Below are 114,016 nucleotides of genomic sequence, written 5' to 3'. Positions count from 1 at the left end.
GGGTGCTCATCACTGGTGATTTTTAATAAGAGATCGGACAACTATCTGAAATCATATAGGGCAGTGGTTCTCAACCTGTGGGTCGGGACCCCATTTGGGGTCGATCGACCATTTCACGGGGGTCGCCAAGCAACGTCGTCCGTCATTTTTCCCCCCCTTTTCCTTAGCTGTGCTACTCCCTTTTATTCTATTGGCTTTTGAAAGCCAATAGAATAGACTCTCTTGAATAGAGTCTAATTCTATTGGCTTTCCAAAGCCAATAGGAATTGTCCAGGCTGTCTCTGCCCTGCTGAGCATACCAAAAGCCTCCTTCTGCAAACGGTGCTGCACCAGTTGAGTAGTCCTCAATTTACGACCGGTTGAGTAGTCCTCGACTTACAACCAGTTGGGGGTCGCGGCATTAAAAAGGTTGAGAACCACTGGTATAGGGTCTGCTTGAGTGGGGGTTGGGCTAAAGACCTCCAACTCTTATTCTGCTACTACAGTGTTTCCCAAACTTGACAATTTTAAGGCATGTGGACTTCAACTCCCAGAATTCCACAGCCAGCAACACTGCTACTATAATCACTTTTAATTTGGCATGTTGTACAAAATTACAAAAAAAGGTTGATTAAATTCACCATCAGCTATGGTTATTCATGGATAACCAAGTCATACAAGCCCAGCTAATCAGACTTATTACTTAATAGTAACCAATTACAGACACTAAGCCACTTTGAGCTCTGTACTGCTTGAATAAAGGATTACCAGTAGCTTATTCTGGGAAATCAGAAGCACTCTGGACGAAGACACTGGCAAACCATTTCTGTACTACTATAAAAACAAAGGGGAACAAAAGCACAACTGTATGAAATCACCAGCATCTCAGCTTGAGTCAAAAATGCATATGAAATGGCAATGTCACTCATGTCCCATGGAGCCCAGTACATTTTTGGGAGAGCCTGTTCTAGCACAATCTGCTGCCAGCCTGAAACACCACTGTTATGAGAGAATGTTGAAAGGCTCCAGAGATGCACTGTTTCCTCTGATATAGGAACTAGCCCATCAAATAAACTATTACAATATGGCTTATTAGCTTAGGCATAGCATCCTGTGTAGATACAGGAGAATCTACACAGAATACCCTAAAGTTTTCTTGACTGCACTATTGTAAAATATCTGCAGAGTTGTTTGTCTTCCTTACCACAGATTTTAACTTGTGTTGACAGATAAATTGATTCCACTGCAAGTCAACTGTGTAAAAAAAAACAAAAAACAGATAACAGTCTCCATTCTCTAAAGTCTAAAGGATAAACTGTTGAAAACATCACATCTTCTCAGGTTAAAGAAAGTTCAAAAGAAACTTTATGACTAATGCCATAAATTAAATTACGTGTGAAACATTCCTGCTATTGTTTACAGAACATGCTTCTAGATTTAAGTCCTAGCTTAATGAAGAAGAGAAAAAAACAGACTAATTTGCATTCAAATAATAAAGAAGAAATACAATGCCAGTTCTAACATATCAAGGTAAGCTACATGTAAGTGCAACTTGTTTGCAAAATAGGTATATGCAAACTTTCTTCAGGGAATTTCCCCATCCAGTCACCTGAATCTCATATAGACTGGGCCTTTTGTGGCAGTTCTGTAAATTCTGTAAATTGGAAATTCCGTGTTCGGAATTGAAAGTGATTCAATTCAATTCAAACAGAACTGTTTCATTTGGCACGCCATGTCTAAGTTCCCTTGAATTACCTCCAGTTGAAAGGATTCAATTTTGGAAAGATTTACTTTTAGAAACCACAGGACTTGCCCCTCAACGGCATGGTCCAGAGTGGGAAATACAACAGTCTAAAAATCTTCATGTTTGTTTGATTTTGTTTGTTTGTTCAATTTATGTGGCTGCCCATCTCAGTCAATAAGTCTGGGCAGCTTACAATTCAGAAAATATTATTAAAAATACTTTAAAACAGTAAAACCAGTAAAACATCCAATTCAAGATACACAAGAGCAAGATATTTGGCTTTTAGCAATATAGCCAGGAAACGGGCTTCTTAGTACATTCAGTCCCCCAGGCTGGGAAACATAGCCCAGTTGTTAAGGCCTTATAAAACCCTAACAGAGTTGGGGCCATTCTGATCTCTGAAGGGAGGATGTTCCATAGAGCAGGGGCCTTCTGGTTCCTGCCATTCGACATTCTTTGGCTGACGGGATCTGCAGCATTCCCATTCTGCTTGACATAGTTGGACAAGTAGCGACTCTTGAAAAAAGGTGATCCCTCAGATACCCCAGTCCCAACCCATGTAGAGCTTTATAGGTGACCACCAGCACCTTGAATTGTACCTGGAAACACATCAGTAACTAGTGTGGCTCATGCAGGATTAGTGTTGTTCTCCAAATGGTGGATTTTGTATAGCTAATACCATTCAGATTTCCATGAAAAATTTGATCGAAACAGCAGTGGAAAATTATACAGTACTTATATGCTGTTTATAAATTTTGAGAGAGCAGCATGTGGCTAACAACATAACTCAATATTATCTAATATTATCTAATATTAGATAGTCTCAGAGCCTTTTCCCACTTGCCCCGAACCATAGCCATACATAAATCTGCACAATATTGCCTTCTGCTTTTCCCCACCCCATGAATATGAATGTCATAAGTTGTCAGTAGCAATATTAATGTTAAGATTAGTGTTTTCAACAGCCAACAGAATACAACTGAAAAATGTGTAAAATCTCTTCTGATTATCAACCCATTACACTGGAGCTGTAATCAATGAGTAGGAATAGGTAGAATTAGAGATGTGTTTTATTGACTATTTCAGGGTAAATATGAATACATATCCCTCCCCTTCAATCCCTAATTACCTTTGTTTCCTTGTAGAACTGAATTTTACAGGGATTGTGCTGGTGATTATTTTGATTAATGGAAGAGCTGTCCTTTAGCATAAGGAGTCTTTTTGCTGTTTTCTCACAGCTTACTCTAAATTCCTGCCACAAACACAAGTGTATCCATGTGACAATGTTTCACCTGAAATGGCAGAAGCAGCCGATAGCCAGTAAATGTAAATGGTAGTTAGTATGCTAGTCTGTTGAGGTAGCAGTGCTGTAAGTGTGCAAGGTAGTGGTTGAAAGACCAACTCATACACACTTATACAGATACGCCTCCTACCCACTGCTTCCTGAACAACATATACCCGTAGGCACACATGTACAATGCCTTCTGAACAAAGGAGCAGATTTGGAAGTCAACATTTACTGCCATTCGGAAGGAAGGAAAGAAAAAGGAAAGGAAAGGAAAGGAAAGGAAAGGAAAGAAGGAAAGATACCCTAAATAAAAATGCTTTGTGACTCAAATCCTTTCATGACTCCATTTTTGTTGTTTTGCTTTATTTGTCTTGGATTATAACAGAAGGCGGTATAGTGGAAGAAGCCTATAGATGTTGGACATAATCATGCAGTCAGAGCTACCCTTTTTTTCTACAGGCTGCTAACGTGCTGCTGATGGAGAGAGGAATTAACTGGTTCCTTTGCTTATCCTGCACTACAGATGCTTAATCAGGACAGCATCATCCAACAGTGACTTGGATCAGATGTAGCAAAGGCAGGATGAGCATGATGTTTTAACCAACATGCTGTGGCAATATAAAGCCATATATCAATAATGCATTGCCGTAACAATGGCTCAATGGCATTATTAACCAATAGTACAGATGGTCTTTTACCTAAAATAGTTTTATACATGTTGGTTAAAGCAGGGGTCCTCAACCTTGGCAACTTTAAGACTTGTGGACTTCAATTCCCAGAATTCCTCAGCCAGCCAGCCAGTTGAAGTCCACAAGTCTTAAAGTTGCCAAGGTTGAGGACCCCTGGGTCAAAGCATTAACAATTTGGATGGTTTTAAGGTGCCACAGCCTATTTTTCGTTTCCTTCTAAGTTTCACCATCTGCAGCTGGTAAGGCTATGGATTATGAGAGTTGTGGTCCAATATTCTGTTATAATTACACCATATTGTTTTATGGCTCTCCTAGATTTTAGAATGAGCCTACCAGGAAACATGATAGTATTCCAGTATGCTTTAGAATTGAAAAGGGATATATATTTGGAGTAATCTTGTACAAGTCTGCAAAACAAGCTCTGTTGAATTTAATTGGATTTATTTTCAGGTAAATGTGTAAAGATTTGTTGCCTCAGTCTAGATAAAAAAAGGATGTTTACTTCAGCTTAATACTCATTATTAATTGGATTTTAAAGATGCCTGACTCCAAGAAGAATATGAGTGGTTTACAATATTTAAAATATAAAATATATAATTAAAAAAAATTAAAGAACACAAGTACCTACAAAGACAAAACGACAGCAGGGGTCCACAACCCCTGGGAAAGAAGAACAAGTATTAAGCAGAAGATCTACAGAAGGTTTAGTAGTAAGAATCAATCAATATAATGCTGATAAATGTAACTTTATGCATCTGTGTTTATTTATATGTGTTGTTCTTTACAAATGATCTGTTTGTCTCCTTTCTTCCCTATCAAGTTTCTTTTCATTTTTTCCTATTTGGTACCAGTTCTTAAGTTTCATAGATAATAGCCAGCCTGACCTTAGAAGGAGCCTCTGGTTGTTTGCTGAAAAAGTGCAGTTTTTCTCAAAGCAATGGGATGAACAACATGTCCTGATCGGTTTTAGCACATCTTTCACCTTTATAGCCATAACAATAGCAGTGGACCTTGCTCTTGCTGTGAACCAGGAAACAGAATGAAAAATAATAGACAAGAGCTAAAAGATCCATGAGCAGCAATGTAATTTGTTAGAAAAGAACAAACACTTCCCCCCCCCCAAACCCTCAATATCATGACAACTCAATACACTTTTTCTGTAATTCATCTGATACTTTGACACATCCACAGGTCAGCTTCAGGCTGATTCCACTTAAATATATTGCCTTCTCTAATCCAATAATCATTTCCCTGATAACATCGCTTTTTCCTTGTTGGCCTTAGAATGTTGCATCGCATCTTGTCCCCCATTCATGAGTAAAACTGTCTTGTTATTAAATGGTATCTTTTTCCCTTAAGTGACATCTTACTGCAGCTTCAGGCTATATAAAATCTGTAATGTTTTGACTTCCATTAGGGGTAAGGTCAGTTGACTGGGGATGATCAGTAGTGTGTAAAGGAAATCTTAGGAGCTCAGGTACTATTACTTATTATGTTCTGCTACATTTTCCCTTTCCTTTAGCACTTTGTTTCCTGAGTTCCTTTATTACCTGTCACCATGTTCTTTCCAGTCTTCCAACAAGTATGAATAAAGGAGAGTGCATAAATATGCAAAAATAATAATAATGCACCATCAGTCAAGCTAACCTTGTGGCCGACTTTATTTATTTATCTGTTTATATTTCACATTTCTGAACTGCGCTTCTCCCTCAAAGTGAGATTTTGGATGGTACAGAATAAAACATCAAAATATAAAATAGTGTATAAAAATGAAATTTTAAAGTTAATAATTTGAGTTTAAAAAATTATAAAGGTTTTAAGGGGGCAAGAATAATGGGTGTCATGGCACTAACCAACCCCACGTGTAGGTGCTCCTTTTGGCTCCCCATGCAAGGCCACAGAGCAATGATTTGACCCCTTTTCAGAAGGCCAGGAGAGTAGGGGGCTGCCTCATGTCCAGGGGAAGGTGCTTTACTCTCAGTTTCATGGGTAGAAAATTGCAGTATTATGAATTATATAACTGATATTTACCTTCAGTCAATTACATATTAATAATATTCTCCAGACATAAATCTTTGCACAAAACCAATAATGACATCTCCTCACAGTAAAATATTCACCCAATAAAGCATATTCAAATGTATTTTTAATGTCTCTCTTTTACTTGAAAAATGGCATTTGAATTACAAAAAAATTCACACTGTATTAAGACTGCAAAATACACTTTTAAAAGTTTAATTTTGTCTTAGGATGCTGTTTGGACATCTGAGTCACTGAAGATTAATTTTCAAAACACGATTTTATGCTGGTCATACAAACAGAAAAAATATTTTTAAAACAGGCTCACAGCATCTTTATCTAACAAGAACACAATGTTTTGCTGTACAAAAACATTCATTCTGGTGAGTTTTTGCTATATGTTTTCATTTTCCATATATTTTAATAAAACGTGTGCAACTGATACCCTAGTATCTAGAACAATTTAAAATAAAAGTAAGAGATAGTACAAAATGTAGTTAAGATAAATTAAAATTGCATCTTTTTCAGTTTGCTGTATGTACTATATAGTAAAAAAAATTTCCCAATTCTTCCTCTCCAGTATTTTAATTTTACAGTACCTTCATTTGATTATACATTCTCTGGCCATTCTTATCAGAAGACTTTGAACAGCTTACAATCTGTTTACAGTAACTATTAAAAATCAAAGAAACGTATAAGAAATATATTACTTTCACCACATCATAATAGATGTCCATATTCAGGGATAGTTCAACATTCCAGCTCATCCCCAGATGTTCTCCAGAACAGCCAGGTCTTCAAGAGTCTTTCAATGAAAAGGTAACTTTTATACTTAGGGGAAGCTTATTCTATAGGAGGGAGACCATCACTGAGAAAACATAGGAATGGCATTTCTGAAAGAGACATTTCCTCAGTCGGAAACCCTTAATGTGGCTTGTTCTCATCAGATGGGCAGATTCAACCCAGAGCATGCGGCCTCAGAGAAATCAAGGACCTAAGCTATGAAGGGACATCCAGAACCTTCAGTTATCCTTGGAAGAACTTCCAATCAATGCATCTGCTGCAGTAGAAGTGTTACACCAACAAGTCTGGGTGTGCTCATAATAACCTATGTCTCCTTATGCTGAACCAACTACAGCTTGTGAATAGCCTACAAGAGCAGCTCCATATATTCCAAATTGTAATAATCCAGATGCAGGATGACTAAGGCATAAGCAATTAGTAACTAGATATAATTGTACAAAAGCCTGGTGACCTCAGCTTCTACCTGATGTTTTAGCAGCAATCATAAATCCAGGATGCCAAATTCTGAGCCAAATGTATCTGAACAAGAACTACACATCCAGAGCTGAAAATAGACTATCTCTGGAACTGGTCAATTTCTGAACCCAGAGGCACTCTGTCTGCTAGGATTAAGCTTAAGTTTTTACTGCTCTGTGACTTGTCATGTTATGACATTACATTTGATTTAGAATGAATCACTTAGTCAGTACAGCTAAGTCAATACATAACTGCCCAAGTCAACTGCATTTCCAGGGGAAAAAAATTGAATGACTATTGGTAAATGCTATGCTTTATATTTACCTCTGATGATACTGCACTTTAGCTTCAGTATTCAGTATTTTCAAATGAGAATGTTGGTCCTTCATAGCCAATATAGTTTCTTTCAATATCAGGTCTATTCTCACAAGTGTCCAGTGCTACTACATGTTCTGCTTTATTAGGAGTCATCAAATGCTCACCAGTCAAAGTTGATTTGCTCATTGCCCAATCTTCTTCTTGAATGCTGATTTCTGAGCAAAAATTCCCTGATATGTCTGTTACTAGGGGACAACTAAGCATATCCTTTGTATCACAGAAATTGTCACCATATTTCATAGCAGGAGATTTGTAGGCTTCAAGGGACATCTTTGCAGTTGCAGTTATAACGGTTTGCATAGTTGGAACATTCAGAGAGGAATGACTGCTATATTTATAAGCATATTCTTCACTATAATGAGGATAGTTAGCATTGGCTTGACATAGCCCATAGCTAATTCTTTCTCCATAACTAGTTTCTCCTAAAGACTGTTTCATCCCCTGATGCTCATGGACACTGAGTGAAGTTGCATGACACTGAAGCCCACTCAGCAAGAGGTGATCAGTGTCCATTGGAATATCCATTACATCTTTGTGAAATGTAGGACATAAACTGGAATTGACATAACCAGGAAATGCACACTCATAACCACAACTTGATTTAGATGTGTAGATTTGGGAGGTTGGATAGTTCTGGAGTGGTGATGCTATATCCCCTTGAAAATTGGTTGCATCGTAAGTAATGTGGTACGTCTCTGAATTTGGAAATAAATGAGACTGAGCAAGGAATGGTATGCTTGCATCTGTGAAAATGCTGAATTTTTCTGGTCCTTCTTCGTATGATAGAGGATGGATGTAGGGAAAGTGATTACCATTCTCACTGTATGCTGTTCCTGTCTAAAGAGAATATTAACACAAGCAATTAGTGGACATACAGAGACACATACACAACTTTTTACGAAATAGAATTATTGTCTATTGTTTAAATTATTTTTCCAGTATTTTTATCAGGATGCTTAGATTATATATCAGACTTTAAGTCAAACTGATGATGGTGGTGTTCCTGGAACTTCCACAGTACATGTAATTTTTTTTTAATCACAAGAATAAAAGTTGTGTAGCTCTTTATATTTATTCAAAGAACTATCAGTTTTTAAGAAGAGACTGGACAGCCATTTGTCTGAAATGGTATAGAGTTTCCTGCCTGAGCTGGGGTTGGACTAGATGACCTCCAAAGTCCCTTCCAACTTTTTATTTTATATTATTATTATTATTATTATTATTATTATTATCAATCATCGCACAGTCAGCCAGATGTTCAGACTGGATTTGGTATTTTGTCTACCTATCGAGTCCTTACCCAGGACCTGGGATAGGCAGATGTGGATGTTTGATGGTATTACAGGTATCGTCGCAGGATGGAAGCAGTTCCTAATAAGGCCGCCTTTTGCAATTGACTAATAGCGAATTTGTCAATGCCAATGGTGTTCAAGTGGTGCTCCAGTGTTTTGGGATTGCACCCAAGGAGCCTATGACTATTGGTACTACCCTTGCTTGCTTTTGCCACAGTCTTTCTATTTCTATTTGTAGGTCTTTGTATTTTGTTATCTTCTCCAGTTCTTTCTCTTCTATTCTGCTATCACCAGGCACTGCCACGTCCACTATCCAGACTTTTTTGTCTTTCTTATCGACAATTGTTAAGTCTGGGGTGTTATGTTGCAGGTGCTTGTCTGTTTGAATTCTGAAGTCCCAGAGCAGTTTAATTTTATCATTTTCTATGACTTTCTCTATTTTATGATCCCACCAGTTTTTGCTTACAGGCAAATGATATTTTTTGCAGATCTTCCAATGCACCATTGTTGCTACTTTGTCATGCCGCTGCTTGTAATCAGTCTGTGCAATCTTCTTGCAACAGCTTACCAAGTGGTCCACTGTTTCTTCAGCTTCTTTGCATAGGCGGCACTTACTGTCTGTTGCTGTCTTCTCAATTTTGACTTTGTATGCGTTTGTCCTTAAGGCTTGGTCTTGTGCAGCCAGAATTAGTCCCTCGGTCTCTTTCTTCAATTTTCCTGCTCTTAGCCATTGCCAGGTTTTATTATTATCTGCTTTCCCAGCTATTTTTTTTCATGTATTGGCCATGTAGTGCTTTGTCTTCCCATGCCTCTATTCTGTTCTTCATTTGGTCTTTCTTGTAGGCCAGTTTGGTCTCTCCAGTAGTTAGTAAGCCTTCCTGATATACTAATTTCAGTGCATCTTCATCATTGTTCTTCAGATATTCTTCCAAAGCCATTTTTTCTTCTTCAACCATCTGATGTACTTGTAGCATTCCACGCCCACCTATTTGCCTTGGTAGATAAAGTCTATCAATGTCACTGCGTGGATGAAGGGCGTGATTCATTGTCATTATTTTTCTGGTCTGCCTATCCATTGCTTTTAGTTCTGCTTGAGTCCAGTCCACTATTCCAGCTGTGTACCTAATGACTGGGATTGCCCAGGTGTTGATTGCCTTTATGGTATTTCCTCCATTGAGTTTGGATTTTAAGATCTTCTTCACTCTCTTGATGTATTCACCTCTAATCTTTTTCTTGACTTCAGTGTGCTTGATGTTGTCAGCTTGAAGGATACCCAAGTATTTGTAGTACTCTTCCTCATCCAGACTCTTAATGTTATTTTCGTGGGGCATCTTGATTCCTTCAGTTTTCACTATTTTTCCTTGTTTGATAGTAAGTGTGGCACATTTGTCCAAGCCAAACTCCATTACAATATCTTGGCTATATATACGGACAGTGTTGAGCAGCGATTCTATTTCAGATGATGTTTTTCCATACAGCTTCAGATCATCCATGTAAAGGAGGTGGGATAGTCTAGCAGATGTTTTTGATGTTTGATAACCATGTCCTGAGTTATTCAGTATTGTTGACAGAGGAAACAGTGCAATAACAAATAGTAATGGTGATAATGAATCTCCTTGAAATATTCCTCTCTTGATATTAACCTCTCCCAGCCTCTCACCATTGATCTGCAACTGTGTCTTCCATTGTGCCATCGATCTTTGCACAAATTTTCTGATGTTTCTACTGACTCCTGTTATTTCTAGGCACTTGATTATCCAGTCATGTGGCAGAGAGTCAAATGCCTTTTTGTAGTCAATCCATGCCACATTCAGGTTGGTCTTCCTTTTCTTGCAGTTTTCCAAGATCATTTTGTCTATTAGGAGTTGATCTTTTGTTCCTCTGCTATTGGGGCGGTTTCCTTTCTGCTCAGGTGGAAAGAGATTGTTTTCAACTAGATGCTGTTGTACTGCATCAGCTACCACACCAGTTAGTAATTTGAAAGTTGTTGGTAAGCAGGTAATTGGCCTGTAGTTACCTGGTGTTGCCCCTTTGCTGGATTTTTCATTATTAGGTAGGTTTTCCCAGTTGTTAGCCACTTTTCAATTTCTCCTCCTTGTAGTATATTGTTGAATTGCTTGGCAATGAGTGGGTGTATAACAGTTAGATGTTTCAACCAAAACCCATGCAGTTCATCTTCACCTGGTGCTGACCAATTTTTGATTTTCTTTGCTCTTTTTTCTACCATTTTTGTTGTTATTACTAGTTCTTTCATTTCAACTTCTGTTTTATTTGCATCCACCTCTTTTAACCAAGCCGCATCCTTGTTGTATTTCTTTGGGTTATCCCATATCTGCTTCCAGAACTGCACTGTTTCTTCCTTGTCAGGTACTGACTGATTCCTTGCAGTTTCTCCATTGATGGATTGGTAGAAACGTTTCTGATTGGATTGAAATTGGAGGTTCTGCCTATAGTTTGCAATTCGAGCTTCATATCTACTGATTTTCCTGGCTATAGCTGTTATTTGTTGCTTTATTATTTCCAGTGCTTCCTTGATCTTCCTTGTTTCTAAGTGGTATTTCTTGATTAGGTATTCTTTGGTCTTCTTGTTCTTCAGCTTCTTTTCTTTCATCTGTTCTAGCTTGCTTGCATGTGATCTTAACTTGCTGATCTTATTTTCTAGTCTAACCTTCCATTTTTCTGGTGCACTGTTTGTTTGTTTTTCTTTTTGTTTGATTTTACATCCCAGGTATTCTGTTATAACTGCAGCTGTGCTGTACATTAGTTGGTTTGTTTCTTGCAGTGAATTGGTGCTTATACTTGCTATTGCAGTATTTGCATCTTTTAATGCTTGTGCTAGCTGTTTCTTTGGAACAAGCTTCAATGCAGGCAGCCTTATTCTGTTGTTTTTGTGCTGTTCTAGATGCTCAGTTATTCTTTGTTTCAATTCTTTTATTTCTTTAGTTAGAGGGTTTTGTTCTTCCTGAGGAAGAGGTGCCTGGTTTCCAAATGAGAACAGTTGTATATCTCTACTGGATTCTTTCACTGCCAACTCCCCCTGGTTTGCCTCTACATTCTGAATTACTTCTTGTAAGGCTTTGATTTCTTTGCCCTGGGTAAACCTTTGCAGTTCGTCCAATTCTGTTTCTGTAAATACTTTATTTCGTGTTATAAATCGGCGTTGATCTGCTAGTCTCTGTTCTGTTATTTCTGATTCTGGATGTTGTTCTTTCCAGAATTGGTGCATTCGTTTTAGATATCCTCGTCTTGTTGGACTTGATCTGTAGTAACAGATCATTATTTCTTTGTTTTCCATCACTGTGTATCTGCGACGGGTAAACACCTTTTCTTCCAGTAGTTCTGCAGCTGCTGGCCCTGGTTGCTCAGCCAACAGTCCTGAGTCCTGTAACCCATTTTTCACCAGATATCCAGGAACTCCAATATCTAGTGCGGACCTTGTTAACCCGGGCGACGTCCGAGCCGGTATGGCATTCTGAAATTTACGTCTCACCATATTTTTTATGGGAGAGACACTCTTTGTCTGACTCCTCTGATGAGACCTGTCCAGTATGGTTGAACCTCTGGCATAGCTCTCATCTTCCTCAGAGTACACAAGCCCCACAACCACGTCAAGGTAGTGCCTCACTGGGGGATTATTATTATTATTATTATTATTATTATTATTATTATTATTATTATGCCTTCCATTTAAAGGACTCCAGTCAAGACAGGAGGGTTAAATTTAGTTATGAGTAATTAACATTTACAAGCAGACTCAGCAAACATTTTGGTCACTTTGTCAAACTCTTCCATAAAAATGAGATATATTGTATTTCTATTTGAATCACAGAAATTATTTTTAAATTTATATTGATATTAATTCCCCACCCCTTCTGAGCGGCAAAATGTCACTCTGTTAAGTCCTGACCCTGATGAATATTTATAACATATATCTGTGGGGTGGACTATGAAGAAATCCACATTAGTCAGAACTGAGATACAGAAATTAACAAATTATTGTATTGTACAAGTGAGGACTTCATTGAGAAATGCATGTGTGACTATAAATTTAGTTATCACAATGATCTGATAATGATTTTAATTTCATTCAGGGTCAGAAATAGTAACTGACTACTCAATTTCATGTATATTATAGCAGCCTAAGCCTTAATAACTTCACCTGCTGCCCTTAGCATTTGCTCTGCCATAATATTTGATACTGTTTGTTATAGATATTGTATTTAAGTCTGCCAATAATAGTAAAGTATTGATAAAGCCTGACCTATCTGGAAAATGACATAATATAGGTGTGATATGGCTATTATGGATGCTGTTGTATAATTAACAGTACAATAAAATATAGTCAATTAATTCCAAACTATCCTCTCAACACAGGCACAGGTACTTAGCATGTAGTCTACTTTCTCAGTTCCATAAACTATGGTAAATATTAGGATACAGCTCATTTATATTACTTATTTTTAGTGGAGCAAGAAGAAAGTCAAAACTCAGCCTGTTTTTGCAAAATGATTTTATATTAATTTATATTTGAAGAACTAAAATTCTGAATTCATTATGGCTGAATGAATATAAATGAATGTTCAGATTATTTATGATATTTCGCATCAACATTTCTGATGATATTGCAGACCCAGTTACCTTAAACTCAAGAAACCGTTTCTTTGGGGACGTGTGAGATGATGTTTGCTTTTTAAGAGCACTTCTTCTGATCTCAGTTTCTGATTTACTTTCTGGTTTAGGGTGGTCATGAATTCCCTTCGCCTGAAATAATATGGACACAGGAACAGAACAGAGCATTAAAAAGCTGATGTATGATAATTATCTATATTAATAGACAGCAGGTTTCCTGGGGTTACTGCAAGAATGGTTCCTAACTTCACCTGTAAAGATTGGAGACTTGAACCTGAATCTTTGGCATGATCCTAGTCTTCAGTGCACGGATGAACATTTTTCTTATGTGGAGAATATATATAAGATATGGAAGCATCCCAGAAATTTCATGCACTAGTGAAGTCTAAAATTTGGGTATGAGTCAGAAAAAGTCCATTATAATTGATTTCAGGACCCAGTGATTTTTCAGGTTTGTACAACATGGTCCACTGCAAAATGGTCCACTGCATTCTATTCTAGCGCACTGTAAGAACCTGGTCCATATCTTTAGTTATTCACTTTATTGTGTGAACTATTGGGTGTAAGCACCAACGTTAAGTTTTTCATGAAAACACATCTATATTCTTTGGATTGCCTAGGAAGCATGACTTTTAAGTGTAACTCCTTAATCAAAAACTCATTTTTGGTTAAAATATGGCCAGTTAAGTATCTAGGTCTGCAGGCTAACAAAAGTTGTGTGTATCACTGAGTGCAATACATTTATTTTATTCAGATAGAAATATTATCAAATAAGGGAAATAAGCATCTTTCCAGTTTCCATTAAGTTATACACCATAATTTTTTTTTAATTATAAGAAATCTATAGAGATAATCTACTTGGCATTTTGTATTTTACCTGGAAAAATATTGCCTTGCCTTCATGTCTCCAAAAGTTAGTTACTGGATAGCCACTATGTCCTCGGCAAGCAGTTAGTTCAAGAGCTGAGCTGCAGTTAGGACAATACTTTTCTGCAAGATAGATAGCTACATTGGAAATATGTAAGATTGAAGATGTCTATATACTGAGATAGACATACTGTATAAAAAATAATGTGCAATGTATGTGCAATACATTTTAATTTTGCAACCCTGGGAATTATAAATCGACACCTTTTCAGAGATTTGTCTGTGGGGAAACAATGTGGTTTCATATGTACTTTTTTCACCTGCAGTAGAATCTTCAGTTACAGGAATGACATTGATAACCTATTCCAGGAATGTCAAACACATTGCTTTGTAAAAGGCTTTCAAGTACCGCAAGGCTCATTTCTTACAAAAAGTTTCACCTCTCCACAGTTATAGGTGACATACAAATTCCTGTTATAAATAAGTATCTGGTATATATGTATATGCATATGTATAAATAGATTAATGAATGACTTCGAGATTCTATTTTTAAGCAGTAAGAGCTGAGTGAAACAATACTAAATTTCAAAATCTGAGGAGGGAGAAAGATTTCTCTTTTGTTGACCTTTTCGCTAGAGTGGAAGGTCCCCAACAGCTAAAAGGATGGCTGTTGCATGGCTCACTTGCCCCACCACCCGATTCTCACTTTGTTGCTTTTGTCGAGCCTTATCACAAATAGCAGGTCGAAGTTGCAGCTTTGTCCCATCAGGCAGGATGCAGTTTCTGGCACACACCACCACACCAAGGCAGGATTTCTTGAGGATCTGGCAATTGTGGTTGTTGGTGTTTCGCATGGCCCAACCGCTAAGATGCCTTTGTGCATTTTTATCTTCAGTGGCATAGATAAATCGCAAATACCCATCGGGCCACTCCTGGAAAGAATCAAAGTGTTTGGGCTCCTGCATAGGAGACAAATACATGAGAGGAAGGGGAACAAGAAGAAATCGATGTAGACTTTATCTATATATTACTAAAACTCTTATTCCCATAATCTTTAACTGGACAGGCAATAATTTTTGAACCAAGTAATTCAAATGGGCTAAAAGGTCCAAAATCTGGGACGCATGATTCCTGTGGAATTGAAATTTAGCAAATTTTATACAACATTATATGACATAATGCAAAATGTCATAAAACATTTCCTTTTATTTTACTGGGCTAAACAGTTCAACATGGGCTATTTCCAAGGCAGAGGCATCTCTGAATGTATCCAAACGTTCCCAGTGAAGGCAGCACATTAGAAGTTCTGTCATGGTTGAAGGCGTTAAGAAATGTGATGAAGAAATAGCTCTGAAAGGCTGACCCAACGGGTCTAGTGTATTATATGAGCAGGATTGAAAGTAGCCAATTCTCCTTTTTTAAAAAACAAACAAACAAACGGGAATTATGGAAACCAGCTTGTGTGTGTGTGCATCAATACATGCAATACATTAATTTACTACACATTCTGATTCCATTCGAACAAAATGCTAAAAACTAACTCTCATTAATAAATACAACTCCTATATTTAATTGATAACATGCTACAGCATATCCAGACAAATAAACCCTGCTATGAATCTGATAAGACAATGGTCAGGTATCAGTAACATTCTGACTCCAAAGTCAATCCTATTTTTGCTTAGTCTGATATGTTGTGGAGTCCTAGTCACAATGCAGTGGCTGGATTCCCTGCTGGTGTGGTGCTGGATGCATCCAAAAGCCTATTCTATGCCATTCCTCTTTAGAAACTCCTCTGCTATTGAGTTGAAGCATTCGCCATTCCCCCCCCTTAAATGAATACGAAACAATAAGGTACAACAGCGAGATATAGAGAGTATATAACTTTGTCCTCCTTATTTCTAATCTTTGATCTGCCTTTGTCGTGTCTGTCCAAAAACGCCACCAAATGTTGGGACCTGATTTGTGAGTCTGTCAATCAGCATAGGTTCTGTCGGCTCCTCTGGCTTTGTGGCTGTCTCTTTTCAGCAGATTAGATGTTTTCCTAATGAGAAGAACATCCTGCCTGGGCATCTCCTAGGTTAAAGAAACGTGGACTAAAGAAAATAGAGGAATAGCTCAGAGAAGCAAGAGTCCTAGGCTCAGCAGCATATCCTCATTGCCAAATTCTGTCCTGCTTCTCTTGCCTCGGAGAAAGTTTTCTACAGTTGGGAGGCATGCGGTGTTTCACTGTGCAGAAAGGACTTTGCAATTCATTCACAAAGCCAATCTAATGCCTCCAAACCTTCTTTCCAAATCTCCCTCTGCCCTTTACCTGTGGTAACTTGGGATCGTTGATGTCCCAGGTTAACTTCATTCCAAAGGAACAGATGTAGTTAGATTCATCAAAAGGTGCCTTCGACATTTTCACCATGAATCTAGAAGAACCTACTTATTAAAAAAAAAAAAAAATAGGTACTTCTCTTGTTCCATCATTTGGAGATAAGGTTTCACTTCAGATTGTTAAAAAGCTCAGTAATATTCTTTCTGGTCATGAGATTTTTCCTGACTCATACAGTTATGACTGTTTAAAAACACTGGACAAGTTCTTTGCACTAACAAATAACATTTTGTACCGGTCATATAAATTTATAGAAATGAAAATGATCACACAGTTTTTCCTTAAGCACAAGTGCACAACAGCTGCTTATGAACACAGTTTAGTGCTGCACATCTAGTTGGTGTTCACTCATACATTCAGTTTTAATGTAAATTCATATAGAGAGTATCATATATAACAATAATTTATGTATTTAATGTATATACATACTGAAAGTTATGGCAACACATGTGCACACACATACATACACATGCAATTTTATGCATGGTCAAACTAGGTCAGGTATAATGTGTGAAACTATCCTGTGGGCTATAATATTACAATCCAAAAGAATGAATTCTTGTGTCAAATATATGCACACATTATATATTGTCTGGAACAATGGCTGAAAAAAATAGTGGCTAATTTGCCTTGAGGCTGCAATTACATTATAATTCAAATTTCCATATATATGATTGAACAATTGTTCATTTGTTTTAATATATATAGTAAATGGATTATGATTGAACAATTGTTCATTTGTTTTAAACCTACCTGTAGCAAACTTAGGTCTCTTTCCCTCAGTAATAGTTACCCGTCAGCTAGGAAATAATTGCTATCATCTGCATATATAACTAAAGGTAAAGCATAAGAAATGAAATCTGAGAGAACAGTAGTTTGCTTAAATATAGGTAGTGAATTCATGACTAATGCGAAATTTGAACTGGCTTCCATTTTTGCACTACAGCAGTTTCTCTGAAATACAGATTAATATGGGGACATAGGATTCAGATCAATCAGGCCCAAATCTGTACTCAGTCAACAATTTACAATTTCTCAGCAAAATCTATGCCAGAACTATGAGGATAAAATAGAGGGAGGAACAAGAAAGAGAAATGAAGGCCTGTGCAGGCAAACCACCTTCAAAACTTTAAAAGGAAGACAGGAAGAAAACATAACTAGCCAGTTTGGTCTAGTGGTTAAGGCACCAGGCTAGAAACAGGAGAATCTGAATTCTAGTCCTACTTTAGGCATGAAAGCCAGCTGGGTGACTTTGGGCAGTCATGCTCTCTCAATTCCACTCACCTCTTCTTGTTGTGGGGAAAATAGGAGAATGAAAGAGTAATAGACACGTTCACCACCGTAAGTTATTTATAAAAAATAATGAAAGCTGGATAAATAAAAATAAATAGCAGCAGCTCAGTTTTTACAGTATGTGTAGAAGTGAGTGGGTATATGTGAGAAAGGAACAATAAAATGTTTGGAAAAAACTTTTCCAAAAGACCTGTTAGTATATATAAATGCTTCATGGGAATAGCTGACATAACAGAATTTCTTCTTAATAAGCATGCATAGATTTTTACAGTCAGGTATAACTTTGTGAACCTGCCTTGAAGTTCTGCACCGTGTTGTCCTCTTACCCTTTCATAAATGCCTTGCCTCTGTCCACTTCCAGCAGTGCTGAAATCCACCGGAGACTGCACTTTCCTTCCTGAGCTTGGCTTCAAATCTGTTCATATTAGCAAGGGCATCTTTTTTGTCCTCAACTTTCACCCTCCCACATACCTTTCTCTGCTGCGTTGAAAGCACGTCAGTGGCAGCTCCTCCCTGATTTATTCCACAAGTTTTCAAGCACTAAGTACTGCTGATCCACAAACCAGTCAGCTAGAGCTATGTCATCTGAGAGGGAAGTCATGATCCTGAGACGAAGTACATTTCTTTTTCATAGCTAAATTCATGTATTCAGGGTGTGGAGGCCCCAAAAGAAACATAAAGCATTTTCACTGTGATCCATAAACAGTTTGACCCTTTCTACTTGGGCTTAATTATTGGTTGTTCCAGACCTCGTTTACACCTTGAAAATTTGAAGACAGCCCACAACTGCTTACAACTGAACATCTCAGATGTGTTGGGTTATCATTATCTCCAATGAGCAAAGTCATTAGAAAGCAAGGCAAGTTGAGCATGCTATGGATAATACAAGATATGGCTCTATAATTTAAGGGTGCTTGACTGGGAAAAGAAGGAAGGAAATGGCCTGCAAGAACTTAAATATATTTCTAATTCCAGTGTGTGTATATGTAAAAACGAGAGTCATATTGACTTTAATGGGACTTAACTCACAATCCTTTATAATAGTTTTGGGGCCTATCTGTTTTTTAAAAAATAAATTCCCAAGAAATATAAAATGTTTATAAATCCTCAAATACAGCATCTGCTTAATGTACAGTAGAGAGGGACTTTAAAGAACAAGTTCCTCCAAAACATGTCCCCCCCTCTCTCTCTCACACACACACACCACAAATACATAGGGTGCATATAAATTAATATGTGGAGGTTTTAATTTTTTTATAAGAAGCATTCAGAAAGCTTCAGAAATATAAATACAGAATTGGATAACTTGATAAGAGGTAGATTATCTTCTTAATCTTTAATCATTACCGACTTTCCCAGGAGTGTCAAAACACTGGAAAGCGTTGGATGCAAAGTATTAACCTCTTAAGTAAACCTTACTGACTGTATTACATTGTCTGTTTGGTAAGCCTGGCAATTTTAGAATGGGATTAAGAGCATTGTAATCTTTAAAATTGAGGTTATCAGTAAAATAGCAGATACAGAATTGTACCCTCCTCAGGAAGAAGAAATTGCCAGTTCTAAAAATAAGGGTGGGATATCTAAATTATATTAGATCAAATTATATAAAGCATTTTAGGCAAATCTAACTAGAGTTATGAGAGCCAGTTTGGTGTAGTGGTTAAGACAACTGGCTAGAAACCAGGAGACTGATTTTTACTCCATCCTTAGGCATAAAGTGAGCTGGGCGGCCTTGGGCCAGTCACTATCTCTCAACCTTAGGAAAGAGGCAATGGCAAACCACTTCTGAAAAAACTTGCCAAGAAAAGTGCAGGGACTTATCCAGGCAGTCTCTGAGAATTGGACATGACTGAATGGAAGAAAAAAAAAATGGAATCTTAAACCTTCAGACCTAGCTAGCATTCTTTACATGAACCAGAGCTGAAGTCTTCAAAAGTCTGAAGGAAATAAGATTAGTGTAATATTCCTATGCAATTAATGACATGAAAGATTTGTAGCCTTGGCTGTTATACAATTTTAATGGTGCTTTTGAGTCAATTTAAAAGTTTGAGTCAATTTAAAATAGTCTCCTCCCTCCTACATATCTTAAATCTGAGAATCCAATGTTCAAAATCCAGTTGAACTAAAAAGTTTGGACATGATTAGATGATAGCTTTAGACATCTCTTATTGAGTGAAGGGTTCCAATTGGCCCCTTCTCCTAAGCTATGACATGTATTCTGTAAACAAAACAGGCACATGCACAGCTTCTTTCAAAGACAGCAATAAATATAAGTAATAAAGAATCCAGACTGGGAGACCTAAAGATAATTCATATCATTCTTATACGCAAAAGTTGTCCCAAAAATGGAAGTGTGGCAATATTATTGTTCATTTAATTTGCAATACATCTTCTTTAAATCTGCAACAAACTATTCTGTTAATATTCCCATCACACTAATATGAGCAACACCCCCCTAATAATGAAATAAAAGGATCTTAACATATTGGAGAATGTTTGGTTGAGAACCCAGGCTTATTTGACTGAATCAATATCTGTGATTCAAGAGTGTTTTTAGTTTTGGATATGTCATATATTCTTCCTGCAGCATTTTTCTTGCTGATTTGTATTCCTATGTCCCACTAATATCAGCCAATGTCTTCCTAAGCACACCTACTTAAGAAGCAATGGCTATCGAATCCAAAACTACAACTTTTTCCAAGGTACGTGCAATTGCATTTTAACTTGAGAATAACGTCGCTGAATTTATTGACTTGCTTATTATAGCTATGCCCTTTCTCTCCCTCCCCCCCCCCCACAGGCTTCCCCCACGGAAGCCTCTCCCCTTCTCCCTATGGCCTTCTCGCTCCTTCGTTCTCCTCCCTTTCCCGCCAAAACTTCCTCCCTTTATATGCTCTCCTCTCTCCCCGCCCTCGGGTGCGCCACTCTGGGGTTCAGGTAGAGCTGCCCCAGTCTCAACCCCCCTCCATGCGGTCATCCACTGCCCGGCTGGCCATTGCACGCAGTGCAGATCTCGGGGTCTCAGCCGAGCCCCCGCAGCTCCAAGGCCTGCGTGCTGCTCCCAGCTTTAGCCGAGACTTCCAGCAAGCGCTGGTCAGCTGGAGCCGCGCGCGCCGAACCCTGGGGCTCAATAGAGCCCCGGCTACACTGCAGGTCCAGCCGACTGTCCTCCAGGCCTGTGCGGCGCTGCTGCCGCCCTTTCAGTTCATCCTCCCGCTGCATTTCTAACCCATATGGTACTTCACAGAGGTTGCAGCCTTCTCCTGTGCCCGAATAAACGGAGTTGCGCGGCAAGTGCTGCACTTCAGGATAAGTTCAGGCAAGGAGAACAGTGATTTACTCTTTTATTTGCAAATTCCAACCCACGCTTTGTAACTGAGGCGGCTTAGACGGCGGGGTTAGCCGTGCTGCCCAACCGGCCAAATTCCCCTGTGACAAACAAGACCAGTTTTATGCTCCCAGATGCGTTGGAACTACAATTCAAAATTCCTTGCTGGCTAGGAAATATGGGCGTTGTCGTCTCAACGCGTTTGGGGCGGACGCTATGCCGGAGAAGTAGGACGGTATTTTGTACTTGGCGGCGTTTCGTCTTTGGTGGTACTACCTGGTATTTTGGGGCTGGGATACTAAAGGAGTAATTAGTTAGAGATTGTTTTTCTGTTTAAAATTGGAACCATTCGAGGATTAAAGACGACTTTCTTGCCTCTTTTAAGTGCTGTTTTTAGAGGAGCCGGTTAAGAACACTTTGGCCTTGTATTCATGTGATACGCCAAGAGCCTAGCACCATTTAGGGTTCTTCAATGTGGACTGGGCGTTTCTTGGAGGCCACGAACTCCGTAGAAGGGGGTCACAGCAGCTTTTTTAGTTGATTATGCTTATGCAGGCAAAGTAACAGAACAGTCAAAATTTTCCCTGCAGAAATCTAGAAAGAGTGATTATAGTACTGGAAACTTAAATATTGTGATATATAGAATACAGTACTGGTAGTCCTCGAGTTACAACCACAATTGGGCCCTAAAGTTATGTTGCTAAGTGAAATATTTGTTAAATGAATTTGCCCCATTTTACGACTTTTCTTGCCACAATTGTTAAGTGAATTATTGTATTTGTTAAGTTACTAACATGGTTGTTAAGGGAATTTGGCTTCCTCATTAACTTTGCTTGTTAGAAGGTTGCAAAAGCTGACCATATGACTCCAGGATACTGCAACCATCATAAATATGAATCACTTTGCCAAGCATCTGAATTTTGACCATGTGACCATGGGGATGCTGCAGTGGTCATAAGTGTGAGAAACGGTCATAAGTCGTTTTTTTCAGTGCCGTTGTAACTTTGAATGGTCATTAAATGAACTGTTGTAATCGAGGACTACTTTTAATATAGAATTATTATAAGTAAGTATGTCTATTTCTTGCCTAGCGTTACTTTCAATGAAATCAGTATTTTTATTCTTGGAGGGAAAAATTTGCACAGTCATTTATCAATTAGAGGTGCTATAGTGCGGCCAGATTTGAGAAGTCTTCCCCTAAAAGCAGTCTATTTCAAAGTTGGCACATTGGAACTCTGGAATTTCAGAAAAGGTCCTGATTGTCAAAAAAGAAGCAGCCTTTTTGGGCTGCCCAATGCTAGTGCTTGCAGTGGTGGATATAGGTATGTTGCTGGCCTGCCACAGTTTTACAAAACATTATAAAATTGCGGCTTCTATGGGTTAGAACTAAATTATTTTGAAGTTTTTGTTTTCCATTTCTCTTGTTTAGGTATTATGCTGTTTTGTTTTATATATTAGTGCTAGTAGAATAGAATTTTGTCCTACTGGATAAGGTGAAGAAAAGGTAGGATTTTTATTAAAAGGTAAAAGAAAAGTCTTCTCTGCATTTACATTACAGCTGGTAACTTTTGTGGAGGAGAGAGAATCAAATAATCTACTGAAAAATATCAGTCTCTGTTCAAAAGAGAGTTGACCATTACGATTGTATTATTATTTCTGCAATTTACTGATCATGTTAGCATATTGAGCTCTAGATATCATACATTTCATGCAGGGGTTCCCCAAGAGCTGAAAATTATTTCAAGAGTTATTCCTGAGGAAAAAGTTTGAGAAAGTCTGGCATAAAGTTTTCTGAAACCAGTCCAGTTAATAGATTGTGTGAACAGAGAAAACTGGCTGGGGTAAGCCATGGTTAAGCATGGATAAGTACCTTTTAACTTAATGCAATCAGTTTGAATCAATTTATTATTTTGGAATGAGTTTGGTAAATTCAGAAAGGACTCTCCTCCCATCTATTCCTAAATTAATTTACTAAGCATTGGCTAATTTTTATATGCATAGCAGTATAAGTTTTTTCTGCTTTCGTAATCTAAAGGAGGAAGATATCAGAGAGGAAGAGGAAGAAATGGCAGATATAACTGAATATTACGTAAATATTAAATTTTCACTAAATTGTTAAATCATTTTAAATGTAAAGGTATAAACTGTTTTAGAATCTTTTTTAGGATAACTATTTTAATATGGTCAGAATTATATTGACACAGATTTAAGAATTCAAAAACAATTTGATTCAATTGAGCTAACATGGTATCGCAAGACAGAGCCTCTTCTGCTATTCAGTGAAAACATTTTACACGTTTATTTCTTTTTTTCTGGAAAAAAGAATGATAACAATATGATGGCAAAAACACAAGGGTTGCAAAAAAAATCTCACCCTCTAATCACTTGCTAAAATTCTATGAATGTCAATTGTTAAACATTTCAAAGAAGTCTGAGTTTTTCTATAATTTTATCTTTGTGTTCATATTACTCTGAATAAACTACTTTCATTATTGAATCTTAGTGGAAGATTTTGCTGATATTTTTACATGTTACCAGGATTGTGCATGTACATTTTTCTCCTGGCTTTCTTGTTTTAATTGTAGAATCCTACTTGAAAGAGTCCTCCAAAATAATTTAATCCTACCTTTTGAGTCTGTTACTTTATCCTAGAAATATGGCCACCCAGTCTGGATTGATAAGCGTCTATTGAAAGTGAGGTATCCCTCTCATTAAGTCGTATGTCCTCTGTATTCTGATCTGGCAGAATGATCTTGAGATGATCTGGGGACTACCAAAATGAGGCTTTAGGCCTGTGGGATACCCACCATTGCTATTAAATGCTGGTTTCCAGCTTTGAATTAAGATACCTTGTCATGAGTCTCTCCTATTTATATATATTATGCCAGCTTGCGATTAAGGTAGTAGGCTACATTTGGGGAAATCCCAGTTCTAATTCATAATTAGCCATGGAAAGTCTCTGGATGACTTGAGGTTAATTGCTCTTTTTCAGCCCAGCCTACTGTACAGAGTTGCTATATGATAAAATGAACAGAGTCTCCAAAATAGAGGCTTTGAAGGCTTGAAGAAAAGATGCAGTTTAAAATCTAATAGAAATAAAGTATAAAATTTTACTATAGCATATCACGCTGCTGGAATGAAGCAGATGTTGTGTAAATTTGTTATACTTTTCATACATTTTCTAAGTAACATTGTAACTGCCCGGAGTCATTCTGGATATTGAGAGGGATGGCATATAAATTTAATAAATAAAATAGTAATAATATTGGTATGTTTAGTGGATGTGTATAGCAGAAACAACTTTCCCAGAAAAACTCTATGGAAACTATTTTCAGAGGTTAAACAAGAATATATTCATACAATTTTTGTTTTTTTATGAGATTTAATTCCAAAGGGGTATTGAAGTAGATCTGATACATGCAAATTAAATAATTGAAACTGACTTTTGTGGGCCTAGCCCAGTGTTTCTCGACCTTGGCAACTTTAAGCTTTGTGGACCAACTCTGTCATGCTGGCTGGAGAATTCTGGAAGCTTAAAGTTTATAAGTCTGAGAAACACTAACCTAACCTAATCATGTCTAAGGCTTTTTCCAGATATGTGAAACAACCATTCACATTAGTCTCAAAATTACCAGATGTATAGTCCAACCCAATTAGAAGGGGTTGGTTTGGAGAAGCTTGATACACTGAATTGATAAGAGACATTTTGGAATAAAAGTCAATAAAATTTAAAACTTGCATGCTTTGATCCAGGCAGGTTCATGGCCTAGATTAGAGGTTAGAGGTCTTTTTATTCTTTACATTATTCTTTCAGGTGTAGTGAGAAAATTAAAAGCAAATTTGTGACAGATACATATACTAGAGTAAAAATTATTTATTAATAATTAAAGGATCATATTGAAGTTTGCTTTTATCTGTTTTGTTCTAGCTAGAATCATTGTTAAGTGATGCCTTCAAAGGGAAAGGATTTCAGAAAATAAGTGAAATGATACAAGAAAAAGACAAATATGTTCCTCAGAAGTGTAAAAAACAATTATTAAATCAACTTGACAAAGCTCTAAAAAAGGTAGGTAGGAAATTCTTAATTGTTGAACATTAAATTGTTCAACTGTTTAGACAGTCACCAATGTGAAATTATCTGCTTTAGGAATTGGACAAAAATGAATTTTCGAATGTTTCCCTACTGTTGAAATGCATTCAGCTGTACTGTAGAAGTGATCTTCAGGAAAGTATAAATCTGCTTCTTCAGCAAGGATTGATACCAAAGATAAGTAACCTAGTACATTAATATCTTTGTTACTAATCAGTAATATTATCATATTCTAAAATATACTTGCCTGGCTGGAAGTGTCTGTGAAGTTGTTATCTGAAAGGTAAACATATTTTTTTCAACATTTCTTGTTGCAGCTAAAATTTTATTCTCAATCACTTTTTTATTGTTTAAATTTCACTTTACGTCACTTTGCTGATTGTGAGCAAGAATTACAAATTTCCTATTCACTGTATAAGTTATGGGTTGAGTCCAACTGTTTTTCAATGCAAAAATCCAAATTAAGTATATCTCACAAATCCAATTTGTCCTTGAAGGCATCTAGCATCTAGCTTTTTACTTTCTTATTAGTTTCCTTTTTCCTAGTATGCAGTTTTTCCTAACTTTCAGCCAAAATCTGCCTTTTTATAACTTCCGGGACCTGACATTTGAAAGAATGAAAAACAGGCTCATCTCAAATAAGATACTTCTTCATGCGCTTGAGAAGAATATTGCCAAACCCAAATCTCCCTTTGTAAACTAAATCCTTGTCCTTATTTGTATTTGTTTCAGTTTATCTGAATCCTTTTAAAATACATTGTCCAAAGCTAAATATGGTTCTCAAACTTGATCACTGCAGAATACAATACAATACAACTCATTGATTCACATGAGTTGGAAATGGAGTTTCTCTTGAAACAGCCCAAATGCAATAACATTGATTCATATGTAGCCTATAAACAATTACAATTCCATATTCCTTTTCATAATGACCCCCTCCCGCCTTTTGGGGAGAGAAACAAATTTAACCAGATCTCTTAGGGAACGCATTGTGTAGCTGTGTTTCTTGACTGGGGCACAGAAAAAGTGCAAGGTGTTTACTTCCCAGTTCAGATGGAGGAACTTCATTAATGGTCTATAGAACTTGAAAATATAATTAGGGCTGTCTCAAGGTACTTTGCAGATTGAGAAGCATCAGAGGGAACTCTCCTTTCACCAAGTCAAACTGCAGACTACTGCGAGTTATTTGTTGGGGGCAAAAGATTTGAGAAATATTTTCTAGTGATAAAAGTACAACAGCAATAAATTAAATAACTTGTCCTTTCAGGACATCCAACTTTTATATTGCCCAGTGGTAGGGTAGACCTTGTAAGTGGTGTGGTTGAAATGTTTGCTTGCTTTCGTGCCCAACCTCCACCAAGTAGTAGTACTGAACCGTAAGTTTTTGTCATGGTTTGTTGAACCATAATGAGCAGAAGATTTGTAGCCCTAAGCCATGATATTAAAGGCAAGGCACACAAATCACATTGTTACTCAGTGTGCTGGGCAAATCCAGCAAATGAATGTGAGCTGGATGAGTGTCGTTGCAGTAAATCCATCTCCCCATGCATTTCAACAAAGAACACCAACAGTTACTATATATCTTCTGCTAGAGAAAATTATCATTTTATTTATTGTTGAGCAAGCAAACAGTAATGTTCGCTGGTTCCAGTAAATATAATTCCCCTTTGTAACTGTATATTAAAATTTGGTGTGGAATTGGTTTTAGATGCTCATTTGATTTTTTTTTCTTGCATGTGTCTTCCTTTTTACATGGTTACTTGGTTTGAAAGGACAAGAGAATTTCTGAGCCTGATAGAAGTCAAAGAAAGCAACTACTTGGTAAATCTTGTTGAGGACCTATGTGATACAACCTTGGTAAGCACATAGAAAGAACAACAAAACGGTTCCCTATTAATACTTTTCATTATGAAATGACTGACTTACAGATCTCTTTTTTTCCTGACAGCCTTGCCAAAGTATGGGATTGAAAAGACTTTTGGGGTTCATTGATTTTTTTATGTGGTTCACTTAGGGAGCGTGGCACAAATTCATCTTCCAGTATCACAGACGCAGCATGCTCCATACTCATTACCTGCTATATATATTATACATCTCATCTTTCTATTATGGCAAGTACTCTGGGAGTACTCACTAGAACATTGGGAGCAGTCGTCATTGATAAATATGTTGTCATAATGATGTAGGAACTGATTTCTCGTGTTTTATCATGCAATGAAGTCTCATTTTCACAGATTAATAGGGGAAAGGAGTATCAATTGTCGCTCCAAACCTCTGAATTGAAGAGTGCATTATTGCAACAACACAAATTGAATTATTTACATGATTATATACTGATAATATTAGTATACAAATTGCATAAAGTAACACAAGTGTTTGAAACTTCTGTACTCTTGCTAAATATATTGACTTTTAATATCTCCATTCTATCTCTTGTTCCCTTCTCCTCAACATCTTGTTTTTAGATTATTGGCAAAAGCAGCACTGAAGGTCAGTTACTAAATACTCTTATAATTACTGAACAGTCAAGGATTTTGTGACTATAGTATATGCATATTGAGTTAAGTAGAATGTACCTTTGAGTAAATGTAGGAAGAATATTTGTATATTTTATTGTTGGGTCTGCGTGAAAAGGTATTATGAGACTTTTTGAGGAGGAAAAACCATAAATAAGGCTGCAAACTTTATTTAGCTTAATCATTAAAATGCCGAAGCTAGTTGATTCCAGTGGCCCTTCTCTAGCTAATCAGTTAGATTATGAGGAGTCATGGGACAATTTGTTGTTTCATATTATAATATTGCATTAGACAGAAAGTATCTTCAAAAATTCAACCATGGATTTTTCTTCTTATAGCTTTACTTGTTTCAATATCTCAAAAGCTGCACTTCTGAATTAAGTAGCAACAATGCAGTTACGAGTTAAAAGAAGATGATTGTGTAGAATTTGACATTTCATCATAGCTTTAGATGGAAATACTATTTAAAATGAAGGACTAAAAAGTAAATCTCATAAAACTCTTAGGAATATTCAAAATCAATAAGAGAGATAGTGTGTGATTGCTAATACTGTCAATTCTGTCATCTTTTCTTCCTCAACCTATATAGGAAGAAAGCAGTTGCTTGACTCCTTCATACAACACCTGGGACATTTAGCCACAGAATCTAATGTGAATTGTGCCCTTCGACAGGAGGTTAGTTTAAAAGCTAGCTAGCAAACTTTAAGGCATGTAATCATATCAATTTTTGTCAGCTTGCAAATTTCTATTATGTAGGAGAGCACTTTTGATCAGTTTGGGAGAGCTGAGCTTTGTTTCCTGTCTTTTTCTTTATTTCTTTCAATCACTGAAACCAAGGCTCTGAGAACATTAAATACACTGTTGGCTAATGTCACCCGTGAGGAGAAGAAGGCATTTGCTGCCTCTGAAGAGATGTGCTTGCTTATGTAAGTCAACTTTTCATGTCAGGATTATATTTTTTTTTATTTTTCGCATTCCTTTATCACCTATCTCCCTTAAAAATATTTGAAGGATATCCCTTTTATCTTTGACTTCATTTTCTACAGGAGTGGTTAAGAGACAGTATTTCTTTTTTTTTTTTAATTAAAAAGTTCTACAAAAATTACAAAATATACCCCAAAACCCACCCACCCTCCCCCCTCCCTCCCCCTCCCCCACTTCCCAGAACTGAATACAGGTAACAAATATAATAAGAGACAGTATTTCTTAACCATCAACATTTGCAAAATTAATAACAGCAGGGTATATAAATAAAAATCTTACTTTTTGTCTTAATTGGTTGCATTTACCAGTTTCTTTTTTTTTTTTTTTCTGACCTGCAAAAGAAGGATGCAAATCAGAGTCTTTAACTATGATTACTTCTGGAACTGCTTCTCTGCTTCCATTATTGGATAAACAGTTAAATAATTAATATAAATTCAACTGGTCCTAGTTTTTGTTTTCAAAAGAATATGAGCAATTTAACAATAAATCCTTTGCAGTCCATTGGGTTACATATAGTTTGTTTTCAATTTTGATCTGTTTGTATTTTACTTCCAAAAATTTAATCTCAAATTACTGCTTTACTCTTCCAAGAAATCAGTGTTCTTAATGGGCTGTGTTGTTTCAGGAAGGAACTTGTGAAAACTATTCAGGAAGTTGGTGGTAAGAAACGTTTGATATCTTGATCAGAGCTGGGGAAATTCTGAATTGAAAATATGAAGCTGGAATTTAAGATGGTGAACAGAGAGGAAGAGAATAGCACGAGAGTAGGAACTTGCCTGTCCCTTACCATGCCTTGCCTAAGAATTGGAAATACAAATTTAACCTTTAATTTTAATTTTATTCTTTTTGGTGTACTAGCTTAGTACATTTAGTAGATTGACATTTGCCCAAAGGGTAATAAAGGCAGCATTGGGAGTCGGTATGGAGGTGCTGGGCTAGAGAACCAAGAGGTTTAGTTGCAACAGTATTATGCTCATCACCTTGAGTTAGGCTGAGAGTCAGTATGATGTACTGGACAAAGCACCAAGGTAGAAACTGGGAAATTGGGAGTTCTAGTTCTGTCTTGGACACAAAACCACTTATGTGACCTTGGCCAGTCACTTTCTCTTAGCCCTAGGAAGGAAGCAAAGAACTTTGCCAGGCAATTTCTGAGAATTGGATTGGATTGGATGGAATAAAAATATAATTTGGGCAAAATGTAAACAATGCAGTAAAGTTTTCAATTTAAACTTCTGATGCTATGATAGAAATGAGTTTCTTACTGCTTTGAAACGATGATGGGCGGGCTGGGGTGAAGGTAGCTAAGCTTGCTATTTTGAAAAAAAAAATCCTTTTTTTCCCCTGCAGACTATGATATTCAGGTTGCTCTTGTTGAAGCCCTGTTTAGGCTGATGTTGAAAAAGCAGCGAGATGATCTGGTGCACAGTTGGTTTGAAGATCAATATGTCACTAAGGCTTTTAAAGAAATCAAGGATAGAGACTTTGAGACTGTAAGGGTTTTTGTGATTCATATCAGAAATAAAGTCATGGTTTTCTCAATTGGGGAAGGGGAAAAAAGGAATCAAACATCAGTGGTATCTTTTAAATTTATAGGTCAGTAATACAGAAAATACAATGGTACCTCGATACTCATCATTAATTGGTTCCAGGAGGCACAATGAATACCAAAAATAATGAGTTCCAGAGAAATTTTCAGTGAGTCACAAGGCAGCCAGCATCGACAAATTCTAGCTTGTCAGCATCGACAAATTCTAGCTTGTGCATCGAGTACCAAACAAACGATGAGTACTGGGACAAAATTTTCACAGCAAATGCGTTGAGTTCCAAATTTGATGAGCTTTTCAAAGCAGTTGAGTACCAAGGTACTTTTGTATAACAATCCAAATTTGAATTTCAGCTTTGGGTATTCCTCACCTTTAAACTGGGAGAATAATAGTTCAGCAGAGTTTTGCAGATTCATTCCTGCAAAAGGCTATTCATAATTCAGTTTTGGGATGATTTGTGCCACTGAAACTAAGCCAAGTAATAGTCCATTAGAATTATGACATGAATATTTTTGCACATTGTCTTGAATACCACTGGACAGAATGTGTACTTTCTATAATATTCCCTCCTCCTCAACTTAGCAGGAGAGCACTTTTTAAAAAATAAATGTTAACATTCTGTTTTTTGTCTTCAAGGATAGCAGAAAGTTTCTTAATGAACTAAATGAAAGACTTGGTGATAAAAGAAGGTAAGTCTTTGCTGTGAATCTTCACCAGATGGGCATAATGGTACACAGCTGATTCTACCAATAGGGATTTTTTTAAAAAGAGAGGGATGCTAGCTGACAATTAGGTATTAACTATTATTTCAAACTATTGGAAATATTTTTTTATTTCAGTATTGGGCATTTGAGATGGTAAGGGTAAGTAATGCAAGATATTCAACTGCATTTTTACACAGAATAGTGCGACTGATGTTCATTGAAACAAATGATTCCTGTAGTTCTATAATATTTAAGGCTATAGATACAATATGAATTATTCTTTAATGCCATTAATATCCTCTTGAACTTTTAAAAAACCTTGAAAGCACAACTTTTGAAAAGGTGGGGGCTGGCTTATTTATGCAGGATCAGGAAACACATTCGTTTAAAAATGTGTGGATATCAAATTTTGAATCACATTAATACCTATGCTGATATTATCAGGTGGTATGAGATGCAGTAATGTCAGAAGTTGATTGTCAGGTAGATTTGTCCATTTTCCATGCCAGTTTCATTGCCCCCTGCCATACCAGTGCAAAAAACAACCATATTGGCAAACTATCTTACTTAATTTGGAGTTCTGATACTACCTTAAGAGTGCGGAAAGGGAAGTACCTCTCTTAATGAAGTGTGAATTGCTGATGAAGCATGGAATTAGATGTGGGCTTGCTTTATTTTCCACAACATGTTGACATAAGATAGTGCTGACCTACCCTAAAAATCTCCAAACAGGTTTGCTAGCCCAGGATAAATCACTCTTTCTCATGTTGTGTCTTGCTAAGTTAGATATTTTGCTAAGCAACACTTCACATAGATTTGCTTCTTAAGTCATGAGAAAATGTCTGTGTTTGTTAGTAACGTGTTCTTCATTTGTGTGCTTGAATCATACCTGCCAGCATTATTTTTATGAATTATTTAGGATTTTTTTTTTATCTATTTAGGCCATATTCAGTGCAATAGGGCAAAAGATACATGTTCTCTAGTTCACTTGTAAAACCACCTAAATGTAGGATGCTTTGAAGAGCCTTATTGTCTTAGTAAATACTCTGATTAATATAGTTTTAAAAAAAATCTCTCTAGATCCAATGTTACTTTGTAATGAGTATAGATTTGTTGCATTTTTGAAGGTTCAAGATGAAGTATGTCTTAACTGGGGGACAACACATTGCTGTACAGATCCAGATTGACTTCAGTTGATAGTTTAGATAAGCTTGATCTTCTCCGGTCTAATTTTTGCTTATTATTCAGGCTTTTACAACCTGAAAACCTCTAGATCAGGGTGTCAAACTTCCCGCCTGCGGGCCGGATATGTCACCAGGAAACCGCACCCACCCCATTGCTGGCAATGGAGAAAAAGCTCTGATACGTCGTGCAACGTCACATGACGTCGTGAGTTTGACATGTCTGCTTTAGATGAATTAGGCCTGAGTTCCAAGCCACACCCACTATATCTATTCTAGAACCAGATTGGAATAGAGGTTGAGTTTCAGAATCAATGAACATTTTTCTTATTTTTCAGGATCTATTCAATTCCATGTAAAGCTGCTTATGCTGACCTGATTGAGGTAATTAAGGTAGCAATTACATTGTGATGTTATGAAATATTGAAAGTATAGAGATTTTAATAGGGTTACAGTGTATATTCTTTCTACTTTAATAATGAGACAGTATTATTTGGGGAAAATTAATTATTTCTGTTACTACCTTTAGGGAGAGAGAGCTAATGAAAGTCAAACAAAATGTGAAAATATTTTTATGTAACTTTGAGAAATAAAAATTCTTCTATTCCCATCCCACAATTATATTGTGATTCTTTTTGTTGCTGTTCCTGATTTCTTGGGTATATGAACTTTTCAGCTGTTGAATAAAAGTGTTGAAAACAGTTCTTAGAAAAAATTGATGCAGATAATTCCACCCATTCTTGAATACTAACAAAATAAAACTAGGAAATGGCAATTTCGTATTTTATAGCCACTTAAGGAAAAAGTACTTGGGACTTTGTGGGACATATCATTCTTTCTAACTGAGATATTGTTTTATTATACCTTTTAGAATTATGTTTTGTTCAGGTTTGAAGTGTTGCTTGTACCCACAGTTTCAGAAATTGTTTCCAAAATTGCATATATTCTGCTACTACTAAATATTAATGCTTAATCACCTTTAATTAATTATGCAACAAAGAGGTAACTTATATTCAGGTAACTTATATTTTGCTAAATAGTGACTTCATTAGAAATTATTTGTTTTGAAGAAGGAAAAACTTTCAGAAGCTTTACTATCCCTTCAGTTGATGTTTAAAACTTCAGGACACTAAAGCAGTGGAGAGTCTCTTGAGGACTCTGTGCAAGAGAAGGAGAGCAGTTTAGACTCTCTTAATATGTAGCATTGTACTATATAGCTTGTTTCTTGGGTTTCCAGAATGCAAAGTTACATTGTACTGAATTTCTTTGGGAGGTAGAAATCAAATTGAGACTGTTTTCTTTTTTATATCCAAGTTAAAGAAACCTGCAGATAACAAACTAGAAGAGTTTTGGATTGACTTCAATTATGGAAGTGAGAGCATTACATTCTATTTAGAGAGCCTAGAGGTAAAATGATTGTATTTTTTTTTAATGGGCCTTTATTTATTTATTTACTTTCTTACTTAGCTGCCATTAACATGACTTTTACCTCGAATATTGTTTTTCAGAGCACATTTTGGGAGTCAGTAAGATTGCCAAAGCGAGACCTCAGCAGTTATTACCTACAGGGTAAGCCCATCAGAGACTACTCTCAGAAGAAATATTAATGCTTAAGTTGAGCTTTTGAAAATGTGTGTCATTTTGGTTGCACATATTAATCATCATGAAAACATGGCAGAACTACATACCTCCACTGCTTCGGTGCTGCAAGTGCCTAGGCCTTGAGCGTGTGATTTCCACTCTTCTACAGGTTTATCTGGAACACTGTTGAATGTGTGTATAACTTCCCCCACCTCTAGGTTTAGGAGCTGGGAAGATGCCATATTCAGAGTCACCTGGGAATAAAGCTGCATGTTGGCTTCCTTCCCCCAGAGTCAAGAATTCTAATTTCTCTCACAGGTTGCAGTAGAAATGACCTTAAAAGTGCAGACCACAGCAATTGGAGAGATCAGTGGTAAACCAGAAGACTGTTGTTCTCTGAAGGCTTCTCCCTGTGCCATAGAATATTTGTATTGCATTAAGAGGAGGCATAATATTTGCATGCCAGAACACGTAAAGTCATCCATCATGGGGATTTGTTCTCAGCAAATGACTAGCAGGGCATCTTCACGAAGGGCACAAGTACAGCTGCCCCATTTCAATGCATCTGGAGCTAGCCATGTATAGGTTGGAAACTAACAGAGACAAGGAAAGGTAGTTAAGTTCCTTCCTTCCTTTCACCTTTTTAAACAATTCATATGCAAGGTGACATCGTGTCTTTTGTATATGTACTATATAGATAGATTGGCTGGTTGGTTCTAAGGCAGTGGTTCTCAACCTATGGGTCGCGACCCCATTTGGGGTCGAACAACCATTTTACAGGGGTCGCCAAACAACGCGACCCGCCATTTCCCCCCCTCAGGGGGCGCCGCCGCACATGCGTGCCGCGCATAAGGGCCGCCACTGCACATGCGCGCTGCGCATGGGGGCACCGCCACACATGCGCACGCCGCCGCACATGCACGCCACACATGGGGCCGCCGCTGCGCATGCGCACCGCGCGTGGGGGCGGCGCGTCCGTGTGACGGGGGTCGCCGTCACACAAAGGTTGAGAACCGCTGTTCTAAGGTGTCACATAATTCGTTAAGCTAATTGACAAAAGAATATCTGAGAGATGGAAGAATAGTTTGATTTGTGCGAAAAGTTCCTTGGTCTTTGAGAGCTCATTTTGGCATGGATTGAAGATGAATTTTATTTGATGGTGTAATGAACTATGTTGCATTGTGCTCCAAGTTGTGTCTATCCCCAAGGTCAAATATGTATGTATGTTGTGGTTGTTGTTGTTGGATGATGATGATGATAATGATGATGATTTTATTTCAAAGGATAAATACGGATTTTCATACCAAAATAGCTGGAACTGCTGCTTTGGAAATTCTGAGCTGTGGAGATCACTATTTGGTCTTTTGTTTCAAACAGCAGAATATGTCATACAGATTCTAGTGCCTAATAAGTATTATGGGATGCTTCACTAAAGCTATTCTGAGAAAGTTGCCGATTGTGGGAATGACTAGAAAATGCATATGTTGTTCTTTTTTTTTTTCATAAAGAGGAACAAGAAGAAAAGATTCTTAAAATCATCACAAGAAGGTCAGTTGTGATCAACAAAGCAGAAATCACCAAGATCAGAATTCACTTTGATAGCTGTTTTGATATTTTAGCACCGCTTCTTAAAGCTATTGGAAAAGAAAAAATGGTAAGGAGGTTTGGGGGGGGGCTGAATTGCCCATCAACTTTTGTCTAGTAAGAACTCTATAGGTTTTTATAATTTTGTATCAAACTAAGCTGTTATTTTTTTATTTGAATATTGTTAGAAATTTCTCTCAAAGTATTCATATGAATTTTCTTAATGGGTAGTTGATTGTAATGTTATAAATAATATTTACAAGTATTTTTAAAAGTTACAGTAGTCAGTAGTCTTTTCATTTTTTTAATTGTAATCTATAATGCTAAGTTTCTCTAGAGAGCAAGACATGCTTGATCAGAAGGGACATCTTAAAGCATGCATAAGAGAATACATACACAACAGCTTTTTATACACACACACACACACACACACACACACACACAATGTATAAAATTAGAAATCTATTATGAAATAATATCCTGATTAAAGCATGCATAAGAGAATACATACACAACAGCTTTTTATTAATATATATATATATATAGAACAAAAGCATCCCCGCTTAACTTAAAATAAATTATTAGTCCATCTTCAAACTGAGTCCATGAATACCAAAAGAGTCTGTCTCTGAGAATGCTTCTAAAACTGGTCTAAGCTGATCAAAAACCTAGTTTTGAGGCAGGATTTAGAAACTGTAAGTGCTATAGGATATATATTTGCATTAGCCATAAAACCCTGGTGGTTTTGCTTAGCTGAGAAATGTTATAAAAATCCTTAAATGAATGACACCTCTGTAGACAACAGAACCTCTACATTTGGGCACATATGAGTCAGACAGGGTATCTGGTGGAGATCCTGTAGCCTGAAATCTTCTCTTCCAATGAAGAGTATGTGCAATGCACATGCCTGATGAAGCTTCTTTTTACTGATGGAGTTGGACAACCAAAACTTTTGAGAAAGAACAGCCTTAAAATTTTCCAAATCTTTGGTTGATTTCTTAAGTTGTGAATCAACTCTGTTGCATTCTAGCATTAGGAGGTAGTAAAAAATTTCATTCACCCTTCATCTAATGAAACAGCTGCCCTCTGAACTGAACCAAGAGAAATTGTGCCTATTAATTGAGAAAAATATTTTTATTTCAAGGACCCTAATTTGGCAACCAAGTTCGGCAAAAATGTTTACTAGACAATCACCTAATGGATATTCTTCTGTTTAAATTTAGAAAGCATTCACTGATAAAACTCAAAGATTACTACAGACTTTTACAGGATTGGTTGAATCTGTTTTTTTTCTGAAGGAGATTTCTTTCTCCGGATTAAACTTTTCTTTCCCAATAACTTAATTGGATAGATAATATTGAATGAAGATGAGAATGCCAACCTTGGGGATTACCAAGAGCAAACTGCAACAGGTGAGTGGGAATTAATGTCAGTAGAATCCTCTTTCAGGTTATCTTTTTGCCTGACCATAACCAAAAAGAGGCAAAGTCTGAGCATTCTTAATAGTGGCACCTTGCAGGCTTCTTCCTGGACAGAAACACCTATTAGCTTTTACCTAATATGTCAGTGGGTGGGTGGGTGGGTGGATGGATGGATGGATGGATGGAAGGATTCTCCTACGTTTTTCTAATTTTCTTGGATCTTGACTGTTTAGAGCAGTGGTTCTCAACCTGTGGGTCGGGACCCCATTTGGAGTCGAACGACCATTTCACGGGGGTTGCCAAACAATGCAGTCTGCCATTTTCCCCCCTTTTCCTTAGCTGTGCTACTCCCTTTTATCCCATTCTGCAAATTATGCTGCACCAGTTGAGTAGTTCTCGACTTACGACCGGTTGAGTAGTCCTCGACTTACGACCGGTTGGGGGTCACGGCATTAAAAAGGTTGAGAACCACTGGTTTAGAGAGAGAGTGCATTTCTCAAATTTTCAATCTGAATCCTGAGTCTTAACATTTTTTCACTTCCGCTATTTACTTCCAGGTTGCCCACAAAAGAGAAGTTTATGTAACATAGTAAGGATTTGAAGGAGCTAAAAAGAGATTAAAAGATATATAGTAGTGTAGTAGTGTGCTAATAGTAGTATTAGTAGCAGCAATGGTAATAGTAGTAATAGTGACGCTGATGTATTTTGCTAAAGTAAATGTGTCTGTCATAAACATTGTTGGGTTTTTGTGATAATACTTTTGTGCTCTGCTTTTTCACGCTTTTTATAAATAGCTGCCTCAATGATTTTCAGGACTCTGGATAGGTAGTAAAGTTATTCTCAAATCAAGTATCATCCTCATGCTTACTTACTATAGGGCATATCTATTCATCTTTATGGACAACACTGTGGACATGGTTTTCTGCTGTCAAGTTGTGGAATTTTTTTTCTGACTTCCTTGCCTAGCTTACTGCCAGAATATTCAGGTTGATGCTGTCATCTGTAGAAAATATAAATTAGATAACCCGATTGAAAGACATAACTTGATTTCAGCAAATAACTATTGTCATCCTTGGTCATGTTCTTCTGACATTCCATGTATGTGAATTCTCATCAGTCCCGGTCAGGCAGTTTCATGTTGCAGTTGTATTGACCTTCTTTCATCCTTTTGACATCGGGATTTTAAAAGAGTGAGGGCATCCACTTTCCAATCCTTGTTTATGGAGATCGAGAAGGGGACACAGTATTATAGTCACTTTATGTTTCTGGTTAAAAATAGTTTGCATTCCTTTGCTCTCTTGTTCCTCTATCTTAATAGAAGGAATGAAAACTTAAAATGAAATTTGGTCAGTGTTTGTGGCCATGCTTCAGTTCCCCTGAGACCCATCTCTCTTTCATATGTCTTGAGTCGGTAGCCTCTTTAATGTGTTGCCTGTACTAATGTGTTTGATGATAGAAATACCATGTTTGTGCTTAGAACTGAGAATATGAAACAGCCAAGAGGCCATCCCCCGCTGAAACATTTCTCTCAGTAGAGGTACAGCCACCAAGTGAAGATGAGTCATGACAAAGAGGTGGAGTCAAAGGGGGTGAGAATTGAGAGTGAGAAGGTGTGGGAGATTTGAAATGCAAATCTTGTTAGAAGATTTACTCCTGAACTTAAGAAAAAAACATAGGAAAGCCTACCCCTCCTGAGGCAATAATTCCCAGTGTTGAAAAACTCTTGTCATTAGAAACTTACTTCTGATGTTTAACTATGTTTTCCTTTTGATTTCTATCTGCTGGTTCAGATCCTGGTGTCGGGGCAACAAAGAATAATTCTGTTCTGTCTCTTATACGACAGATGTTTAGAAAGTCTCCATGAACAGAGGAGACACCTGTGTGCAAAAAAGGTCTTGTGGAGGGTGATGAAAGTGGTGAAGTGTATATCACTTCTTTGTATTGCAGTATTAGAGATATTAGTGGTCAGGTCTACCTTTTTGAGAGAATTAGGGAACCCCTGATAAAAATGTCAAAGGATTCGTTAGAAACTACTGCCCTGGGAGACATGTGGGCTGTGAAGTCACTGAGTTGCAATTCCAAAAATCTAGACAGCAGCAGATTGGAGAAGGCTGGTCTATATTAGGTGGTGTGGGTAAGCTTTACTATTGATCATTTTACTGTACACTGTTTCTTGGCCTTGAATATTTTTATATGACAATAATAAATAATATTGCTTTACCGTAGTAAGCATTCAGCTGGAGAGGAAAGAAGATCTTACAGAAACAAATTCCTTATCAGACATTCTGACATCACGCCAAAGCAATGAATCTGTTACTCCTGAAACAGTAAGTATATTTGCAGCTTAGGAAAACTTGAATGAATTAGCGATTGCCCAGCTCTGTCTTCTGGGTTCTTGCAAATTATGGAATTCATGGGGGGGGGAAGCAATTCTCCCAAATCTTCAACCTCCTCAGCCTGTTATCAAGAGAAAAACAACCATCACCATAAGGCTGCCAAGTTGACACTCAAGTTTAGTAAATAGGATGTAATATAGGAATAAAATAAGAGGGAATGAGAAGAACTAGAATAGAAATATTGCACTGCAATAGCAGATAGACATAAATCTTGAGGCGCTTTAATATTGATAATGCATTCCAAAATTTCTCATTAAATCATACACCTAAGGACAGAGTAACAAACATAAAATTTATCCAATCAGTTTCATTTATCTTGGACTGAATTGTCCAAGAAATTCAGAATGAATATTAGCCCACAATATGTTCAGTGGACAGCCAACTTACAAATTACCTTTGGGGGACAGCCCAAAAGGAGAAAAAAGACCAAGCAATATAGCATTTAATGAGTTGCTTATTGGACAGTTGTTTATTGGACAATTATTTATTTCCAACTAAGCAGGAAAACAATGGGTTGGTTATTCTGTTATCTGTTGCAGAACTGAAAAAGAATACCTGAACTTTCTGGTTTTTAAGAACTATTTCTCCCCGATTAAGGTTTATAAAAACTGCAAGGGTTAATGGCATTAATAATATGAATGTTATTGTTTATCCCTTTATCTAGAACAAAATAATTATTCCGGCAGCAACTATTACAGATGGGGAGAAAGAGACCCAACATCTTGAAAACAAAGATGGCAGTCAAGGTCAGGAGCGGCTCTCCTGTTCTTTCATGTGATTCTTAGTCACAAGGCTTACCTTCTTAATCACATTAAAGTCAAAGAGATTTGTTTTAAAATTATGTCAGGAAGCCTGTTGAGTCATATTTGACATAAAAATAAATGTTTGTGAAATCTCTGGTTATTTTTACCTGGAAAGAATCAGCTGTGTCTTTTTTATTACTTTATTACTTTAAAGCTTCCAGTGATAGGCCTTCAGTTTCTCCATCACGTTCAGCAAATACATTGGCTGCTCCTCCATCCTCACAGAAGTTGAAAATTTCTCGGCTACAACCAAAGGATAAGGCTGAGTAAGTGTTCTAGCTGTACAAACCTCTTGAATAGAGAATTATGAAGAAATGTAGCATTTATAAATAACATTATGGTTTTACCATATCATGTATGCCAATGGCCTGTTTATCTGAGACCACCTCTCCTTTTGGAAAGTTTCCCTGTAGTAGATGTAATAGCATTTTAAATTAACACTGGGCAATTTGTGGGTTTAAGTGACTACATTTTCCACTAATTTCTACCAAGCATGACAGTGATTAGGAAAGTTGTAGTCCAGCATACTATGGAGGGCCACATATTAACTGCTTTACAGATTGATCTTACACCTGAATGTATTTCTCAGTACATAGATACTGTGAACACTGGAGGATATCCATAAAGATTTTCACCACCTTTGATTAGAATGGCTTATTAGAGGAGAAACGCTTAAACATGTCCATTGTGTGTTTCCTGATATCCTAGAATAGACTGTCCAGTGACACACATGGTGCTCCAGAGGCCTTTAGAGCAAGGAATGTTTTTTCTACAGTTTCTTTCCCTGCCTTTTATAATCACGTGTTAATGGAACTGCTGTAATATTTATGCATAGCAGTTGACAGATATTGAGAGCTGGCTTGAATTCCTGCTCAAATATACAGTATATAAATCCTCTTATCAATCAGTCATTCCATCTTAGTGCTATACATTGCTTTGGATTTGGAGACATAAAGATGCTTCAAGTGCAGAGGGGTATGAATACACAATAACAGAGTTGGAAGGGACCTTGTAGGTCATCTAGTCTAACCCCCTGCTCAAGCAGGAGACCCTATACCAGGGATGTCAAACTGCCGGCCCGCGGGCTGGATGCGTCACAAGGAAACTGTGCCCACCCCATTGCCAGCAATGGGGGAAAAGCGCCGATATGTTGCACGACATCACATGATGTCGCGAGTTTGACATGTCTGCCCTATACCATTTCTGACAAGTGGCTGTCCAGTCTCTTCTTGAAAACCTCCAGTGATGAAGCACCCGCAACTTCCATTGGTTGATTATTCTCACTGTCAGAAAATTTCTCCTTATTTATAGGTTGACTCTCCTTGATCAGTTTCCATCCGTTGTTCCTCGTCAGGTCTTTGGGTGCTTTGAAAATAGGTTGTCCCCTTCCTCTCTGTGACAGCCCCTCAAATATTAAAATATTAGACTGCTATCATGTCACCCCTGGTCTTTCTCTTCGCTAGATAAGCCATGCCCAGTTCTTGCAACCATTCTTCATATGTTTTAGGCTCCAGACCCTTAATAATCTTTGCTCTTCTCTGCATTCTTTCTTGACAAGTGTCTGCTACTCCTTACATTGGCTGCTTTATGGTGTTGCTCATAGGTGCATAGGTTTGTCTCTCCACAGACTCTCCAAAGCAATGCACTGTCCCAGTAAATTTATTTCTTGGGATCTGCTAATTAAATACTGACTTACAATAAAATATAGTACAAGAGGTAGCTTATAATGTATTAATTACAAGGAAGTCCTTCTATGTCAGACAAATCCAGAGTGCAAATTTGTTTTTTTGGACACACCTGAAATTATTACGGCTGGTCCTCAACTTATCACCAGTCACTTAGCAACTGTTCAAAGTTCTGATGGACCTACTTGCAGGATTTACCATCTATGACCCAAATTTGAAGTTCTGATAATCAGCACGTACCCCCCACTACAGTCATGTGAACATGTTTTATGACAATTTTGCCATAAATCAGCATTTATTCTGTTTTTCGGCAAAACTGTACCCATAGTGAACTGCCGGTTAGCTTAAGGACTGCAGTGTTTGCTTAAGGACTGCTGCAACAAAAGTAGTGTTTTACAATGGTTACAGCTCCTATAATTTTTAATTAAAATAGTAATAGGCAGGCTCCATTAGGGTTTTAACTGGAGAACTACCTGTATTTCAGTGAGATTTGCCAATATGCATAATTTAAATGTTACCCTTTTCGTCCTGCTAAAATGTCTCAATCAGAATGATACATTATTTGAAATAGTGTCAAATATTCTCTGCATTTTTACTTTCTAGAACAGTGGTTCTCAACCTGTGGGTCGGGACCCCATTTGGGGTCGAATGACCATTTCACAGGGGTCGCCAAACAAGGCTGTCCGCCATTTTTTCCCCTTTTCTTTGGCCACACCCCTGGCACCTGGTGATGTATAAGTGGTTGGGGGTCACCACAACATGGGGAACTGTATTATGGGGTCGCGGCATTAGAAAGGTTGAGAACCACTGTTCTAGAAAATGCAGTTGGAAACTGTAGAATTTGTTTTTGTAGTGGATGTATTTTTAAATTGATAACATAAACAATTTTAACACTTTAAATTTAAACTGATGTAGTTGTTGTAGAGTCTTGACGCTAAAGCATTTCTTCTGTAGTGAACCAGATGTGGAAGGAGAAGCTGATATCCATGTTGGGGAAATCCACCCTTTAGAGGTACGTTGTAGGTAGCAACAATACCCTTTTGATTCTTTCCTGATGTGCTGGAAGCCAGCTCCTGTAATTTTCAATTAACCATTCTAGGAATTCATACCCAACACATGAATAGGTCAAAAAGTTGAGCAAGGACAAATTCAGCATGGTTCCTTTGGAGAAAGTAATTTGCTGTCTTTGCTTTTTGTTTTTAGTACTGATTTATATAATTACTGAATGGAAAATAAGATTGATTAAAACAGTGAGGGCTTGGGCTTTGTAGGTGGCTGGTTAACAGTAATCCTTGTCTGGTAAATCAACAACATTTATAGATACCTGATATTACCAAACTGACATGGCAAAGGGAACAGCAAGAATGGAGGTGGAAATTGGCAACAAATGAAGGATTGCTGCAAACTGGATGACAGAATAGGTAGTTCCAGTAGAAGAGAAATATATTGTAGCTCCACAATGTAGGAATTGTGTAGTCCTTGTTGTTCTCTGAGATGTGTTGTTTGCTTGTAGATGTTTCATTACCCAACTAGGTAACCTCATCAGTGCAAGTGAATGTCAGGTTTGCCATCAATAAAAAATATTCTCCCCAGTAGCCAACACCAAAATAAGCAGGAATTAACATAAGGCAGAAAACAATACCTAATCAAGAGACTACCAAGGAGAAAACCCAAAATTGGCAGGGCAAGCTGTAGGATATAAACGGGGAACAAGCCCAACACTCATTTGCACCGATGATGTTACTTAGTTGGGTAATTAAATGCCTGCAAGCAAACAAGCTCAGACACCAGGGATTCCACAGATTAGGTAGTAAAATAAGGAGGAGATGATACTACCAATGAAAAGAGATCACAGAGTTAGATCCTGGCAGTTTGGGTTTTTTTCAATCAGTTGAACTGATTCTATAATGATGGAATCAGAGACCAGTCATTGCAGGTGCAAAGATGTCCGACTGCCTTCACAGTGTTTATTGCTTTTATACAGTTTTTTCAAGCAGCAAAAGATAAAGTAGCAACAGCATTTTTATTGGTGGATTCTCCTTGCCAATCCTTAAGAATATACCAGCCAGGGAGCACCAGCCAGGGGCAGTGTTCTGCAACATCCTATTGGTGTGAACTAGGTGAGATCATGGAGGTGAGCTCATGTAGGTATTTGAGCCACGGCAGTGTGCTGCACACGGCCTCTACATGACCTCTGTCTGTACATATAAGAGCTGCTTTTGCTGCTAAGATATAAACAGGGACTTAATGGTATCTCCAGGGCCTGTTTTTATTTTGTTTTGTTCCCTTGTTCCTAGCATTTTCCAGCAAGTACATGGACTGCTTATTTTTGTCCAATTTTTTTTTGAAGCAAAATAAATTAAATCTTCTGGAAATTGTAAACACGTGACTTTGTGTTTTTGTTCCAGGATGACACCCTACAGAAGAAAAAACGAGCAAGAGGTTCAAGTAAGCAAATGGTGGAATCAATGTAAGGAACTGTTTTTAAAGTTCTTTTAAATGGACATACAGAAATATATATATATAAAATCACAGTATGAAGTTCTTATGTTAAACTTGAGATTTTAAGCACAGTGTTACAAAAAATGTATTATAATTTAGGGAGGGTGAACTTCCATTTCTGTTAAAAACACACAGAACTGATATGTAAGAGGCTTTTATTGTCATTAGTGTCATAAGAACACTTTAGTTGAGTCAGTATCGTAATGTAGATGTGCAATAATCAGATGGAAAGCTTTTGTATAGCAGTCCTATCTTAAAACAGCACTGCACATTTTACAGCCTCCAAATATTTTCAAAATGGCCACAGGTACAATTTTTAATCTGACAAAGGGAGGAATTATGAAATATATGGGTATTAACTGTATCAAATCTAATTGTGTTAAAGATGCATTTTGTTTTTGTGCTACCCTATTGACTGTATTATCGTGGCTCAGTCTATTCTTTAATAGAGCTTCCACCAAATCATCAAGATAAGTCTGAGAAAGGTTGATGCATTCCAGTCATAGAGGCATGGGCAGTTTTCCTATGCACCTTTTGGAGCATTTTGTTTTGTTTTTAAGAAAGCCTGATCCCATATATCCATAGTGCTCTTTATATAGCAAAAAATATAATCCATTCGCTTTGAAATGGCATTTGAAAATAATAGTAACTAACACAAGACATTTATTTTTTAGGATGGATGAATATGATTTTCATTTTTCGTCTGATCCAAGCACACATGAGATGGTAAAACCATAATTAAACAATTATTTCAGTGTTTACAGGCAAATTGCTTTACTTAACAACTGTTTACAGGCAAATTGATGGATTGGTTATTTACATTCTGTCAGGTTGCGTGGACTCTTCAACAATCCCATAGATAAAGTTTCTTCAGAAGAATACATTAGTTGTGTCCTTCATCTCCATTTTTCTAGTAATTGTTAATGGTTTTAGTCATCTTAAATTCCGTTCTTTTTTTGTTTTCCCAGCGTGGCATAAATAATACATTATCAGTGGTAAATTAGAGAAGAGTTCATAATCAAGTTCTGTCATAGCTTAGTAAATATCTCGTTCTCTGCAGGATCAAGGTTTGCCTAAGACTGTATCAAGATCTACTGTACATGCATGCCTAATTTCATACCTATTTAACAATATACTTGCAATCAGGTTCAAAATTTTGTGATTCACCAGCATTATTTCCATAGCTTTGTAAAATGTTAATTTACTATTAATTTATTTGTGACAAGCCTTGAAATATATCTTGGTAAGAATACCAATGGAATTGTTGAAAACAAATCTCACCAACATAAATAGTTCAGAAACAGGCATGATTTATTTGTTAATTTGTCTGGTTTGAAATCAGGTTTAGCTAGTTGTTTCTAAAGAACAAAGACTTAGTATTTAAGGAACAGTAGTATTCCTATTTTGCCTTAAAATCATTATCCCCAGTCTTCTGTTTCCTCTTTTTTTTAAAAAAAAAAAAACAACTTTCATTTTTGTTTTCAGGTGTCTGAAATGAAGCAAAAAATATTTGTCCAGAAAACTTTGCACAAGTATGGAAACTTTTTGGCATGCTATTTGTATAGAATACATTAGGTGGCTAATACGGAAAAGTTAAAGTTCAGGTAGTCCTTGTTTAGTGACCACAACTGAGATTGCAATTCAGTTAAGCAAAGCAATTGCTAAGTGAAACGGCAACTGAGCTTATGAACTTAATTCAGCTTTCCTTTGCTTTACAGACCTGCAAAGGTTTTAAATAAGAGGATAGGTCATACAGTTACTTTTTCATGAGTGTCATAACTGTGAATGATCACTGCCCAAAACATTCACTAAATGAGGATTAACTGTGTCCTTAAAAAAGCAAAATGAATTCCCTCTCTTATGCATCCCAAAGTTTATTTCAAAAACATTAATAATTCCAGAACAGAGTTTATAAGGGGCTTGAAAGAAGAAAATAGATAGGGGAAGTTTGTAAATATAAATTGAGAAGTTTGAATTGTGAGCAGCCCAAAGTTGTTTGCTGAACAAAGCAGTATATTTGGAAGTCAACATTTATTGCAGGCGGGCGGGCGGATGGGCAGGAGGGAGGGAGAGAAGGAAGGAAGGAAGGAAGGAAGGAAGGAAGGAAGGAAGGAAGGAAGGAAGGAAGGAAGGAAGGAAGGAAGGAAAGGTTATCTGTTATGAAAATAATAGGCATTCTTTTTAGTACATTTGGATAATTCTGCCTCCTGGAGATTCATATGGCTCCCACTCTGTTAGAATTTATAGGGTCTCTGAAGACCTCACTGTTCCCAGGATTAGGGTGTCTGTAGAGACCGTGTTGCTCTTCTTTGCCCATTGGGGAAAGTGTTTATGACGGTCTGAGAGAATAATCTGGGAGATAAGAGGAGGAGGAGCCACAGCCTAGGCTGAAAAACTCAGAAGGAATAGGGATGTGGGAAATGCTCCATTCTCTGGAAAATTAAGACGAGGAAGAGGAAAAGTGCTTTCAGACTTGCCAGATTCTGTTACTATAACATTACAATAAAGATAGTATTCGTACTCTAACCTTTTGGGCTTTTGAGTCCTACTTGGATAGATTATATTGAAGTAGGACATTTTAATCCCACCTCAAATCACATTTGGGGCAGTGTAATGGCTCAGTGGTTAAGACCCTGGGCTTGTTGGCTGGAAAGCCAGCAGCCCAGGTTTGAGACTTGAGCTCCATGTGACAGGGTGAGCTCCTGTCCTTGCCTCAGTTCCTGCCAACCTAGCAGTTTGAAAGCATACAAATGCAAGTAGAAAAATAGGTACTACTTCAGTAGGAAGATAAGAATGCTCTGACGTCATGCTGGTCTCATAACTGTGGAAATGTCTTCAGATAGCGCTGGCTCAGTGGCCTTGAAATGGAGATGAGCACCGTTCCTTATAATTGGCAACAAGTAACAAGTAAAATCCTTTAGAAACCACATTTAATAGAAAAGTACAGGTGGAAAATACAACCAGAGGAGTTTAGGAAATGCAGTCTTTATTTACTGGGGGCATTGACCTACAGGACAGTGGTTCTCAACCTGTGGGTCGGGACCCCATTTGGGGTCGAACGACCATTTCACCGGGGGTCACCAAACAACACAATCCGCCATTTTTTCCCCTTTTCCTTAGCTGTGCTACTCCCTTTTATTCTATTGGCTTTTGAAAGCCAATAGAATAGACTCTCTTGAACAGAGTCTAATTCTATTGGCTTTCAAAAGCCAATAGGAATTGTCCAGGCTGTCTCTGCCCTGCTGAGCCCGCCAAAAGTCCCATTCTGCAAACGGTGCTGCACCAGTTGAGTAGTCCTTGACTTACGACCGGTTGAGTAGTCTTCGACTTATGACCGGTTGGGGTTGCGGCATTAAAAAGGTTGAGAACCACTGCTATAGGACTTTGCATTCTAAATTTTTTTCTGCAGACACAGTCTCCTTAATTCATAGTCTTATATTGCATGCAGGAGTCTTGAAAAGAGAAACGTGAAGCCGAACAAGTTTGAGAGAAGTCTGGTAATGTCCAATTTTCATTTTTATTATAGTGTTCATTACAGTTTATTATAGGCACTTCAGACACCCAAATGTTTATGATTTCAGGGCTATTACTGCTAAATGCATTCTTTTTGGATTTTTTAAGACATTTGATTAATTCTACCTAATATATTACCTGCAACCTGAGCAGTGCATGAAATGAGAGAGCAGTCATCTCTCACCATCTGTGAACTTCTTCTAATACTCTGTCTGGGTCGGTTTAAGTGTTTTGTTTTGTTTTGCTTTGCTTTGTTTTTAAAGAATGGCCACTACTTAACTGAAACTGGAATGAAACTAATCCTTTGAAGGAGAAGTGCCAAGGATGCACTTGGGAAGGAATGTTCCATTCTTCCCAATCTAGTCTTCCAAGTGAATTGGAAGGACACCTTCTCCTTGTTTAGTAACTACAATCTGTTCCTTAAATTGGAAGTGAAAATGCTTGCTAAATAAACCACGTGTGTTTGTGTGTGTGTGTGTGAGAGAGAGACAGAGATCCTGCAAAGAACCTGGTTGCTGTCAATACATTCAGATAAAGTTCTCTTGTGCAGCTATGCCAATGTTACTTTCACCCTTGTTGCCAGGGGCATGAAATTTGATTGTAAGTGAGCATGTTGGTCAAAAAATATTTTTTTTAAAAAAATACTGTTGTATTTGCAAAGAGTCATTAAACAAGATAGCCACTAAAAAGGAATGGCTGTATAGCTTTCAGAATTCTGATATAGCTACTTTGGTAACCAGTCCAAACAGATCTAGAGGATGGCAGAATAGGGAAGATTCTATAGTTCCTTCATCATTCTATATTACCTACCATATCTGTACTAGATTATAGAATCACTTGAGAATAGATTTGAGAATAGATATGAAGGCCGTTCTGTAATTCCCGCTCTGTGTCCCTCCCTTTCCTGAAATGACACTCAAGTCTGAAGATTTCTGAACTCACAAGGGAGCTTCCAGATCTGTTATCCGATCAAATTAAAGCTTGTGGACATTAAATTCTACGATAAGGAATGTGACAGCACTTTCTTCACCAAGAGATAAAAGCTTCAGTGGGTAGCCTCCTTTCTTTTCTGCCTGTCTTTTGGACTTGACTGTCTTGATCACATCAGACCAACCTTGTACCTGCCAGATAAATCATACTGCATCACCCATTATCCCAAGATGCACAGGGTTAGAATGGAACATACTTTCATTTTATTATGATTAACTAATCAATTGAAGAAAAATACAGATGCATACGATAGCATTAAAAGAATCAATACAAGTTCAGGATTGATAAGTGTAGCTATGAAAAGAAGGGACCTGACACTTGTTTCCGGAACAAGTCTAAAAATGTGGAATATGTTGCTTGAAAGACTTCTTCATTTCTTCTTTCTTGGAAAAAAATATTCAAATCAAACAACATATATCAAAACTCTATTGTTACAAATCAGGGTTTTTTTTCTTACTCTAATATATTTTTTTTTCATAATTCTGCCCCCAAAAATCTATGTGATATCTCAGTAGATTCCAACTTCTGAGAATTATGACCAGGATAATACCTGGGAGGTCCTGTGCCCAAGAAGGCCGACATAAGTCTGATATAAGGAATTCAGGGAACGAAACAAGGAATGCAAAGACCCTTTAGTTCATTAAAGTCTTGTTTCTCTCAGTGTTGTTTGAGATTCAAGCAAGGGCTTTTCATCTGAAGCTGTGGTACGATCAAAGGACTTCATTGACATCCTTGCTTTCCCCTGTGATATCTGCTGATTTTTCCTATTTGTAAGGCCAGGACAAAATAGCTTAGGAGTGCTGTGTTTGTTCTATTGGTTTTGATGCCTTGAACCTTCAGTTTCTATACAATATTGAAAAAAAGGGATTCCTAAACATTTTACAGTTTTTTCCCTAATGGGGAAATGTGATTCCAAAACAAAATAGGTTGACCCTTAAGGGTTAGCTCAGTAATTGAGCTTGTACAATTGATTTTAATCAACATTTAAATGCTTTTGGAATGAAATTTTGTAATGGCAGTACTTTTCCGGTGGCGCTGACTGTTGCCTCCATGTTTTCCCAGCCTTCTAACTACAAGACTCATCTCTTTTCTGAAAGCAACCCAGAGACTCTGAGCAATGGTATGAGTGAAAAAAGCTGGATTTGTAACTCTCAGAACAAGACGTTGCCCAAAGTGGCAAACTACACTCGGAAAAAAACAAGAGTCAGAAGCAAGTTAAAAGGTAAAAACAATGATGGGGAGACTAGTTATTGGTTTAAAATGTTGCTAGACGTAATTAGCTCAGTGGAACCTGTTTTCATGTAAACTGTACATAAAATTAAACCAGAGCTTCTAAAGCAGTGGTTCTCAACCTGTGGGTCGGGACACCATTTGGGGTCAAACGACCATTTCACGGGGGTCGCCAAACAACGCAGTCTGCCATTTTTTTCCCTTTTTCCTTAGCTGTGCTACTCCCTTTTATTCTATTGGCTTTTGAAAGCCAATAGAATAGACTCTCTTGAATAGAGTCTAATTCTTTTGGCTTTCAAAAGCCAGTAGGAATTGTCCAGGCTGTCTCTGCCCTGCTGAGCCCGCCAAAAGTCCCATTCTGCAAACGGTGCTGCACCAGTTGAGTAATCCTCGACTTACGACCAGTTGGGGGTCGTGGCATTAAAAAGGTTGAGAACCACTGTTCTAAAGCAAGCTTTAGAGCTCATAATTCTTTTTAGCCCGGACTTAGGCTTGCAGCATTGTGTTTATGCAGGTGTACAGATAATATTTATTTGGAAATATTACAGTATCATGTACAGTATTAAAGATTTCAAAGTTTTGTGTATTGCTTATTACTTCCGACGTGTTCCATTAATAGGTGGTTTATCTATATTATCTTTGCTCATAATTGCAAACATTTGTTTATCTTTCCTCTCACAGTATTGCCGTTGTCTTCTCCAAGTAGTGGCACTGATTATGTTGCAAAGAAAGTAAGGAAAAATGAAACTCTGATCTTTTCTTTTCTGATGGATATGGCTGCCAGATGTATAGAATATGTAGAATGTTTGCTCTTTTTTTTAATGTTGCCCTTACACTCTACTTGTACGATGTTAGAATTTCTATGAACATAAAGGATTGACAACTGCATTATTGTGGATATCTTCAGATAATTTTTTTTAAAAAAATCATGAAACTACTTTAAGATTTGCATGAGTCGGAAGTCAAGGCCTTTTGTTTCTTCCCCTATCTTTCTTCACACTTTTTTGTTTTCCCTTTTTCTACTGTTGTCCCCTACTTTTTGCTTTTGTATTTTCACATTTTATGTTATAAATGAATAAAACTAAAAAAAAAATTGCATGATTTTTTGGTTAAGTGAGAAGAGCCAAGTATAAAGAAACTATTTCTTCTACTGAATTAACGTTCCAGAAGGCTGTCATTTGCTTCAGGAATTTGTAATGAAGATTGGAAACAGATCAGGAAATGTAAATTTATATTTCTGATTCAAAGGCCTTTAGATTTGCCTCTGTCAGTTTGTGAAGCCAGAGGCAAAAATGTCCAGATCCTTCAAGCAAGTTCAGTGTTGGGATCCTTGCACTTATGGTTACATCTGGAATCAAACAAGCTGTGAATGAGATACAGCCATTCTAGTAGATCTTTTGGAGAGGTATCTTTTGGATTGAAAATTTGCCATGCTTTTTTTTCCCTAGCTTTTTTAAAGGTCTTTTATATGAATATTTTTTTTTGTTCATAGCTTTTACATTACCAATATCTCTTGATAATAGAACCTTGTAGTGTTTCTACATTTAATTTGGTATATTTGATGCTCTTCCAATCTTCATTCCAGACAATATTAAAAAAACATAGTAATTCATCCATCTTCATTTCAATTTTATTCTTCAGCCTATTTGGGCAAAGCCAATATTTTCGACCTTAGCTGTGTTTTTTACCAGACTTTGTTATAAACAAAGTGGGGATTAGACTTCCTGTCCCTTAGAACTCCTAGCAACAACAAACTTAGATAACATGTACTTTCATCGGAGTAGTAATATCATTCATGCATGATATTAAGAGTTATTAAGTGAAAGATTATTAAAATTCTACTGCAGATTAAATTAATTAGAACTTTTTTCAAGTTGTTGAACTTTTTCATCAGTGCAGGTAGTCTTCAGGTTAGGACAACAAATGGGACTGGGAACTGTTGCTAAACAACACAATTGTAAAGAACGGTATCTTGTGACCACATCACTTAATGATGGCAATTCTAGCAGTTCTAACTGCCGTCGTTAAGCAAGGACTTCACTCAATCATGAGTTCCAACTTCTTGCTAGCTTCCCTATTGATTTTGTTTATGGGAAGCTAGTAGGGAATATAGGAAATCATGGTTATTTGGATGTCACATGCCCAGATTATGATTAAGTGACTACAGAGATGTTGCAATTGCTGGAACTCTGAGGACCATCATAAGTTCCCCTTGTTTCGCACTATTATAACTTTGAACAGTTGAATGAATGGTTGTAACCTAAAGACTACATGTATAGAGCTGCAGTAAGTGAAACAATTTGTATGCAGCAGTCTGTGGCTAGGTGTTTGATTTGATGATTTCAGTTTCTTCTCTAGATGAAAAATTCAGCTGTTCCTAGGGACATGATACAGAGAAGAACAAAGCCAGTATCAGAGATGCATCACTATACAAGCTATAGTCCAATTCATGTTTGTTCAACTCCTTATTCACCTATTAGACAAAGTATGTGCCTCCTTCCAATGTCATTTGAACTCTGTTTGAATTTAAAACTTTATATCATATTCTAGTGGTGTGGGCTTAATCATATTGTAATTGCCAATTCAGAAATTTGATTCCTTCACTATTGTCTCAGTAATGTGTGTGAACTGTAATTTTATTATTTAGAAACCTATATAACGTAATGGGATTTGGAATGCTCTCCATTATCTCTTTGTGAAGACTTGGAACAACTTTTGTAGCAGACCATTGCCATCTTGTGGTCTTCCAGGAGTATGACATTTTCTTTTAAAGTTTTAAGTTGTCACACAATCTGAGCTATTTGAAACATCTTCAATTTTGAATGTCTGCATTGTAACATTTAAAATTAAAAGGAGAGTTTACATTTTTAAAAAATAAAGCTTGATTTTGTTTGTCACTTGTGAGAATGATATGTCTCTAAAGGAAATTTCTCTAGTCACAATCCTACATACTCTGTGGTCCACAGTTGACATTATAGAAATTATTTTAAACCAGTATATTTTAACCCTTTAATTATCTAAACTACAGCACAGGTGGTGAGGATCCTTTTTTAAAAAACAATATTAAAGTTAAGAAATGAGGTGGCCCTTGAATGGTAGGTGGTAGTAGCAGGAATGACTAAGCGACTACCCCAAAATAGGAGAGAGCCAAGGTATGAAGATGTAGAAGGCATCTGGAAGATGAAATTTGAGAACTCCAGATTTCCACCTTATGGACTCAGGCATTCAATACATTTAGTCCTTGACTTACAACACTTCATTTAGTGACCATTGAATGTAGTCACATGATCAAAATTTAGGTGCTTGGCAACTGACTTGTATTTATGACAGTTGCAATGTCCCAGGGTCATGTGATCACCTTTTGTAAAATTCTGACAAGCAAAGTAACAATGGGAAAACCAGATTCACTTAACAACCTTGTTACTCAACAACAACTGCAGTGATTTACTTAACAACTGTGGCAAGAAAGGTTGTAAAATGGGGCAAAATTCACTTAACAAATGTCTGACTTAGCAATATAAATTTTGGGCTTAATTAACCACATCTCTGGTTGAAGATGCAGCTAAGGGTGTCTTCTTGACATGATGCTCTGTTTGGGAGGTAGAATGAGTAGCTGCCTGGTTGTTCTTGATTCCCTAGCCCAGTTGCCTTCAAACTTTTGGTGCCAGGGACCGCTTCTGTGCAGGGTGCTTTTTCCCTGGATCCCACTTGTGTGCAGATGCTGGTCTGCACACCGAGGGGTCCCCAGGCACAGCAGCCCACTATCATGCTGTGGTCTATTTGCAACCAGGCCATATGAGCGGTGGGCCAGCACACACAGGCATGCACGCAGCTCATCTTGCATGAGCGGCAGGCCAGCGCACACGCGCATGCACGCCGCTCATCTTGCATGAGCGGCGGGCCAGTGCATGTGTACATGCACATGCAGCTCAACTTATGCAAGTTGAGGTGTGCAGGTGTGTGTGTGTGTTTGTGCGCGCGCATGCACGCACGCTGGCCTGCCCCTCAAGCAAGTTGAGTGAGCTGGTCCGCCACTCACATAGCCTAGTTCCCTTCTCTCCCCCCCCCCCCCGTGCTACCAAGCCACAAAGTTTGAGGACCACTGCCCTAGCCAATATCAGGGAGTTGATTGCTTGGACCTTCAATTCTCTACATAATAAAAAGGTCTGAATTATTTCTCCAAAAGAGTAAAATGCAAGATCATGAAAATAAATAAAATTGGTCTGCATTTTGGGATGGGGTGTTGGAGAATTTGCATTAGCAAATTAATTAGACAAAGTTAGTATAGTGGTAGATATAGTGAAAATTGGAATGTTTGCTGTTATCCATCTATGGAGTTTGGCACCAACTAGTAGCATGCTGGAACCTGTTGCCATCCATCAGGTGTTAACATTGCAAAAAAAAAATCTGGCTTTCAGGAGTTGTTCAATTTCTCAGAATGCTCCTGTTGACACATTCCAGATAATGATACTGAACCAGGTGTACTCAACACCCACAACCCATGACATGCAAAATAGTATTTTCATCTTCCTCCTCAAAGCTGAATATAGATTAGGATGGATGTAGAACATTAAAAGCTAAATTTAGATTACATTTAGTAAGAAAATGCATACCACCATCATATATATTGTAACCCAGTTCCTAGACATTCAGAATGTCATACAATCCTTAGTTTGTATCATACTGTTCATCTAGTGTGGTCATTAGGAAAATACCTCTTGACAGACTTAACATAAAATATGGACGTAAGATGAAGTTGAATTTTCCTTCAAGATCTTCAGTATGATTGTTTTAAGCATATGTATTATGATGGTTAGTATTGTTTTTGCACACATATTTTAATCATTAGCTGCCAAAAAGTAAGATATAAAATAATTAAGGCCGGATACAAAGAAACAAGCATTTTAAAGTAGTATTACTATCTTGTTTTTTAGATGGCTTAGAAATTATGGATGCCACTTTCCCATTAAGCAGCAGTTCTTCACCCAATGCGTCAGATGCTAAAACAAGCAAGGTATAGGTTTTGCAAACACATGTATACATGTATATACAGATACCATGCATTAAATTGCATTTTGTTTATTTGTCTTTATATAACCATAAGACACCATATTATTTCCATTGCATTATTCCATTATAATGCTAGAATCTGGTGGAAAAGTATTGCAATTTTGATATTTTTTTTCTCTTTTTTTTAATGCTTTCTAGAAACATGAAGCTGCCGCTAGTACTTTACTCCTGGAAGATAAGATCTCCAACTCTAAGAGGAAATTTTCAGGTAAAATAAAGGAAAATTGGATAAATCTGAAAGAAAAATAATTTTGTCACCAATTTTCTAGTTTTTAAGGAGAAGGATGGTGTCCTCTCTGCTTTCTCTCCCACTGTGCTTTTGTGGCTTGGACAGTTTCCTTATCAACATTTAAAAAGGCAAGCTGTATGGGTCCAAATGATGTGAACAAAGCTTGGTTTGAATTGCAAGTCCCATCAAAATTTCAGTGGCACCTAATATGGTGAAAGTCTAAAGTGGTGAAACTTCCCACTAACTACTGTGTATGGATTTCCTTTTCCAGAATGGTCAGCTGATTTCAATAGAAAACACTCAAAGCACACTGAAAAGCAGCCTAGTAATGAATCCAGCATAATCTTTGAACCAAGAAAACTCTTTTCCTCCATAGAAATGGCAGATGAAACACCAAAAGGTAATCACACTAGAACCCTAGTAACAACATTCCATAAAAGTTTGAGCAAAAATGTGCGATCTGAATCAAATTTCCCTTCAGATAATGATGTTAATGATGGTGTTATCCATTCAGTTGTGACCGACTCTTGGCGATACTATGGGCCAGGTCTCTCCACATCTTGCAATCCTACACTACTTCTTTGAGTTTTTCTGTGCTCTGGCTGGTGTTGGCTTTGATGGTCTGCCTTCAAGAATGGATACAGTAATGAGTAATACACCTTTTTCACTTGTGACTTCTCAAAAGCAAAGGGGGCATTCTGAGGATAAGTTTTTGATCCATTTTTAGCAGCTTTCTTTTTTGCTAACACTCTCTTTAACATAGTCTACATTTGAATTTCATCTGTTCTGACATTGTTGAACTCCTTGAGTATTCCCTGAAAAGGTAGCTTAAGAGACAAAATACATGGTTCATAATCTTTATAATTGATGTCCTGCTTCTAAAAAAAAAGAGGCCTGTGTGTGATTTTAAGAGTTAAAACCATGGAAGTGTTCAACTTTTTCCCTGTGCTCCAATCTTCATAAATATCTCTGGTCTATAACCTGTTACACCACCCCAGAATCAAAGCATTTTGGGAGGTAAGATTGCATCCTATTAATTTCCTTATGTTGATATTTATATAGCCAATTCACTTCTCTGAACAGTTCGTAAGCTGTTGCAATTTAATCAAAAATATTAAAACAAAATACCATGAACAGATTATATACTGAAATTCCCAGATGATGATGATTTCAGAAAACGTTTAACTAAAAGGCCTTTATGAGCAAGATCTCCAGAATGCTAAAATAAGCATCAAGATGAATTATTGTACAGCTGCTGTAAATAAGGGGAGGAGACAGTGATCCTCACAGCAAGGTTTACAACAAAAATTTAAACTTTTGATAAGTGTGGATGACAGATACTGTGTTTCAGATAATTGGCAGTGTTTATTTGTAGAAGTTTCCCATCTTGTACACCATGCCTACAAAGTTAAAAGTTTTCCTATTTGTTCAGTTAAACGCAGATTTGTATTTTTGTGGGCTGGTTATTGTTGCAAATGCTTTAGTAGGAGAGCTGTGCTTCTTTTTTGCAGGCCAACCTTTAAATGAATTTGAGAACGAAGTATTTGCCTCTAAAATACTTAGAGAAGAAATCGATGACTCGGGGGTTATTGCTGCTTTCGAGAATTTTACAAGCGAATTGAAGAAAACATTTTGGGTAATTCTTTTTCCCTGCAGTTAGCCGACAGTCATTTTTCTACTGCGAATAACTTCCAGATAGGCTCACAAATACGTAAACAGATTTTTTTTTCCTGTTGCAAATTCCCTTATGTGCAACCAGTTCTCTCTCCTTCTCTTTTCCTGTCCTCTCCTCTATATCTCTCTTTATATTGTGTAGGCCTTACAGATAATTTAGATCGGGGTTGTTCTTCTTACCACAAATAATTTGTGATTCTAATCTCCCAGTTCTATGACTTAGTTTAGATACAAGAGGATGGAGATTTATACACGCAGCCTCTTGAAGGCACCTGAACAGAATATATCAGCCTTGTTGCATCGGATCCATCAGAAGCGGTAGGTGGTACCCATCTTGTCTAGTATAAGCATAGTGATCTCTTTTCCTGGTAGACGTTCATGGAGACAGACGGGGCTGCTTATGCATTTGGCAAAATAGCTCATGGTTCATAAGATGAAGCTTTGATGCTACTCTGTTCATGTAGGAAAAACACTTATTTTTTTTGGCTAAGGAGTATTTATTTAAAGCATGGTCAAAACAGGATAATGTATACTCTGCCTTATTTTCGTATTTCAGCCCATGACTGTTCTTCCTTTATGTGTTTTACATTGGAAGTACTTCCTTAAACAATTAATTAAACCAATTGCCATAGTAAGTTAGACATTGGTTAGGCTTATTTGTGTCTTGCTGTTGCTTTGTGTGAATTGAGCGTCACGGTAGAATGTGTGCAACAATGCTTTTATATTGTATGCTGTAAAGAAATACAATAATATAATAAATAAAAGCAATAATTGAGGGAAATATCTGCACAGTGGTTAGTTTTAACAAGGCTTCCACAATAAAAAAAAGTTTTGAAGGAAACCAAATCTACCAAAAATATGATTCGCAAACAACTTACGACCACAATTGAGCCCAAAGTTTTTGTTGCTAAGTGAGACATTTGTTAAACAAGTTTGGTCCATTTTACAACCTTTCCTGCCACAGTTGTTAAGTGAATCACTGCAGTTGTTAGTGACACAATTATTAAGTGAATCTGGCTTCCGTTGACTTTGCTTGTTCGCAAAAAGTGATCATATGGCCCTGGGACACTGCAACCATCATAAATATGAGTTAGTTGCCAAGCGTCTGAACTTAGATCACGTGACTGTGGGGATGCTGCAACAGTCATAAATGTGGAAAAACGATCATAACTCAATGTTTTCAGTGCCGGTGTAACTTTGAAATGGTCACTAAATGAACTCTTGTAAGTTGAGGACTACCTGTATTAGATGTTATTCAAATTAGATTGGTTTACTCATCAGTTGACTTCCAAATCAAGCAGTGCAAACGTATTAAGTCACTTGGCAGAAACTGATGAAATGGATAATGGCATTTACATTTTGCTCTAGTATATAGCAATATCAAGATTCATTTTGCTAATGAAATACGTATCTTCGATATATCCGCTACAGACTGCATGAACTGGAAATCTTCCACAAGAGTGTTGTTAACGAACTTGCCAACCTTGAGAAGAGAACAGAGTTTCTCTCAAGCCTTGAAAAGGATACCATGGTATGTGTGGTTATTCTCTCTCCATTGTTGGTTAACTGATTTTAATGCTTTGTCATCTGACTCACATTAAGAAAATTTGTTACAGGAATTTTGGACAAAACAATCCAATAAACTGAACTGTAAGCTGAATGCATTTTGCATTCATCAGATACAGAGGTATTTAATTGTTTCCTGTCTGTCCAAAAAGCACCATTAACGTTTCCTTTGCACATCTTTTCTCTTGGATGTGGGTTCAAATATCTCTACCTCACCATTGTTAGAATGTTTTATACTATAAATTAAAAGTGACAAATATCAAGAAATGGATGGTACTTTCTTCTCCAGTGCTACTTGCAGTTTTCCAGAGCAGTTTGAGTAAAGTGGTGCTTCTTTTTTAGGTATATAGCAATAGTACTTAGACTTTTACAGTGCTTTACAGCCCTCTCTGAATGGTTTACAATGTCAGCCTATTTCCCCCAACAATCCGGGTCCTCATTTTACTGACCTTGGAAGGATGTAAGGCTGAGTCAACCTTGAGCTGGTCAGGATCGAACTCCTGGCTGTGGGCAGAGTTAGTGTGCAATACTTACATTCTAACCACTGCGCCACCTTGGGTGGTTCACATATACAGTATAATTTCCCAGCTATGCACAATCCATCGTGTTGTACCCTGAATTGCAAATCCTATATTGGGCAGAGACCTCCAATTATATTACCTCTGATATTTTACCTGACACATTCAGTTTTTTGTACTAGAGGTGAAAGACCCTATCATATATTGCACAAGTAACAATGAAATTTAGATTGCAGTCTTTTGTTTTAGGGAAAGCAGTCATAGTCCAGGTCTGTTGTACGAGTGAAATGGGAACTAGGTATATAAACTTCAGTTTTAAGCAGTTCTGTTTCCACTTTGCACATCTCAGTTGCTTCTGCTTTGCCTTTTATTGCAGGATACAGTCCATGGATATACTGCTGGAAGACACAGGGGGCCTGGATGGAACAATTCACAATGAAAATGTATGTGTGTATAATTCAGTATACATTTTAACAATGAAACTTGAGAAATGTAAGGATTAACAGATTTCAGCTGAGTATGAAGATATATTTTTACTAAACATTTCATGTAGAGATTAGTATCTGGTCTCTAGTTACCTACATGAGCAATGCTCTCAGTTTGACACCCACCAGATAGACAGATTGTGGCTTTTTCTGTGTGATCGGTTGGTATAAAAACTGATAAAAATTGTATTTTAACTCGTGGTTAGTTTTAATTTCTGTTGAAAAATGTCAACATAAATGATGAAATGGTTTTCTCTCTTTTCCCACAGGATGGAAAAGCCACTGACCAGACAGAAGAGGGGAACAAAAGTGGGGCTGTTGTCTAATTTAAGTTTATCTTAAATGTAAGCTTAAGCAACACTCATCAAATATATCAAGTCACTTGAAAATACACATGAATATATTCAGTAGTAATTGTCTCATTATTCAGCGCAATCAAACATTTTCAGTTGTTTCTTGGCCATGAGGTAATGCTGACTAGTTTTTTTGTGGAACAAAACCCTTCAAATTCTGTTTTGAACCACAGCAATCAGCTACATGTGTGTATATATATAACCACAGCAATCAGCTACGTGTGTGTGTGTGTGTGTATTAAATACTGATTCCTGTTTCTAACTAGAAACAATTGTTTGTCTGTTTCCCCCCATTTTTATGTTGGAGACTGTCACCAGCTTTCACAGACGAAAAAATTAGGTACTGTAAATCCTCAACTTACAATTGGTCACTTAGCAACAGCCCCCCAAGCTGCTTATGATGCACTTCTTAAGTTCTGATGGCCACATTTTGTGCACTCAGCAACTGAATCACATTTATGGCTATTTGTAGCACCCTGGGGTCAAGTGATGTTTTTTATGTTTTTGCCAGAAACCAGTGTTCATTTCCAGTTTCCGGCAAAAAAATGAGGTATAGCAAATAATGGACTTGCTTAACTAGTGCAGTGTTTGCTTTACAACTGCTGCATTCACTTAATGATCACTGCAAAACAAAGTAAAATCGGGCCGGTAACTTGATGTCCTGCTTTACAACCATCATGACTTATCATAATTACTAGGGTCAATCAGGGTCATAAGTCAAGGACTATATACAATATCTGAGGTGAAACCGTCTGGATGACTACTAGACTACTACTGCTACCAGACAAATGACAAGTTTACTATATCTTGTTTTGGCATCCTTTTAGGAATTGTGAAAGACCCACTTCAGCCTGTTTTGAGTACCTTAGAAAAGAATCTTCTAAATTAGGGGTCCCCAATCTGTGGGCCGCAGCCGGTACTGGGCCGTGGCGTACTGGCCATTGGGCTGCAGGACAGGTTAGCCAGTGCACACACACACCCCTACTCACGCTAGCGCTGTGGCTGTGGGGCATGAAAATAGAATGCCACATTAGGGCGCAAAAACAGGCCCTGCCATGCCTTGGAATGGGAAAATGGGATGCCGCTGCGCCGTGGGGTGCAAAAACGGATGCTGCCACACTGCAGTGTGTGAAAACAGGATGCCGCCGCGCCTTGGTGCAAAAAAGGGATGCCACCACGCTGCAGGGCACAAAAACGGGCACTGCGGAATGCAGAAACGGCGCTATGTTGTGCAAGAACAGGGCAAGACTAGCAAGTATCAGGCAAGCACTAGCCCTGCCCATGTGCATCACCCACATGCTCATGGCCCCATGCGTGCGCAAGTAAAATGCTTCCCCCTCTCTTTCCCTCTGGTCCACCAACTGAGAAAGGTTGGTGACCTCTGTTCTAAATCATTCCTCCATGAGCTTTAAGCATAACTTTGCATTTCACTTTATAAGAGTGTGAATCCTTTCTGTTTCCACTTGTTCACCATAATCCATGGAAAAACAATTTGCCAAATGTTTCACAAATCTTGAAAATCAATGCGGTATCCCTGCAGTAAGTTGGTGAGCCAAACAGCAAAGAAAGAAACTAATGATAAAATTGTATCTCTAAAGAAAACTCAACAGTTGGTACAAAAATTATTTTCTACATCTGCTTGAAGGAGAAAGGCTGTTAACAATAAAATATGGTATAGGTTTTTATAGGGTTGAAGAAAGGAACTGAAAGTTAACAATGAATAATTTGCCAGCTATGCGCTTGAAGCCATTTCAGTGCCAGATGGACAAAAAGAGAAGACGTTAAAATATGTTGCTGTAAAACATCATTTATTTTCAATAGTCAATGTTTACAAGAAAATCATTTTAAAAGCCATAATCTTGGTTGTGATTCAAAATAGCAGCATTTTGATTGGTTTTTCTGCATTCAGTGAATACCTGAATGTAGCTTATTCAAACGGTTTTAAATGTTAACAGGATAACATTTTTTCAGCCCTTTAAAAGCTTGGTTAAGCTTAATCATTAAGGCAGTGTTGGGGGGGGGGGTTTGAAACCATCAAGATGAGTGAGACAATCCTTGTATAATTTACTATCTCTAATATTCACTGACCTGTGGAAAGGTTTCTACGAGAATCCCTTCAGTGACTCATGAATATTGTTCATTATGGGTCCTCCCCGTTACAGACTTACATTGCTGACTTACTTGGGTTAAACTCTCTTCCTCAGTTGTTACCCTCAGTAAACCTTTCAGTTCTCAGCACTCCCAATCAGTCAGATCAGAACTTGGCAACTTTAAGGCTTGTGGACTTCAGCTGCCTTATTTCCTCAGCCAGCCATGCTGGCTGGGGAATTCTGGGAGCTGAAGTCCACAAGCCTTAAAGTTGCCAACTTTGGAGACTCGTGGTCTAATGCATCTGATGGAATGAAGTTCTTCTAGGGCAGTGGTTCTCAACCTTTCTAATGCCGCGACCCCATAATACAGTTCCCCATGTTGTGGTGACCCCCAACCACTTATATATCACCGGGTGCCAGGGGCGTGGCCAAAGAAAAGGGAAAAAATGGCAGACAGCCTTGTTTGGCGACCCCCGTGAAATGGTCGTTCGACCCCCAAATGGGGTCCCGACCCACAGGTTGAGAACCACTTTTCTAGGGTTTTTAGTGTTGACTTTCAGCAGAGAGTTATGGGAAATGAAATGAAACTTATTTTAGGAATTATAATACAGAAATCCTGAATCCTACTATTGAACCTTTCGGAGAAATACTTAAGCTGAATTGGTGAAAAAATGTTTTCAGTGAATCTCTGTCCACTCTGTTTTCGTATCTTCCTCCTCCTGCTATTGGCTGTGGAATTCTGGGAGTTGAAGTCCACATGCCTTAAAATGGTCAAGGTTGAGAAACACTGTGCTATAGGAATGATAATAACGTACTCTTCCAAATTGGTTATGAAGTCAGACACTAAAAATGTAGAAATGGTGTGCAAAATAAAATGTAAAATGATCAGCCAAATACCAACTGTCCCCTATCATCATTTACTTTTAGAATTGATCGTGTCTCTTGTCTCGAGTATGTGGAATTACTAGCTGTGCAAATGCTTCTGTCCACCTGTTACCTATTTCTATAACTATAGAAAAGGTATCGAACTGGATAAAAGCATTTAGCTCTGTCTAGGGTGATTTGGGTAGTCCTATCTTCAGTATTTGAATTCTAATGATATAAAGCTTTTCACATCTCATGTGAATAGAATTTTACTTGGTATCCAAAATGCCAAGTTGGCATACATGGGCAAACTTGCTTTCAGAAATGCTGAGTTACTTTGTTGCATTGCTAGTCTCAATTATAATATTAATGTTAACGTACACTCAACCAGCCATTTGAGTTGCTGAATCGGTTTTAGTTGTCTGTAGATGTGGCATAATGAGAATAGATAGTGTCTCTGTTGAATTTCAAAGCAACAATTGACATTTGGGAATAAAACCAAAATTGTTGGACTTCAGCCTCCAAAGTTAATAACTTTCAGCCCATTGTGTGATAGTCATGGTGTTTAAGGTACATAGCTACTGATATAAACATTCAAGGAGAGGTTTATGGAGCTATTCCTGTTCAGTTTTAAAGCAGTGCATTTTGAAAAGATGGCATACAGACACACTAATGTTCCAATGGTTTCACTGTAGATAAATGTGAATTTGTAATTAATCCCATTGCACTATATATTCCATCCTGTTTCTAGAATGGATGATAAGAGCAATCTATAGCACCATCAAGGCAACGACCAAGATTTTTGAGCAACACAAGATTTTTTCCCCCCTATTATAAATCAAGTGAAACTAAGAGAACACAAAAAAGCAGTGAGCTGTATCACTGAAGTTTGCTACTAGTTTAACTTTTTAGATTCTATTCAAGAATATCCAAATCTTTGTTATTAAAGGGAAAGTTCTCAAGGCATCTTCTCTATATTAAGAATTACAGAATGCAAATTGCCTTCAGCCCGATAAAAGAGGTAAGTGCCTTCACTATTTAATAGTCTATTGTTAAAAAGAAATCATTTAAATGGGGAGTAGAAGAATCAGTTACCACCAAGTTGTACTAAAGTTGTGTATAATAGTTTTGCTTTGTTTTAGAAAAGTGTTGTGAGAGGTATTTGTATTCTACAATGTAATAGTAAAAACATGGTTATTGTACTTTTTTCTTCAGAGCACCATTAATTTCCTTTAGGTAGTTTTTATGGAACCCATTCTTAATTTCTGTCACCAGAGGAATCTCTTTCACGTTAGCTTTTGAAGATGCTTTCTGATATGTCTGAAAAGAAAAGTTAAAAGGGTGATTATACGTGGGTATAAAGAAGCATGCAAATATGATTTGTCTAATGTTTAAACAGCGTGCAGTCTCATGTCAATACAATACTTTTGTACTAGGTTATGCCCACATGTTTTAACATTTTCATATCTTGCTATTGCAAGTTAGTTTGTAGAACTATCCCTTCTGACTTTGTGGAACAGTTAAACAGGCAGCTAAAATTGCATCTTTTCTTTGCCCCTTCCTTCTTACACACCCGCACCCCACCCTGGACATAAATCCAACACTCTTCTGTTTATGGATAGCAGAATTTGACAGAAAAATCTTTCAGCTCATCTTTTGCCCGTTATGCAATCATACTTATCCTGATTATTTCTTGTTATAAGACAACATAATGAAAAAATGGGCGACAATATTTTGTCCTACCATTCTTTCCCACTTTAAGAAAAACTCACAGGCACTAGATTTGCAAAGCTGAGATGTGAGGAGCTAGCTCTTATAACAGCACTGAGTAAACCACTTACGAAGGACAATTAGTTTCTCAGATAACGAAACAACATAGCTTTGGGTACCAAGAGAACGCAATATAACCATAACAGAAGAAGCATAGCCTTAAAGACAAGATAAGTGGGGCATGTGAACCAGCTAGAAACAACATACAGGTTGTGCAAAAAAGCAATACAAATTTCCACAAGGGTTTCTGTGGGAAGATTTAAATTAGCCCAACATAGCATACGAGGAGCAGAAGCTGGATAAAGTTCACATGAGGAATAACTTGCCCTTATTTATATAGCCTTTACCTAAAAAGGGAGAGGCTATATAACCATCTATCAGGTATACTTCACTTTGAATTCACACAGTGAGCAGGAGGTTGTATCCAATAGCCTAAATTCACTTTTTCAATTTTATGAATGCTTTCCTTCTGTTTGGGCAATGAGTCCCATGAGGTTACTACTGATTTGCAGTTAGAACTAAACTGACTATCCCTCTATCCATCAATCCTTAGCAAGTAAGGCTGTGCAGTGCTTTGAAGTAAAGGACAAAAAGGCACTTCAGAGCATGCAGGAATATGCATGTAGCAACTGCTTAAGCAAAGGTACTTAGGCAAAGGTATCTGCGTGATCCTGGAAAGACATGGCTACTTTAATGAGCTGCAGCCAAGTGTTCTTGCAAACTGAGATGTATTTTGGGTTTTCAGATCTGAAATGCTGCAACCTTCTGCCAGATACATCTTTGTAGGTTTTTAAATATTTATTTTCTTTGTCCCATTGTTAGTGGCTATAGAAATCTGATCTGGTTATTAATTTGCCTTCACATTTCATGGGGGAAAGAAGCATGTCAAGAGAGAGCAACAAAGTCACCAATCTAGGTTGGACAATCAAATCAGAAGCAACTTATTACTTAAACTCCAAAAGCAGAGGTGCTTGTATTTCAAGCTTCAACTTTCATTCCTCAACAACAGACCTGTGCATGCACTTCTCCATTTTCTTGCTGCTTGGCTTACCTTGACATAAAAGTTAATGAACAGAACCACCAATGTAGCCATATAGGAGAACTGGAAGATGAGGCATCCAAAGTGAAAACCACAGGGTTTGACAATTGCACTGAGTGTATGCGTAATGGTGAGCAGAAACTGAATCTGTTAAAAGAAAAAAAGCATCACACCAGTTGCAGAATGAATTTGTCAGATTCAAATCGATCCTTATAATACGATCAATATATGTGGTCTGTTCTGCTAAGGCAATGATCTATATAGCCCTACCATAGTTGCTTGTGTTGAAGACTCTGGCATCTGGGGGGAAGGTTAGAACAAAATAAGGGAAAACTAGAATACATCTACATTTACCAACAAGTGCTGCGATGCACATTTATCTTCTAATTTAACATAACTGCTCCAATATCAGCCACTTTGTGTTTCTTGATTTATAGCTGCTCTGCTCATCAAACCTATTTTCTTCCTCTGTCTCACTTTTTGTGATAACTTCAGGGGATAGTCTGGTCTTTCAGATGCTGAAGTATATCTTCCATCATTTCTCATTTCTGATCATGAAGATTAAAGCAAAGGGGAGCAAAGCTCAATATTTAAAGGTCCCATTTTGCCCATCACTGCATTACAGAAGTAGTTGGATTTAAATGTGCATAACATTAACTTCCATGTGTAATAAAAAGCTTTCCGTGGAAGTTTTGTAAAGCTGAATAATCTACTACCCAAATTGATTTTATCCTCAGTTCTATCTTCGTTTCAAAGTGGTTTGTCCCTATAATTCCATCTTGCTTCAACACTTAGGATTTTTACTCTTTAAACTGTGATTACTAAGATCAAATGAGAATATAATTGTACCAGTTGTGCTTGAGTGAGGTATTTCTTCCACCAAAGGTATTTACGCATGGATGGAATGACAGACAGTCCATAGTAGGAGTACATGAGGATGTGGATAAAGCTATTCAAAGTGGGTCCAAAGAAACCTGTGTAAACATAATTAAATAGGTTGTCATATATTCATTATAAAATACTTATTTCTGTGAAGCAGCAGTAACAATTTATGACACTTTTAACTTATTGCAGTTTTCTTAGTATTGAAGAATGCAACTTGATTTCTATGGCACAAATGATTTATCTAAATATGGTTGTGTTAAATTTTTTTCTGCCCTTATTATATTCTGGCTGCAAAATCTGGAAGGCAAAATATTTTCTGCCATTTACTGATCATTTGGAGTACGCCAATGCTACTGTGAGCTACAGGTATTTCCTTACATCTACAGCAATGATTCTTGCAGTGTAACCTGCTGCAGCCTTCCCATGTTCACTTATTCACCTATTGCTGAATGTTTATTCAGATTCAGAGCCATCTTTTGCTCATGTTTACTACAGGTATTGTTACATCCACGCCCTATTTTTTTTTAAATGATGCAGATTGGCAATCAGACAAATTCTATGGGAAAGTTATCCAAGTATGTTGTTTTGCAGTAATCTTAATTGACATCTCTAAATACTCACTTTGTCCACAAGGTATCCAGTTCATGACGCACCACCAGATGTTAAACATAGTGACATGATGATAAACATGAAGGAAAGTTATTTGATTGTTTTTCTTTCGCAAAACAAAGAAAAGAGTGTCAGCAAATTCAATTACTTTGGAAACGTAATACCACCACAACACCCGGGCCACCTGCAAGAAAGAATCTGCAAAATTAATAATGTCATCTTAAAGCAAATATTCAGTTAATTTAAAGAAACCATAGAACGAAATACTAACTCATTTTGAAGATAATTCTACAGTAGCTAAAAATAAAGATTAATGTTGCTGGAAGCATACTTGTATTTTAATTATGATATGTCTAAGAAGGTACACAATGGTTTTTAGCCTCAGTTTCTAGAAGCAGTTACACATCCTGACAATAACCATATATGTCCTTGGAATTAAACTCAAGTTGATTTTATTGGAAATTCGGTGCTTTAAAAATGACTCCGCTTAAAATGCCATGCAGCTTTTCCAAGCCGTTGCTGTTTTAAAACACTTTTTTCTATGTATTTCCTCACACAGATTTTTAAGTTACGCTTCAGCTGCAAAATTAAGCTCCACAGAGGAAAGTACCTTTACTAATCTACTATTTACAGCAAATAAAAAACAATCTACCTGTAAATGCCAGTTACTGATGTAAACTTTCTTTTAATAGAAGGGTATAACTGACTTCAGAATCGATGAGCATGGAATTTATTCCAGTCTAGGTAAATCTATAATTGGGCAGTGTACAATCTAGAACAGGGCTTTTCAGCCAATGGTACGGGTACCACCTGTGGTACATTGGCACCTGACAGGTGGTACGCGACCATCCTAGAAAAGTGGTAGCAGGGGAATGAGCTGAACTGGTGGCAGCACTGCACAAGCCTGAGTGAGAGATGGCTGGAGTTGCAGGGTTGTCAGGGCTCAGTGGAAGCACCAGGATCAGTGCCGCTTTCCAGCTGATCGGCACTTCTTCGGGGCTGTCAGGGCTCAGTGGAAGTGCCAGGATCAGCACCAGGCTCCAGCTGGAGCTCAGTGCTGATCCTGGTGCTTCTGTTGAGCCCTGAAGACAGGACTACCTGTACTGAATCCTCAAACACAGGGGTCCCCAACCCCCGGTCTGTGGACCAGTACCGAGCCGTGGCACACCAGCAACTGGTCCACACAAACAAGCAAAGCCCCATCCGCGGGATGTAGGCAGCACACAAAACCACACAGCCTCTGGTCCATGGAAAAAACCTCTCTCCACATAACCAGTCCCCGATGCCCAAAAGGTCGGGGACCTCTGCTCAAACACAAAACCAAAACTGAAGCTGAATGGTAAGGAAATGACAAAGGTGTCATTTAGTTCCAGTCAAGTTATTTGATTTGCATTTTACCAGGTTTCAACTAATAAAAGCACCCCCTCAAGCATTGTGTGCTAATTACGTAACCTTTCAGGTCTTCCAGAATGTGTGGAAAGCCTCTACGTTGACTTCCTAGTCAGGCACCTAAATGGATGTAGGAGAAGGAAGGTGCTGAACTATGGTGTCAAAGGCATAATCACTCATTCTCACCCTAGGTATAGGCAGTTGTTAAACGAATCACTGCAGTTGTTAACTTAGTAACACGGTTGTTAAGTGAATCTGGCTTCCCCATTGACCTTGCTTGTCAGAAGTTCATAAAAAGTGATGACATGATCCTGGGACACTGCAACCGTCGTAAGTATGAACCAGTTGCCAAGCATCCAAATTTTGATGGGGATGTTGTAACAGTTGTAAGTGTAAAAAATGGTTGTAAATCACATTTTTCAGTGACGCTGTAACTTTGGATGATCACTAAATGAACTGTTGTAAGTCGAGGACTATCTGTACAGTGCTTCTTCACCCAGGCAAAGAAGGACATGGTGTTGTAAAACGTGTCTGTCACAACGGAGCATAGTAAACCCTTCTCTAAAATATTATTTTTAGAGAAATAATTTTGATGATGATTTTGCCATTAAAAAGCAAACAGCTGTACCAGAATTTTAAGATTAGGAAAATGAACCTTGTGCACAAATGTAAGGAATAATAAAAAATATATGGCAAATAAAAATTCCAGTCACTGAAATTTAAGTACGCAGAAGAGTGTTTTCCCAGCCTTTTGGACCAAGAGATTAGGTGAGTTCTACTGCTGATGCGATTTTTTTTTTTTTTAATGATTGGGATTATTGATTTGATCTTGGGCATCCTGTAACGCCGACTGTTTTAATCCATGTTATGTCACCCAGAGTCACTGCTGTAAAATGGGCAGTCATATAAATCAAGCACAGATAATGCAATCGCATACAGTACATATCTGTCCAAAGTAAGCTCAAAGAAATTCAATGAGACAATAGCTGCTAAGTCTGCCCCAGTTTGTACAAAACATTATATATAAAGTATTACAGGAGAAAATTTCAATGTAACACTCTCCAAATGCATTAACGGTCTTTGCAAGAAATATTAGGGTTTCAGATCCCACACCCTCACAGATTGCATTGCTGGAATCAAATGCATTAAATCATGTGTGAACACATTAGTGTTCCCTGTTTATTAAATTTCTTTTACCCTGAGGTCAGCTTCTCCTGCGCTGGTCAAGTTCTGACATTGTAAGTTATAATTTCCTTCCCGTGTAGCAAGAATTAGCTGAAAGAGAAAACATATTTATTATTTTGAATGGAAAACAGTGGTTTTAATAGTTTTTATGTTTTTAATATTTTTGTTCTTATGGTTTCTTTTTATTATTATTTGTGTTTTTAATTTTGTAAGCCTCTCAGAGTCACATATGTGAGATGGGTGCCTATATAAATAGAACAAACAAACACCTAAATAAAATCTTATATTAATTATGGCACACACTTGGGATTTAAGTAAGAGATAATTTCAGTTTTAAGCATATTAATAAAATAAATCTTCATCCAAGTAGTTTCTCTTAGAATTCTTGATTTCCCAAAGTCAGCTACAATCAATTCTCTGGTAATATTCCTTTGCATTTTTATGCAGATGACTGGAACTATTCACCCAAATTTCCCAAAACTATAATTAAACTGAATTAACATAATAAAGTGATCTTTGTCGAGAAATTTAATAAAAATTTGCAGCAAAACTGAAATAGTTTAAATTTACCTTAAACTTTGACAATTCAACTCCATTGTTATTTTGAATGTGAGGAAATAATGAAACAGTGTTTTTCTAGTAAGCATTTGTTAATTATGTAAGCGGTGTCATCTCCTATGACAGGGGTCCCCAATCTGTGGGCTGCAGCCGAGTACCAGTCTGTGGCCTGTTGGAATGGCTGGCGAGTGTGCACGCACCTTTCCCACTCACGCTAGTGCTGCCATGGGGTGCTAGCGGCCCTGTTTGTGTATGCGTGGGGGTGCTAGCAACGATGACGCCAGCATCACACGGGCACTAGTGGCCGGTTTGTGCATGTGTGCAGGCACCAGCACCACCACCAGTGCTGCTGTGGGTACGCGTGGCCCACTTGTGCATGCACGTGGGTGCTAGTGCTGCCATGTGCACATGCCCGTTTTGCTCATTTCCCTGCTCCTCCCTTTCCCTCCGGGAACCCAACCTGGAAAGATTGGAGAGCTCCACCCTACAAGATGCCTAACCCTTGTAAGTATCATTGTTGATATGTGGTTGTTTGCCAGAGTTTGGATTAGATTTTTGTTAACACAGGGATAAGGAAGAAAGTAAACGGTTTTGGAGTTTTTAAGATAATATTTAGACCAGTTTTCTCTTTTTTTTTAATTATTAATTTTTGAAGTAATTTTATGTATTTATGTATCTATTTATTTATTTAGAAAATTTACATACCCAACTCACAATGATCCCAGGTGGCTTACAAAAGTAAAATATTACAAAATACAAAAACCAATTAAACCCCCGTGCCTCTGGTGACAATAATCAGACAATTGCCCGATGGACTCCGTATCACCCTGAGGTCCCAGGCTCATTGGCAGAAATGTATTTTCAGGACTTTTCAAAAGACCATCAAAGTGGCGGGTGTGTGTATGTGGGGGGGGGTGTCAATCTTGTTTCTATAGGGATGATGTACTGCAGGGAGCGATCCACTATGGCAGGGGTAGGCAACCTCGGCTCTTTTATGACTCGTGGACTTCAACTCAGAATTCTGGGAGTTGAAGTCCACGAGTCATAAAAGAGCCAAGGTTGCCTACCCTGCACTATGGAGAAGGTCTTTCTTCTTGGTTCCCTTAGTGGACCTCCTAAGGGAGGGGACCTATAATATTCCTTGCCCCCCCCCCCGCCTGCTCTGATGGGTCAAGCAAATATGATTGGGAAAAGCCAGTCCTTATTATACTTAGTTTGAAGTATTTATATTTTTATTTTGTTAACTAGTTAAGCATAAGAATAGGAATAAAGTAAGCATTTAATATAAAAATCTGGAAATCACAAAACAGCAAACATTTGATAACAAAAGGCAGGCACGTATAAAAAGATCAAATGCAATCTCACATAGAGGTATAAATCTGCTATGCTAGTGATCTGATGAAATGGCTCATTATTTGACAGTGCCCCTTGCCTTCTGAAATGGTTTGGTTTCAGAGGAATGCAAAGGGAAGCAGATGGAAAGAGCAACATGATTCTTGCCTCCTGAGAGATATTTTTGCAGGAACCTAATGGAGTGCATATTTCTTAGTCATAAGAACAGCCTGGGTATCATTTGTCATGCTTACAAGTGGCGCAAAGTTATGAAGGCAGACAAGAAACCTGAGATTTTTTGTTTTGTGGATTCAGCTGGAAGGTTTAACTAAAAAGCTGGTGAAGCTAAAATCCTAGAACCAAGTTTGCAAGGAACTTTTCTCCCTTATATTCCTCTCTTTCACTGCTAGAATTAATTCTGGGGTTGTAAACAACAACTTCCATTTAACGTGTACTTTGGAAGGATGACAGAGACACAAATCAAGAATTCTTTCTTTCTAAATGATCTTTTTGCAATTATTTTGTCTGAGTCAGCAATCTGTTTGCTACAAAATTATGTTTAGTTGAAAAGCAGTCGTTTATTGCTTACTTATTACCATAACACATATTGCTTGCTTATTGCCAGAACATATATTGCAAACATTAAACAGAGTAGGTCAGTTACTATAAATAAAGATCAAGTAAATATAGTCCATCTTGACTTATGAAGGAAGTGGCAAAAGATATAAGCACCTCGGTGAGTCACTCAGATTTCTTTCCTAATATTTATTATTGGCTAAGACAGAGAACTTCCTGAGTAAATTCTGCTCATTGGCAGGTGCCTAGAGTTGCTATGATGCAGTGCTACTTGAAGCAAATGATCCATAAATGGTACAACTAAGGTCTTAGTTTCAAAATGGTCAACATTTCAACATACATCTGGACTGGAATCTAAAACTCCAAACTTACTTATCTTACTTATCATTTTATCCCTTTCTGTATTGCATGAACGTAAATAATATAAAACTTTTTTCTGTGTGGTGGTATCGTGATGAGGTAGGATAAGTCAAGCGTTTAAACCAAATCCAAGTTTAATTAAGGCTGAAAGGAGATGTTTTTTGTTTCTTTTCAGATAGATTCAGAAGGAACTGTGGAGAAAATCAGTGGAGAATCCAAAAAGCAAATCTAGGGCAGGAGAGGAGGTCCTGTATCACTGCTTTGTTGGAGGAACAATCCAGATTTCCTGCTTTGCCGAAGCTCTGCTTTCTATGTAGGTTGCCTATTTTTAGATGCTCTTCAAAGAGCTAGTTTAATCCATGGTTTTAGATGGGCTGCTGAGATATAAAGTAGGCAGTACTTAAAGACAACAGCGCCTCTATCCCAGAGAAATAAATTATTAGAATATAGTGTATGATATGGACTTAAGCTGAATAATCAAAATATGGTGCCTGTCATCCATGATGAGAGAAATGATGTCTGAAACTATGGTCTTTGCAATACTACTAGGCATTGTTGTGGTTTTTAATAAACCAGCTATTAACATGTCTGTTTTCCAGGAATATCCCTGGAATATTCAAAAGTCTGACATTTAAGCATTCAATGGAAGACTAAGGAAAGGCATTTGCCTGCACTTTAGCTAGAAAAAGACTGTCCCTGCATACTCTGATGGCAACAGTTACTGTTTAATTGGCTAGTGGTTGACATCCAGGTTTAGTTGAGTAGGAACAGCTATATCCAAATATGTGCTATTGCATAAAATCAAGAGATTGTAGAAAGATTATTTTTAAACAGAATTTCATTAGAAAAATAGCAGTGTACTGGGAATAGAGAAGTACCGGTATGAAATTTGAAATGACCAAGAAAGATCTCTATTTTTATAGATAATGATTGATAGATAGATAGATAGATAGATAGACAGACAGACAGGATAGATAGATAGATAGATAGATAGATAGATAGATAGATAGATAGATAGATAGATAGATAGATAGATAGATAGATAGATAGATAGATAGATAGATAGATAGATAGATAGATAGATAGGGAGGCAGGCAGGCAGGCAGGCAGGCAGGCAGGCAGGCAGACAAGATAGATAGATAGATAGATAGATAGATAGATAGATAGATAGATAGATAGATAGATAGATAGATAGATAGATAGATAGATAGACGATTCTTTCTCACCCCTATAGATGGGGTGTGCCTTCCTCAACTTCACATCCTCTGCCAGAGGCTTGGGAGTTTGAGGGTTCTGTGCAGTATCTTAGCTGTTCCTAGTACTGCACTTTTCTTGACAGACAGCTCCTGGCACCTGTTAGGAGTTACAGCCCTAGTACTTCTCCAGCTTCTCAGACTCCTTCTTCCTGATGTTGCTGTCATATAGCACTGCTACATCTATCACCGCTGTTATCTTCTGTTCTTTTCCTAATACCAAAATTTCTATTACCATGACCTGCTGTTTATCTGGATCTGCCCTACAGAATCTTAGCCCTCTTCATTCTCCACCACTTGTGGAATCTCCCATCTGAACTTGAGAGGGTCTAGCCCACTGTGCAGATGTTCCTGCATACAATGCCACCTACTTGGTTGTACCTTTCTTGTATATGCTGTCCTGCCTGCATCTTACACCCTTCCACTATGTATTGCACTGCCTCTGAAGTCCCTCTGTATATTTTAAACAATGGGTCCTATCTAGTGCGGTACACCCCTGCTTTTATGGATCTAATGCTTAGTGCCTGTTCTTATGCTGCTGTGTACAGTGCCTTGGTGTTGTTATTTACCCCTATTAAGTCATAGAGATCACAGAAATTAAAAGAATAGACATTCCTGAATGTACAGCACAGATGCATTTAAAACATCACACAATTCTACTTTGGGAAGGTTGAAGTTAATTTGACCCAAATAAATAATTCTTACCAAATCCCAATTGTTTGAATTAAAAGAACAAGAAAAGAAAGTTGTGCTCAGTTAAGAAGACATACCTCTATCAGCATGTAAAACGATAGCATTGTGACTCCAAAGTTATACACAATAAGAAGACCCCTGAGAGACAGAGCAGGCCTGTTCTTCATAAACATGGTGCCCAGCCATATCAAGAGCAGATATAGCATGGAGAGAGCAAAAGTAGGTAAGTATGAATCCAGCATAAGCCACCCTCTGACCCTGGGATCTGAAGAAATGACAATAAAATATACCCCAATAAAAAAATTAATACCATGATCAGTTCTTGCTTATTCTTTTAATACTCAATTAAATTGTTAGGTATTATAATCATATATTATGGTTATAATATACATACTCATATACACATACAAACACATATTTGCATTTGCACATAAAAAAAATTAAATTTATGGGAAGCAGCTATCATATCCTAGTCATACTATAGCAGCTAAGCTGTCCACCATAGCATAGAGGGTTATTTGTAAAAAAAAATATTATGCTAGGGCAAATAACAATAATTATTTGATGTACTGTAAATGATTTGTTTAAACTACAGGTAATCCTCGACTTATAGCCCCAGATGAGCTCAGAATAAAGTCCTTAAATTGTTGCTGTCATTAAGGAAGGCATCCATGCAATCCCGGCTCTCCCCACTGTGGTCATTATGCAGAGCATGGAATGCCTTAAGGAGTTGGAGAGGCCCTGAGTTGCTGAATGAATGGTCACAAGTAGAGGATTACCTGTATAAAGCATGGCTGCTAAATGTATGATAATAAACTAGAAGTAGAAAATCTGTTGAAACTGTTGAAAATTTAAACATCCTTTTACGGTGTAAATCCACTGAGCTAAAAAAGCTTTTATTTATAAGCAAAATATACGTAGGTTCCTGAGAGCTGTTGGAGCCACTGTCCCTGTTTAGGAGTCACAGCCCTGAGTGCTCCTACGAACTACTAGGGCAATTTGGCCTTACTTGCCACATCTTCCCCAGTTCCTCCTTCAGACCCCGGTACTTCTCCAGCTTCTCATACTTAGCACTTAGACTCATATACCGCTTTACAGCCCTCTCTAAGTGGTTTACAGAGTCAGCATATTGGCCCCCAATAATCTGGGTCCTCCTTTTGCTGATCTTGGAAGGATGGAAGGCTGAATCAATCTTGAGTAAGAATCGAACTGCTGGCAGTTGGCAGAATTAGCCTGCAATACTGCATTGTAATCACTGTGCCACCGTGGCTCACACACATGACTCATACTTAACACACACACACACACACACACACACACACATGCACAGAGTATATGATACATAACAGAGAAATTATAAATTTATTAATTTCAGGCTTGATTACTTTTCTTGCCCAATTCTACAGCATGTAAGAATTTACATGAAAATTCCTAAAACTTTTCCTAAAACATGCTGCATGGTAAAAGATTTTCCCAGTCTTTATACTGCTGCAAAATATTCTCTTCAATATACTTGTACGGATGTATGCATTTTGCCCTAATACTTACATTTTAATTGACTGACAAATTCTTAAAAAATGGGCCCCAATTGTTAAGAATGACAAATCAACTGTCCATTAGACAGTCGCTGGTCCTTCAATTCAGTCTGTTTCCACATGTGTTTCACTAGCATCTACTTAATTGCAAAGGAAATCAGGTACTCCTCCCTTACGCGCATGTGTCATTACTGCTGTGTAAGCTGAACGGGCCTCAATTCAAGGTACTGTTTTCATCACCTATGGAGCAGTTCGTGGCAAAGGGCCTGGTTATCTGAAGGGCCATGTATCTCCAAATTTTCTGCCCATTTGGTAAACATGATCGGAAGAGGTGTGCTCCAGGTCCCCTCCATTAAATGTTTTCATCTTGTGGGACTGAAGAACTATGGCTTCTCTGCCAAGACCTCTGGAACAGCATCCCCCTGTGTGCTGAGCAAAGGGAATAGTCTTGACAGACAGAAGGAAGATGAAAGAAGGTAGGGGGAAGAGCATCCAGACTTGCAGGATTATGTTACTATGTCTTTATAATAAAAGTAATACTGACCTGCATGGCATTGGTTTCCTAGCCTGTTCGACTTAGGAGGGCTGACACGTGGAGATTTATATAATTCCCACTCTTCAAGTGTTTTGGAGACCTAGTTCTGCTCCCCAATGTTAGGGTTAGGGTGCTTGTGGAATCCTGTTGATTTTTTTAAAAAAATATTACTTATGAGGTTGAAGGTTCATTCTCTGAGCTTATGGATTGGTTTCTGAACATTTCGTTACCAGGCTAGGTTATATCTTCAGCAGAGTTTAGGGGTAACAAAACGTTCAGAAACCAACCCACAAGCTCGGAGAACAATCCTTCACCTCGTCCTACACCTGAACTACAGATATTCACCACTACTGCAAATATTACTTATGTGGTTTTGTCCAAGTGGTCATGCTTCTTAAATTATGTACTTTTAAATGTTGTAAGGCATCCAGAGATTTTTTGGGGGGATCCAGCAATATCAAAATCCAGCAGAAAATAAAAAGCAGGGAAGAGGTAAACATTCAAATTGGATCCACAAAATCTGCTTCCTGGTCTCTGTCTAAGCGAGAGGGAAGAAAGAATTCCCTTTTCCACATGCTCAAGTGGATTTCTTATCGCTCTTGAACATTCCCAAATTACAAAGAAATGAAGAAAGAATTTTGAAGTCAATGAAATCTTGCCAAATTTAACATTTTAAATTATTATAATCATTTTATTTATTACTCAGCATTGTGGAAGTAAAAGAAAGGAATAGAATTTCTAAAGCTCTCCATCACTTACTGTGCTCAGTCATTCAGATCACATTTTCAGTTATACATTATTTCTAAATACCTGCTAAAACATTGGGCAGCCAGAAAGCTCCAGAAAATGCATACCTCTATCTCCAAACATATAATCCACAAACTCATTTACTTCTTTATCAAAAGCCTTCAGCTGTTCCTAAAAGGTAAAAGAAAACAGGAATTGTATTATATTATACATTATATAATGAATTATATTCATTATTTGTTCATATTCATATCAAAGATGATAGATGATTGATGATGATAGGCAGACAATCACAGCAGAAAAGGTGAATGCCGAAGTATGAAAGCATATAATCTGAGAATGCAAACAATTTAATGATCCATTTTCAATATTTATATCTTTAAAAAACCATTTGTGTGTATGAAGAATATATATTAAGAAAAAAATAATAATCTAAAAAATAGACATCAGATTTGAAAAACATTGTCTTTAATCATGAGGTTCCTCAAAGCTCTTCACTGTTGTTTTAACTTTTAAAACAAGGCAATGTGTGTCAATAATATAAATAAATAAATATTTTGGTTTTCTTGTGTTTTAACATCTGGAAGCTAACAACAGAAACAATTAATTTCTTATATTTATACATCTTAATAAAAATGAGCAGTAATTTGAGAACACATTTAAACAAACAGTGTTGAGTGATTTCAAGATTTCTTTTAACCTACAAGAATAGGCCATCTGGCATTGGCATTGGAACTAAAGATGGCAACATTTGTCAATTTGAATACCTCCTTTTAAAGCAATCTAGGAAGAGTATAATTTGCATAATAACATTTTAGAAGAGATTGTGATACTTACAGAATATTTTAATGGCATTATTGGCTGAAAGGGATCCTTTGCCATAACAAGCATGATCTGATTTGATCAAGTTCAAATTTTAAGTCATTCTGTCAAAGTTTATTGAGATTTTATCTTTTGCCTGATATAAAGAGTTTTATGTAATATTGAAGACTGATAAATGATTGCAATTGATAATTTCTGGTAAATACAAAATCTTCTAACTGCTCTTATTTGAAATTGAGTTAGAATTTGTGACTAGTCATTAGCAAAATATATTCAGAAATAATATAGTTAGTCATTTATTAAAAGGAAAAATCAACAGAAATGTAAGCGTAGAAGTATGAGAGAATCTCAAACACCAACTCTGTAATTAAGGAGGATTATCCTACCAATTTAGTAAATTAGAAACCAATTAAACAAGCACAGATTAAATTAGAGCTATCTGTTCTCAGTTTCTATTAGCAACCAAGCAGAATTTAGCTATATTATGTAACTTTTTTTAAAGAAGGATCTGATTATTGTCATTTCAAGGTGGGGGGAAGGAATCATAAGTAGGACTAACAATAAATTTAAAGAACCTCTGCAAAGGATACAGCAACAATTATGACCACTGTCCCACAGTCACAAGGATATAAGGGTTGCGTATATGGAGTTTTCTTAAATGTGCTGATGAAATGTTTCTATAACATGTGGGAACAGTGAGCAAATCAGGATACATTGCTGCCTTGGAACACTATAACTGGCTCCCTAAAATTCATGGATATTTTGTTCATTCTATCATTACCTACCTACATAATTTCTTCAAGAACCAACCTAGGCCATTCACATCCATCCCAAAAGCATAAAGTATTCAAGGGGATAATCCAGGATGCCCTGCTACAAAGTTAATTTAAAAGTTAAGCACAAGATGAGGGAGACATCTTACTGTATTTTAAATTGTCTCTAAATCTTCTCCATTAATTGGCCCAATGTACTGTACCTGACACAAGTATTAGGACATAACCTAGAAATGAGAGTAAACAAATGCAGATTTATCAGTTAGTCCTTATATTTGCTTCACAGGTTTTCTGCAGGACAAGATCAGATGCATAGCTGAAGATAACAAAGGCTACTTAAGGCAACAATTTAATATTTTTTAACTAGATGGCATTATACCAGTCCTTGTCCGTGGTTTGTTGAGTAGCTCTGAAGTTGTTTGCTTCTCCCACTAGAGTGTTTCTAGAATGCAGGCAATACAATAACTTCTAGAAGTTTTGAGGGTTTTGCTAATAATACGTAAAATGCTAATTGGATTATAGTTGCCCAGATTGTTCAATCTAAAAATCACAGTCCCAACTTTTAGGGATACATGCCAACAGTTCAATACAGATAAAAAGACATGCCAAATTAGGACCCACCATTCTATATTATTTTTTATTAGGTTGCAGTCCACAGTTCTTCCTAGTTTCTGTTGTTTCACTAACCTGTATATTTTAAAAACTGAATTTGAGAGTCATTTAGAGAGAGCCATTATCTAACTCAACTAAAGAGGGGTGGGAAAGACTCTCGGCAATAATAAATTTTCAAACAATCAAATAGTTATTCTGATAAATTTTTATTCTGATTCTTCATACTCCATGTATTGGACAGATTTGGCCCTGTGGAGAAGACATGCATGGTCAACAGCAGAAAATTCAGTGGTCTTTACTTTGTTATTCTTTTCGACAATGGCAATTTTCTATTACATGTTAGTAGCAGAATTGAACTGCAGTGTTTTAGTGGCATTTAAACATAGCATTTCTGATGTCAGATAATATTGGTGGTGGTTCTTTTCTACAGGACCCCAGATTATTGGCTATTGCATTTCATTCAAGTGCATGGTCTCTGGTAAAAATCAGAAAATTTTCTCTGAAAATCAGTGGCTAACAATTTAGAATAAGTTGACTCAAGACCCACAATTATTAAACTAGTCAGAATAGAAAATGGGTTGCTTTAATAGCTTGGGGAATTACAGTGCAACAGAAAAATGGATAAAGGACTGAGAATGGTAAGATGGGACAAGGCTGAATATATCGGATAACCATAGATTCTTCAGTGAATGCAGATTTACTTCTATGAATACATTCTCATGTTCCTGATATACAGGTACAGTAGTGCTTGTTAGGGATTGGCAACTCCGTCATTAAGCAAAGTGGTTGCTAAGTGAAATTGACTATGCTTATGATCTTATTTCAGCTTTCCTTGGCTTTACGGACCTTTTTCATTTTTTAATGAACAGTCACTAAATGACTCAGTTGCTAAACAGACTGTCTATATTACAATAGCATGTTGTTATACAAGAATGCTCCATGAGCTTTGCCACTATAGATATTAACAAGGTCAGGACAGGGTGCTCTTTAAATGATAAGGTGCTTAAGCAACATATGCTGCCGAAAGACAGGAAACCATGAAAGTATCTTTGAAGGATGTCGCAAATGCTACTATGTTATATTTTGAAACAACTGCAACTGTTTTGTTATTGTAAACCACAAATTCTCAGGGCATAAAGTAAAATTGAGCAGTAATCACCAAACTTGGCAACTGCTGATAGGTTGCAATAAAACTTTGGAAGGAAGAATGATGTGCCATGTGCACTCCCTTAACTTGTAGCCTTCAATTATGATGGAGGATACTATTTTATTATCACGTTGAGGAAAAATTTAAATGTCTATACAGACTTCTGCCTAGAATGAATGGTGATGTCATCTTGTCCTTTTCCTTAAGATACGAAGTGTTTTAGGCTGCATACAGTTTGTTGTATAAGTTACATGGGAAAGCTTTATTTTCCTGTTCTTCTCCATGTATATAGAAGATATACTAAACAAAATATCACATACATCCACACAAAAGTGGTCGTTACAATAAATATTTTTAAAAAGAAGCTGGCTGGAGGGTCACAAAATAAATTTAAACCCACCTTTGCTATTCCTGTTTACCAGTTATATGTGCACATGCTCTAATTTATAATTATATTATGAAAACCAACTTATACAAAATAGTCATAATGTAAATTACTAAACTGAAGTCTAACATTGGGGGCAAAATCTCTGCAAGCCGTCAGTTTGAAAGACTGTGATTCATTTGTATTGCTGAGTGGAAGATGAGAAATACAGAATTTTATTGGAGAGGGATATTTCCCAATCTAAGGGACTTTCCATAAATTGTTATTGTTATCAGTCATTGTACTGATAACTACATGAAATTGTTTTCCAGGAAGCTATTTCTTTTTATAAAATTTGGCTGTTTATAGCTGCTCATTCTAGTTTCATCAGGTTCAGGTAGAGAATTCAAGACTAATTAAACATGAATAAATCAATAAATATTAATAAATGCCAATTGATTTCAATAGGCATACTTCAGGAAATTCTAAATCTGGATTCATCCCCCTGAATTTGATATAATTGCTTTGCCTGCAATACTAGGCTTGAGAAGTTTTGGAGAGAAATTTATTGCAGTGAAGCTACAAGCAAATCTAATCTAAAACAAAACTGTACAGTTAGTCCATCTTTAATGACAAAAATTAAAATGGGCAACTCTGTTTCTATGCAAACGAGTTAAGTGAAATGTCATGTCATTGTGGCTGACTTACAACCTCACATCTACTATAGTTGTTAAATAAATCACCCATAGTCATTAAGCGAACTATCATGTGATCACAGCTTGTAATTTTACTGCTAGCTTTTCCATGAACTCTGTTAGAAGTCAGCTGTGAAGTAGACAAATAATGTTCATCTAACCAGGAGATGCGGTGAGGGTAATAAAAAACCACTGTCGCAAAGCATCCATATCTTGATCACATGACTACAGGAACACTGCAAAAGTCATAGGGGCAAGGAGCAGTTGTAAAGTTACTTTTTCAGTGCTGTTTTAATGTCAAAATATCCCTAAATAGAGCAGTCCTTAAGTGAGGACTATCTGTAATGCAAAGTCCTCCCCTCTTCACTTCTAAGCAGCACAGTGGTTGAACAGCTACTTACTTTGAAGTGAGACCAATGAATTAGCCCTACCTCAGTACTTCACAAAGTGACAAGTATTGTTATGACAAGTAGTGCCCATTTGTACATGCTTACATCCATACATTTATACATAATATCTCAGGGGCTGCCACAAAGAAGAGGGAGTCAAGCTATTCTCCAGAACACCTGAAGGAAGGACAAGAACCAACGGATGAAAACTAACCAAGGCAAGAAGCAACTAGAACTAAGGAGAAATTTCCTGACAGAACAATTAATCAGTGGAACAACCTGCCTCCAGAAGCTGTGAATGCTCCAACACTGGAAGTTTTTAAGAAGAGACTGGACAGCCATTTGTCTGAAATGGTACCGGGTTTCCTGCCTGAGCAGGGGATTGGATTATTGTTGTGTTGTTGTTTTGTTATTACTATTATTATTATTACTATTATTATTATGACACACCAATAAATGTTCAGCGAAACCTGCACTTCTGCTATGTATTGTTTAGTAGCCACTCTTTCCCTATTAGTAAATTCATAGTATTACCAGTAACTTATGGGATTTTTGAGCCTTAATCCAAATTATTCAAACACTTTAACAGTCATAGCAAGGCTACTTCACTCCCATCAGATATTTCGGAACTTCACAGCTCTGCCTATAGAGCCACTAAAGCGGCAGATGGAGCACCGGAGATTCAGAGAGGGAGGGTGGTGAAGTGGGGAGGCGTCCTGCCATCAGCACCCATGCTGGCTGCCCCTTCCCTGTGGAGTTGGAGAGATTGGCACATCACCACCCAGATGCCCTCACTCCTGCCAGGAATTGCATTTCTTTCCTTACCCTGTGCCATTTCTCCGTTGCGAACTGCTGCCGCCACGTGCAGGGAAACAAAATAAGTTTTTTTGAAGAAAAATCTGTGACTGGATTGCACTGGCACCACAACTGGAAATATCCCCAGAACAATTCAAAGCATTGTTGGATGGATGGATGGATGGCTCCCTTCAGCGGTATGAACTTTCTCTAAGAAGATCAACAATACTGATCAAGCTGCAGGATGCTGAACTTATTAAGCGTAAATTTCATTCGTTGATGGCATCGACTTTTCAAAGTACCAGCTGTCAAACATGATTGCCATGGATGAAACTGCAGTGTTTATGGGCCAAGCACCTCAAACAATAATTGATCAGAGGGGTGCCTCGTCAATCTACATGCCCTCCATTGGTTACAAAAGTGCACGTGTTACCTGCATTTTGGCAATTCGTCTGGATGGAACAAAGGATCCCATCTCTTATCATCTCTAAGGACAAGAGAGATAAAATTGAACGTGTTTCAGGCATTTATGTTCTCGAAACTGAAAAAGCCCGGTGCACACATGCAGTGATTAGGAAGTGGGTTGATTTAATGCTGCCACTTGTTTTGCGAGGTGGGCAAAGAGGTCTGCTGGTCTGGGGTTCAGCCAGCACTCACCGTGCAAAAGATATGAAGAAGTTCCTTGCACAGAGAAGAATAGATCAAATAATGATTCCTGCAGGAATGGCTGCCTGTCTCCAGAGTCTGGATATTGCCATAAACAAGCCATCCAAGGACCACTTGCACAGGGAAATCAGTGACAACACTGAACACAGAATGGACAGAAATAAGCGTGGGAACTTTGTGAAGCCTTGCCTGTCAGAGGTCGTGACTTGGGTGAAGCATTTGTGGGACAAAATCACTGACAGCTGTGTTTCCAATGCACTACGAGCAGGCTACATGGACAAGAAGTGCTCATGTAGGGAGACCGCTATTGCTGGACATGAGAGATTGGGGCCAATGGTTCACAAGAGGTGAAGGCCAGAAATGGGGGTTTGGGAGAGTTACTGTGTAAAGATGTTGCAGAAGAAGATGACATGACTGTTTTTGAATAAATTGAATATACCTGCCATATACCGGTGGGTAGAAGATGGCAATAATTGTCCCCATAAATAAAAAGGATCCTAGTAACTATAGGCCCATCAGTTTGATTGACATTGCAGCAAAAATATGTGCTAGGTTCCTTTTAAATAGAATTCAAATCTGGGTGGAGGAAAACCATAGCCTTGCAGAAGAACAAGCACATTTTAGACAAAGCCGGTCCACTATTGATAACTGCTTTGTCTTGAACCATTTAATTGCCAAATATACTTATAAGAGGAGACCCATTTGCTGCTTTTATAGACCTCACAGCAGCATTTGATATGGTAAACAGAGAAGTACTATGGAGTAAACTGACAGCTCTTAAAATAGAACCTAGGCTGCTGGCTTTGATTAAAGCCCTTTATACAAGTACCTGTTTGAGGGTGCAGTATGGGGTTAATGGGGCTTTGACTAACAGGATTCACACAAATAAAGGGATAAGGCAAGGGTGTATCTGGGCCCCATTATTATTTAGTTTATATATCAATGATTTGCCAGGGTTAATGAAGGATCACATGGTACATATGTCAATGATCCTAAATACATACTGTAACAGCTTGCTCTATGCTGATGATATGATTTTATTATCATATTCACAAGTAGGATTAAGTAGGCTATTAAGAAGATTCAGTTCTTATTGCCAGGATAACTCCCTAACCATTAGTAAATCTAAATAAAAAATCATGATGTTTGGAAAACATAAACAGAGACATAGATGGCAATTGGATGGTGAACCAATTGAACAGGTTAACCCCTTTGTATATTTAGGCGTGCCAAGTGCTTTTTTTCTAAAAAAAAAAAAAAAAAGGTGCTGGAACTCACACACGTCATACAATCTGCCTTGCCTACCCTACAAGGTTCCATCCAAAAAAGGTGCCGGAACTCCGTTCTGGGCGTTCTATGACAAAAAAAAGCCCTGGGCGTACCTTTTTCCAAGACTGGATCTTGGGCCTACCATCATCAACGGAGTACGCTTAGAGCAACAGCTTGTTTGAATTTACTGCTTAAACTAAAGTTACCCAGGGTCTCTAGCCCCATTAATTAAAGTATATAAAGCTAAGGTTACCCCTATGCTCTTGTATGGAGCAGAAGTTTGGAGTCTATACTCAACCACAGTCCTAGAACAAACACAGTCCCAGCATTTGAGATGTATCTTGGGTGTAGATCTAAGAACATTTGCTGCAGCAGTTAGAGCTGAATTGGGAATTCCTACAATTCATGCATTATCCAAAATTAGAGCATATAACTACTGGCATAAAGTCAATGAAATGGAGACTGATAGACTCCCCAAGTTATGAATACTAGAGCAAATGAAAATTACAGTCACAAATCTCCTGGATCACCAAGCTAACAAATTTTGTAAGAAGCTGTGGCCTTCCTGACTCTTGCATAACAGGAGAACGATTTAAAAAAAGAGCTGCTCAAAAAATTAAGGATATAGAAACACAAAATGACATAGCTATCCTTAGTAAGGTGTGTAACTTGAAATGGCTGAACAAATACAAACATACTTTTCAAATAGACAGCTATCTGAAGTTACAACTGCCAAAACATCTAAGGGACATATTTACGCAAGCAAGATTTGAACAGCTCGACACAATGGTTAGATATGGGAGATTCCATTCCATACCCTACAATGAATGTCTCTGCATTTGTGGAGCACCAGAGGTAGAGGACCTGGCTCACATCCTATTTGATTGTTGCCTTTAAAAGAGGTGAGAGACAGGCACCTCGATCTATATACCAAACAAATGACCCATTGGGATCCCCATATCGAAACAACTTACCTTTATGTCCGGCCAGAATCTGAAAATAACATTTAACACAGCACAGTACTTAAGGAAAATGGTTCAATTGAGATCTGCATATGTGGGATGGATTGGGGTAGATTGCAGGGGTGACACCAAAATATAATTTTATCATATTTTATCAATATTTTAAATTATTGTATTCTATTCCAATTTCATTTTAGAATGTATTTTATTCCAATTTCATTTTATTTTATTCCAATTTCATTTTAAATTGTATTTTATCTAATTCCATTTAGATAAATTGCTTTTATCAAATTTTAGTAATAATTTGTTTCTGGAATTTTGCACTTTAATATGGCTCAAGGGCCAATAAATAAATAAATAAATGGTTCCTGTACATCACCATTGTGATTGTGGTTGCCCTGGGTGGAGTGTGGGTTAGAGTTGGGGTTAGGTATTGTGGGTTAGAGATGGGAAGGCCTGGAAAAACCCCGGAAAACTCCAAACTGCTTGGGAAACAAATGGGAAAAACCTTTTTGTTTCTGTTTTTTTTCCAGGGCTTCCCATCTCCCATTAGGGTTGGGGGGCAGTAGGGGTTAATGTACAGTAGGCCTGGCAACAGCATTCGGCATGATACGTGATACAGCAAATGGGCACGGCCAGTGGCAAACAACTGCATAGCGCCGAAACCAGCCGTTTGCCACCTTCTGCCTAATGCCGCTGCCATGAGGCCGCGAAACAAGCCGGGCAGCAGTAAGGAAGCGGTATAATGGCACGTGGGCCATAAGGGGGAGGATCTGCCAGGCCTCATGACAGCTGCATTGGGCACGACGCGTGAGGTGGCAAACGGCCCCTTACCTTGTGTCTATGGTGAAACCAGATGGAATCGGCAGCAGGCTGTCCGTGCAGGCCCTTAAGTAGGGCTTACTTTTGGGGTCTTATATTAGGCCCACCCCTGAAAATCAGTGGGGCTTACTTTCGGGGGTGGGTTTACTTTTGGGAAAACACGGTATTTACTGAGCACATGAAGTCAATATAAATTCCAGACAACAGAAAGCATTAATTTGCAATCGCAAAAACATCATCATATTGCAGTTCTTAACCAATGATCTTGAATCAAATTGCCTTCAGATTTGTTATCCAGACAAATCTTTCTACATGCAAATTCTAACTTTAATTAGATGTGGGCAAGGCGGCGGCGAGGGGGGGGGAATCTTATCCTGTTTAATTGACCTTGGGATGTTTTTGCTCCTTTTCTCTGATACTAAAAGAACAAAAGTTCTTCCAAGTAGAAAGGAGGAAATTTCCCTTGGGAAATCTCTTTTTGCTATGTTCAAAAGTATCTCTCCCTCAACAAGGCATTGATTTCAAAATCTGAATTCGCAGCTTGCCAGTTGGCATAAGCGACTGGCAAGCAGGCTGAAAGAGGGAATGTGGAGGTAGGAGATTGTTGTATCTGCTTCTCCTCCCCAACCCAAAACTATAGGATTACAAGGATCAGGTGAGAAATAGCAAGTGTCAAATTGTACCACACCAGACGTGTTCTTGCTAAAAAATACGGCAAATCTTTATTTCTGTTCTTGACTCTTATGCACAGTATGGGGTCTGACAATCTTGAAGTGAGATTGCCATATAAAGGATTACAAGAAGGTGCATAACGATAATAGAGCACATAAATATTCAGGCTTAGTTAATTAACTGCAATTAACAAAACAGGAATAAACCGATCAAAGCTAGGTGCAAGCTTTTTTTGCGTCTTATTGACTGCAGACACAAGAATAAAACTGATTTAATATATTCAGTTGGTAAGGGAATGTACTATTGTTTATATATAATTTAGGTTTTCTTAGATGAATGGTAATAACGTGAAAAATATTCCTTCAATCGAAAATATTCCATTCCTCTCATCTTCTTTCATTTTAATCCATTCTATACAATCTGTACAAAGGATACTTCTGAAGGTTCAGAAATAGACCTTTTTAAGATAAAGAAAAGGGAAATTTCAACTTTTTAATAATTCAGATCTGAAGCTTAAGACAAAGAAAGCTCTATGTTTAAGTAGGTTTCTCTGTTGCTATCCTGGTCGCCTGTGTGCCGCCCCATGTCCCAAAGATTAGGATTAATTGCCAGAAACTGCACTGCCTGTTCCTGCTGATGAAGGATTTTCTTTTCCACATTCCTCAGCTGAAGTTTTGCTGTGCCATAAAAGATCACAGTGTTAACGCTCATTCTTTCTTTGATAACAAATATTAACATACATTTTTAGATACATGTTCACGAGGTGGCTAATGATGTTGTGGTGAACACAGATGCAGTGATGATAGAGTCTGCTATTCCTAATATCTGGAAAATCTCAGATATAACTGATGTAAGACTATATCAAACGACTTCAGTAGCAATTATTTTATTACTTTTTTATCTATCTCGCTCAGAGAGTTATGAAATTTTGTAATTTTTTAATGTTGGAATATAGCATAACTATATGCTATTATTGCATTGCAACACTTTGGTAACCAGATTACAGTTTTATCTACATTAATGGAACAATGTTTTGTTCTAAGTTCCCCAAAGTCCATTGGAGTTGGGCAGCCAATAAATTTAAATAAATAAAAAGTTTAAAAATTATGACTGGCACAGACTATTTTTGGAGGTTTATGTAGCTTCCCTTATAAAACATTGTTTTATTAGAAGAGAGAAATTCTCACTGAAAACAAGGTTTAACTTTACAGATAAAATGAGGGTCACAAGGATTGGAGAAAATGCTGTATTTAGACTGCAATTTTCAGACTATATATCCACAGTGTCACCCCCCCAATTAACTTCAAGAGAGAGATTATAAAATAATTTATAACAAGAGTAGCTGTAAAAGGTTTAAATATCAGTATTCCACATCTAAAACTTTATACACATATTCAGGACATGTTCAAGACTTTGATTACTTACTTGTGAATTGTTGCCTGATGTTACAGTTTGGACTGCATATAAATCTTTAGATTTGGTGAATGTTTTAGTTGGACTGAAATAGAGTAAATGTAGTCAAATGTCTGGGGGCATATAAATGTCTTTGGGGGCATATAGAATACTACCTTCAGCTGAAAGATAGAGCTAAATAAAACAACCTTTTCCACAAACAAATGCTCTCCAGAAAAACAACCACAAACATAGTCCATTCAGTTAGCACATCTACCCTAATCAATCCAGAAGCAAATCCAACAACACTACCACTATTGAAGGCCAAATTCTTGAAACAGCATTTTCCCCTCCCCTTTTTCAAATTGCTGCCAGTCCTTCAACTGCCACTACCAGATCATTCTTCAGAAAGTTTCTCTTCAGATTTTAAATCAGAGATTGCAAGGAGCAAAGTAACTCTGCCTAAATAATGCTGGCCGTGAAAAAAATATATATAGGGGAAAGGCAGCAAATTGGCTACTGCTGCAATTTGAGCTGATGAAAGAAACACTGAAAAATAAAATTATTTCTGCATTATTAAAAACTAAATGGGGCTCGACTGTATCCCTTCTAAGCTTACAATTTGCAACTAAAATTAAATAGACAATTTGATATTTGAAAAAACGCTCCTGTGAAACTGTTGAAGAAAATAAGTGAAGCAGTTCAGGAGAAACTGAAGGGAAAAAAAAGTTATTTTGGTTTTATTTTGTTGTTGCGTGTATGTTGTTTAGTGTAATCTTTCCTAGTACCTAATTTCATACCAAATTTTAGAATAGATGGTCACTTGGGTATGAAACTGTCGTTCTTTGCCCTATGAGGTTGTAACAAATAGGCTAATAACACGAGATTGTGGATTCAAAGCAAGATCCAAAATCTAGAGAAGGGAAATGTATTTATTAGAAACAAATTTTCAAACTTCCCAGAACACTTTTCCAGGCATGAAACTGGGTACCTATTCTCAGATATTTATTGCTAATTAGCAAAGTATCTTGTGTATGAAAATTTGTAAGATCTTGCCTCCCCAATAATCTTATGCTATTTCTGTAACTAAGGAGATTTAAGCAGTGGAAACAAACAACAGCTCTGCCATTTTAAAAAAAATGCTTTTGTGCAATGCTATTTAGTGGGTGATTGTTTCAGTTGATATTTACATAGAAAAATTAATCTGTGGACCACCCTAATTCATATAGTCTAGCTGCATTGCCAGAAATGGTGTGAAATATATCCATTCTAAGTCTTGATTTTGAAAACTGGTGCTGTGTAACCCAAATTACTTGTATAATTTCACTATTGGAGGAATATGCATAGATATCTATGTTATGCATAGATATCTTGCTTTAGTCAAATTCAAACTCAGACAAACAAAACAAATTAATTCATTCTATCTTATTAAAATTCCTGCTGTGTAAGATAAAAGCAGCAATGCTTTTTCATGAGGCAGCTGGACTTTCTTGTTTTTCTTCAAAGACGTTTCGCTTCTCATCCAAGCTCAAAGCTGAAGAAGTTTCTTGGATGAGAAGCGAAATGTCTTTGAAGAAAAATAAGAAAGTCCAGTTGCCCCATGAAAAAGCACATTTGGGACAACTATGACCTGGAGGACTGAGGATCTCCATAGATAAAAGCAGCAATACCTTCCATAGTTTAATACAAAAGCCTAATCTGGAATCCTGGATGCCCAGTGTAGCATAATGGTTAAATTATTGGGTAATAACTAGAGAAATACAACTTAGCCATGCAGTTGTAATCCTGAGGCTGTCATATTTTCCCAACTTAGCCATGAGGTTGTAATCCTCTTAATCAACTATCTATATACTACTAAAACTCTCATCAGGATCTTTTACTGGGTGAAACAGTCCATCATAGGGTAAAAAGTTTTGAACCAATGTACCTTAAATGTGCTAATAAACAGAATGTATCCAAAATCTGGGACCTATGACTCTTGAGGAAATGAAATTTGAAGATTTTGTAGCTGCTTTGGTGCTGTTGGCGGCTGCTGGTCAGTTGCTGAGCTCATATAATCTTCATTTTCAACATTCTGTGACAGTTTCCCAGCCAGTCTCACAATCCCTTGCTTCCTCCCCCATCTAGCTATAGTCCCTTACTTGCCTGATAGAAAGGGAGGGAGGGAGGGAGGGGAGGGAGGAAGGAAAGGGAAGGAGAGATATTTCTGATGTTTCCTGCCAGATTCCCACAAGGAAACTCAATGGAAAAGCCCGGAGGAATTTGGAAGTTGTTCCTGCTCCCACTTTTTTGCTTGCCCTTAATTATTCTGTTTCTCTGTTTACCTAATGAAGTATTTTTAAAAATGATGACTCAGCTGGGCATGAGTTATCTACTAGAGGTTAGTTTCAGCCAATATAGTCTGAAATTGTCCACATTTTTGAATTGCATATAACAATTTCAAATTCATTAGATTTTGTTTAAAGTCAGACATCTAGAATTATGGTACTATCTGATAAAGAATCTTAGGTAAGTTGTTCAAATGTAAATCTAATCTGAAGAATATGAAATTATAGCCTTACTTATTGTTTTGGTTAATTGACAAATAAGTATGAAATATACTTGTGTTATTCAAAATATAATTCGCCAAAGACTTTATAGGCTTAGAGCAGTGATGGCGAACCTTTTAGAGACTGAGTGCCCAAAAACTGGCCCTGCCCTTGCTCCGCCCCAGCTCCGCCCCCACCCTGCCTGCCCGGGCCCACCGCAGATCGCCCAGGCAGCCCAGCAGCGCCATGGCGGCCATGCCTTCTGCCCGCGCCCCACAGCATCAACTGTGCACGATGGGGCCTGAGGGCAGAGTCTTGTCTACGCTGCCTCGTTGCCATGTCCTTGGCTACGCTGCTCTGTGTGGGCCACGCTCGGGGGCGACTCTCCTCCAGAGAGGCTGCTGGTGAGGAGGGAGTCACAGGGGAGGCAAGGCTGGGGCAACGGCATGTGTGCCCACAGAGAGGGCTCCGAGTGCCGCCTCTGGCACGCGTGCCATAGGTTCGCCACCACTGGCTTAGAGGGATGTCAAGTAATTATTTTTTATTTATTTAGCATATATGTTACATTAACCAGGATAGTACAATGTTAATACAGAGTAGTAGTTTGGCTGCCTAAGATCACTAGCCCTGTTTGGTTCATGCTCTCACGCTTTCCAAGGTGCGCCATAGGGGGTGAGCTAGCTCTGCACCAGAAAGGTGAACAGCTTTCTGCAACATCATCTGAGGCCTCTCCCTCCACCAAAACCATCTCACAAACGGGTGTCACAGGATTCTAGCCGTATGAATGAAGCACTGATTTGTCTTCCCAGGGAAGTGGTACTTATTTATCTACTTACATGCAGCATGCTTTCGAACTGCCAGGTGAGCAGAAACTAAAGCATGTGATGGGAGCCCATGTCCAATGTCATTAAGCTACTGAGCCACCATGCTTCTAAGTAATTGTGAATGCCAGATATTTTATCTAATTATTTGGATAAAGTCTTAATTACTAGAACCAAAATTTCAAATTGTGCAAGCAGAGCTAGCACATCATATATTAAATTTACACAATCATTAACGCTCTCTTAGGGATGGTCATTTATTGTAACCACTAATATACACAATCACACAGTGCTGTATTAAGAATGAGAATAAAGGGAAAGCAGAATCTCTTTTCCCATCAATTTATTCATCAGTAAATGTCCTGATTTGTTTGACCCTCTTGCTAAAATGGTTCATGTGAAAACTACATATATGACATTCGCTTTTATAGTTTACTCTCACATATATATTATACTCTAAAGATTTATGTAGGCTTTTTAATTATTATTTAAAAGCTATAAGGAAAAGAGAGGGAAGTGTTGAGCAAAAAGAAACATTTCTCAATAATGCAATGGCAATTATTAAAAAAAAACTGCCTACATAAATAATTGACTCTAGGACAGGGATGTCAAACTGCTGGCCCATAGGATGGACGCGTCATCTGGAAGCCATGCCCATCCCATGGCCGGCAATGGCAAAACTGTCCTGATATGTCTCACGACGTCACGTGATGTCGCGAGTTTGACATGTCTGTTCTAGGACAGGGCTTTTCAACCAGTGGTACGGGTACCACCTGTGGTACATTGGCACCTGGCAGGTGGTACGCGACCTGGCAGGTGGTAGCGGGTGAGGGGAATGAGCTGAACCGGTGGCAGCACTGCACAAGTCTGAGCGAGAGATAGCTGGACCTGCAGGGCTGTCAGAGCTCAGCGGAAGCACCAGGATCAATGCCGCTTTCCAGCTGATTGACGCTTCTTCGGGGTGTCAGGGCTCAGTGGAAGCACCAGGATCAGCGCCAGGCTCCAGCTGGAGCTCGGTGCTGATTCTGGTGCTTCTGCTGAGCCCTGAAGAAGCACCAATCAGCTGGAAAGCAGCACTGATCCTGGCGCTTCTGCTGAACCCAGAAGAAGTGCCGATCAGCTGAAATGTTGCAGCATCTCCAGGGTCTTGTGATTTACATTCAGATGCTTGGCAACTGACTCATGTTTATGATGGTCACAGTGTCCCAGGATCATGTGAAGTGACCAAAATGGGGAGAATAAAAACCAAACACCCCCCCACCCCACCTCTGCTGCCAATCCTCAACAGAAATGCTCACAACAATGAAAACCTCAGACAGGAGGAAGAGTGCCACCAGGCAGGCAGGCAGGCAGGTGTCTTGCTCAGCTGTGGCTTGGGGGGCACTTTTTTCAGTGCCATTGTAACTTCGAAAAGTCAGTAAGCGAACTGTTGTAAGTTGAGGACTACCTGTACTTTTATCACTTTTTTCCTTTTTTGGGGGGGTCATCAAGTTTTTGACACCTTGCTAGGTGACTGGTGGTACTCGGATGTTGCCATATCCTAAAAGTGGTACAATGGATGAAAAGGTTGAAAAGCCCTGCTCTAGGAGGTGAGTTCTCAAACCTGAAAAGGATTCAGATTGAATCCTTTCTCAAAGTAAACCAAGTATATGTCCTCCAGGAGGCTTGCAAAGACTAATCTCTTTTTTGTTTAATTTCATTTTAAGAAATAAAATCAACTAGGAATAAATGTGTGGCTTGCCTTTCCTCCCTCTATTCTTATTACAGTTGTTCTATAATGTGACCATTGATCCATTTATACAGCTGCAATCACAAGGGTCTATCTTTCACTCCCACCACCCATTGCTGATGTTGCATACAACCCTTGAGGGTGAATGGGTCACCTCCCACGTAATTTAGATTAATCAAAATTAGGTATTTCAAGTTTCCGAGTGTTTATTATTTTTTTCTCTATATATTGATTCTTGCTCTTTTAAATGGCTAGGAAAGAAAGCCCATGCAAGTTTTTGGAGTCCTTGATGTACTGCTTATGTTACCTAGTCAGATAAAGAAATGTCTGTAAGCAAATAACCAAGGTCAGAAGAGCACTAAAAATGTCAGAGCTACCTAGATTCTCTTCTGTTGCAATGCAAGTTTGCTACGAAGGGAACAACTAAAATAAGTGTCATTTAACTACGATGCAGTTTTCCTCTTAGAACTGAGAACTTGTTTAATATGTTCAATTTTTCCCACATGGTTAATTTAAACGTTTATGATTAAGTTTCCATGCTGCGAATATTAAGTGCTAAGCATTTTATTCCCCCACACACATATTACTTTTTCAAAGACCACTGACAATATGGCCATTCTCAATAACTCTCAAAGACCCTAATGCAGAGTTCACGTGAGAATAATGCTAATTTATAGCGATTCTAAAATACCAATTCTCAGCCACGGAACTGGTTACATGAATTGTGCCCAAATTGGGAGTTAGATTCAAACCTGCAACATTTTAAATTGATTAGATTTGCGGTTTTAAACTTTCTTCGGCAAGGGCATTTTTTTTAAAAAAAGGCTTTTCTGTCTTGAATTGGCTAGACATCGGAACTATCCTTTGAGCAGAATGATATGGACCGGAAAGAAGAAAGAAATTGAATGGCTTCTTTGAAACGGACCTTTCTTCTCAAAACTTTTTGTTACAAAAGCAAATAGGGAGAACAATTTGGAAGTTGTACTGGCAAGCAGTGATTCCTCTGAGAGTTCTTCAGCTTCTGTGTAAGCTTGTTTTAAGGCCAGCTTGTATTAGTGAAGCCATATTAATCAAATGTCTTCACACATGTCTCTATTGAGTATACTTTTTAAAGCTTCTTTTAGTATGACTTCCTATCACAGAATGTCATTATTTTTTATTGTCTTGTTTTTAATCATGTATATCTCAGGAAATATACATTGTAAACAGTTCTGATGGGATGCCTTTAAAAGAAGTACGGGAAGGAAAGTACTACTGTAAAGTCAATAAGAGAATAATTGTTTTCCACTGGGGAAAAAAATAACTTGTAAAAGAGTGGATTCTGGTGTATTTCATAACATGTTTAAAAAAAACATTTGCTGCCACAAAATCAGAGAGGAAAGGGAGAGAGACGGAGAGAAAGAGCATTTTTATATAGTTTGTAGAGCAAATGAAAAGATGACTATGTAGTACAAAGAGCTAAGTGAAGGGCAGCTACTCTCAGCAGGCTGTATAAAGCAACCTAGATAGTATTTGCATGTGTAAGAAAGGGAAGCAACATGCAGCACTATGTAGAATATTAATGAGAATAGTGTACAAAATACTAGGTAGAGCAAACTGTGTCTTGCATAGGTATCAAACAGAGAAGAAAGGAGGTGACATGCAGGTAATGGGTGAAAAGTGGATTACTACAGGAGGGAAATAATATTTGGCATTTATATGCCACTGAGATTGGCTGATTTGAGATGGAAATGTGCATGGCAAGCAAGTCTGTTAATATGAGACAGAAAACAATAGGAGCAGAAGAGCAAAAGGGGCCCAGGACTATGGAAAATTGAGGGAAATGTGTGAAGAATGATTGAAAGAATAGAAGTATGAGTGGATATGAGAGAATACAGGGTGTGTGCGTGCGTGCGTGCATGCACAAAAGGGCAAGGAAACAGGCATGTCAAAGAAAGAATAGATGGTGCTTGTGTACAAGGTTCAATAAATGTAAGAGAATAAGATGTCTGTATAAAGTGTCTCTCTATGTGTGTGTGTCTCTCTCTCTCTCTCTCTCTCTCTGTGTGTGTGTGTGTGTGTGAGAGAGAGAGAGAGAGAGAGAGAGAGAGAGAGAGAGACGTGGTGTAACTAGCATTGTAGGCATATCTGACAGGAATGAATGGAGAGTGTGTGTATATGTCTGCAATGATACAGAGCAAGTACGACCCAGGGACCTGCCTGAGCGAATGGGATGAGGGGCGCGAGGTAGGCGCTTCGATGCGCGCCGGCTCGCCATGCTTAAGAAAGGAAGGCAATCCCGACCGAAGGCCCGCTCTCCCCATCCCATCCCCTCGCTCGAAAAGCGGCGGCGCTAGAAATAGACCGGTCCCTTCCTTCGCTCACCATCTTGCCGCCGAGAAGGGAGGGGTCGCTTTGACGGTGGGCGACCAGGCACAGGTTGTTCCGACTGTTGCTGCCGCTGCCGCCGCCGCCTCGAACGGGAAAGGGCAGAAAAGAAGAGGCAGCGGCGTTGCTCACGGCCGATGCTTGCCGCCCTCCTCAGTTCCGCGGCTGGCAGATGCTTGAACGGGCTCTTCCGCCGCTTTCGCCCCCTCTGCAGCTTAAGCAAAGCTGCGGCCGTAATATGCTCCCCTGCCCTCCCCCTCCTCCTCCTTCGGCCTTCTCCACCGCAAGGAGCAGGCGGGGACTTCAGAGGCGGGCTAGGGGGAGGGCTGGGAGGAGAGATTCCTCGCCCGCCGACGGAGGGAGGGGGCGGGAGAAGAGGGTGGAGGGGGTCTTGGCTGGAATACTGGCGGCGGCGGCGGCAGCGGGGGGGGGGTGTGCAGGGGTGTCATAGCATCTCTCGGCTGCAGGGCCCGATCTACCTGACGTGGCTTTTGCTGGCTTGGCTACTGCGAGGCTGCGTTGAGGGAGCCCCTTTGCAGCATCCCTTACAACTCCCCCCCCCCCCCACACACACGCACACACTTAGGATAATAAAAGTGCAATAGGCATCACGCTTTATATCTCCTGCCAGCATCGTTATCATAGTGCGTTGTACAATCAGATAAATGTTTGGACTGGGCTTGGCATTTTCATCCACCTGTCAAATCCTTCCCAAGCACCTGAAATAGGCATTATTATTATAATCACTGTTTTTGTTTCCTTCTTTTTTTGCTCCAATACCATTGAACTTTGTTGATAATGGCAACGGTGACCCAGGTCCATATTTACAGAGCCTCTCCTTAATTTGTATAAATTATTCTGAAATGGTTGCTATTGAGGGTTTGGCATAATCTATTCCACATAATGAATCGTGGAGGAGGTATGGAAACCTAGGCAGCCCTGTCTCTGAAAGATGGAAAATCTTACTACATCTGAGGGTTATTTTCCCCATTGGCCTCAAATTGTACATCTAATAATCGTTAGCTAACATAAAAGAACTTTGAAAGTTCAATTTGACAGTAAGGCACTCCCATCAACAGAGCAGCCAGCCACAACAAAGGCATTTGCGTATCCTATCTCAACAATTCTAATAGTGTAAGTATATCAGTAGTTAAGAACGATTCTGCCATTTTCTTGCAGAGGCTAGCAATTTTCTGAGTGGTTAGCAATCTGCTACAGTAGTGGTTACGCCACCAGGTTAGAAACCAAGAGACTGAGTTCCCATCCCGCCTTAGATATGAAAGCCAGTTGAGGTGATGTTGAGTCAGGTATTCTCTCTCAGCTTAACTAACCACTTCATTAAAAGAGGGGAAAATAAAAGGAACATTAGGTATAGGAAACTCTTTTAGTCAATATGGAGATGCAGAGAATGGCAATCACTTGCAAACAATGTATTCAACAGGATATTGGAAATTTCACAAAAAAGAATGTTAAACTCCTATGGAGCATTGAGAGGGAGGATGGGAGACAAACATTTCAAAAGGCTACAATTCCTGATTGAAAAGCTGAGCACAGGCATAAGGAGATGGGGGAGACCTGATAACAAAAGGCTTTCCACGGAAAGCAGACTGTTGAAAGTAACTCCTGATAGCAATGCTATTTCAACAGAAAAATCAAATTTTCATCCCCTGGGAAAATGCCAATGGGAGGAGTTACTTGTAAGAAGGTTTAGGATCTCACACTAGGACGTTATGGTTAAAATGCCGATAAATGGGGCATTCTGATGATCTGTGGATTCAAATTGGCTTACAGATTGAGACCACCTGGTGACCAGACAATATTGTTTGTGCATCCTTTCCATTGCACTTAGTTACATCTTCCTGATGCCATGCCTATGAGGTTTGTTTTTTTTAGAAAACCAAACAGGCAACTTTGCAAGGGGGGGGGGGAGGATTTCCAAAAGGCATGGTAAAGGGGCATATAGGACATAACGCCCTCATGGTAAACAGTTATGACACCTCAGATTTTTCCTTTAATCTTTTTTGTGGAAAAAGGGTTGGGGCAAAACTAAAAGAGTACAGTGAAGGGCTCAATAACTGACCAATAGCTGAGACTGATTGGTAAAACCTTTGCTTTTTTTATTGACCAGAAAGAGCATATTCTGATTGATTGGCTAGTAAAATGGCAAGAATAACCCACTCAAATCCTGCTTCATAATGGTTTTGAAATTAGACTTTCAAAAGAATGGCTGGTCATGTGAAAATATGCTTAGGGTATATACTATACTAAGGATGCCTACTAGGATTTTGTCTTTCCTCTGCACTGTTATGTTACAACAGGATAACAGTGAGGCATAATTGCTTACTGTCTAATTATATGTAAGCTTACTGCACAAAAAGATTTGCTAGCTATTCAGTAGCTAGTGCCTCTCCTATACTGTTCTGCATAAAAATCACTGACAGTGCACAAACATTATGGTTTTTATTCTGTTTTTGTGCAAAATTTGACACCAGTAATTGAATTTTCTCTTTTGATTGGCAGAGCTGCAAAATATCATTGTTATATGATTTATTGCAAAGATTTCTGGTCTGCACAGGTGAAATCTGGTTCAACTTTTAGATATGAATCAAATAAACAAAAGCAACTATTTGTTCCACCCACACAACACTTCTCCTTGAACTCTTTTCTTTTTCACTGCCCCAAAGAAAATGGCTATTGAAAACTGCCATGCCAGCAATTAGTATATCTGCATACAAACTGCATAGAAACATAAAAAAATATTTATTCAATTTTTAACCTACCTTTATTATTTTATAAGTAACTCAAGGCAGTGAACATACCTAATGTTGCATCCTCTCATATTTTTACAAAAACAACCCTTAGAGGTGAGTTGTATTGATAGAGTATGACTACCCAAAGTCACCCAGTCAGCCATGCATAAGGCAGGACTAGAACTCACAGTCAATGGTTTCTAGCCTGATGCCTTAATCACCAGACCACATAAAGCAGGGGTGTCAAACTGCCAGCCTGTGGGCCGGATGCATCACGCAGAAGCCATGCAAGAGGAAAAAAGTCACGAAACATCACAACATGTCATGTGACGCAGTGAGTTTGACATAAAGTGTGAATGAGGAATCTTTGAGCCCTGTGAATCTTCTATGAGTTCCCTAAGTAGTACATATATTTTTATAATGGGAACTTATAAGCATTTTGATCAGTGACATCATTTCCGCATCCTCCCTATTTGTCCAAACTGGATATGACATCATAGTCCCTCCCCCAGAAGCTCTTCTGATTGATTGGTACAAGACCCAAAGTAGGATTAATTGACCAAAACTGGATATGACATCAAATTCCCTCCCCTGGAAGTGTTTTTGATTGGTCCAAGGCCATAAGGGGCGCGACTTTGCTAAACGATAATTGTTATCATATACTCAAACCAGGAAATAAGGAGATAATCCCAAAACCCGGATATAATGAGATATAGGTTCAAACCCACAACTAATTTTAGGCCCAAACCCACAATTAATGTAGCCATACAACCACATACAACAGAAGTAGCAATTTAAATGATGGAAATCCGGAAAGAAATAGGATAGGATAGGATAGGATAGGATAGGATAGCAGCGGCATTGGCAGCTCCTCCCATTCAGCCCATTTCCCTGGCTTCGTACAAGATCTTGGCAGAACCACCACCACCCCGTGCCCCTAATCTGACCCACATGGCACCTTCTTTCCAACTCCGACTTGGCTCTCCGTCACTTCCTCCGCCACCATGTGCAGTCTTACAAACAAAAGAAGTTTGTGGGCAGTCCCACAAACTTCTTTTGTTTGTCGGACTGCCCACAAACTTCTTTTGTTTGTGGGACTAAAAAAAAGTTCAATCAATCAATTCCAACTTTGCAAGATCTTTTTTTTTCTGTGAGAAGTTGGAATTGATTGATTGAACTTTTTTTTTAGGTGGCGGAGGACTGGGCGGAGGATTGGGAGCTGCAGTGGAGGGATGAAAGAGCCGCATGTGGATCTGGAGCCGCGCGTTGCCGACCCCTGACATAGACAATACAGTAAATAAGGACATCTAGTGGTGAAAGGAGATATTACAACAATACCAAAATACTAAAAGAATTTGAGAAGCTCTTGACCTTGAAATAACACCTTGTGTAAACAAAAGAACCTTAGGTGACTCTATGCCAGAAAAGACTTTCTACAATCATATCTTCTGACCCTGGATATAACTACAACAGGAACTATTTGGAAACGGAGGGCTTTTTACATCTTTAAACTAAATGGAACATTTGGATTAGCCTAACGCAGTTGGCTTGTTTTATGGTTGGATTATATAAAAAGGCAGTTATCTTTTTTTTCTTTTGCATTTTCTCCTTGTGGATTTACAAAACTCACTCAATTGAAAAATGAGAGCATCAAATCTCACTAAACTTATGAAAAAAAAACTTCTGCACCCTCTGTTGGAAAACCTAGTCCAGCAAGCCAGGGATCTATTGAAACAATGCTGCAGCAAGAAAAAACAAATAGTGCTCAAAGAGAGATGCAAGCTACATTACAGCTAATTCAAGAATCAATACAGAAAAATCATGAAGAGATAAAAAACAATTTGATAAGCTAAATGACCAAATGCTGGATATAAAGACACAGTTTGATGCCCATCACCAAATGATTGCTAAAGATGAACAAAGAATTCCAAAAATGGAAAATAAATCAGAAAAAAACTGATAAAAAATGGAGGCATTAATGCAAGATTAGAACAAGCAAACCAAAGCTTAGAAGGAGTAGTTGCAGCCTTGGAAATGGAGAAAGCTGTACACTACTTAAGATTCCAAAATATACCTGAAGACAAGGAGGAAGATATAGAAGAAGTGATCATTCATCCATTGACGGAGGCTCTAAAAATAGAAAGAGCAGAGACACAAACAGAAATATAAGAGATATTTTGAATGAATTCAAGCTATGTGAGGAAATATAAATTACCCAGAGAAGTCCATGTAAGATTTATAAAGAAAACAATAAGAGATGAGAAGAGTTAGAGATGAACCATTAAAATATAAAGAAATTGTGGTGTTGAAGCAGATCCCTAAAAGAATAAGAAACCATAAAGTTAATTGCCAAAGGAACACACTTTAGATGGTTAATGCCAGAAGGGATCCTAATCAACTGGAACAATACAAGATATCGACTGGATTCAGTTTGGAAGGTAGAAGACTTTGATGAAAGAAGCAGAGCATTCCTGGATGAAAAAATACAACATCAACAAGAGGATAGAAACGAACAAAAGCAACAAAAATACAACAGAGGAGACAGATATACAAATTGAAGGAGAGAAAGAGAAGCCAGACCAAAAGGGTGAAGGAATGATAAGAGAACAGAGGACTACAAGATCGACAAGACCTAAATACAAGTAAACAAAATGGAGAAAGAAAACGGAATCTTTTCAGTGAATATAAATAGACTGAACTCTCCATCAAAAAGAAACAAAATCTTTAAAAAACTACAGAAATTAATTATTGGTATAATTTGTTTGCAAGAGACACATATAAAAAAACAATACTATAGACTTTTGGAATACCCCAAAATTGGGAAACTCTATTATGCATCAGCACAACAAAAAAAGAATAGTTGTATACATTAAAGAGACAATAAACTCCAAAATGATTTATTCAGATGAAGAAGGAATAATTGTGATGGTAGAAATAATTTTATATCAAAAACAAATACTTTTAGTAGTAATATATGCACTGAATAATAAACAAGAAGAATTTTATCAAAATCTTCATAGAAAAATAGTAGAAATGGAATTGTGGGAAGTTAGCCCCCTAGAGAAAGAAATATTAAAAGGGCAGAAAAATATATTTCCTCCAAGGATCTTAAAGAGGCAGGAAAGCATGCCCAGTTTTCTTAATAGCCCCAAGTCTGCCTCCCCCAAGCAGAAACCAGCTCTGTACAAATGCAGATGTAAGTCATCACGAAAGTTGGAGCTAGGAAATTAGGAAGACAAAGACCTAAAATCTGCATACCCCACCTAGGACAGGACATGATAGGATTAACTCACAAAGGCCAAAGGGCACACCCAAACTCAGGTCAGAATACATGACACAGGAAATAGCCTCAAAACAGGAACAGGAAATAACTCCAAACAAAAGGTTTCAGAGGATATAAAAACCTACTCCCTACATGTGTTCAGCCCTTTTTCTCTCCTCTTTGCTGCCAGAACCATCTTTCTGTCTGGTTCTCCTCTCCATTAAACTACGGCCTTCTTCCCAAAGCAGTTGCCATGTTTATTCCCAGCTTGGCTGAACCAGGATGAAGACTTTCCTTCCAACAGAATACCAAAATATTTGTCTAGTAGGAGACTTTAATGCAATAGTAGATGGGACATTAGACTGTAAAAGTAGCAAAACAGGAAAAAGTGGAAGAAAAAGATTACCTAAGACCTTTTTTTAATCTGATAGAGGAAATTGGGGTACAAGATACCTGAGAGAAACTAACCCAGCAAAACCACAAAACACATTCTATTTGAGCAGCCATAAATCCTGGTCCAGAATTGATATGATTTGGATGACGCCTGAATTACGAACCAATATGCATGAGACTGAGATAGATTTAGATACATGGGCAGATCATAATCCTTTAAAGATGACATGGAAAGGAATACAAAAAAAAAAACCCCACTAAGATGGACTTTGAACAAATCCATATTAAAAGAAAAAGAATTTATAGAACTAGCAACAAATGAAATGGAGTTCTTCTTTAAAGAAAATAAAAAAGAAGATACAACATTACAAAATATATGGGATACAGCCAAAGCATATTTTAGAGGTGTAGCTATAACATGGCAAAAAAAGAAAAAAGAACACATACTGTTAAGGGAAGAATTTAAAAAATTAGAATCAGAATTACAAATAAATCCACAAAAGAAAATACTGAAAAAGCAATTGGAAATAATAAAACATAAATTAAATTTAATGGAATCAGAAAAATTGACTCAGCAAATTAAAAGAGCAAAACAAAACTTTTTTGAAAATGCAAATAAACGAGGAAGGTGGCTAGCCTATAAACTTAAAAAACAAGGAGAAAAAACTGATAATTTAATAGATGAAAAAGGCTGTTTACAATTTAAAAATGAAGAAATAAAAAAGATAATTAAAGAATACTATGAGAAATTGTATGCTATAAAAGGAATTTCATGGGAGAAAATGGTTCAATCTATGGAAAAAAAATAACTTACCAAAAATTTCAGAAAACTTTAAAACTATGTTAAATGAAAAAAATAACAATGATAGAACTGACAGAGGCTATAACAAGACAAAAAAAAATTGAAAAAAACCCAGGACCAGATGGGCTACTGGCAGAGTTGTATAAATGCCTACAAGACACCGTTGAAAGATGCGTGTAAAGAACTTTGGTTGGAGGCTATACTCCCAAATACATGGACAGAAGCAAACATTACTTCAATAGCAAAGACTCAGATTTGACACAGATAAAAAAAATTACAGACCGATATCATTACTAAATGTGGATTATAAAATTTTTACTTGAATAATAGCGGAGAGACTGAGAAGATTTTTAACTGAATTTATACATCCAGATCAAAATGGATTTCTACCAAAGAGACAAATTAAAAATAACTTAAGAGTTATAATGGATATATTGGAATATTATGAAATACATCCAGGGAAACAACTGGCACTAGTATTCTTAGATGCTCAAAAGGCGTTTGATAATATTTCCTGGCAATTTATGACTCAACAGCTAAAAACAATGGACTTTGGACAAAACTTTATAAATATGATTGAAACGATATACTATAAACAAACAGCAAAAGTGATTGTAAACAGAGACTATACAGAGAACTTTGAGATAAGGTACAAGGCAAGGATGTCCAGTATCTCCATTGTTATTTATCCTAAACTTGGAGGTTCTAAATAGAAATATTAGGTAAGATACAGACGTTAAAGGACTAGAAATAAAAGGTGAAACTTATAAATTGCAAGCATTTGCAGATAACTTGGTATTTATCTTAGAGGAACCTTTAGAGATGATTCCTAAATTATTGGAAAAGATAGCAGAGTATAGAGAGATAGCAGGAGTGAAAATAAACAGGAAAAAAACTAAAGTGATAGTTAAAAATCTTACAGATAAACAACAAAAAAACAAATGTAAAAAAAAATAGAACTACAAATAGTCAAAAAAGTTAAATACTTGGGAATATATTTAACAGCAAGATGTTCAACAATAAAAGAAGAGAACTATATAAAATTACTGAACCAAGTAAGACTGGATCTAGAAAAATGGAAAAACTTGCAATTGTTGATGCCACCATGCAACCGTGCTCAAAATGGTCCCACACCTTTTAAAGGATATAGTGCCCAGGTTTGGGATCCCTACAGAAAACACTTGTGTCCCAAGTCATCACATATGTACTACAAGCCCTAGGAATCACCGACAACCTTCATGCCCTGTATAACCCCGCTTCTTCAGGGGAGGTAGAACGAGCCAATAGGGAACTCAAAATACTACTATATAAGCTCTGCTAGGAGATACATTGTTGTGGACCAAGCCCTGCCAGTTGCCCTATTCCACTTCAGAACTAGACCCCAACAAGACTTAGGCATCTTCCCATTTGAATGCTTTTCGGCCAGTGACCAGACACCCTGAAAGATCTAGACCCACATTCTCTCAGTTTAGAAAAGGTGTGTGTGGTCTTGTCCTCATATCTTACAGCTCTGCAGAGATGACTTCGTGATTTTGGAAATGAAGCATGCTAACTCAGACACTGCCTCTCGAAAAGACACCCCACCTGTTTGAGTCAGGGGACTGGATCTGGATCTGGTTATTTAATTGGAAGTCAATGCTACAGCCGAGATGGAATGGACTTTTTCAGGTCCTGCTGACAGCCGTAAAAATAGCCGAAAAGGTGGAATGAATTTATGAATGCTATAGTTGAGGTGAATGTTCCAATAGCCATACTGGGGTCTAACAGCAAGAACAATTAGAAAAGCTGAAAGAGTCTTTGGCTCTTAAGGATATAAGTGCTATCTAGTCCTGATTCTGTTATGTCAGTGCCTATTGGGACTCAGAGGTCAAATCCTAGAAATAATCTAAAGTTTGGTGACCCACTCAACTTGTAAAATGAATAAAAACACTGTGAAACCAGCAAAAAAATGTTTAGGTTTTAGGTTTTATTTTACGATAAGGCAGACATGTTTGCATGCACTGATAATGGATACATGCTCCAAGCCTCCTTCCCATTTTTATACTTTTTACCAACTGCTTTATCATTTAATATTATTTTAAAACATTTGAGAACATTTTCAAAATCCACAATTTTAAATTGATTCAGTAGAAAAAATACACAGTGCTGTCCACTAATTATCACATGGGTATGTTGCAGTTGAAGTGGATGAAAGATGTACTTCTCAGCTTGTTGTTCTAAAAACTACACAATGGTGCCCAAGAATTCAGAGTTATCTGTCAGACTTCCATAACAATAAAAAAATCATAATATCCAGGAGATGGGAAGTAGGGAGCCAACCAGTGTTCAACAGGTAGAGTTGAGAGCAGGTGTTTACAGTTAACCCAAAAGCTCTTTTGGAGATTTTTGCCCTGGGTAGAAGGTCATACTGATAGACCCCTAGAAAGGCAGGATTTCCAGAGAACAAGCAGAAGAGCTGTATGGTGTCCATTCTCACATACAGGGCTTTTTTTCTCATTAGAATGCCCAGAACGGAGTTCCGGCATCTTTTTTGGATGGAACCTTGTAGGGTAGGCAAGGCGGGTTGTATGACGTGTGTGTGTTCCGGCACCTTTTTTTTTTTTTAGAAAAAAGCACTGCTCACATATAATAAAAAAGCAAGTTCCTTGCGTGGCTTATTTCAATAAGGTTTTCAAAGATTTCATAGAGAATCTCTGATGTGAAAAGATTTCTGTATATCCTATTTTCTGTAGGTATAAATATAAGCAAGCAGATGTGAACCTTAATACATATTAGATTGACTTTTTTACTGAAAGAGAAAACTGCCACCTTGAGGCATCTACACGATTGAAAGCTTTACTGAAAGTGACAAAGGCAGCATTATGCAGCAAGTTCCGCCCCTTTTGAATATGTATAAATTTCAAAATGAACATACAAAATGAGTAGGGCTTGTATGCAACATCATGAAGTTGTTCTTATCATTTGACCTCTTCTCTGAATCTCTGTGAACTCTGAACTTTTTGGGCACTAAAAGGTTCGCCATCACTGGAATAGGGAGTCAGTAAATGGCTGGAGGGGGGGGGGCTCTGTACAGCTCCACACCAGCTCCTGGTCCTTAAGATAAATGAGCTACCAGTAAGAGTTACACAGGACTGGATGGTCAGCCAGGGGAACTGGCTGTGGGAACAGCTTTGAGTTTATTCCTTATTTATTTATTTAATCAATACGCCATCCATTTCACTATCCAAAGCTCTGGGCATACAAATCTTACGAATCATATGAATTTTCTCTATTACATCACTAGCTACCATCAGCATGGGGCATTCCCATCACACCTCAAGCCAACCAATAGAGCCAAATTTTGTACGGCTTGGTGAGTTGAAGAGTTTGGGGGATCTCTACCTTAAATGATCATTTTATCCAGTTTAGCACCTCATTTAGACACACATACCATTTTTTTGTTCCCTCCTACAATATAAAATTGATGTGTGCGTGCGTAGTGCTGACGTACTGTCACTCTTGACATATTTTCTGCTTAGTTTTGCACTTTAATGGACACTGATTCATCTGATCATTTAAAAAAAAAAAATAGCGTATGCGGAGTTTCCGTGCTTTAAAACAACCTTGATTTTGGATTCTGAATGTACCAGAATCTGAAGATTTTCCCCCCATTAAATGGTAAATTAAAGTAAACGCTTTGCCTGTCACTGGCTTCTGAGGCTGGGCTGCAAAAACGCTAGCACGAAACGGCAGCGAGGAGCTATCGAAACTCTTTAAGTGTTTCGCGGTCATCGCGGAGGCGCCCGATTACTGCAGTCCAACACCCAGATTCGCTTTATGCATTAGCAGGTGACAGCCCTACCTTCTCATATGTTCTCGGTTCTCAGGAATATTTATTTTACACGGGCGCCGAAGAAAATAATGGAAGGATTTTAATAACAATAATAAAAAAATAGCTCGTAAGCTCCACGCCACAAACGCCTTTCAGAGTCTCTTAAACTGATTTACATTTAGACCGCATTGATTAGAAGGGATCAGAACGCTGCCTCTTAGGCGGGCCTTCATTCCCAAAGGATGATGGGAATTAAAGTCCTTCTTGTGCCACTTTCCAGCACCCAAGAGTAACCAGCGCTCACACACTGAACTACAGTTTCCATAGATTTGCGACACAGCGGCGAATCATATCCGGGTGGCTGGAAACGACACTTCCCCCCCATCTCTTCCCTACCCGCCCTCCCTCTCGTTCATTTTGCAGCTGCCCGATTTTCGAGGCGGAGGAAAGACCATTCTGCCCCTAGAGCTGGAGGAGGTGAGGAGTCTCGTTTTTTGCCCCTCCTGCTCAGGGAACAATGGAACCGTCTGATATTCGGGGCAAGGAAGACACCGTGCGGGGTTTCTGATCGGGGAGCTGCAGTCTATCCCGCCAGCCTTTTCCCCATCCTCTTCGGCCGTGGATTTGCTTCGTCGCTCCAGAAAGCCTCTTGAATGTGTGTGTGTAAAATTGCTGGTCTTCTTCGCTAGTTTATAACAGCCCCTTAGAACTCATGCCGCCGCCTCCTCCTCCTTTGGAACTCACTGCCTCTTGATTGCTCGCAAAAAGTTCTTGGAAGAGAAGAGCAGAGGAAAGGAGAATCATGGTCCTTACGCATCAAGTATTGGGGTTTGCACCCCTTTCTTTCCTATCCTCTTTCGTGCTCACTGATTTCTAGGTGGCCGGTTGCCCCTGCTCCTTCCCCTGCCTGCTCACTTCTTTGTAGCCGGTGGGGATGTCGCGATTGCTTCCTCCTTCCTTTGTCTTCTTCACACGATCAGGGAGACCGAAACCGTCCTAGATCTTCACAGACACAGGGAAGATGTTGCAAAGTATTGGCCTGACTCTCCTCGTCATCGTGGCTACTTTGTTTTTTGTCTTGCTGTTCATGCTCTGTGGTGAGTAAGAGACCTGATCTCGGAGACCAGCTGCTGTTGCCTAATATAAGATATTATTTTTCTTGGCCCATTTCTCTTTCTGAGGATTGTTTGAAGCTTCCTTGCCAAGGAAGTACATCAGACCACATAATTCTTGTAATGCTTTGCGAGTGCCCACCTGGCTGGAGAGTTGTAAATTTATTTATCAATCCATTAGCAAAACACTAAATAAATTTACCCGTGGGGAAAAGTTGTGAAAACAAGTCCCTAAAGGGATGTATTTTATTACTTGTCACTTAATAAACAGGATTGGCGAGGTGGAATTGTGGAATTTCATTTGGCTGTATGGGTGGTGAAGGAGGTTATTGGAGAGTTTCTGTAAAGACACCTATCTAAAGTATTTATTGAAAAACATTAGTCAAGGGGTCTTCAAACTTGGCCCTTTTATGACTTGTGGACTTCAACTCCCAGAATTCCTCAGCCAGCATGCCTGGCTGAGAAATTCTGGGAGTTGAAGTCCACAAGTTATAAAAGGGCCAAGTTTGAAGACCCCTGCATTAGTCCTACAAAAAACCAAGAGGGACTCTGTTGCTAAATTAGCTAGTTGCTGAAGACTCAAACCTGGTAAATTTTGTGGTGGAAGTGAAGCATATCAATTAATTTAATCTTGCATTTATGGCAGTGGTCTTCAGATGTAAAGGAATATTGTTAATTTAGTGCCAAGGGCCCAAAATAGTCTGGAATAAAGTCATGTTCCAGGCTATTTCTAAATACCTTTGTGTGGTTATTTAACAGACTTCTTCAATCTGCTGCCCTCTAGCTGTGTTTCAAGTACAGCTCTTTTCATTCAGTTGAGAATTTGCTTTGAAAGTTGATGTTTGTTGCCTAGGGCTGTATGAAATAATTTATTTTCTTCTGTTACTTAGTTCTACTCAGGCAATTTTTAATGAAAAAACCTGTTTCACCTGGGCAACACTAGCATGATTTTGCATGGTATTTGACATATGTTGATGGAAATCCAAAATGAAGTAGTGTGGACTGCCATACCTATTATATCACTTTGCCTCTGAAAAGATGCCAGCCACAGCTGCTGGCAAAAGGTCAGAACAAAATAGAACTACACCACAGCCATTCATCCCAAAAGCTAATCACTGCTTCATTGATCTAAAAGCCTGCACTAGAAATCCTAAATGTTTATGGGTTTTATGTAGGAGACAATAAAGGCAGTGTTAAATCACATATATAGTTTATGTGACTTGGGAGTCCTGTTAAGAGGAGATATTTCTTGGAGAAGGGGAAGGGAGAGAAGAAGTCACTCATGGGACCATATGTGCCTTTGCATTAATGTGAAGTTAGACCATGGAATCAGATATGATCTGTTCGTTGATGATATGGAGTTGAGGGAAGGCTTGTATAAAACATGCAGATGGTACATTTTATTATATTCAACCTTTATCAATATATATATATATCTGTCCTCTTTCTGTGTCTCAATATTTATCCCCTTTCATCTCTTTCACCAACTTCTCTTCCATGGATGAAGGAAAGGTTTCCTTAAAAATATATTTATTAATGACCTTCTGAAAAAATTAAGATGAAGTAAATGGGAACTTCCACTAGAGTTTGGTAGTCTAGTTGTATATTAAGAGTATTAGATTGCTCATCCTGGAATTTGCTCTTCCCACACATCTGGAGGTTGGAGAGGTTGATGAAATGATAGTGTGATGTCTTTACACCGAGTTATACTAAAAAAATTAAACTAAGTCAAGGCATATTTTTACTAAGGCTTGCTAAATAAGCTTCAAATGACTGGATGTATACAATACGCTAATCCAAAACCAAATAAATGGCATGTATGCTGATGGATACCTTCCCCATCCAGAAGATCAGTTCTCTGAGTCTGAATAAAAGGCATGTCTGGGCCTGCTTCGTCCAAATTCATATGCTCACTGATTTTCCTATGAATCAGCTAAACATTTAGTGTTGGAAACAACTGGAAAATTTCTAGTTGGATCATCCAGGATCCTGACTGGCTAGTTTTGTGTTTCTTTCTTTAGATGCTATTCTCAGCCCCCTTAGGATCTCCCCTCCTGATTAATTGCCTGATTTTTCAGATGACTAAATAGGAAAGCCCAGATCCTGCTGTAATGTTCCAGAGAACAATTACCTGATAAGCTTTATTTAGAAAAGTTTGGGCAGGAAAGGGGGAAAAAAGACAACAGGGAAAGAGAAGGAGAGGTCAGCTGGCAGGGAGGAAACAGGGACAGAGAAGAAGCAGCAGCCGTTGCTGGAAGAAAAGGTCCTCTGGTTCATTTTCTCCAGCCAGGAGAATGCAAACAGCGCTGATGAAATGAAAAGCCAGCATGTCGGAAAGGAGGTGGGTTTATTTAGTTCTGGATCAGCTGGCAGCTTGATTGGGTTACCATAAGGATTTTTGTACAGTTTTTACAGCATTTTGTAATTCAGAAGATCCTTTGTGTGTTTTGGTTATTGGAATATTTTAGTCTGTATTTTAGGCTAGCAATGAGTCCGAAGTGTTGACTTCTGTAAGTTTAATCCCTTTAAACAAATGTAATCAGTTTTACCCCCTTATCTTGAGTTTGTCTATGGCTTTTAGAAAGTTTTCTTTGAAGATAAACAGGATTAATTTTAAAGCTAAAGCTTTTCGCAATTGTCAGAGCCTTTCGGTCTGGGATTGCAACATTGTGACACGTGACATGTCTGAGGCAGCTTAAAGAAAGAAAAAAAAATCAGATGTGTTTATGTGTTTATTTTGTGAGCCTTTCTTGCTTTGCACTTGATTCCTGTGTCTTTAAGGGAACAGGGAAGGGATGGGGATGCATTCTTACTACACTATGAAAGGAGAACTAAGAAGGGCTGACCAGCTAGCTCAGGGGTCTACAAACTTAGCAACTTTAAGACCTGTGGACTTCAACTCCCAGAATTCCTCATCCAGCCATGATGGCTGAGGAATTCTGGCAGTTGAAGTCCACAAGTCTTAAAAGTGCCAAGTTTGAAGACCCCTGAGCTAGCTGGTAGTGGTGCATATTAATAAACATGGATAAATTCATCATACATTTGTCAGTGCAAGTGGAAAGTGATTCAGCAAAGGAACTGCCACCAAAGAAATTAAAACTGGTACTTTTTCCCCTTTTTCCCACAGTTTGTAATATTTTATTAGATTATAGAATAAAATACAAAAATACAAAAGCAAATAGTAGGACACAGTGGTGGGGAGGAAAAGGGGGGGGAAGTGAGGGGGAGAAGAGAAAAAGAACAGATTTCCTCTGTTGCAGTAGAAGGAAGCATTAACATTGAACCTCAACTTTTTACTTTTCCATAATATTATTAACTAGCCATTTCTATAACATGAATCTAATCAGTAAAACCCAAAATCCCCTCCCCTTTATTTTAGTCATTAAGTTTTTGACACCTTGCTAAGCACTGGTGGTACTCAAATATTGTCATGTCCTAAAAGTGGTTCGATCTGCAATAAGGTTGAGAAGACCTGCTCTAGACTTGTAGCTTTTAAGTCTGATTCTCACGTGTTCTGTCCGAGGATTCTGCCCGATTGTTGTAACAGCAGTGGTTTAGTGAAGTTTCAGCAAGTTGGCTTTGATTCCTGGAGACTGGATAGAGAAATCCTTGCTTTCTTGGAGCTGTCATGTCAGCAGTAATCCATATCTTTTCTATGAACATTCTGATCATTATTATTTTTTTTTATCCCACCCATCCACCTTATCTGTTGCTTTTCTCTTCCCCCAATTTTGCCAAGAATAATATTCTTTCTAGATTCTCATCAGGTCTGAGCCAGTCTGGTGTAGTGGTTAAGGCATTAGGCTAGAAACCAGAAGGCCAGGAGTTCTAGTGTTGCCTTCGTCACAAAGCCAGCTGGGTAATCTTGGGCCATTCTTTCCCTCTTAGCCTTAAGAAGCAGGCCATAGCAAACCATTTCTGAAAAATCTTGCCAAGGAAACTTCAGAGACTTGACCAGGCAGGCACATGGAGTCAATACTGACTCAAAGGCACCAAAAACAAACATCCATTTACATCTCATGCCCAAAGTATGTGAGTTTATGTTTGCAAATCATTTCATTAAAGGAGCAATCTGTTTTTATATGAGCCAGGACTAATAGATTACTTCTTTGAGTACATGGTGTTTTATTCATCTCCATGTAAGTCTCTAAATCTCGTGAAGTACAATAAGCAAAACCTTGCTTGCGTAAAGACCTACTGTAGTTAATTTAGAAATGTGCAGATTTATTTGCATCTTGCTTCTTTACTGTATTACCAATCTTTTCCTAGATCCCCAAATTTTGTTCTATATTTGTTGAAACAGAATTATTTTTGCTTTATCTGCCATTTCTCCACAGCTTTATATAGTTGAATGGTTTTTTTTTTAATCTATGGCTGATGCTTTCCTATTTAGCAGCTGTTTCAATGACTGTCATACCTAATTTTCAATTTAGTTCCTGAATTTTTTTTTCTCTGCAAATGTTTCAGTTATTCTATAAGCTTGTTTAATAAAGGTTTTGGTACAGTTCCATCTTCCTTTAATCTCATTTGTTGGTATCGGATCTCTTCAGTGACTATTTTTGGAAGTTTGTATTTTAGCTATGGCTTTTCCTTCTTAAAAGAAACCTGTCGTGCTTTTTTTCTTATTCCATTTGTTCACACTCTTGACTGAGACAAGAGTTTCTTCCTTTTCTTGTTTGATATTGAAAGTTAGTGTTCAGCTGTCCTACATTCTTCCTGCCACTTGACTTTTTTCTTCTTTGAAAGTTTGGATAGATAGGTTTGGTTTGACTTTCACAATATCTCATTTCTTATAGCTCATCAGTTGACTTTCACACAAGCCTATGAAATATGTGCCTTACATTGATTTTATAATCTGACAATATGTTTCCCATGTTGCAGTTTACTTGCATGTCTATTCCCTTTAGTTTTCTGTACCTCACATATTTGATACCAGTAATTCGTTATCACTTCCATTGATTGTACCTGGATATGCCAGCACTAACTGGATTGTGTTTGTCTTCCGTTTCCTCTTGGTTTCAGTGATGTCCAGGTTTAGAATATGTGTTTTCTTGCCTGGCAAGAATGAATGACCTTTGCAGAATTCTAATCTATCGACTAATAATCTCTCTATGATTACAAATTCCTTCATTTCCTCAAATTCTGCATTTACTGCTTCTTGCAGTTGGTCATAAAATTTATCAAGACTTTCTTCTGTTGTGTCTCCTATAGCAGGGCTTTTACTTTTTCGCCCATTGTACCACTTTTAGGATATGGCAACATCCAAGTACCACCAGTCGCCTAGCAAGGTGTCAAAAACCTGATGACCCCCCCAAAAGGAAAAAAGTGATAAAGTACAGGTAGTCCTCGACTTACAACAGTTCGCTTAGTGACTCTTTGAAGTTACAATGGCACTGAAAAAAGTGGCCCCCAAGCCAGAGCCAAGCAAGACACATGCCTGCCCACCCGGCGGCGCTCTTCCGCCTATCCGAGGTTTTCATTGTTGTGAGCATTTCTGTTGAGGATTGGCAGCGGGGGTGGGGTGGGGGGTGTTTGGTTTTTATTCCCCCCCCCGTCTGCTGGGTGGTTGCAGCAGGTTTTGGTCACTTCACATGACCCTGGGACCGTCATAAATATGAATCAGTTGCCAAGCATGTGAATGTAAATCACAAGATCCTGGAGATGCTGCAACATTCCAGCTGATCGGCGCTTCTTCTGGGCTCAGCAGAAGCACTAGGATCAGTGCTGCTTTCCAGCTGATTGGTGCTTCTTCAGGGCTTAGCTGGAGCCTAGTGCTGATCCTGGCGCTTCCACTGAGCCCTGACAGCCCTGGAGCTCCAGCCATCTCTCCCTCAGGCTTGTGCGGTGCTACCACTGGTTCAGCTCATTCCCCTCTC

General features: G+C 38.1%; 4 protein-coding genes across 7 annotated transcripts in view; 2 read left to right on the top strand and 2 right to left on the bottom strand.

The window, feature by feature from the left end:
• Positions 1-7,327: 7,327 nt before the first annotated feature.
• Positions 7,328-16,549, bottom strand: GCM2 (glial cells missing transcription factor 2). The gene is made up of 5 exons (XM_039348747.1): positions 16,460-16,549; positions 14,852-15,104; positions 14,156-14,268; positions 13,288-13,410; positions 7,328-8,194 (listed from the first exon to the last, which is right to left on the bottom strand). Exons 1-5 carry the CDS (start codon positions 16,547-16,549, stop codon positions 7,328-7,330), a joined length of 1,446 nt encoding a protein of 481 aa, XP_039204681.1.
• Positions 16,550-20,785: 4,236 nt separating this feature from the next.
• SYCP2L (synaptonemal complex protein 2 like) lies at positions 20,786-59,924 on the top strand. Of its 4 annotated transcripts, none has more exons than XM_039349596.1 (35): positions 20,786-21,137; positions 23,182-23,235; positions 25,079-25,212; positions 25,294-25,413; positions 26,989-27,093; positions 27,702-27,726; positions 28,342-28,427; positions 28,590-28,678; positions 29,362-29,396; positions 30,084-30,226; positions 30,917-30,969; positions 32,504-32,549; positions 33,480-33,572; positions 33,674-33,734; positions 35,255-35,400; positions 36,682-36,742; positions 38,978-39,078; positions 39,812-39,893; positions 40,105-40,216; positions 42,590-42,647; positions 44,044-44,105; positions 44,812-44,863; positions 45,623-45,669; positions 47,586-47,634; positions 49,703-49,862; positions 50,552-50,601; positions 52,229-52,355; positions 54,805-54,884; positions 55,079-55,148; positions 55,441-55,569; positions 56,681-56,805; positions 57,067-57,161; positions 58,275-58,374; positions 59,304-59,370; positions 59,682-59,924. In XM_039349596.1, exons 3-34 carry the CDS (start codon positions 25,132-25,134, stop codon positions 59,364-59,366), a joined length of 2,706 nt encoding a protein of 901 aa, XP_039205530.1. In that variant the 5' UTR covers positions 20,786-21,137; positions 23,182-23,235; positions 25,079-25,131; the 3' UTR covers positions 59,367-59,370; positions 59,682-59,924. The 4 variants fall into 4 exon arrangements, with proteins under 4 accessions (XP_039205530.1, XP_039205501.1, XP_039205520.1 ...); XM_039349567.1 differs by having other exon boundaries at positions 25,075-25,212; XM_039349576.1 differs by lacking the exon at positions 20,786-21,137 and adding an exon at positions 21,408-21,425 and having other exon boundaries at positions 25,075-25,212.
• Positions 59,925-61,552: 1,628 nt separating this feature from the next.
• ELOVL2 (ELOVL fatty acid elongase 2) lies at positions 61,553-96,291 on the bottom strand. Its single transcript, XM_039349553.1, has 8 exons — positions 96,008-96,291; positions 77,293-77,356; positions 74,446-74,633; positions 69,609-69,686; positions 67,035-67,206; positions 66,378-66,502; positions 65,541-65,675; positions 61,553-64,039 (listed from the first exon to the last, which is right to left on the bottom strand). The coding sequence occupies exons 1-8, from the start codon at positions 96,008-96,010 to the stop codon at positions 63,914-63,916; spliced, it is 891 nt and encodes a 296-aa protein (XP_039205487.1). The 5' UTR covers positions 96,011-96,291; the 3' UTR covers positions 61,553-63,913.
• An 11,132-nt stretch (positions 96,292-107,423) lies between these two features.
• Positions 107,424-114,016, top strand: part of SMIM13 (small integral membrane protein 13) — a 19,624-nt gene continuing 13,031 nt past the window's right edge. The window contains exon 1 of the mRNA XM_039349544.1: positions 107,424-108,125. Within this exon, the coding sequence (XP_039205478.1) occupies positions 108,050-108,125 (76 nt within the window). The 5' untranslated portion in view covers positions 107,424-108,049. The remainder of the gene's footprint in view (positions 108,126-114,016) is intronic.

The sequence above is a fragment of the Crotalus tigris genome, unplaced genomic scaffold (genome assembly GCF_016545835.1).
Source record: "Crotalus tigris isolate CLP2741 ecotype Arizona unplaced genomic scaffold, ASM1654583v1 scf7180000017564.2150845, whole genome shotgun sequence".
Taxonomy (NCBI): Eukaryota; Metazoa; Chordata; class Lepidosauria; order Squamata; family Viperidae; genus Crotalus; species Crotalus tigris.
Note: the sequence above shows the minus strand (reverse complement) of the source record. Positions and strands in the feature narration are given on the sequence as shown.

Bases quoted from the DNA above. Each gene is read 5' to 3' on its own strand.
- GCM2 (XM_039348747.1), bottom strand. From the start codon at position 16,549: ATGTCGAAGGCACCTTTTGATGAATCTAACTACATCTGTTCCTTTGGA. The intron at 13,411-14,155 runs GTAAAATACAAA...ATATTATTTCAG, and splicing joins GCAAGGCAATATTTTTCCAG to GCGAAGGGAATTCATGACCA. The intron at 8,195-13,287 runs GTAACTGGGTCT...TATTCTCTTTAG, and splicing joins AACGGTTTCTTGAGTTTAAG to ACAGGAACAGCATACAGTGA.
- SYCP2L (XM_039349567.1), top strand. From the start codon at position 23,212: ATGGCAGATATAACTGAATATTAC. The intron at 30,970-32,503 runs GTAAGTCTTTGC...CTTATTTTTCAG, and splicing joins AGACTTGGTGATAAAAGAAG to GATCTATTCAATTCCATGTA. The intron at 56,806-57,066 runs GTAATTCTTTTT...TCTATGACTTAG, and splicing joins AATTGAAGAAAACATTTTGG to TTTAGATACAAGAGGATGGA.
- ELOVL2 (XM_039349553.1), bottom strand. The intron at 74,634-77,292 runs GTATGCATTTTC...TCATTTCTTCAG, and splicing joins TTATATGTTTGGAGATAGAG to ATCCCAGGGTCAGAGGGTGG. The intron at 67,207-69,608 runs GTAAAAGAAATT...TCTTTCTTGCAG, and splicing joins CAGGAGAAGCTGACCTCAGG to GTGGCCCGGGTGTTGTGGTG.